Source organism: Cucurbita maxima, unplaced genomic scaffold (assembly GCF_002738345.1).
Source record: "Cucurbita maxima cultivar Rimu unplaced genomic scaffold, Cmax_1.0 Cma_Scf00025, whole genome shotgun sequence".
Taxonomy (NCBI): Eukaryota; Viridiplantae; Streptophyta; class Magnoliopsida; order Cucurbitales; family Cucurbitaceae; genus Cucurbita; species Cucurbita maxima.
Window position 1 is genome coordinate 2714097 of NW_019272041.1, and position 118894 is coordinate 2832990.

Below are 118894 nucleotides of genomic sequence, written 5' to 3' on the forward strand. Positions count from 1 at the left end.
TTTTTTTTTTTTTTTTTTTTTTTTTTTTTTTTTTCCCCTTTTGATAAGAAACGAGAAGTATCATTAAAAAAAAAAAAGGACGGACTATACAACTTAAAAGGAAGTAAATGAAGGAATCCATATCTAGGAAATTATTGAAGAATTGAATACGAACATCAAACTTCCAATGAAATTATTTTCTCATATTATTATGCACATCTTCGTGAAATGTGATAGAATCAAAATGCATGATAGACAGTATATCAAAGAGAAACTTACATGCCACTGGATGATCAAAAGCTTCGTGTTCTGAAAAGGATATATTACGTATAAGCTCTTTGTTAAACAACTGGAACCACAAAGGTAGAATTGCAGACTCAATACCTGTGGAGGACGCAAAATATCAGTTAATAAAGTTTAAAACCAATACCATACTTACAAACTCCATGAGCATATTAGCCTCTTTTTTCATTTTCTCAATGAAAAGATTTGTTTCTTGTAAGAAAAACCAATATCATAACTACAGAGTTTTGTTAAGCCAGTCATAATTCAAAGATGGTGTAAAGCATAAAGGGACCGAAAAAAGAAACCACATAGAATGTCAACGTTAATCATGAAGGTTGTTCCCTGACCAATGAAAATGGGGGAACTGGAAATCTAAAAAAGGATAGTAAATTAGTGCATTTACATAATCTCTTTGACTTTTCCTCTTTTTTTATTAGAAGAAAATCAGTTCTGATCTAGTTTCAGATATAGAAGCTGCTCTAATTGTTATTCATAACGGAGGAAAAAACAACCGACTACATGTAATCTCTTTGAATCAAGATCTGCTTTTAACAATCTGTTTTAATTTTAAAAACGAGTTAATATTAATTAAAGAAGTAAAAAAACCAAAAAAGGTCAATATTTTACTAAGAAATTTTGCAAGTTACTGAACTAAATAATAATTGATGTCAGTAATTCTATAATGATTCAAACTAGTCCCAATGAACATACAAATAATGAGATCCAAGAATCTAGAGATGAACAGTACTTACAGTCAACCACATCATTAATTTGAGGTGGGTCAGAACATAATTCAAGATCTTTTTCACTGGCTTGTGTAATAACTTGTTTCAGTCGCTCTTTTGATGCCTAAATGAATAATTCGGAAAGTAGAGAATGAGAGAGAGATAGTTGAAAGAAAAAACGAAATAAGTCCTGATATAATGGAGATAAAATAAAAGACAGGAAAATGTTACTGGAGTCTCACTTTTTTCTATATCACTGAAATATTTTGATGGTTTAATCATACCAGTGAAAATTGTAGGAAAAAGATAAGGGTATTCATATGGCTCGATGGCTCGAACAAACCAAACTACCCAACCCAAACTATAAGGGTTGGGTTGGGTTGAATTCTTGAAAAACCAAAAAATTGGTTCGATTAGCAAATTGGATTTTTTTTTTTTTTTGTCAAGTTAGGGTTCACAACACAACTCTATTCTTAAGATTGTTATGAATATGAAAAATGTTTGACATTTGTAACAGATGTTAGTAATGTGTTGTGGCTTGTGAATGTTTGATATTTGAGTTTTATGAGATTTCAGTTATTAATACATGTGGATAAATATGATTTTTTTTTAAATAATAAAAAAAATGAACATCCTACGACCCAACTCGAAAGTAGAGTGTTTGGTTGGGTTGGGTTGTGAATTCTATTTGAGTCATTCGAATCACCGACCCGAAATTTCAGGTTGGTCCACAAAAAATCTCCAACCCAGCTCAGGGGTATAAATTTGCCACTTAAGAAACTTCCATTTTAAGAATTTCCGATGATGCTTGAAAGTTTCATCTTTATGACTCTTCACTCTATTTGCCACATTTGCAACTATAGCATGTGCAGAAGTTTGGTACACAGAAGGGCATGCTTTCAAGTTGTACCTTAGAAAATCACCCGATGTTTCCATAATTTTTTTTCTAACCAGATCCCAATTCTCAAATACAATGGCTGTTTACTTCTAAATAAAGCAGAAACAAATTTAGAAATTATCACAATGTTCTAAATAAAACAAAATCCACAACAGTTCACACCCTTTTAAAGATTCTCTTTATTGGTGTTAATGTTGACACCCTTTCCAAGATTATAGTCTTTAATCATTAAGTTACAATTGAAGTTCTCTTGTAATCCACCATGCAAAATAAAGTTGCAATAAGGCTCTCAAGTTAGCCAATATAGTAAAAAAAAAGTGCAATTACAAAATGACAAACTTTGTACGCCATGAAGGAGAAAGAAACATGATCAACTCTGACAGACTGTTCTGATCTTTTTTCTTTCTACATTGAAAATTATCTACTTCCTGTGTATCCAAATTACGTAGAGAAATGTGCAAATACTATAAAATCAGAACGGATTATTAGTCCCTTAGTTATATGTTGACAAAACCCAGGAGAGTCAACTCTATCACGTAACTAGGGGGAGAGACATTTAGACTGTAGACATCCATCAATCTGAATAAAAGAGAAGATGCCACCAAACCAGCCAGTAAAATTGATGATTAGTATCTTCCAATTTTCTTTTGCAAAGGAAGTACTAGCTTGGTTAGAGATGGTAAGTTGGGTATCTTTTCTGTAATTTTTCATATGTGTGTAGTTCAAAGAAAGCATCCAAAGAAGATGATAGGTCTCCTATTAGAAGCGTGTACAAGTAGAAGTGTCTGAGGAAGGATAGTCAGGTAGAACGTAATTAGTTAGTCAAAGGGGTCCACTATTTTGTAACAAGTACATGGGTATGACGGTAAGGGAAAGGAGCAAGTGTACTTATAGGAAATACAATAGCTGAGCAAGGTACGTTTTTGCTTATTTGTAGTTTGGGTGCATTTGGGCGCAATTGGGAGAGACGGTAAGCTTTTGAATTCTTTGTTCCAGTGAACTGGGAAGGCTTTCAAGCCTTTCAACCTTTCCATGAATGCAAATCCAGGTCACCCCTCCGAAGGAAAAGAATTCCACCAACCTTCCAAAGTGTCCAAAAACAGGGGGTGCTCCAGCAACAAGTTTTCAAACCTCAAGGGAACGGTGCCCCATCTTTGCAAACCCGAAGTTAAAAGTATAAGGAAGTGACCTGAAAAAATTCTCACTTGCCTGTACACAGACCTCTTTAAAAGTTCTCATTCAGCCTTCAGAGAGAAGAAATCTATCAATTTTAGAACTTGGCGGTCTATCACCTGAACTATACCAAGTGAAGGAGCCATTTTTTAAGGGAAGATCGAAAAGATTCAGTTCATCAATTAAAGAATTGAACAACGTCATATCTTGGGTGATTATAGTAGCAAAAGATCTTTCTGAAAGACATCTGGCCATATCAAAATCTCCCCCTATACACCAACAATCGAAACACAAGCCAGCTCTGTCATACAGCTTTTGCCAAAAATCTCTCGTTCCTTTGCTTGAAGGGGATTTCTTTTTTCCTGTTTCTTGCCTGTACTTCTTCATTTCATCATTATTTCTTTGGTGATTCTTCCGAGTTGTGGCTCCTCACATGAGTTTAAGGTCTTCTCTTCCTTTTTACTACCAAAAATTCTATAATCAACTTCTTCTAAGTGCACCAAATACGAACACATTAAAAAATATCCTCAACCTAATTCCTTCCAATTATTTAAAACCCTCCCAAAAAATTAATTGACGGGTTGGCAAAACCCCAGACATTAACCAAATAATTCAACAACTAATAGGCAGAAGCCAATTCATTAATAAAATTATCTAGTTTATCTCGACATATCACAACTAACAGGGAATTTTCCATTTCAGTACCATATCATGTTGTAGTGATTAAACTTGGCTAGTTGGTTTTCACGTAAGCTTCCAGTTAAGCTAATAGTTAACCCTTGTTCAGTCACCGTCAATTTAACTGAATTCTTTTGTATTGGTTATCCAAACTACAAATATGCAATGTATAGTTGTCCAACTAACTTCATCATGAACCAAACATCTCGTTTAAAATGTTTACCTCTAAATTAGGTTGACGAATGTCCGAACCGTAGAACAACCGTGAGCCGAATTTCTTAATCCTGTAAGGTTGATCACTGGCGGTGCGTACGGGCACTGAAACAAGAAAAAAGAAGCCCAATCAAACATGAAAATTCTCGCGTCCAATTCGAATGTTCTCACAACTCCGTGCAATGTGTATGTACTAAATTGAATCTGTATGAGGAAGACAGCAATGGATTACCGTCAATATTGTCGAACGAGCAAAATGGTGTGAGCATCTGGACGAATGAGAGACCGTTCTTCAGACAGGCTTCTTCAACAAGAGGGGTATTCAGCACCATGATAACCGGAGTGATCTCCTCCAGCAGCATCCTGCCCAGAGGTGTATTTTCCGGATCCATGTTTCCCTTTCTTTCAGCTGCCGGCAGTGACTAACGCCGGCTTCAATAACGGAAGCAAATCGCCTTGCTGAATCAACGCAACTCCCCGAATTAGATACTTGCTGCTAATTGCTAATAGACCATTAGATTTCACCGGCGGCAATGGAGAATTGAGCGAGCAGCCGTGGTAGACAAGAATTCCGGGCTGTTCTGGGGATGGACTACTGAGGCAGCAAGCTACAGACGATCCTTGTCAATTTCGCGGTCTAGTGGCCCGTTTGTTGTTGAGACTACAGACTCTTCACCCGCTGTACTGCAAGGCCCTTTTTCTTTTTTCTTTTTCCTTTTTTTTTTATTTTTTTTTTTTTTTGAATCCGAAGTATTTTAACTATGCTGAGGTGAGATAATGTATGTTAAAAAAGAAAACATGTTTCGTCCAAATAATTAAATGTTTTTTTTTTTCTTTGCATGTCAAATTTAAAGAAAAAAAAATAGTTGTTATACATTCTATATCAATTAAATAAGTTTTGTTGTTAAAAATAAATAAATAAAATTCAAATTAAACAAAAATAGAAAAATATTTAATATTTAAATTATGTCATATTATATACACATATATATATATAGTGTGTGTGATTATCCCTTCCTCACGATATGTTTCCACAGCCTTGTAAGTAAAAGTTCGTCCACCTCTCTAATCAATATAGGATCTCACAATCCACCCTCCTTGGACGTCCAGCGTCCTCGCTCGCACACCACCCCGTGCTCAACTTTGATACCATTTGTAATCTCTAATCGATGTAGAATCTCACAATTCACCACTTTGAGGCCCAGCATCCTCATTGGTACACCTCCCCATACCCCATTCTGGTACCATTTGTAATCTTCAACCGATGTGGAATCTCACAATTCACCCCCTTGAGGATCCAACATTCTCGCTAGCACACCCCCCATGCTCGACTCTGATATCATCTGTAACAACTTAAGCTCCTCGTTTGCAGATATTATCATCTTTGGGGTTTCTTTTTAAGAGCTTCCCCTATCATATGCGAGGTTTTCACACTCTTATAAAAAAAAAATTTGTTCCCCTCTCTGACGACGAACGTGGGATCTCCCATATTAAAAATACAAAATCATGATAGACTATAAAGAAAAAAAATGTTAAAGCTAGTAACTATAAAATAACCATAGTTCTTAGCCCTTTACTTATCTTGGCCGTCCTTTATGTGGTGATCCAAAAAAATATGCTGTTTTGGCATGTTATTGGGAAGACTTAGCATAAGATTCATTGTAAATATGCATTTATCTCCAAAGCTGGAAGGCATACCCTTCTGAAATGACTGTCTCTGCAATTGTTGGCTTCTCAGTAACATTATTACTTCTGGTAACTTCTTTAAGGTTGAACAGTATTCATTTGTTTGACAGGCTAGCTGCCTAAGTTTGGTTATATATATAATATATGGAAAATACAGCAGAGGATCTTGGCCAGTTCATTAAATAACCTTGTAACTTCTGCTGAACGGAACCTAGAAGATCTCCCTCTGCCATTACATTCAACTATAATTTCATGATTCTTTGATGAAGTTATTGTCGTAAGTTGTCATAAAAAATAAATTCATGCTATGCATGTTTTCACATTTATTTTGTTCATTTGGTTCATCTTCCCTTTCGATTCATGTATGACGTTAATACTTCTACGCTTGCTTATCTAAAGGGTTGTCTAGATGGTTGAAATACATAGAGTTTGATTGAATTTGAGTGTCATCTTGTATTTGCTGAGGGAGATTTGGGAGGAGGAGATATTATAGCGATATACACTTTGTAAGCACTTTAATTATTGAGATTTGTTGCTACCCGTGGATGTAAAAGAATTCTTTTTCTCCGAACCCGTAAATCTTTATATCTCTTTTTTTAATTTATGTTTGTGGGTATTTGAGTGCGGTCGATTTTACTTCCACTTCCGTTACAACAATGTGTATAAAACTTTAGTTTCGGCATTCGGACATTCGTCTGTGGCAAGCAACCAGATTAACTGAGATTATTCCTCAGAGTCCTACTGCAACTTCAACTACACACACGTTTTAGGTGGTGCATCATGCTAGCTAGCTTCTAACCCTCTACCTGCAGTTCCCTGCCTCAGTTACCTGCAACCTCCACAGCCACCCCCTCAGCATCTTAGGCCACCCATTATGGCTCCACAGCTACCAGCCCAGTTCAAATGCAAATGGTACACGAATTTTGGCGATTTGGGTGCACGAACTCTAATTGAATATGAACTGAAAGTCACCATTTTTTGTCTTTATTTTACGTGATCCAAGAAGCCCATGATCCAAGAGATCCTTTCTTTACTCTTGTACGCTATTGCAAGAGAGAGATTCCCACTATTCCCTTTTTCTCTCTCCTCCTCCATTAATATTGGAAAAAAAAAAAAAAGTTTGAAACTTTATGAAAGAATATCTAAATATCTCAAGGGATTGGATGACCCAATTCCTGATAGCACAATAAAAATAAAACCATGTGGGCTTTCTCTTGATATCATAAACCAAACCCTAAACTTAGGTTCTCGAGGCTTTTGCTTCCCCATTAACCCTCGTATCCACCAATACCCTTTTGCCACGTAAGTCAAACACCGACACCGACACCTCGTATTAGCCTTCGGATCAGTGGCATAATCTTTTTTCTTTCCTCATGTGCTCATTAGCTTGTTCATCTTCTTCAAAACCCCACCAAAAAAATTTCTTCTTTTAGAGAGAATTTTGCAAATCTTGTGATTTAATGCCAATTCCCATCTGGGTTTTCTCTTAGAATTCCATTTGATAATGGAGAGAGGTTGGAAGCCAATGGTGGAAATGTCACCAAATTGTCCTAGATGTGGCTCTTCTAATACTAAGTTTTGTTATTACAACAATTATAGCCTCACCCAACCTCGCTACTTCTGCAAGGGTTGTCGTCGGTACTGGACTAAAGGCGGTTCGCTTCGTAACATTCCTATTGGTGGTGGCTGTCGGAAGAATCGACGACCGGCTAAACCTTTAGCCCTAACCCCATCCTCCTCAACCTCTAAATTTCACCATAGCAACGATAGAAGCTGCCTCAGTCACCTCCACCGTCTCCCTGACCCCAACGGGTCGCTGACAATCGACTTGGCGGTTGTCTACGCCAATTTCGTGAACCAGAAGCCAGACATGCCAGGGACTTTTCCGATGACCGATACTTCTGCATCGAACGGAGCCGGGAACTTCTTGGGTTCCGGTGAGAATGGTGGAAATTTTTGTGAGTTTTCCTCGCAAGAATGTGGGTTAGGGGCCAGTGATTATCAAGTGGCGGATTGCTTTGGGTTAGAGGAGAAGAATGATGATCAAGTGAATAATATTGAAGTGGCGGCGGCGGCGGCTCGAGAGCTTCAATTGCCGCCGCTGCCGGGGGAGGACATGGTCGTGGGCGGTTGGTCAAGCTCTATGATAATGGTGAATCATCTTTGTTTGCAACCAACAAGAGTGGAAATGTTTGCAATGGAAACTCAAGATCCAAATTTGGTTAGTGGTAATTGGAGCCCTATTGATTTGCCAAGTAATTATGATACATTTTCAATGGCTTAACAAATATACATCTATTTAATAATTTGTGGTATTTTTAAAAGATGTATTTTTGTGTATGATCTTCATATATATTTGTGTGTTCGTGTTTTATTGTACATTGTTCATGTATACATATAAAAAGAAAAATACTTTAATTTGAAGTTGTTTGGTCGCATATTCTATCTTCGCTATGTATAATAAATAATTATTGCAATCATTGAGTGATGCACTAAAAGGGTCGTTTCTCATCATGTCTAACTCTTAATTTGGTGTATATTAAGACTATTCTCACAACTCAACACAAACCTGCTAAATCCTAGAAATAGTTGGATGGTAGCGGACTTACAATTGTACGACACTCACTTCCCAGCAATAAGTGAGATAAGCCAATTCGTTCTTGCGTCGCTTATGGCCAACCGACATATGTTCGAGCTTCTGGCCCCGGTTCAAAAAGAAAGTTTTAGAAAATGGGGCAGATAGATTTCGAAAGATAATTTTGATTTGAAAATTTGAAATTGGTGTTATATGTGATGCAAGAAAAAATGCAACAACAACAACTTAGAGATTATAACTATCGGGTAAGGGGAAGTTGACAACCTGTTAAATCCTAGAAATAGTTGGTTTCCACGTCTCTTTTAGCATGTTTTGCTTCCACTCCATGTTTTCTAAGAAAATTCCTAAAAGTTCACCTAATATAGAATTGTTACAAATGAAATATGCTTAATTAATGATTTCTTCTAGGGAACGTGTAATGTATTAAAAAAAAAAACACCCGAGAGAGAAAACTGAATAGCCGTAGTTTTTCATCGGAGAGTTGCCGACGAGTCCTTCTTGGAGTGAAGTAAGAACTCGTGTTGAGATTTCCTCCTCTTTCGTCAAGATCAGAAAAAAACCCGCGAAGTAAGAATTCGAACTATACCTTCCAGATCTGAGATCTTTGTTTAGGAGTAGAGTGTTTAAGTCTACTACCTTCATCCAGGGAAGATCCGGCGCTGATTTTGGCGAGGAAATCGGACGAAACATCGGGATCTGAGAACCTTTCCAAGAACGTAAGGATGTTACCGGACCTCTTTCCAACGCTCATAACTCACCGTATGACTAAGCAAAAATCAAGAAAAAAATATTGACACGTAGGTTGATAGATATCTAAAACTTTGTTGAAGAAACCATTTCTGTTTGGATTAAGAATCGAAAGATGGAAAATGGAGAGAACATCGGAAAACTAATCGGAAAACTTTGATTCTCTGCTAGGAGGAGAGAAAAGCCACCGGCGTGCCACGTGTCAAACAACCAGAGGACCGCGAGTGCCAACACCTCCGAACACGCGTCGAGCGCCGCCTGGGAAAACGCAGCTCCAGCCTCCTTGCGACACGCGTCCCTGGCAACGCAACCCGACCCGCGCCCGTCGGCCTACCCGATACCCACGCGGCGAGCCAACCCGAACCAACGATCCGCGGTCCACCCGAGCCACTGCGTCCGAACCGAACCCGCAACCCGTGACTGCAGAAAACTCTGGGCGCGTGGCACTCGCGCGTGGAACCTACGAGTGGTTACTACCCGGCGCGTGGCTTGCTCGTGGAAGCGCGTGTAAGGTTATTTTTGGCTCCTTCGACTTCTGTTTTCCCTATTTTCCTCTTGATTCCAATCCTAAACCCATTTTGTATGAAAATAGGACCTAATTGAGGAAAATCACGGCCTTTCGATACGCCAAGTGTGTGGAAACGTTGCGTAAGGGCACACATCGTCCAGGTAAGTCACCACACGGAATTCTAGGAAGTAATACTTGTAGGAGTCGCTTGGAATGCATGCATGCTAGTTTAATTATCTTAAGGCGTAGTTTCCCGTGACAGTATGTAGGTAATTGATTATTAAAGTAGGATGTATTATGTGAATGACTATGAGAATTACATGAGTATTGTTGTTAAGTTTTAAGTTTCTGCTATTTATGCATATGGATATTCTATGCTGAAAGGAGGATAGGAATTTGTGAAATCTGCGCTCCGGGAGTTGATGGACGTTATCGGCTCGTTGAGCTTGTATGTTTACTTTGCATGAATATTGTTTGATGACGTTGGATGATAGTTATGTACGTACTCAGCTAATTTTCATGGCCACTTTTATGATTAAGTCCAAAGATTCATGGTTAGAGCGTCAAGTCACCAAGGAATAGACTTAACTTTTCCCTATTAGTTTAACAGACCATCACGACACATGAAATATCTTTAGAATACTCTTAGGCTACTTGTGTGTGGATGGTGATATAGCTTCTGGGGGACCAGCGGGTTCTTGATCAGGACTCGACTGCTCGATAACCGTTTAGTATGGGAAACGGGATACCCACATCGTAATTGACCGTTTAGCTGGATGGAATAGGGGAGGTAGCCCTCCCAAATACAGGGGGATTATCATGGGACTAGGGGGTTGCAGCTCACTTCCTAGGCGAGACCCCAGGTAATCTCATACCCATACTGAGGTAGCCACTCGCAAGGCACTAGTCCAACACAGGTTAGCATAAAAAGAAACTCTAGGGGTATAAATAAAAGGTCTAAGAAGTCCGAAGGGACAAGTTCCAAGGGGGAAAGCCCTAATGAGCTAAGATCAGAATCAGTTGTTCTAAAACCAAGGGAAGTCCGTGATCGTTTGCTAAGTTTAGGGTGCGACAAGAGCCTACAAGTAGGTGGCTTACTGAGTATAAATTTTATACTCATTCTTGTTATACTTTTTTTTTTCAGGTACGTGAGGCGTCGAGTCTAAAGAGGGCACGTTGATCGATGTGGGTTGTCACAGAGGAAGCGTGTCCCAGGGCGTCAGTCTAGTTTACTGAATAGTACACTTTGTCTCTAATATTTCTTTTCTTGTTTTTTTTACTTAGGCACATGTCTTTTAGTAAAGAACGTGAGACAAGAATATTTATGTTCTCACTAAGAAACCGAGATTAAAACCTAAAACCAACTACTTACAATCATACGCCATAACTTATCTTCAATCGTCCAAATCCTTAATACTTTTTTGAATGATTTTCAAATGTTGGCTACTTTTCAGTTTGACCAATTTGGAACAAGGAGCTATGCCCTTTGAAAGTTTGTGTTCATATGCTGTTTTTGTGGACCAAAATAGTCAAACATATAATTAAATATAAAGTAGCAGCTCAGAATTGAGTTTATGCTCTCTCTATCTGTCCATTTCAATGAATTTCTTTTGGGTTTTAGACCAATCTTCCAATGGTTTTTAAAGTTCACAAGACGTTGATGAACAGACTTTTCAATTCTAAACGAGGCCAAGAGAATGGAACTTTCCTTGTCCGGTTCCCTTCTCCAAGAACCTGCTCATTTAGTTGGTGTTGATCATTAACACCATTCTCCGTCTTGTTCGACCCTCCAATTCCACCGATTAAATGAACATCACAAACACTAATCGTGAGATCTTACATAGATTGGAGAGAGGAACGAAGCATTCTTTTACAAGTGTGTGAAAATCTATCTCCTAACAAACTCGTTTTAAAAACTTTAGAGGAAGTCCGAAAGGAAAAGCCCAGAGAGAATAATATGTGATAGCGGTGGGCTTGAGCTATTACAAATGGTATCAAAGCCAAACACCTTGAGCTGACGTTGGGCCTCCAAAGGGGTGGATAGTTTGAGAGGGGAATAAAGCATTCCTTATACATGTGTAGAAACCTCTCTCTAACGGTGACGTTTTAAAGAGGGCAATATTGCATAGATTATTACACATTCATCCGGTGGGCTAATCGAAGCTTCTAAACCATGGGATAAAAGTCTCCCTTGCAGCCACAAGTTCAGTGGGGGAGTTTGAAATGATATCACCCAAAGTAGACGTTTTGGACGCCATTCCTCCAAGTTCAATCTTCTACACAAGTATTAATTATGAGCATATCTTGAACATTCAGCAAGCACCTAGAAGGATCGTCAAGACCTTAGTAACCATCCCAATCTCCCGAATTCAGCCTAAGCCCTCTTCTCACAAGCTCCCAACCCCATAAATCTTATGAATATGTATGTCCAAGATTGATGACATCCAAATGAAACATCCAACACGTAACACAGTTACTTCCATTGATATCACGAGCTATCAACTCTAATGTTGTAAGATTCGTCACGATAAAAATATCATAAAGAACAGTATGTATATCCAAATTAACATGAGACCTTTTGTAAATTTCTCTAAACTTCTCGAACCCTTTTAAATTTTGTTCTAAACATCCCTAGCTTACAATTGGGAGTGAATTATATACACAAAAAAATGGGAAGAAAAACTGAAGAAATTGGCCTTAAATTGAAGTCCGTTTTAATTTGCAGGATAAGAAGAAGCCAATTTGGAAGGAATACAAGCCGAATTCCTCCAAACTCGAGCATGCATCTTCAAAATTTCTTTGGCCTTCTCCTTCGTCTTGCTCCCACTTTCAACTTGCAGAACCAGGCAAAGCTTCGCCACGATCCCCAACTGCGCCATTTCCGTCAACACCGCCGGACTCCCTGAATATTTCGCCACCGAAAACAGAATCCTAACCGCCCTCTCACTCCCCACTTGCGACACTCTCAAGATCTTCTTCGAAACCACTGCCATCCCTCCGCCGTGACCCAGAAGCGCCGCTCGCCCTTCTGCACACCCACATAGCAAATCCATCGCCGTCAACGCCATCTCGGACACCCTCCTCTCCGGTCCCGAGAGTAATATCTCGACCAAAGCCACAACCCCACCTGCTTCAACCGCCTTCACTTTGTTCCTCCCCCATGTGCAGGCCGTAATCAAAATCCCCAATGCCGCTTTCAAACTCTGCTGCGATGTCTGATCCTTCAAGATCCCAACAATTTCCACAAACAGTTCTGATTTTAGGAATGTCAGCTCCATTGGGTCCGCCACTTCCAGTAATGATTTCAAAAGCAACGCCGCGTACGCTCGTGACTCGTACGTCCCCTGTTCCATGACCTTCGTCAACGAATCAAAAAGCTCGGCGTTTACGGTCAAGCTCTTCAACTTGGAATCAGAGAGGCGGAGATTATGGAGAGTGGAAAGCGCTTCATGGCAGGAAATCAAGGCGGTTTCGTTGTCGTTGTCGGAGATGGAATTGATGATAACAGAGGCTAGAAACTCAGGGGCGCCGGCGGATTCGATGCATCGGCGGTTGGATTCGGATTCGGCAGCGAGGGAACGGAGGCGGCGAATGCAGGAGAGAAGGGAGGAGGGAGTAGAGGAAGAGGAGGAGATGAGTTTGTGGATTTGTGGCTTGTTGATGGGGGGCTTGGGAGTGGGGAAGCGTTCGATGCCATGGTGGGAGTGGAGAGTGCACCAGGCTTGGATTAAGCGGCGGAGGGTGTGGTTGGGGGTGAGGGAATCGGAGTCGGCGGGGATGGGGAGCTTGGTGATGGGGCAGGAGGCGTTTTTGGTGGAGAAGAGCCAGGTTTCGATGGAGGGGCGGTCGTAGGTGATGCCGGAGGGGACGGTGACGGGGTCTTTCATGATTTGGAGGGAGATTGGGCAGAGGAAGTAGTTGGGGACTTCGATTTCTTCCATTTTTGGAGGTTGAAATTGCAGGATTTGATGAAGAAGAACAGAGGAATTCGTCGATTTGGACTTGGATTTGGGGGCTGTGGGGAGATGATATATATATATATATATAGAAGGGGCGCGTTGAAGGGAGATGGAAGTCAAAAAACGCGAGTTTAATTTGATGAAGAAGAGAGGATTGGGAGTTGGAATTTTCAACAAAAACTGGGATGGATTGACCATGTGTTAATAATGTTGGATGGCCTTCAACACGCCCGCCATACGCTTAAGATGCTTCCTCTCGGATGCTACACTTGCCACTGTTCAACCATCAATTTTATAATTTTATAATATTTTCATCACGTCTATTTAATCTTATATAGCTAAATATCGTGTTCTCCTTGAGAACAGTATAGTACTCTATTTCATTGCAAAAATTGGACATAATCAACTAGATCCCAGACAACATTCTTTCGAATCTCAAATATGATGCTACCCATAATGGCAGTAATTCACATATGCCTTTCTCCCCTCAATCAGTACTAGTTGAACAGATGAATTGATGTTTTTTTTACACTGATGGGGCTCAAACACGCATCTTTCGCCATGAGAGAGTATTAAACATTATATTAAAGTATGAAATATATATTAAAATATGAGAATCTCTGTTCCTATCTCCACACGATATAGAGAATTGAAATAATAGGGTATCGTCCTCGTCCCATTTGTGGACATCTTTCAGAAGTTTAGTTTAATAGCTCAATTAAGAAAAAAGAAAATCATATGAACTCATATATCATCCTCCATGGACACCTTTTCTTTGGTTTCTAAGTTTATGGAAAAAAAAAAAAAAAATCATATTTTGTTTGGATCTGCCAAAAAAAAAAAAACATTTAAAAATTGGAAATATAGGACAAAATTGTAATGCATGATGATGAATCCATCCACATGCCATATCAGATAATAAAACAGTTGACTTTTATGTTGACATTCTTTTTTAATTTTATGTTTGGGTGCTTAGCAATTAGGGCGTTATAATTATCATTTTTAATGTTATATTTCACAATTTTATTTTATGAATTGTTCATACAGTATGGGTGTTGAAATATATATATATATATATATATATGTTTTAATAATTTAGGAAGGATCTAGATTGAATTTAAATAAATATTTATTCTAGTACAATATATTTATTACAAATTAAGTAAAAATGTAATTAGATATATATATTTAAATGTTTTGAAGAATTAGTAGTGGAATTTGAAAAGAATAAAATAAAATTCAACGAAAAAAATATGATATTTTGTTTTTCACTAAAATAATGAAGCATTAAAATTTTAATTGTTTTAAAAAACTTAGGTTTTGGGATGAAGAGGGAATTAAAAATGTGTTGGGTGAAATTATTTGTTAATTTAATATAGGTATTGCGCACATTATGCATAAACGCATATTATTTTAACTTTTTTAAGACCAAGTCCATTTATTTAATATGGTATGAACCAAGATGTTGAATTTAATTATGCTTAATTTTTCCTAATCATACCTAATTAATATTTTATAATATTTGTAAGATAACTGTCTTTTAAAGTTGCCTAATTTGAAATTTAATTACAAACCCATTTAAACTTAATTTAATTCAATTTTTAAGAAGAATAATGAAGTTTTGTTGTTATAAATTTAGAGTAATTGTATTTTAATTTGAACCTTTTTTATTTATTTTAGATTACATTTATATAATGGTCCATTGTATTTGTGAGTAGACTTGAAAAATGTAATAAAGGAAGCATTTGTGCTTTACTTTAACTAATGACTATGTTTCTTTGCAATTCTATGTAGTTTAGGTTGCGTGTAGAATCATTCAAACTCACCATGATCAATCTTGTTTGTGGAGTGATACGAACCTTAAACAAGTGTTCTTGCCTTGAAATATTTGATTAACAAGAATTATTCATGCTAGACATGATTGACCTTACTTGTAGAGTGATTCGAATCTCGAACGAGTATTCTTGTCTTGAAATATTCAATCAACAACGTAATCCGAATCTTACTCCTCTTGTAGTGATTTCCATGTCAACTTGTTTTAGATATATCTTCGTGACAATATCGATAAAAGAATGGATTTGGTCCAACTATGATGGTCCCTGCAACTAGTTGGCCCAATTGCCAATTTCGCAATCTCTTTAACTATCATGACTTGTAGAGTATTTTTTGTCTTTTTTTTTTAGTTTACTCTAAAATTTATTAAGAACTCATTTCAAATCTTCAAAATCAACCCTAACGTAGAATTAAATTCAAATTCACAAAAAAATATTATCTCAACTAATATATTATTTTCTTTTGGAAATTAGAAGTTTCATAATTTTTGGGTCGATTATGAAATTATCTATAGATGTATTGAAGAATTTTAAAAACATTGTCATAAAAGTTCGCTAACTTATAATTTCAAAATTATCTATAACAAAATGAACTCTAATTCCGTGTATCATACTCATAATAGAATTTGAAATTTGGACTCGGTATTAGATGACTTCAATATTCATTTATGACATGATCACGTTATCTACTTATCTCAAATTGGTACTAAGAGTGAAAACTAATCACACAAATGAACACCGAATTTTTTAGCACATTTGGCACTTTCATATTTCTTAAAATATTCGAGACACACTTAATGTTTAAAATATCACATATATCTTTTAAATCTATAATCTATAAAATATCATACTTAATTTTTCATTTGGGCCTCCAACTTTAGGCTAATTGGCAAACACTATTTCTAATAATGGAATATATTGCATATAATTTCAATCATATTACTCCAAAGAATACAAAATACTTCTTTATAATACTTTTTTTTAATAATAATAAAAAAAGAAATTAATACAAGAAGAATGTTTCAAAATACATATTATTATTTAAATAAAATTGATGAAAATTAAGAATTTATTAAATAATCTAATTTTGATAATCAGAGTATAAAAAATTTATTTTTCTTAATTGATTTTAATGATATTTTGGAAATAATTGATAGTTTATTCTTAAACTTTTCAAAAGCTTTTGAAAAGTAGTTGTCTTTTTTAATTTAAAAAGAAAAAAAAAAGGGTAAATTTTTAGATAAAACAATTTGAATCCTTTATTTTTATTTTTTATTTTTAATTTCGAGTTTGGCTTTATCTAATTTTGAGTGTAACACAATTATTTGTAATTGACATATTTTATCGCTTAAACTTTATAATTTATTTATTAATATTATTGGCAATAATATATATATATAAAAACTTGAATGACTGAGACAATTAAAGTTTGTAATCTCCAACACTTAGTATGTGAGGTTGAATAAAACTCAGAATGTTACATTAATTCATCCGAAAAAATCGAAGAAGACAGGGAAGAACAAATGGAATAAAAAAGATAAGAACATGAATAAATGACAGCCCCTTATTCAATCCATTTACATATATTTGAAATCAATGTTCATATAAAAATATTTATATAATGGGTATAATAATAACACATACTAATTAGAACAATCCATCTAAACAATATACAGTCCCCAAGATTTATAATTCTATGCTAAGTGTGGAAAAAAAGAAAATCTATAGTATTCAGTTTTTTTTTTTTTTTTTTTTTTATGTGTTTTTTGGTGTCTTCTTTACTACTGTACCTTGCACCAATCTCCACCAATGGTTCTGTGTTTCTGAAATTTTGGTTTTCAGGCCACGAAGTCCGGTAGTAACTGAGCTGCAAACCTCTTGCCATTTTGGATGTTGATGGTTTCAAATGCAGTGGAGGAGTGAGGTGTTGAGGCGTTAATGGCGGAAAAATCAGTGGGTTTTCCCATTTCAGTTCTTCTTCCTAAATGGATGCTTTGATTGGGGAGAAAGGCTTGGTGGGTGCCTGCGTTTACGGAGAGATTTTCGCCATGGGGAAGGCCTAGACTCAATGAGACGCCATTGTTGCCGGAGAATCTTGGAGTGAACTGATCGGCGTCGAATCGGCTGATTTCTCCGATTGGGTATTGCCCGAATCCGGCCATGTTGAAATGGGTTTGGCCTAGAAATGAATAACCTTCTCTGTTTTGTCTTTCCTCGTCGAATTTCATTGGAAGATGATGGAGATTTTGATTTTGTTGTTCTTCTTCTCGGAGTTTGATGTCCATGTTTATGAACTGGACGTTGTTGTTGTTGTTGTTGTTGTTTGAGGAATAGAGGATTTCGGTGCCTCTCTGTTTCTTGGGGCTTCGTTGAGTGATTCCGTCGAGCTCCGATGAGGTTCCGATGAGGGTAAACCCAGATGGGTTTCGAACATTTCCATCGGAGGACGTTGAGATTGAGACTGAAGGATGAACGTTTTGGTTTGGAGAGTTTTCTTGTTTTGAATTTGGGCTTTTTGAATCTGAATCGTCGTTGCTTTTTTCCGCAGCCGTCGACGGTGCCAATCCGCCACCGCCGTTCTGTTCTTGTTCCTTGACTTCCTCCAAATACATCTCTTCCACCATTGGCTTCCACAGTCGAACTCTCGCATTTATGAACCAATTCGAAACCTGCATTTCATTGAATCCAAGATGATTAAACCACAAGATTCAATTGAGTTTTGGTTTTTGAGTTCATTTGAATTGAATTTCAAACTGACCTGGCCTCTGGTGAGCCCTGTTTGCTTAGCGAGCATGTGTTTGTCTGAATCTTTAGGGTAACTGAAACGAATTTGAATGATTTTCATGAAAATTTGAAATGGGTTTGTGTGAATTCAAGAGAGAAATGGAAACTTACGGGTGGAGAAAGTGTTCGAACAGCCAAGCGCGAAGAATCGAAACGGATCGCTCCGGTAAGCCTCGTTGGGGTCTCCAAGCATTGTGTTGGATCATACCCAATTGTTGCAGAGCTCGTTGTTGCCGGAGATGGTTATCGACGAATTTCAACCGGGAACCTTCCATTTTTCTTCCGTTGTATTCTTCTTCTCCTAAACTCTTGTTCGCCGCTTTGATTTGGCCGGTGATTGCGTCTTTTAAGCACCGGAATTGCTTCGAAATTGTCTGAAGTGCCAGCGCGGTGTAGGTTCTTGCCGACCCAGCTCCGGCCGCCTTTTCAAATGTGGATATCACTATCTTCATTTGGTGGTGGTAGTGTCTGTACCGCTGCTCTACCTGAAATTGAGAAGAAGAACAAAACCCAGAACGGAAATTTAGAACAGAGGAGAAGAAAATTAAGAACAGAACAGAAAAACAATTAAGAACAGAGTAGAAAACAGAGGGATTTCAGGTTGTGTACCTCATCGAGCATACTGATAAGCTTTTCTTTCTTCATTTGAATTTCTTGTCTCTCGGCGGTCGTTAAATCGGCGGCGCGTTTCCCGTCGCCTTCTTCTTCGAAAGAACCATCGGCAGTTGTGGCGGCGGCAGATGCATCTCCATTCATCTTGTTTTGATTTCCGGCGGCCTTTTTAGGAGACGATTCGTTCTTAATCCCGTTTTGGGTTACATTAACAACCTCATCCAGAAGTTCTACAGCAGCCTTGAGATACTTAGAACTAATTAAAACGCCCTGAATTCCAGCCGCGCCATTGGTGATACCGGAAGCAGAGGAAGACGATCCACCGGAGATCCGAACGTTCTCCTCGCCGGAAACCGCCTGATGGGTTTGCGATTGAATCTCTCTCGACCCAAAACCCTGTTGTGAAGACAGACTCAAAGACAAACCTTGTTGAGCGCGTGAAGTCTCACGCGCCGTCGTGGATGGGTTAATTGGTTTCCAAATATCATACTGAACACGAGGAACAAAGCCATGTAAGGCGGAGATATCATGGTGGGTATTGAAGGAATACAAATTATGGTCTTGAGATGTCGGAGAAGCGGTTGTCGTCGACGGTAGTGGGATGCCGACAAACTGTTGAGCATGAGAAGGCGGGTGAGGCAGAGTCTGTGCAGAGTAGGCATTAGCAGGCGTAGCAGAATTGAAGAAAACAAGATTAGGGTGTGAAGGAGGCGGCGATGAAGGCGGCGGTGGGGTGTCGGAGAATTGAACATAGCCGGGATTCATTAAGACAAGGGTTTGAAGGCCAGCATCAGCAGCAGATTGAAACTCAGAATTGGCATGAAGGTACGTCGCCATCGCCGACCGGGAAGCGTTCGGAGAAAAATATGTTATCCTTTTTGTTGGGAATTCGCTTCACTGAAAAAGAGAGTACGTTAATCAGTTAAGCTTCACATCCACACATCCAAACATCCAATCCCCCATTCATATTTTACTCAAATCTTGCAGCTTTTTCCACTGTCATTTATCAAAAACAAGTGACAGCTTCAACTCTCTCTCTCTCTTTCACTTTCTCTCTCCTTTTCTCTATGCCGACAGAGATATATATATATATATATATAATATAAAATTTTAAAAGGGTAGGAGAGAGTGAATCTTAAATACTGTTTGGTAGATGGGAAAACGAGGGGGGAAAAAAAAAACAGAGAGAAACAGAGAGAAAAACAGAGGCAATCGGAGAAAGAGGCATGAAAGAGATGGGTTTGAAAAGAAACCTTGAAAACCCATTAAAAAGAAGAGCTTTTTACAAAACCCTTTTGGTTGTTCAAAACGCCATAGATAAGAAATCATTTGGTTTGAAGAACACAGAAAGAAAGCAGGAAACAGAGGGTTCTTCCCAAATATATATATACAAGTAAGAGAGAGAAGAGAGAAGAGAGAGAATTTATGATAGTATTAGTTAATACCTGAAAGTATAATGGGAAATCTGAGAAAGCACGTGTGATTGGGGGATGAATCTGCAAAATATCAAAGAAAAAGGCGTAATTTTTCGAAAACCCAGAACACAAAAAACCTCTGTTTTTACAGAGAATAGAAAGATATGTTCAAATATAGAGAGAAAATGGGAGTGTCAGACAGAGATACTAACAGCTCGAAAACGAGGAAACGTCTCCTTCCACCGAGCTTTCTTTTTATTTTATTTTATTTTATTTTAAAAAAAAAAATTAGAGAGAGAAAAAGAAGCAGAAGAAGAAGAAGATGATGATGATGATGAAGAGGAAGAAGAAGAAGAAGAAGTTTAGGGCCTTTTGTGAAAAAAGGAAAAATTGGAGGGCCCTTTTGCTTTCATTTCATTTTTAATATCTTCTTTGTCTTTTTTCGTAATTTCGATTTATTTATTTATTTATTTTTAAAAAATTTGTGGTTTTGGGAAATGGTTGAGATTGGAGATAAAAAGCAAATTAAATTCGTATAGAAACAAATGGAGCAACCACCGCAACACCCACTTTTAATGCTTTGTGGACCAACCATGGTTCTTATGGGTTGGGTTAGCCTATACTTTTTTCTCTAACCATCTAATTCGTTTAGGCTTTCGGGTTTAAAGAAAAAAAAAAAAATCGATTCAATCCAACACATACAATGGAATCACCATCGTTTCTTCCCTCTCCCACTCGACACTCATCCGCTTGTCGTACTAGTCATAATGTCATGTTTCTTTTTTAACTATTTCATGTTCATTGAGCCAAATAGTTGTCATCCACCACTAGAATCGTCGTTGTTGGAGCTAAACTAGTTTTTTATCGAAGGATCCAACCCAACCTAATCGGGTTGGGTTGGGTTAGGTTAGGTTATGTTATAACCCTATTGTTTAAGTTCAAACATATATATAGACTCATAGGTAGTCCCAATTTCCGTCATCTATAAAGGTAATAATAATGGGCTATTTATATGCACATTTTTTTGAAAGTGGTAGGTGTTCTTTGACCTTAAGCAAGTAGAATTTCTTCCCCCGAGATATAATTACTTTATCCATTTCTAAGCTCATCCAATCACCTTTAATGGTAAACCCTACTAACTCATAATTATAAACATTAAAAACCTTATCAAATACCCCTAATTAATGAAATACAACAACAAGATTTGATTAACCATGTAATTAAGTGTGTTAATGATAATGATTCAACTTAATCTTAAACTCTATTGTTCATGTCCCCCTTAATGGTAATATATTATCGTTGAATATTTGAAGTATATAAAAGAAAGCATTACATCAATCTCTCCCCCTCTTCAATGTGTATAAATGAACCCTAGGGTTTGTTCCGATGCTTGTTTGGTAATATTTTCGGTTCTTGTTTTTCTTTGTTGAAAACGAAACGATGGGTATAGCTTCATTTTTAGTCTAAAACATAAAATGCCATATATTTGGTAATTACTCGTAATTCTGTTTTGAGAATTTTAGTCAACTTTATAATAAAATTTTGAATATATTTTAGGTGTTTATACTAAGTATTGCATCGCTCCCATCATTGCAACCATGTTTGACATTCTTAGAGTATTTGGGTTTGCACCCTGATACCTCGGTGGTGGAACTCTTATCACTGTGAATGATCATGAGTTTATAATCAAGGAATATTCTCTTCATTGGTATGAGACCTTTTGGGAAGCCCAAAGCAAAGTCATGAGAGTTTATGTTCAAAGTGGACAATATCGTATCATTGTGGAGAGTCGTGTTCATTTAACAACCACCACAATCAAATTTGCATTAACTGAGTTCTGGTATAGCATATCTTCTAGGAGTCCTCCACTATTTTTCTAATATTCAATTATTTTGTTTAATGGTTGAACCATGAACCATGTTGAATGTCATGAATTGTGTGTCTAGATTCAACACAATCATATGTATGAATTCATATATGAATGTGAAGAAGATGTTGCTATTTGCATATCATAGCCTAATTATGATGAAAAATAGATGGAATTTTAAATGAAATACACATATATAAAAACAATAATATATCTAGAATTATAATTTAGAATAGGGGACCTGAATCCAAATTAGTAATAATTTAATGAAAGTTTGGCATACAGATTCTTATCCATTCAGCTAACAGATAGTGCATCCCTTAAATCATCAACATTAGTTTAGGTCAAGATTTGATTATACCTTAATTATTGTCTCCAAATTGTCCCCCTATTTACCTACTAATTTCTTTAAATTTATTTCCAAAAAGAAAAATATAAATTATAATTCATAATATTCCCTAAAACTTGTCTATATCCCATTGTTCCTACTTTATATCATATTCTTACACCCTACAAAAATAGATGGAAACACATATGATTCTTTAAGAATTTATTCTAATTTTTTTTATTACTTTATTTTCGATAAATAATAATATCCCTCAATTTTTCTTTTTTTTTTTTTGGTTAATTTAGTATGTATAATATCGAGTGGCATCGCTATCGTCCACGTCGATCTCGAACATTAAGTCTTTAGCAATAGCGACAAAAGGAAGAGAGGAAAGAAAAATGGAAAGGGATAATAGTGATAGTTTTTTCTTCACTTAGCATTTAGGAAAAGCTTGAAATTCATAGAAACAAGTTAAAGACTTGAGAGGGTAAGGGTTGAGTTGCTTTCAAGAATTGGACCCCATCAACCAAAGTGAGCCTTATCTACTTTTCTCCTCTACTAACTCGTTCTTTTCCCCCTCGAATGCTCGCTCCAATACGCAACTCTTTTAAACCCTAATTCGTTAAATTATAAACTTTGTGAGATCTTGCGTCAATTAGAGAGAGGAGCGAAATATTCTTTATAAGGGTGTCAAAAACTCTTCCTAATAGACGCATTTTAAAATCATGAGACTGACGGTAATACGTAACGGGACAATGCAGACAATATTTGCTAGCGATGAGCTTGGATTATTATAGTTGATATCAAAGCCAGACACCGAGCGGGCTAGCAAGGATGTTGGGCCCCAAGGAGGGTGAATTGTGAGATCCAACATCCTTTATAAGAGTTTGAAAAACTCTCGTTAATAGACGCATTTTACAATCTTGAGCTGACAGCGATAAGTAACAGGCTAAAATAGCAATATCTGTTGGAAGTGGACTTGGGCTATTACAAAGTTGGTCAAGTTTGTATAAAAAAGGACCGTAAATTTTAAAAACCTTAAGAAAATGTTGAATACGTCCCTGACCTATACTATTCGATACAAACTTGAATAATTTAGGATTTTCTCAACATAATTAAAATTTTAAAAACTTATTAGATACGGTTCTTCTTTAAAATATCATTCATGTGATGAACTTTTGGATGCTAATTTTTGTTTGAAATAGTTGAAGTGACATAACAGCGTGCTAACATGTGTTGAAGAATTAGTCTAAAAAGATTATACCTACCTAGTAGTAGTGTAATAGTTAGTTTAGGGTTTAGAGCCTAACCACGATTGAATATGGAATCGAATATAACATGTTAAAACATTTAAAAACAAATATCTGAATACTCCCACGACTGTTTAACCCTAGTTTAGTCAATAATTAAGTTTTTGAGTTAAATATTGATTTTGAAGACACGATACCGTGAGTTATTTTGTTCATTGAACTTGTCGAATTATAAAACAATTCAATCATTAAAATTTGCATATGTTGCTTTCTTTATAACTTTATTATTAGAGAATGACAGTTAGTTTAAGGGTTACCTAGCTGCATTTTATAATAACATTGTCTCTTCTTTCCCACAAATTCTTTTTTTATTATTTATTTTTTTAAAAAAAACCCTTTAAATCATATTCTACATTCTTAGTTTTTTTTTAATGGAAATTACGTATATTTTAAGAATGACGTGGAAGTGGGTGTATTAGATTAGTGATGTGGACATGAGTGTCAAAATGAATCATATGATTAATTAGCTAAACTATAATTAATGTCTAATAAACCAAAAAAAATTAATGTTTAGTGTAGAACCAATGAAGTTAGGTATATAAAGTAAGTGTACCATACTAAAAATATTAGGCTATTTTCATTAATTTAATACTCCATATGATTTATAATCTTGTATTATTAAATATTAATGGTTATTTAAAATGTTCTTCACGATCGTTACTTTTTAACCTCAAGTTTTTACGAACAAAAATGTTATTTAATCTCGAATTTCATTTTTATTTTAATTGTTTAGTTAACTCATTAATGCGTTAAAAAATTAAAATAAAAATGAAATTCGAGATTAAATTAAGAACATAATAACCCAAGAACTAAAAGAATCACGAGCCCGCCACGTCACGCAAACGCCAGAAGAAAAAAATTAGGCAGAGAGGAGGGGGTAGGGGTGGGACCCACGTGGGTTGATCCTACGTGCCAGGTCGAATTGCGTTAAAGGTCCGTCGGGGGCGGGGGGAGGGGGTTTGGACTTTTGCAAGAAATGGACCCCACAGGAACCCAATCACTGTACACGCGTCAACCATACGGGTGGGTTTTAAATGTGCCCCGAAATTTTTTTTGCTTTTTACGAAGATTCGTCAAGGGGTGGGGCCCAGAAGGAGTCCAATCAGAAACGGGGCTCATTTTGTTTTTGTATTTTTTTTTTTAATTAATTTGTACTTTGATTGAGGCGTGTAATTCCACGAATAGAAGGGGCCCACGTGTTTTATCTTAAGTGGAAAAGTCAAGAAAGCAACCAATAAGAGAAGAGAGATGGGTGTGTGGGCAACTGAAACTGGCTTTTGTTTAATGCGGGATAATGTCCCTCTTGTCATTGTCGGGTCCCATTATTTGACACGTGTCGCACTCTTGTACCACGTGACCAACTGCCCCGCTCTACCTCCTTTACTTCCTTTTGACCCTTTTCACCCCACTTTTCCCTCTCCAAATTAATTATTACAGAAATTGTGAAATATACTCTAAACTAATATTAATTATATTTTATAATTAATTATGTAATTTCTTATGTCAATGATTCGTGATGTCTATTAGAACGAGGTTGTCAATTTTGCGTTATTAAATATGAGAGAAAAATTAAAAAAAATTGTGAGGTCTCATATCGATTGTAGATAGAAATGAATGCTAACATATATTGTCTTTTTTTTTACTTCTCTTCAAAATTGTTAAAACGCGCTATAGAGAGATTCTCATACCCTTAATAAAAAATGTTTCGTTCTCTTCTCCAACTGATATTAGATCTCACTATCTACTATCTTTCGAGACCTAACATCCTCGATGACACACCGTCTAGTGTTCTCCAACTTTCTTTCTAGTTAAGTGAGACACGAAAATATTCAAATCCACATCCAATAGTCATTAAAAACAATCTTTCTCATGGAATAATTCTTTTTTTTTTTTTACAACCAATCATGATATAACTTACTGCTTGCTTATTGTTGAAAATCTCACGTCTTAAAGATAATGAGATGGATGAATTACTACTCTCATTATCAATTAACTCTGAAATGGAACCTCATATTCGTCTGATACACCTGCTCTTTTATATTTTAAATCTCTTGACTATATTTATAATGCATCAGCTTTCAAAACTCTAGCTCGATGGCTACAACATCAGTAAATCATTTTTAACTTTTGCACATCTACATCGACTTCTTCGTATGGGACGGGCTGATGGAAATCGAACCCACAGAAACTTGTGGGATCCCTAAATAAGGCTCACGGCAAAGTCTACAAGTTTGTTTGTATATTCACTCGATTGGACTGTAAATAATTGCTTGGGTGGTGGATCTACGTGCATGGCAGTATGCGTACTATGACTTGATGCTGACGTCAGCTAAGGGCAGTTATGTTATAAAATTTCAAACTTTTTCTTAGAATTTAATTCCCGCAGTAAGTGTCGGGGAAAATAATATTATTATTATTTTTATTTGGTCAAATTTGTAATAATTATAATTAAAAATAAATAAAAATGGACAAATAATATCTATATTTAATTAAATATTTGTTTTATTTAATGACGCATTCATAAACATGTGTGGTGTTCAAGGATTCAGATTTGTTCGTTTAATATTTGTATTGTAATTAATGTAAATATATGTGGGCTCATTATTTCTAGATTCTCTATCACTTGTGTAGCAAATTCATGTGTTTCTACCTATGGAATTTGTTTTATTAAAGAAATTTAATGATTCCAACCATATATTTTAAATATCGAAATTGTGATCGGTAGCTATAATAGTCCAACGCTACCGTCCATAGACATTGTTCGTTTTGAAGCGTTTCGTGTCACCATCAGCCTCACTATTTTAAAACGCGTCTACTAAGGAGAAGTTTCTACATCGTTATAAAAAATATTTCATTCCTATTTCCAACTAATGTGGGATCTCATAGTAGCTAAAAGAATATAGTTCGAGAATTTTTTATAGAATAATTATAAGTTAGGTCAAATAAATACACGATTAGGTTAATTTAATTTCTATCAAATTTGTATCCAATCATATGTTAAATAACATTGACTAATATAAATAATTATAGGGTGTTATTAATTCCAACCATTCGCGTACTACTCGTAATAATTATTTTATTAGGTCAACACTTTTGGATTTTATAGAAGGGTCCGGAATTTTGATTTTTTTTTTTTTAATTTATAAAATCAAGAAAAATAAATTATCTATCTTATTTACATTAATAATTTAATTTAAGTTGAGCACGTTAGAATATTTTCAGGAATATTTATATATTTCTAGAAAAACCTTTCGAATTATTCAATTATTTTCGTCATTTCCCTCCTTATTTATTTTTCTAATAATTTTTATTTTAATTTTAGGCTAAACCTGGAAAATATAATATATTTTTTTCATAAGAAAAAAAAAACATAATATTTAAGCGTCAAAAGTGGCATTTTTTGTCTCTCTAATTAATTAAAATTAGTTAGATTTTGCGCAGAGTCAAGAAGGTTGATAGGATTATCTAATTAAGGTAACACGTGTCGGAATATGATTGATTTATTAATTAATATCAAATGCTTGAGTAAGTCGTTGAAATTTGAACCGTTCAATTCTATTTCTCTTTCATTTTAAATTCCAGCTGTCTTGCAAAAAATAAAAAATAAAAAATTAATAATTTTATAGTAATTTTATTTCTAAAAAAATTTAAAATTTTAAAAAAATATTTCATAAATGTTTCATACCCAAGTAATTTAAGAATTTATGATCGTCGAAGCACTGGAGGCTATGTAGTCTTCTTTGGTGGCAATCTTATCTCTTGGAGTTCGAGGAAACAATCAACAGTTTCTCGTTCTAGTATGGAGGCCGAATATAAGGCGGTTGCTGATGCCACTGCTGAATTAATTTGGATCCAAGTTCTCTTGCGTCAGCTCGGGATCTCGCAAGCGCGAGCACCTAGCCTGTGGTGTGACAACATTGGTGCCACCTACCTATCCGCCAATCCAATTTTTCATCGACGGATGAAGCATGTTGAGGTTGATTACCACTTCGTTCGTGAACGAGTATCGACTCGTCAGCTTGATGTTCGACTTATTTCTTCGAAGGATCAGCTCACCGATATCATGACAAAGCCATTACCAACTCCTTCTTTTAGCAATTTTAGGCGCAATCTGAACTTAGTAGTACATCGTCCAGATTGAGGGGGTGTTAAACGTAGAGTAAATCATATTTGTGTATAGTAAAATAATCTAGTGATTTACTGGATTGTTACCAAATTTATGATTTACTGGATTGTTACCAAATCTATGATTTCATAGTTTGTTAACAAATCTATGATTTAGAATGTGATCTTCTTTATACACATCTATAAATACATGAGGTCGTGACCCTAGGTCAGGTCATTGAGCCATTCAACCTACCAGACACAAAATTGAAAGTTTAAGAGAGGTACGTGAGACAAAAAAAAAAAAAAAAAAAGTTTGGAAAGTTTTTGAAGTAATTGGAGGAGAAAAAGCAGAGGATGAAGGAGTTTGGTAAAAGAAAAAGGGTATTAATTGAGGGAAGGAGGTGTCCCAAGTTCCACAAATTTGGAATAAAGGGAAAAGGTAGGAATATGAAGAATGGTAGATGGGCATAGTAGAAGATACCAACCCATACAAAACCCATAATTTGGGGATGACCTTATAAAGTCAATAAATGAAAATGAAATGTTTAATTATATGTTTCAAATAAATATGGTGGGGTAACTCCAAACGCCAAATCATTACCAAACTAGATTATAAATGTTTCAATTAGGGTTGCCTAAATGATTACCAACAAAAAGGAAAGGCATCTCCATCCACAAACTTACAAAATTTCAATACAAAAAAGGTGGGTTTGTATTGGGTTTTGGGTTTCGGGTTTCATTTCTATGTACAGGATCAAAATCGAGATGGATTACTGTTATAAAGTGTAGCAGTCCAAACTCAAACTCACTTCTAATAGATATTTAAATGTCACGCATTCAAATGGGAGGGTTATTATTATTATGATTTAAAATATGGGAAGGGCAAAAATATGAAAAAATAAAATAAAATAAAAAGTGTATAGACTTGGATTTGATATTGGGCCACATTTAACAGAGTGGAGCTAGATTGGGTAAGGCTCAACTACTTTTTAGGATGGCTTCTACTTCCGCGGCCCAATGGATAATTGCATCTTCATATCTTTATCCACTATTTTTATTTTTATTAAATAACCAATTTAATTCCTTTAGGATTTCATCTTTATAATTTCATAAAATTATCATATATAATATATGGTATGGACTAAAATTAGAGTTTTGAAATATCATACCATCTCGACTCAAAATATTCTTATATTAATCAATAAGAACAAACTTAGTTTGTGACACATGAAAATTTTAAAATATAGTTTAAATGAGGATTTTAATAAATCATATTATATATATATATATATGATAATATACTTAGGGTTTAGGGTTTAATGTGACACATGGAAGGCACATTTGGAAATATGGAATTAAAGCATTTGATAAAAGTAAAAGTTATAAGAGTAGAGTGTAGTTATCACTTTATTTCCTTTTTTTTTTTTTTTTTTTTTTTTTTTTTTTGGAATTTTTNCCATTCATATCTCCATGGTGTACTTATCACTTATTTATAATGCATTTTCTATTTATTACATTAATTTTCTTTTAAAAGAATGGTGACCAAATCTCATTCACTCAATTCTTTATATAAATATGTATTCTTTTTTAATTTAGTATTCCTTTTTCCCCCTTTAATATAATATTCATATAAAAAAATTATATTTCAAACAAAAATGCAAACTAGTGGCTATCCTATTAATCAATGGGAGATCATGCAAAGTGGAGAAAAAAAAAAAACATGTTTAAAAAGAAAAAAAAAAAAAACATGTCTTCCACTAAAAGAACCCACTATGAAACATAATTAATTTTGTGGGTAACACAAATTTAGAAACTAAAAATAAAAGGAGTTATGACCAAATTTGTTTTTTTTTAGGTGTTTCGTACTAAAGGACTACCAACCATTTGTAGATTTTTTCTATTTATATAAAGTCTTTAATTCGTGTAATAAGCCAACTAAATCATACCATATAATCATTTGATAACTCTACGTTTTTGTGAAATTTCATTTAATTAATTGATTCTTAATACATGTTTTTCGACGATAAAAGATTGTCATGAATTTTCATATTTGTAATTCGTATTTGTTTTAGGCGAGGACGGTTGTACTTTGATAAAGATGATTTTTTGATCAAGTTTAAAATTCTATATTTCCTCTCTGCCTCATGGTTTTAAAACGTGTTTATTAGGGAAAGATCACTCTTATAAAAAAAATGTTTTGTGGGATCTCATAATTCACTTACTTGGAGTCCCAGCGTCCTCATTAACATACCACTTAATGTCTGGCTATGATACCATTAGCAGATATTGCCCGCTTTAGCTTGTTACATATTATCGTGAGTCTTACAATTTTAAAATGCATCTACTAGAAAGAAGTTTTTACACTCTTATAAAGAGTGTTTTGTTTTCCTTTCCAACTGACGGGAGATCTCACATCAAATAGGTAGAACGAGCTCATTGAGGGATTGAATGATTTCCACGGAGTGTTTGCATAATCAGAGGAGTTCAAAGCACAGTGGATAAGCTTAGAATTAGAGCATTGTATCAAAAAATGAAAACACTAACATAGCTAGAGAGATGATCACTTAGAAGCACTATCTACTTTGTTCGGCTACCTAGCTAGCTGTGTTTCACCCACTTCTCTCCAGCCACTTGCATGCCAACCTACAAAATTGGGTATCAATCCCATCTAAAGTTAATATCCATCTTGGGGTTCAATGTACAAAGTTGTACTCATTCTCATACTTCCAACCAACTTCTATATATCATAATTTGTTTCCAATTTTGATTTGGGTTTTTGTAAAGGAAAAGTAAAATGGGGGAAAGTCACTGTATGAACATTGAGTCAGATCCTACTCATTAGTGCTTCATGACAAGGCTTATTATTCCATGAATCAAAATGTTGGATCAGATTGGTTAATATATATGGTTAATAATAATCAACCATGTAAATCCATAGTTTAGTGCTAATTAATCATAAACATAACTGAGTTTTTAAATCATTTCTATATTTAATATGCTCCAAATTTGAAGCCTATCTATATCTCTCTCTTTCTCAATGCTGATAGTGCATGCTTTCAACAGGAATTAGTGGTGACAATTTCTGGTGACTTTAAGTGTAGAGATGATGATCTTCCAATATTAGTTTAAGTATTTGACTTCCATAATCCATAATTTTTTTTTTTAAAGTTTCATTTTTAGGGTTTGAATGGGTTGCCTTTTGGAGTTTTGTATATTGATTTTTTTTATTGTTAATGTACTTTGGACAAGCAATATGTCAAACTCATGCTTTTTTCAAGATATGTAACGAGAATTTCATAGTTAAGCGTGTTTATCTTGAAGCAATGACTTTACTAAAACGACTCATGTTAGTTTGTTGAGAAATAGGTAACATGCTTATGTTGTAAGGGAATGTCGAGATCATCAGGTGTCGAAGCCAAATTCTAAATCCTGAACATGGGACATTGCTTCAACTTTTGTTTGGTTTATCTTTAAACTATTAGGAAGAGTCGTCTTCTAATAATATTTGTAACGATCCTAAGCCAAGAATTTGGGATCGAAAGTTTGGCGATTAGCGCCAAGACATTTAGCTACATCAAACCAACACCCAACTTCCTTTTTAATTTAGAATCTAACAGGTTCTTTTTCAATCTCATTTAACCCTTATACTAAAGTGGAGTATTGTTTTGTTTCTTAGGATTATGCCTCACGCCTTAGATTCTTTTTCATCTCTTGTTTTCCACAATACATTTCAACTTCCACTTTCCAATTGTAAACCATCGTGCCAATTGCTACAAAAGAATCCCACCAAAGAACAAAGATTATCTTATCATATTCTCTTTTGATTCAAAAAGCGAAAAATATCTCGAAGAAAATCCTAAGGACAACTTCTTGATCCTATTACATAGTCTCGTTCGTTAAGATCATGTAGATAAATCATATCGGAGTGAAAATATGACGATAAAAAGTACTATTGTTTATTGACCCATTTTAAGCACATAGTTAATGCAAGTTCATTTTGGGAAATCTGGCTGAAATGGTGGATTACAGCTCTCTCTCTTTCTCAGGTGGGTTTAAAAGAGTGATGAATTTGTAGAGCTGTATCACAATGAACACTAGAATTTGTGGTCTATACATTGTGTGCGTTAGGCTCAACTTGTATAGCCACACACACTTTCCTGGCAATTCAACTAATGCTCTAGCATGCACCTTTCCTACCACCTATCACTTCTTCCTACCCTTAATTATAATTTGAAGCACATCTAGAAGCACATGGAGATGTGTTTCGTGGACTATGTTTATAAGCGGGTGGACTTGTAAATCAATCTTTAACTCCAAGTTTTAGGTTATCCGAGGATACATGTTACTAGATACTCAATAAGTAACGTTATAACTTAATCAGGATTCTTTAAGTTCTAGAATCTTCTATTCTATGATTTTCATGTTCTTACCTTATTTGAGTCATAATTGTTTCATCAAGTTTAAATTCATAGTTCTACATCATCTGACCCTATTGAGGTTCATATTGTTCTTTGGTTCTTATAAAAAATTCATTGTCATTCCTGAACTAGTTTTTTGAAACTCATTATGCAGGCACGACCTCGTCATGATTCCAACTCATAACCTCATCATATCGTTATAGACACTACAATAAGACATACTCTCTAGTAGGGATTAGTTGGTGTCTCCCTAGTAGGCCCCATAACATTGTCCTCATCAAGGAAACAACGTTCGTCATGCCCGCCAATCATCATCTATCTATGTAGTCTATTCACACACTATGAGGTGCATGCATCTTATGGCTCAATTCTATCCATACCAACTCACAGAAAAAGTGTGGATCTCTCGTATCTCTACTTGTACAATAGCCCCATCATTCTATCATACAAGTGAAAGTGTGTTAATTATTCAATCACATACTCAATAATTAAAACTTCTACCCTCTAATCATTGAACAAAAAAAAAAAAAAAAAAGTCTATTCTCGAGAAAGATTTGAAATTAGGTCATGAACTAAAAAGGGCACCAAAGAACCCTAATCTTGTGTATTTAGATGCATAAAATATGAAAAGTATTGAGTGATGAGAATATACATTAAGCTCCAAACGCATATCCATGGAGTAGTGCTCTTCATAAAAAATGAATATAGCAATTGAAAAAGTGACAAACACATACATAATATTTTAGTATGAGGAATCGAATAGGGTTTAACTTTAAAACAAAGAGAAAAAGAGAGAGCTTTTAGTGGCCAACAGTTGATGAGGCTAAATGGACAGAATTCAACTCCCTACTTTATTAGCTTTTACTTTGAAAATGGGGCTGCCTGTTTTTCAATCATAAAATAAGTATTGCTCAGATCCATAGCAAAAAAAACATTCGATCGAGTCAGCAAAAATGTCTTTTTTTTTCATTTTGTTTTCAAACACAAAATCTTTGTCTATATGACCTACCAAAGACACCAACACATGATGTCCAATCTCAATATTCTTATCAACTTGACCCTTTTTTTTTCAACTTTTTCACTTATAAATACTCCAACAATCTTCCCTCCATTCCACATCTTTCATTTCTCTCTCTCTTTCTCTATAAGTTGTAAGGTTTTGGCTATGGAGATTCTGAAGAACAAAGCCATGGAGGTAGCCATGAAAGTAAAAAAGCTTGGACAAGATGATCCAAGAAGAATCATTCACTCCATTAAAGTTGGAGTGGCTTTGACTTTGGTGTCCTTGTTCTACTATTGGAGGCCTCTCTACGATGGATTTGGAGCCTCTGGGATTTGGGCTGTCATCACTGTTGTAGTGATCTTTGAATTCACTGTGGGTTAGTATAATTAGTATTATTTGTGTTTTTTTGGGACATGTTTTTTTCATTGTTGACTGATTTTAATATTATTTTGACTTTTTTCAGGTGCAACTCTTAGTAAAGGTTTTAATAGAGGTTTAGGAACATTGTTAGCTGGTGGTTTAGGAGTGGGAGTTGACTATTTGGCTAATCTCTCTGGTCAAAAAGGAGAGCCCTTTGTTTTGGGCGTCTTTGTTTTTCTTATAGGTAATTTTTTCTTAATTAAAAACATTAATGATTTTAATTATTGGATTAGGATTTCATTAGGGTTTAACCAAAATTTGATTGGTTTTTTTGGTTGCAGCTGCTTCAGCTACATTTTCAAGATTCTTCCCAGGAATCAAAGCAAGATATGATTATGGAGTGTTGATATTCATATTAACTTTTAGTATGGTTTCGGTTTCGGCGTATCGATTTGACGAGTTCTTGATGATGGCGTATCAGAGATTATCTACCATTGTTGCTGGTGGAGCAATTTGTATCATAATTTGCATTGTTGTATGTCCTGTTTGGGCTGGTGAAACGCTTCACAACTTGGTCACTTCAAATTTGGACAAGTTAGGGGATTACCTTGAAGGTTAGAGTTCTTTTTCACTAAAAATTAATTGTAATGACGTAATGTTCTAAGAGAGTTCTAAGGAAAGAATGTTGAATTTTTTCAGGATTTGGTGGGGAATATTTTTACTGTTGTGATGATGAAGAACAAGTTACTTCCATTGAAAAAGACAAATCATTCCTTCGAGGATACAAAGCTGTACTTAATTCTAAAAGCATGGAAGATTCCATGGTGGGTTCTTCTACACAATTCCATTGCTAATTGATATTGTTTTCTTTGAACTTTTTTTTATGGACTTCTCCTCAAGGTTTTTAAAACGAGTCGGCTAGAGAGAAATTTCTACACCCTTATAAAAAAAATGTTTCGTTCTCCTCCCCAATTGATGTGGGATCTCACAATTCGAGTGTATTGGGGGGTCCCACATTGATCGGAGAAAGGAACGAGGTGGATTGTGAGATCCCGCGTTAGTTAAGAGGAGAACAAAACATTTTTTTATAAGATTATAAAAATCTCTTCCCAACATATATGTTTTAAAAGTGTTAAGGAAAAATCTAAAGAGGACGATAATGAAATTGACTCTACATTTTAAATTTTCGTTCCCACTAGCTTGTAGGCCTGCATGAAAGGCACTAATTTTAGGAATTGGTGGTTCACTTTTTGTCAGTAAGAGCTTATGGGTTGAGTACAGCTGATCATTGAAGAAAGACCCTTATTTTTGTGTGCCTTATTGTCTGACAGGCAAACTTTGCAAGATGGGAACCAAAACATGGCAACTTTAGCTTTCGTCACCCATGGAAACATTACTTGAAAATTGGATCCTATGCTCGACAGTGTGCCTACCACATCCAAGTTCTCAATACCCACCTCAATTTCCAACCACCAAACCTATCTCAATTTCGAACAATCATCCAAGTCCAATGCAACACCCTTAGCTCAGAATCAGGAAAAGCCCTCAAAGCCTTAGCCACAGCAATGAAGACAATGAGTGATCCATCCCCCACATCCCAAGTGCATCTAAACGCCGCCAAATCAGCCATCAACGATCTGAAAAACTGCCTTAAATCCGCCACAACACAAACCCCAGATGAGTGTTCAAACCTTCTTGCAATAATTCCGGACGCCACGGTGGCTTCCATTTTGATCGAGATCGTTAAATCAGTGGAGGATTTGTGTGAAGCAGTGGGTGAGCTGTCCGTAAAGGCCCATTTCAAGAGCGTTGAAGGCAGTGTGGCGGTGGAGAAGCCTCAATTGCTTCACAGAGGAGCTATAAAGCCGTTTGTGGAAGCTGAAGATGAAGGTGAAAATGGGCACGTTGTTATTACCGTGAGAGAAATTGACAACGAGGATTCACCACAAAAGAAGGGTTCTTCAGACACCAATGGATTGGTAAATAAAAAGTAGCTTTTTTTGGGTTATTAATTGAATGTTGTTGGTAGAGGGGGAAAGTAGAAAGGAACCTTTTGGAGGTAAAGTGGGGTTATGTATTAGATTGTGCCTTACACTGTCACCAAGGATGGGGGTTTCTTATATTTATGTAACAATCTTAATTATGCAATGTAATCAACTAACCACCGTTTGCTTATATGTTGCATTCCTCTTAATTAATGTTTCAAAGTCTTATCATCTATTTTCAAATGTGATAGTTCATTACAAGTTGGGTCGATTACTTATCTGAATTAAATTAGATCGGGGTTAGGCTGTGATTTCTTATTTGAATTATCATTTGAAATTAAGTATATCATTAAGTAGGATAAATAGGGTAACTTTAAGTATAAGTTCTGCTGACTTTATTTTTGTAACGTTCCATACTCAAGATTAAATTGAATAGTTGCAATGAAGGCTATCTTCATATTCATCAAATGTGATTTGGAATCTCCTCTGAAATCCTAGTTAGCTTTTGCCAACATCGGCTTCAAGCTAACAATTTGTATTTGCATATTTGTATTTACCGAGTTCTAGGTAAGCTCTCTGAGTTGACGCTTGATGACTGTGATATTATGAATCCGACGGCCTTGACTACCAACCCCGTATGGGATGACTTAGATGGCAGATAGAATGGAACATGTTAGTTATGCCTTTAGGGGATGCTATTGTGCCTCTCTACTTTGACGACGACTCCTCCTTCTCCTGCATCTTCAGTTTTTTCGAAATCATTTTTCAATTGGAGTTGTCGACAAGTACTTGAGAAAAGAGAGATTGCAGTAAATATTTAAGAAAAGAATGAGGGGTAGATCAAGAAGGTAGAGTGGTTACCTAAAGATGGTTCTTGAGAAATGGCAGGACGAGTTCTCGATCTTTATTTATGATGTTTATATTCTAAATAAAAATCATAAGTTACGTTCACGTGAAAGAGGAGAACATAAATGAGCCAAAACTTCTTGCATATAAAAGACATCCTAAGAACAAGATGGTTAAGAACGTTTTAAAGAATCCATAGTTATTATTTATACCAACAAAGTACACTTTTATTTGATAACTTAGTTATAAATACTCCAAGTGAATACAAAGCGATGCTAAAAGGGTGTACGGTGATATATAAAGATAGTTTCACTCTTAGAAGCACTTTAAAACATGTAGATAAAGTAGCTATGTTACAAGAGATGCAAGAAAATAATGGAACCATTAAGTGTCGAATTTAGATTCAAATTCTTATTCGAATTACAAACCAAGAATGTTATACTATAGTCCATGCTACATATCATTTGGTATATACGAGAAATCTGTAAATATTAATTTAGTCTCAAACCATATATTAAATATTTGGAAAAAAAAAAAAAAAAGTGTGGACACAAGGATCCAGGGTGGATTCACTTGGCTCCACAATACAGACAAAAGGCTAACCTTAAGATTTGGACCCCACTTTTGTCTGTGTTCAGCGTGTCATGTAAAAGCCTGATACGCACCACCGCGGCCCTTATTCTCTTTTGCTTCTTCAATACTCTCTTATATTTCCTGTGATATGGTCATATTATCCTAAACGATAAACCTTAGACTCTAACCCTTAAAATTTAAAATTTTAAAATTTTAAATCATCAATTTTAGGTTAGGTAAGTTACAAATCCAATAAATAAATAAAATAAAAACAACCAATTTAAGACTAAAATAATAATTAATATATATTTGGAGTTGACTATTGAGATGGTCTACTCCCATAATGATATTATTCAAAATACTTTTAATTGTTTGTGTCAGATTTGTCAAAATAACAATAATAAATATATTATAATTTTATAAGGAAATAGAAGGCCCATGTGGCCACGTTGGGAAGAATGGAAGAAGTCCTTACAAAATGATGTAATTAATAATAATAATAAAAAAAAGAGATAAATAAATAAAGAAATTGGGTAAAAACGTAAGAAAAAACCGGCAACCGGCGGAGTGACGGGGACATGGGTTAAATTCAACCGGGAGTTCCCGTGATTTTCTCCCAAGTCGTAGTCACGTCTTCAGTCCCGGCATTATTATTTATTTTCTTTTTGTATTTTTTCATTCAATCCCTTTTCTTTTATTATTATTATTTATTTCATGTGTTTAATAAAGAAAGTGATTATTACATAAATTAAACGATTAATCAAGCCACAATGTTAAGGGGAAAATGCATTAAATTGAAGTAATCCACTCACATTCCAATATTCAACTTCAAATAATTTAGGTAGAAAAGAAAAACAATTTCTTTTAACAAAATATATATATAATAAATAACTTTAAAATATATGAGTGTAAAACAATAAATTTGGAAGTAATCATAATAATTATTGTAATTATTATTATTATTGAATAGCTAAAAGAATTGAAATTAAAAATAGAAAAACAAAAAACAAAAACTACTATTTAGGATCATATAATTCGAGTTTCATGCTATTTTAAACAGACACGTTTTATTTAAGTTTCCGTCGAGAAGTTCCGGTTAGCTCCGTTATATTCCTTCGGCTTTGATGGCGCCGGGTTACCGCCAAAAGTGAAAAAGACAATAATACCCTTTTCTTCCTACACAACGGAAGAAAGAAGAAGAAGGCGCGTGGCGTTCCGAACTTCCAGAAACCATTAACCAAAGCATAAATTCTCTCACAAGCTACGCACTCGCCAACATTTTCTCTCTGTTTTTTGTTCTCTTTCAGTTTCCGATCTTGTCCTGTAAGTTTTGTCGTTACGGATCCACCTTTCTCGCTCTCAACTTCCGCCATTGCTTGATTCCTTCCCCGTTATTCCGTTTTGAAGACAGAGTAATTTAGCTTTTCGATTTTCGAACTCTTGATTCATTGTTCTTTTTGCTTTTCACTTAGTTCTTCGAGTTGGGTGTGTTTTAATGATCCAAATCCCATGGTTCTCTTCTCTCTGCTGCCGGATTTCATGTGGGTATTGTGAGAAACGCGCCATTAATGGGGTTGTGAAGGTTCTTCTCTGCAAGCATTTCTGCAGATCTGCCATGGAAGATTTTAAAACAGAGCTCGTTCTGGCACTCCTTCTTGCTCTGTTTTCTGTGGGTTTTGGCGCTACCGACCCCGATGATCTTGCTGTTATCAATGAGTTCAGGAAAGGGTTGCAAAATCCAGAGCTCTTGAAATGGCCACGCAATGATAACGATCCATGCGGCAATAAATGGCCCTCTGTTTTCTGCAAAGATACGAGGGTTTCGCAAATTCAGGTCCAAGGGATGGGGCTGAAAGGCCCTTTGCCGCAGAGTTTCAATCGCCTCTCTATGCTCTCCAACATCGGTCTTCAGAAGAATCAATTTTCCGGTCCCTTGCCGTCGTTCAATGGCCTGAAGAATCTACGGTACGCGTATCTTGATTACAACAATTTCACTTCCATTCCGGCTGATTTTTTTACAGGCCTGGATAGTTTAGAAGTTCTTGCTCTTGATGGGAATTATTTCAACGGTAGTTCTGGGTGGATGATTCCATCGACGTTGAGCAATTCAGCTCAGTTGACGAATCTTACTTGTATGAGTTGTAATTTGGTTGGTCCCTTACCGGACTTTCTTGGGTCTATGTCTTCTTTATCTGTGTTGGCGCTCTCTAACAATAGACTCTCCGGTAGGATTCCGGCGAGTTTTAAGGGTATGTTATTATCGAGGTTTTGGCTTAATAATCAAGTTGGAGGTGGAATGTCTGGTTCTATTAATGTGGTGACCACGATGACTTCGTTGAGTACTTTGTGGCTCCATGGGAATCAATTCTCCGGGACTATTCCTGAAAATATTGGGGATTTGATTCTTCTGCAGGATCTGAATCTGAATGGTAATGAATTTGTTGGGATGATTCCAAAGAGCTTGGCTGATATGAGTTTAAGCCATTTGGATTTGAACAATAACAATTTCATGGGTCCAGTCCCGAAGTTTAAAGCATCAAAAGTGACTTTTTCTTCGAACCAATTCTGTCGAGCGGAGCAAGGGGTTGCTTGTGCCCCTCAAGTCATGACCCTGATCGAGTTTCTCGGCGCAATGGGATACCCTTCAAGGCTTGTCACTGCTTGGACTGGGAATGATCCATGTGCAGGGCCATGGCTGGGAGTGAACTGCAGATCTGGGAATGTGTATATCATTAATTTACCTAAGTTGGGTCTTAATGGGACCTTGAGTTCTTCACTAGCTAACTTAATGTCGCTTGCCGAGATTCGACTTCAGAATAACAATTTGAGCGGTCCGATTCCCTCGAAATTGACTACTTTGAAGTCTCTTACTTTGTTGGATGTGAGTGACAATAACATATCCCCTCCTTTGCCTCAATTCAGAAGCTCTGTGAAACTTGTTACAAGTGGGAACCCTTTGTTAAATGTTAAGCAAGCCCCGTCTTCCTTGTCCTCCCCGTCTTCCCCACCATCTGGAATTGGAGACGTATCAGCTCCCAACAGCCACTCTCCTGGAGACCTATCACCTTCCGACAGCCACTCTTCTCCAACGGCAGAACCGGTTTCTGATTCGGGAAATGGGATGGGACAAACATCTAAACGTCCCAAGGCATCAATTATAGTTTCTACTGTAGTTCCTATTGTGAGTCTGGTAGCTGTTGCTTTTGTGGCTATTCCTCTGTGTATATACTTGATTAAGAAGAGGAGAAGCAAAGATCAGGCTCAAAATTCTCTGGTCGCTCATCCAGGAGATCCATCTGATCCCAGCAATTTGGTTAAGATTGTTGTTGCAAATAACAACAATAATAGTACTTCTACCGCATCGGGAAGCGGTAAAAATGGACTTGGAGATTCTCATGGCATTGAATCTGGAAATCTTGTCATATCTGTACAAGTTCTACGAAACGTGACGAATAATTTCTCTTCAGAGAATGAGCTCGGTCGTGGTGGGTTCGGAGTAGTTTATAGGGGAGAATTGGATGATGGAACAAAAATAGCAGTGAAAAGAATGGAGGCAAGTGTAATTAGCAGTAAAGGATTGGATGAGTTCCAATCTGAAATTGCAGTTCTTTCAAAGGTACGACACCGCCATTTGGTGTCACTGTTGGGATATTCAATTGCAGGAAATGAGAGACTTCTTGTTTATGAATATATGTCTGAAGGGGCTCTCAGCAAGCATCTTTTTCGTTGGAAAAGATTACAGCTTGAGCCTCTTTCTTGGAACAGGAGGTTAACCATTGCCTTGGATGTTGCAAGAGGAATGGAGTATCTTCATAGTTTAGCCCGTCAGAGCTTCATCCACCGCGATCTCAAATCTTCGAACATCTTGCTTGGCGACGATTTTAGAGCAAAAGTTTCTGATTTCGGATTGGTTAAATTAGCGCCCGAGGGTGAAAGATCTGTAGTAACCAGACTTGCAGGGACATTTGGTTACTTGGCGCCAGAATATGCTGGTAAGCTTTTTCATGTGTTTGTAAAAAATAGACGGTAGGTTAAAGAATTTGCTAGTTTCCTCTAACTTCTAGTTTCATGGTTTCGTGGATACAGTGACGGGTAAAATTACTACGAAAGCCGATGTGTTTAGTTTTGGGGTTGTTCTAATGGAGCTATTGACTGGACTAACGGCTCTCGACGAAGATAGACCGGAAGAAAGCCAGTATCTTGCTGCGTGGTTCTGGCATATAAAATCGGACAAGCAGAAGCTGATGGATGCTGTGGATCCTACCTTGGAATGTAAAGAAGATATATTTGAAAGCATATGTGTGATTGCTGAATTAGCTGGACATTGCACGACAAGGGATCCATTACAACGACCCGATATGAGTCATGCTGTGAGCGTACTTGCTCCGCTCGTCGAGAAATGGAAGCCATTTGATGAGGACAGCACGGAGGAATATTCAGGAGTGGATTACAGGCTACCCCTAAATCAAATGGTGAAGGGATGGCAAGAATCAGAAGGGAAGGATTTGAGTTATTCTGAGCTGCAAGACAGCAAGGGCAGCATACCATCGAGGCCAACTGGGTTTGCGGAGTCCTTCACTTCGGGCGATGGTCGTTGAAGAACACGAGGTACACCTTGATGCTTCTCTTTGCCTCTTGCTTTTCTGTAGTAGGTGGATAGCTTCTGTTTGGATAGGTAGCTGAATATGTTCCAGTTCTTTTGTGGTTCCACTGCGATCAATTGTTGGCTATGATTTTTGGGTATGCCGATGTATATATATATATATATATAGATAGATAAGATAACATCAATGGTCCTTGAAACTGGACAGTTCTTCGCAAGTGTTCTCGAGTTGCACTTCTTGCATCTCGAGTTTCGGAAACGAATTTCCAGATGTGGTTGTTTGTTTGTTGTTGGATTGAGAATGTTACAAGAAGGGAGGAATAGAGGCAGAGCCGAGATAACAGAGGAAAAAAACGATGGACGGCAGCCAGTGTCAACTGAGAAATCAATCCGAGTTACGTTTTCGTTGTGGCCCTTCAACTTCTAGCTTTTTTTTTTTGGTCATTCAACGTTCACTAAATTCTACATTTAGTCATCTTCATACAAATTTTGTCACATATCATTGAAATTATGATGTACTATCATAGTCCCACATCTAATACAAAATATCGCATTTCCAAATTTTGTTGCTAACTGAAATAATAAGCAAATATTGACGGCAAAGTTAGGTGGAAGAGGGGAAATTAGTAGAGTACAAGATAATTTTAGAATAAGTAAATGATGAAGCACTTACCTAAATGGCCGTGCACCCAACACCGAACTTATTATCATTCTAACATCAATCTGAAGGGCAAAGATACACATGTTTCTGTGATCAAACGTATGAAGGAGCTAGCAACTGCTCAAATCGATGCAAATGAATGACATTTTCTTCCCTTCAAGATGACAAGCCACTTGAGCCAGCATAAAAATAACCACCTCAGAAATTGGATGGTTCTTTTGACATTATCATTGCCTCCTCTGAATATTCTGAATACCACTCCTCTAATGTACTTGTTGCAACGCAGTGCAGCAATTTGCAAATGAGCGTGTGGCACCTGAAATGAAATATAATGCACGGGCTAGTGAATCAACAACAGCAGTACAATATAGCAAGCAGGCTGCGTCCTCTTCTAATTCTGAGCATACTAATTCATGGAAAATACTGATATTGTATGATATGTGAATCAGAGTCCATGAGGTGCTCAGAGGTATTATAACACTATTATTGTTAGTAACAAAGTGATTAGTAGAAGTTAAGAAAAACATGGTTCAGTTGGAAGAAGGCGAGTAAAAGGCAAAGGACCAGAACAAAGTAATCAGAGCAGAGGGTGAAAGAAGAGAAAATTCCCTTGCAATGTTTGATATCTATTTAAGAACCGCTAAACACAGACTAAATGTCGTAGTATGAGCCATGAAAAAGTGAGCTTAGCAACCTTGAATAGCGGCAATTGTTGATTAAAAGGAACTGGTGTGACTACCGTAATCAACTGTTACCAGATAAAATAATTTCATAATCAACTAGAGGCTTTTAAAAGGATCGAGCAATTGTGTGGTTTATCCAGCTGTACCTGTAGAGCTAGGTGTGACTACAGTTCTGTGAAGCAACCAATGTGGAAAGCCTGAACAGAATCCAACTTCTGGTCTTTCAATGAGGTTACGGGCACAGCTGATGAGATTTTAGATGTACAAAACTGCTTGTAGGGGCGAATTGCAGGAGGTAGCAGTAAATCTGATTGTTTGTTTACTGATAGTAGCCGTCCGCATTTACTGCAAAAGACCAGATTAACACACCATTAAAATGACAAATCCATATATTACCAATTACGGAAGCACTGAAATCCTTACACGCACCTACAAGCTTTTGAAAATAAATTTTGATAGCTGCAGATCCAAAGCTACAAAAAAAAAAAAGAAAACCACATATAAATTTTCGAGGATTTTAAATGGAGCGGAGAAAGAATAAGCATGTCCAAAAATTTAATGGACGATGTTACCAATAGAGGATGTAGAGCTGCTTTAGCTTGAATTCCAATAAAGTACTGCAGCACCGTTGCAGCATGCTCCTGCATTGAGAAAAAGGAATTATCGTCATTAAGAGAGTGCAAACTCCAGAAACATGAATTTGTAAACATAATGAACACAGCGATAGGTACCGTCACATGTCTAAATAAATGATGATTTGAAAAACCCCTGGCATGTACATGGCTGCCTCTCTGTTGCAACACAAAAAATTTATAAATAAACTGCAATAGTAACCAACTTAAGTCCTTGAGATACAAGGAAAATCAATGGGAAAAAGTGCAATGAATCAAACCAGGTGGAGCTTAGATAATTTAGGAATACAACTAAGAAAGTCTAATTGCATTTGCTATGAAAATCATGTCTACCTTACTCTCAGTTCAGCTAAAGTACAATGCTACAAATAGAACATAAAAAGCATTACAACAAATCACTATTGGTCCACGCCAGCTACTTCATAAATCAACTGGTTGCAAATCGTTAGACATGCAACTGGCAGGTAAAGTACCTCATCAGGAGAAAAGAAACTCCCAGAGCATTGACAGACAATAGCACAGCTCATTGAAAGAATTTTCTTGTAGCCAGTACAACAAAATAATGAGTAAGAAAACTTTGCCAATGAGAATTTAGCACAAAATAGAGTACCTCATCAGGAGAAAAGAAAGCTACAGCATCTGGTTCAACCGAACCAACTGGATGCAGCGACACTACGGCTCTAAAGACAGAAGGGATTATCAACTCAATCACAGCAGCTTTATCAGTAGAAGTAGCATCAAGTGATCTGGGGCTCATCCTAGGACTATGATAGTTATGTTCTTTCAATGTTCCTATGGAATTCTCATTTGCTTGTGAGGGAAGTACGGAAGCTTGTTTCAACCAGTCCAATCGCTCATATGTGAAAATCTTAAGGTCTGGCACTTCCTTTTCCATACATGTTAGAATATCTGAAAGTGAACTAGAATCATTAAGCTCCTCTTGTTTAACATCTGTCACTCCATGAGAAAAACAAGGCTTCTTTTGAGCAGGCTCCATATTCGACCCATTTTCTTCATCAAGATGAGGGAAAAACCGTCTTTTCTGGTCAGTGAAGGCCTTTAGAGCTAACCTATAAATGTAGTAACGCATCAGTTAAGCATTTACCTGAACTAATGAAAGTCAGATTAAAATTTACCAGATTTTGTCTATTATATTGAACTTTAGTGGCAACTGAAACTCTCCTACAGTAAAATAGAAGCAAAAACATTTTAAAGCCAATCATTTGTGAACTTCATCTCTCTGAATCAGAGAACTTGTTAAACAATTAAAACCCGGTGAAGGTGAAAAAAACAATGAGACTGTGTGATCACTTCAATAGATTCAGGGGCCCTTACAATCTGGTTTCAACACAAAAATGATCAAAAGAAATAAAAATAATTTATATTGTTCAATATCAACCGTAGCCTAACAGTAGCTGTGAATGTCATTTCCATAATGCATCTATTCATCTTACAAATCAGGTTCTTATTGTTGACCATTCAATAAACTTACGTACATGCATATAAGATACTTGATCAAATTCTTCGTATTTTCAAAAATATTGCCCCGGAAAAGTCAAGTTGCTACAAGCAACTCAATATCCAGTCTGATAGAGGCTTGAATTTCCTTAAATATCAACCACAACTTACTAAAACTATCAAGCCGAGTCTGGAAGCCCAGTTTCCTACTATCTCTATAAAAGGAATTTGGGAACTTAATTTAGCGAGTTGAGTCTAAATTAACACGCTACCGCCTTAAGAAATAAGAAGAAATATCGAGTGAACTTGCAAATTTAAGTAGTTTTTCCCAATCCAAGCCCTTGAGCAGCTATTTTTCCTAGATGGATATGTGCGAAATGTCTCAACCAACCTGGTTCTGTCAACTGCGGATGCACCAGCCTGGCCAGCTAATTGACGTTTCCAAGCATAAGCAACCACTGCGCCATCAGGACACACTAAAGGCATATGTAGACCCCAGGAATTACTTCTCGAAAGAAGAGATTCACTGAGAACACCAGACTCTTCAAGCTGCTTTCCTGACAAAATTTGAAGTAAAATAATTAAAATCTTGCGAACGTTTAACCCTTCTTTCAATTGTATGATCTCGTCCGGCAGAAATTAAACCCCCTCTTCAATAAGGGCATTTTGAATCTAAAATCGACTAGTCCGGGAAGTAAGCGAATGCCTGATCCCGCTACCGAAATGATTTTAATTAACCCTAAGTAAGCGCATTCAAATCATAGACGTAACCCTAGAAAAATAAGTGATGCAAAATACCAACAGCACGAAGGTCGAGAAGGTGTTGGCGCATGGAAGCGTCTTCTTTTTGGAACAAGTGGAGAGGCTTGGTGCTCTGGTGAGGCTGTGCAGTGACGCAGAGGGCTTCAAGAAGGCGATCAGCGCCGAGCCTGATGTCTGCGATGAGGCGGGCGGCATGGCCGAGTCTGTCCATGGCGAGTGCGACCTGCTTCGGCGGCGCCTCCTCCGCGGATCCGGAAGAGTGACGCAGAACAGTGGTAGGGCTCACCGTCGCAGTCAGGCCCTGCGCTGGCAGCTGCGTCTGTCGCATTTACCCTCTGCCGATGTTTACTACTTCGATTTCTTTCCCTAAAGCCCTTCGAGGTGTGAGCAAGACGACTGCTAATTGCAGAATTTCCACTGTCCCTTTTATTTTTATTTCTTTATAAAATTTATATGGACAAATTATTCTAACATTTTTAAATGTTAGAATTAGTTGTTTTATAAAATTCTCATAAATATTATTTAAATTTTATAATATCAATCAGTCGTCTCACACTTACAAGTAGGTTACATTTTCCTGTTAAAAATTATTTATATATATATACATATATACAAGGTTTGGTCATAAATGCAACATTTATTTAATTTATTTAAATAACAATAGCCAAATAGCGAGGAAATAGAAACAAGCTTGCACCGTAGGGAGATTTAGAACGTGAGTCAGTCGTTATGATTCGGATAAGATTCAATCCCCCAATTCCTAACTCGATTGACCGATCATTTTTTACCTTAATTATATTAATTGATTGGTTCAATAATTACTCGTATCTATCGTTAGACTTACAATTTTAAATGCACTATTTTAAAAGGCGGTCTTTTAGGGAGAGGTTTCTTCGTTTCCCTCTCCAACAAACATGAGATCTCACAATCCTGCCTTTTGAAGCTCCAATTCTCACTGACACACCACTTGATGACCAGCTCTAACATGCCATTGGCATCAACATAGGTTGGGCTTCACACCTATATTGGTTTACAAAAGCAACTAATACGAGGAAACTGAAAACTTGGAGAGTTGATATTTAGGCTGGAAAAGGAAGATAAACCAACCAGAGGACTTAGTTCATGAAATCATCACTTGAGATTGGACAGCTCTGGATTCATAAAAGTAAAAGGTAGCTTCAATGCACGTGCTGAAGTTTCTTTTTCTTCTTCACAAAGCTACTGAGAGATGATTTGAACTCATTGTGGATACTAAAAAAAACAACTATGTCAATAGATGTAGATAGAAAGAATAATTCCAAATTTAAAAGTGAAACCTACGTTCTGATTCCATTCTATGAATCAAAATTCCTTCAAACTCATTCTTCCAAACGTAGCCTTAAAGTTAAAAGGAGAAAAGCGTCACAATCACGCTCCTGGAAATCACTTACCATCTCATATTTGCACACTTCAATCCTTTTATAGCTGGACAAATGTGTGAAGGTTCTGATTCCAATATCTTCCCCTCAGATTTCCCAATATGAACATGAATCCATAACTGGTCAAGATTCCAAAAGGATCAAACAACGTGCATTAGAAATTTTAGCATTCTTATTCGAACAATGAAAATATAAGAATACAACCACTGGTTCGTATGGCATATAATAATGATCTTACGATCCATGAATATATTAACTTCTTCCAACAGCAGAATTTGAACACTTCAGCTAACCAATTGGGTTTCCCTCTGCTTAAAAGAAATGGCATCTTCCCCATTTCCTTGTATGAAGTTACCAAAATCTTCCATCACTTGTGCATAAGAAGGCTTCCGGGAATTAGCATCCTGTTCAAACGATTATAAAGATTTAAGGTAAATTGTTGCAATGAAAAGAATGAAGCAAGGAGAAGTTTACTCACATGGTTTAGTATCTGTTCAAATGACATCCATAATCACTTGCCAAACTCTTTCCTTTCAGTTCCACCCAGAAGATTTATCTTTTTGTCTTTTCCAGTGAACTTCAGAAGAAACCTGTTTGTTTGTTAACGAGCTTTAGGATCAATCAAACCATCATGGAAGCTTGAAGGGGAAAACATAATCTGTACACATCGACCGAGTTTTCAAAGTAGATGATAACAGTTACCAAATAAGCTTGCTATAGATTTTTTTAAGGATAAACAATATAGATAAACATAAGATTGTACTAAGAAAGCACAAAACTGTGGAAACACTTTTGAAGAAGGAGATTCCTTAACATCACAAGATTAAACGAAGCTAGAATTCATTTTTCTAGTTCATCATATAGTAGAAGACGAGATATAGAGGCTAAATCGTTGTATTTCTATCTGGAAGCATCTAAGATTGCATGCCTCTGTGCTATAATTCCTGCAGAAGTTACTCCTTGGCTGCAGTTTTGAGATCTTCCCCTTCATTTGCACCACCATGTATGATGGAGAATCATTTTTAATCGAAGGACGATCAGTTAAATAAGAAAATAATTTTAAGGATCTTCCATGAGCTTCAAGTTATGCAGGAAATAATAAATATGGTATAAGAAATGCCTCAATTTCTAACTCCAAGAAAATCCACGTGATAATAGAACGCAAAAATCACACAAATTTGTCTAAAGTTTCCATCAGTATGATAAATACCAGCCATTGAATAATCATCAAGTGCAAAACAAGACAATAAGCAGGTAATACAGTTGTTTAATGGAAAGAATCCCTAGCCATGGCAAGAATCCCACAAATACTCCCTCCACAGGATAAATTCGAGAGAGATGAGCAAAAATCCCCTTCTCATTTCACAGGATTCTCGAAATTCATACTCGAATATGAAAACACCTGATGTGTTCTTCGAAAAGGAAGCACAAAAAAAAATTTCGGATATTCCCACGAGGACATCAGAGATCGAACCTATAATTATATGTTCTAATTCGCACAGAATAAAGCGAGAAGCAGAACAAAAAGCAGAGAGACGTTGGTACTTTTCTCTTTGCCAATGAATAAAGCTCAAAATATGACGGAATAGACGAAACTACCTGAGGCATTTCAAAGATTTCTTGCCTGTTCAGCCACGAAGCAGCAAAAATCTGCTAAGGAATTAATTGGATAGAGAAAAATCCATAATCAACAGAAGAAAACAAAAGAAAAAAAAAATCAAACAAACAGAGAAAGAGAGAAAGAGAGAAAGATGACGAAGCAAAATTACTTTTCCAGAAAAGTTAAAGCGAGAAATCCCAACGTTTCTTCTGTATCTTTCTGGAGGAAACTCCATGGATGATGACGAAGCTCGGAAGAGGCAAGAACAAAGCGGAATCCCCTTCCAACGAGGCGTTGACGAGAGTTCTATTATTCGAGGGCCAATTTGGTCTAAGCGCCCCCCAATGCGATCACTACGCTGTCGTTTTGGTTTACTTGATTCCCAAGTCTCTTTCCTTATATAAAAGCCTATTAAAATATCCTCTCTTATTTTGCTTGGCACCATGGCCCCAAATATATTTTTTTTATTCCTAAAATACCCTCACCGCCTGTAGTTGTTAGAATAAAAACCTAAGGCCTACTCTTGTAAAAGCCTCCACAGCTTCCTTCAAGATTTCTCTCTAAAACCCTTTGGATGATTGTTTGTTCTTCTTGAAGAAGAATCGGTTAATTTGTAGCGGCGATGGTGCAGACCGCCGGGTGCGTTTCGTTCCCGGTCGTTTTTCACGATGGCGAACGAGATGCCGACATTGGTTCCGTCGCTGTGTCTTCTTCGACGGAGTTCAAGAATTTTCAGTCGATTTTGAGTAAGATGATCGGAATCTCTTCGCACCAGTTCACGGTTTACTTAGCGGAGTATAAGATCTCTCTGGATTCCACGGCAAAGATTCGGCGGAGAATCCCTATCACCGGGAAAGTCAACTTCGGCGCAATCGCCCACGAGAAGAACTGTTTCTTTCTCGTGGTTCTGAAACGGTCTCGACGCGAGAGAAGGCGAAAGATCCAGGGAAACGAAGACGAATACGATTTCTCATCGGCCACAAAGACAATGACGAAGACGAATCATTCGAAGAAGAAAAATCCACCGGACAATGTGATGCTGTTGAGACGAAACACTGGCATCGAAAACGAATTACTCCCCGGTTTCATCTCGCCGGTGACGAACCAATTCGAATACGACCAGCGATTTTGGAAGCTGCAATTAGAGATGGAGAAATACTTAATCAACATAGGGCAACGCAATCTGGCGCTGGGCGGAGGCGGAGACGGAGACGGAGACGGCGTCCAGAACGGCACTACGAGACTGAAAACGGCAGTCTGCTGGGACTGTCTGAATGCCAAAGAAACAGGCGTGGCGGCCGGATTTCACTGCTGCGCCCACGACGCCGTGACGACGGGATTCCGGTCACACGCCGGTCCAATTGCCCGACCCGTGAAAGAATCCGACCCGAAATAGCTTATTTTCGGTTCATGTTGTGCGCTCAACTGCGTGTGAATAGCAGAGTAGGTAGATAGAAGGATTGGAATTTTTCCAGTGGAGTCGAGTACACCGAAAGGAAAGTGTACCTAGTCTTCCGTTTGCTATAATTGGATCATATGGCGCTTCAATCGAAAAGATCAAGGCCGTTGATCACAGAGAAGTAGGTGGGTCCATCATCCACCTATTATATATTTTTTTAATTGTATGACTATTTTGACCAAAAGGCTTTTTTTTTTTTTTTTTTTCCTTTTTGTGAAACTAAGGAAAAAAAAAAAAACGTTTGTGTGCAGTTTGTCCGACCTTAAGAGCCTATCTTTTCAATATTTTATATAATTAAATTTTTGCTCTTCTATATCCATTTTAATTAATGTTCTTTTTTTGCTCGACGTTTCTGAATTCTTGTTATTCGTCAATAGAAAAAGACAATTCAACCCTTTTGTCCAGAGTCTGCAGTTGTCATGTTGGGGGGCTGTATTGGGATTTCCCTTTTATAGCTTTTTAACAGAATATAATATTTTAAAATTATAACGGAAAAATCTGGTTTAGAGTGCCACTTTTTCGGCAACCGCCCGTAAAAGGAAATCGGATGAAATACCTTCCAATTATTATTTATTTATTAGAATATGACGAAATTAATTTTGTAATACCTGTAGGATCTTTTTTTTTAGAAAATAAATAAATGGATTACGAGTGGTGGGTTTGTTCTTAAAATATATATATATATATTATTCAGTCCTAAAGTTTATTATGAATTTATTAAATTATAACATATTTTATTGGGAAATGGTTCCCAAACAGAGGTTGAAGAAGACGATGTCCGAACCTTCCGCCGTCTTTTCTAAGAAAAGCGTTAACGAACTGCCTCATAATCCAAGCCTTCTCCACCATCTTCCCCCTTCCATTATTGTTCTTTCTCTCTCTCCCTAAGCCACAGAGAGAGAGAGAGAGAGAGAGAGAGCAGGAAAAAAGAATGGCCTCTTCATCGGACAATCAACAATCCAAATCCAAATCCACCGACTCCCAACCTCTTCCGCCGCCCTCCGCCGCACACAACCCACCTCCGATCTACCCTCCTCCCACCATGGGGTACCCTCCAGCCCCACATCCGGGGTACCCTCCAGCGCCAGGGGCTTACCCACCATACAATGGCTACGCCTACGCCCAAGCCCCTCCCACAGCCTATTACCACAACAGCCCCCAAAATTACGGGGTGGAGCCGTTTCACGCCGCCTTAATCCGCGGCATTGTCACCGCCTTAATAATTCTGGTGGTTCTAATGATGCTCTCCAGCATAATCACCTGGATCATCCTCCGACCAGAAATCCCAACGTTCAGAGTTGATACCTTGGGCGTCACCAATTTTAACATCTCCAAATCGAATTACTCCGGAAACTGGAACGCGACCTTGGTGGTGCAGAATCCCAACAAGAAACTGAACCTGACTTTCAAGCGGATCCAGGGGTTCGTGGGCTATAAGGACAACACGCTGGCGATGTCGTTTGCGGACCCATTTTTTCTTGGTGTGGAGAGGACTAACCTAATGCGGGTAAGATGGACGTCGAGTAGCCCTGATGATCCGGGGCATTGGGAGGAGACGGAGGAGAAATTGGGGAAGGAGAAGGCGACGAGGAAAGTGAGTTTCAATTTGAGATTCTTCGTATGGACCACTTTCCAATCTGGGTCTTGGTGGACCAGGCACGTTATTTTGAGAGTCTTTTGTGACGATTTGAAGATCGACTTCGGCACCCCCAACTCCGTTAATGGCTCCTTCTCCGCCTATGGCCACCACATGCATTGCACGGTTCTCATGTAGAATCATCGTCTCTGTTCATGGGTAATCGTTTTTTTTTTTTTTAATATATTTTCACCCATTAAAATTTGAGAAATAAAAAATAATACTAAATAGATCTGAGGATTTCATGTTTATTTTGTTTTGTATTTTTCAGGTAAGTAGGGATTGCGTGTGGCGTTGAAGGACAAAATGGTAAATTAGATGAAGAGTTGTTTCATATATATTTTAGGGATATAGTTTTGTTTTGTTTTCAAGTGTTTAATCTCTTTTGTTCTCTCTTTAAGTAAGAATTTGGTTTTCTTTTTGTAAGGAGATAAATGAAAATTGTAAATTAAACCTTTTTTTTGTAAAATTAAATAATTAAAATTTAAAAAAAAAAAAAAAAAAACAAAAAGAACTCGATCGCTTCCTCATTTCTTTGTAATTTAACGAAGAATTTCATGAAAAAATTTAACTAATAAGTGGGCTTGTTAAGCGCACAAAGCCCAATACACAATGGATTGTGGACCAGAGTCCAAAAGAATGATGTGTTTGGGCTTTGATTAGATCAGGCCCAATCCTCCCCAGGCTTTCATGACATTTGAAATTGGAATATAACAAACATAATAATTATTATTATTATTTTGGTTGTTTATAATTTGGGTGTTTTAATGATAGTAATAAGGAATCCAAAAAATGAAATTAGAATTATTAAATAATAAGAGTATGATATCTAAATTATGAATTGATATGATTGGGTGTGGATTCCATGAGGCATGTTATGAATTATGCTTATAAAGGACCATCAATCAACACACAACCACCATCCCTTCTCGTCTCATTATCCTTTTTCAAGCCATCACATATCACATGAACTATGCTTTATAAAACTATATTATATATCTTTTTCCAAAGCTAATATACTAAATTAAAATAAAGAACCTCCTGGCTCAACAACCAATTTAGATCTTGACTAGTCATGTCAATAGAATCTTAAGTGTCGATTGTTGGAATAGGAGTCCTGTGGAGACATCTTTTTATGTTTCAATTACACCATTCTATAAAGGATTTTGGTGTTAAAATACATTAGTTTTAACTCTCAATTTGTGTAGTAAAAATTAGGATTAGAAGATGAATGCTATGGAAATAAAAAGGACAAAATTAAAAGGAAAGAAAACGTATGAATTAAGGAACATTTTATTTTATTTTATTTTATCTGTTTATTTTGTCAATCATTTATGAAAGGAACAATTATTAGGAACCATGTTTGATGCCAACAAAAATCCAATAAATATATATATAAACAGAACGTATAAAATGGTATTTAGCTTCCCGAGCCAAAGCAATCAAAATATTGGAAGAAATTTAATTTTTAAATTGTGGTCTTTAAAAATATGTATTTAAACTGAAAATAAATGAAATAACTCACCATTTGAGGAATGAAATTGAATATTCTTAAATTTTGAATATTTTAATAAAATTTTATTTATTTAGATATGATGCGTCTAGGAATAATTAAAAAGATGAAATAAAGCTAAGCTTTTTTGTTTTTTTTTTTATTTTAATTATCACATAATAATATACCCTTTTTGACAACCACATTTTCCAATTTTTTTTTATTATTGTTAGGTAAAATGGGCAGTATAAATAAATAAATAAACATATAAGAGAATAAATGAATAATTATGGTTTTTCATTTTAATAATAAATGAAAGAAGAAAAAAATAAAAAGAAATGAAAATGATAGGAAGTAAGCAAACAGAACGCCGACACAATGGCCTGTCGGTGCATTGCATTTTGCACAGCGAAGCGAGGGGATTGTTGACGTGTGAGGCTAGTGGGCCCCTTCGTACTCCACGTCGCTTTTGACTTTTTCAACATCAATCAATATCCCACGTCGACGGGGATCCATTTCCACGCCCATCCCTTAAAAAAATACTCATTTCTTAATTTTTACTAATTATTAAAAATGCTCCTTTGTTGACCGAGCATAACGGGCAGCACTGCGTTTAAATCCATAATTAAATTCTGAGAAGCTAATTAATTGTAATTACTATGTAAATTTATCACCCATGTGATGATTTTAAAATAATCGAATAATTCGCGTTTTTTCGGATCGGGTTATGGATCCGAGACCATATTAATTCAATCTTTTTCTCTTTTTGTTAAATTAAATTCTATTTTTAATTCTTGAACTTCCCCGTTGCCATAAATATCTCCATCCATTTTCAACAGTTTTTTTTTTTTTTTCTCAATAAAAGAAATTGACAATGACACCAATTTTGTTCTTTTTACCTAATGAAAGATGCGTAAGACTACGGTAAACTTTATTTTTAAAATCAAAATAAAATAATATAATTATTAATAATATTCAAATTTATTCAAAATTAACCTGCCATCTAATTTTTTTTAAAGGTGATTTGAGAGTAAATACCTTATTATTTTATTTTTCTTGTTGAGAGGCCAAAATTGTAATTTTCGAAGATATTTTCAACCATTTTCTTCAATTTGAAAAAGGATGCTAATGGTGGGACCGGATTGAAAATGAACGGTGCAGATTAAATATAAAAATACCATCCATTCTCCTTCACACCCACACTATATTCCTCCTCTTAACCAGTGGTCAGTTCACACAAACGCCATTTCCCCTTTCTTCATCTTCATCTTCCTCGCCGCTCAGAACTGCCATGGCGTACGACTGCGAGAAGCACTGCAAGAATAAGCGCAAAAAACTCGTGAAACTAATCGGCGCTATCATCGGCATCTTCATCGTCCTCGTCCTCTTCACCATCCTCATAATCTGGGCCGTCCTCCGCCCCACAAAGCCCACTTTCGTCCTCCAAGACGTCACTGTCTACGCCTTCAACGCCACCGTCCCCAGCTTCCTCACCTCCAATTTCCTTCTCACAGTCACCTCCCGCAACCCCAACCGCCGCATCGGAATCTACTACGACGACCTCCGCGTCTACGCCGTCTACCGCAACCAACAGATCACTCTCCGGACCATCATCCCCGGTTTCTACCAAGGCCATAAAGACGTCAACGTATGGTCCCCTTTCGTCTCCGGCACCGCCGTACCGGTAGCTCCGTACATCAGTTCGGCTCTGAATCAAGACCGAAGCGCCGGAGCGCTGCTGCTGCTAGTTAAACTCGAAGGACGGGTCCGATGGAAGGTGGGGAACTTCATTACCGGCCGGTATCATCTCCACGCGAACTGCCCAGCGGCGATTAACTTCGGCGGGTATCCGAGTCCGAGCGATGGGTCGATTGTTCAGTATAACGTCAAGTACCAGGTTGTTCAGCGATGCGACGTCAGTGTTTGAGGGTAAGTAAGCTCAAATATAAACGCCGTTACTTAACGGTTGTATTATTATTATTATTTTTTTTTAATTTTATGAGTAAACGTGTTTTTACGATTATATTGGTAGGTTTTATACAAAGTGCACAAGCCGTGTTGGAAAGAAAAAAACAATATAATTTTCTGCAAAAGGATTGGCGGAAATTAAATGTGTTTAAATTTTAATAAATGGGATTAGTGGGAATGTATGGTAATTATTGTCTCCTTCGGTGGCATTTTCGTCAATGCAACACTTTATCTTATTTTATTTTATTTTATTTTTATAATTTCTCGTCCTTGGTGGTATTTTTAGCAACATAACGAGTTAATAATAATAACAAATACAATTATAATTAAAAAAAAAATTAAGGTTATAGTTGAAATTAAAATTTTAATTGAACTAAAAATAGACGAGTTCCGTAAGGGACATGCTATTCACTTTTTTCCATTTTCCATTTAAACATAAAAATAAATGTGCCTTTAATTAGGTATAGGAATTTAATAATAATAATAATAATAATAATAATAATAATAATAATAATAATGAGTATGAAAAGTGGCACTTAAGGTGTGGGGTTGGTGTTCCACATGGGTAATGGATGTGGTGCTCAATTTCTGTTTTTCCTCTTACTTATTTCAATCTTTTCATAGCCTATGCTTTATTGTTCTTTCCCAATGTTATTAATTCCAAAGTTGGCCAAACTTTTCAAATATCAATGTACTAAAGTTTCGTGCTTTCTCCATTTCCCAATTTTGTCCCCAAATTAATTTATTCTAATCTAATCCGGTTTAAAGTTTGTGTGATTTGTCTCATTTAATCATTTTGCCTCTACTCTATTCCTACAGACTTCTCGCATTAACTATTAATGGCCTTTAGTGTCCATTAATGTTGTGGTTGCTCTTGTATTTATGATTATATATTAATAAGATAAGGTGGAGACTGAAACAAAACATTTCTTATAAACAACGTGGAAACCTCTTACTAACAGACGCATTTTAAAGCTGTGAGGTTGACGCCAATACGTACAAGCTTAGACTATTATAGTTTGTTAATGGATTAAATATTTAGTGGAAAATGGTTTTTTTTTTTTATATATTTTTTTTATTATTTGAGATAAGAAATGAACTTTCAAATGGTTTGGGCTTTCTCAAGGCCTAGGCCCAAAACGAGATTGAAAATACTAGCCTTGTCCAGTTTGATCCGGGCCGGGTTGTGGCCCATGTTCAATCCATTCACTCCCAATAGAAATTTACGTTCGTTGGTTCACCGTATTTTCTTAATTGAATAAATAAACATACGATTAACTAAATATATTTATTTTAAAATTCATAAATATATATATACAAACATCTCCCATATTTATTATTATTATTATTACGTATTTTTCTCGAACAAAATAAGAAATTTAAATGGATATAAATTTACCATTTTCAACTATTTTATTAAAAAAAAATTAAAATAACTCTTTATATATATATATATATATATAAATAAATAAATAAATTTGCAATAGGCTTCTTCTAAATTAAGATTTATTCTCAATTTTAATATGAGTTCTAAGAATAAATATACAAAAACTAGAATATTTATTCATATGAACATAAAAAAAGAAGGAAGATATCAATATAAAAACAAAAAACAATAGAGGAAAAGAAAAATAATGGAAATACATGTAGAGTTGACTCAGTCAAAAAAATCTGCTAAGGGTTGACTAAGTCAAAAACCGCAGGTGACCAATCAGAAATCGAAATCGCAGCGAGTGGCCTGAAAGAAAGTAAAAGAGGTGGCACTTGATTCCAATGGAACCTTCAATTCACAGTGGACCTTTGGCTTCAACTTCCCAATCCTAACGGCGCCCAATTTCAACCTCAACCGTGGACGGAACTTGACGTCGATGTTGAACACGCCGGCGAGCTTCTCGGCGTTGAACTCTGTAAGCTCCTGGGCGCCGAGGAGGACCAGCTGCTGGCCGTTGAATTGGGGGGTTACGACGGTGGTGGTCTTGTGGCCTTGGTAGAAGGGCGGCAGCCACTGGGTATTAAGCCTCTGGTCCTTGTAAAAGGGGGAGGCTTCGATGGCGTCGTAGTACACTCCAATCCGCTTGTTGGGGTTTCTAATGGTGAGGTTTAAAGCGAGGTTGTAACGGAGCTGGTTGCCGGTGAAGTTGAATTGGGTGAGTTCGGCGCTGGTGACGTCGAACCTCAGCTTATTGGGACGGAATACGAGCCATAATATCAACACCGCTATGCCGACCACCACCACTATGCCAATGATGAGCTTGATTATGGTGCTGAGGAGGCAGCAGGCGCAGCCTCGGCCGTGGCCGGGACGGTGGTAGGTCTTTGTGGGGGGAGGGACGGAGGGGCCGTAGAAGGCGCCGTTCAAGTGGGGTTGTTTGTCAGCCATGTGGCGGAGAGAGAGAAGGGGGATTATTTGGTGAGGCGCCGTTCAAGTGGGGTTGTTTGTCAGCCATGTGGCGGAGAGAGAGAAGGGGGATTATTTGGTGGAGAGAGAATTGGAAGTGAAATGAGGTGGGAATTTGGAGGCGATGATTTTGATATAAATAGAGAAGGAAGTCGGCGTTTCTACGCGTAGTGGAAGCTTCGTAGGAAATAACATCAATTGTATCCCATAAAACACGTTTAAAAGTTAAATATAAATTGTCAATGCCATAAAAAAAACGTACCAAAAACTATACCAATATCTTATTTCCTGAAGGACTAATCAATGTAATAACAATATGATAACCAACCAATCAAATCAAATAGGTTTCTAAGAAAATAAACATACATACCATTAACCAGAAACTTCCTACGAAGCTTCCACTACGCGTAGAAACGCCGACTTCCTTCTCTATTTATATCAAAATTCATCGCCTCCAAATTCCCACCTCATTTCACTTCCAATTCTCTCTTCACCAAATAATCCCCCTTCTCTCTCTCCGCCACATGGCTGACAAACAACCCCACTTGAACGGCGCCTTCTACGGCCCCTCCGTCCCTCCCCCCACAAAGACCTACCACCGTCCCGGCCACGGCCGAGGCTGCGCCTGCTGCCTCCTCAGCACCATAATCAAGCTCATCATTGGCATAGTGGTGGTGGTCGGCATAGCGGTGTTGATATTATGGCTCGTATTCCGTCCCAATAAGCTGAGGTTCGACGTCACCAGCGCCGAACTCACCCAATTCAACTTCACCGGCAACCAGCTCCGTTACAACCTCGCTTTAAACCTCACCATTAGAAACCCCAACAAGCGGATTGGAGTGTACTACGACGCCATCGAAGCCTCCCCCTTTTACAAGGACCAGAGGCTTAATACCCAGTGGCTGCCGCCCTTCTACCAAGGCCACAAGACCACCACCGTCGTAACCCCCCAATTCAACGGCCAGCAGCTGGTCCTCCTCGGCGCCCAGGAGCTTACAGAGTTCAACGCCGAGAAGCTCGCCGGCGTGTTCAACATCGACGTCAAGTTCCGTCCACGGTTGAGGTTGAAATTGGGCGCCGTTAGGATTGGGAAGTTGAAGCCAAAGGTCCACTGTGAATTGAAGGTTCCATTGGAATCAAGTGCCACCTCTTTTACTTTCTTTCAGGCCACTCGCTGCGATTTCGATTTCTGATTGGTCACCTGCGGTTTTTGACTTAGTCAACCCTTAGCAGATTTTTTTGACTGAGTCAACTATATGCATATTTTGATTTGTTCTTTTGATTATTATTTTTTTCATTGTTTTTTGTTTCTATGTTCATATACTCTTTCCGGTTTTTAGCTGTTTTTATTATTATTATTATTTTGGTACGAATAAATATTCTAGTTTTGTATGTATTTTTGATCGATTCATAATGTCCTAACTTTCTACCACCTTAGATCAATCCGAATTCGTTATAAAATGCATATTAATGTCATTTGATTATTTGAGGGACGTTAAAATTGGTTAGCTCCCAGGTTTTTAGATAACTAGTTGCTACAAGTCAAAATCACAAAATAATAGTGTAATTCTCGTGGACGCTAATAGGTAATTGTCACATGACCATATCACATATGAATGGGTAGAATGATGAAGAAAACAAAAGGTAAGAACATGGGTTTGGCTATTAAGAGCAACCAAAAAACTAAACTCATTCGATGTTAGGGTAATGGCATAATATCAGAATTACACCAACAGCTTCAGCCTTCATATTAAATAGCTGACAAAGAAAGCATGAAGGGGCGACAACCTGAACAGACAGTGTTGTTAGAAGAATGTTTTAGAGCCCTAAAAATGGAGGGAATAGAATCAATTATGATGTATTCTATTATAAAGTTTGAAACTTTAAGCCAACCGTGTACGCTTCCACTTTTGTAGACTGTTTCTTTTTTGTGTTTGAATAATCGAATGTATTCTCTTTTCAATTGTCAACTATATCCAAATTCCTTATACCTCGTGAACCAGCCTTTCCAAAGGCAGCTTCAAAGTTTCAATCAATGCAGTTAACCCCGTATTCTTTCTTGTCTTACATTAGTGGAGAGAACAAAACATTTTTTTTATAAGGGTGTGGAAACTCTCCTTAGCAGACCTATTTTAAAAACTTCGAGTAAAAACCGAAAAAGGAAAGTCCAAAGAGAATAATATCTACTGAATTTTAGTAGTTATAAATGGTATCAGAGTCAGACATTGAACGATGTGCCAACGAGGAGGTTGAGTCTCAGAGGGGGTGGACACGAGACGGTGTGCCAGCAAGGTCACTGGGTCCCAAAAGAGAGTGGATTGGGTGGTCCCACATCGATTGGAGAAGAGAACGAGTGCAAGTGAGGACACTAGGTCTCAAAAGAGGTGAATGTAAGATTCCACATCCGTTAAAAAAGAGAACGAAACATTATTTATAAGACAAAGTCTGAAAAGAAAAGTCAAAAGAGAATAATATCTATTAGTGGGTTTGAGTCGTTACACCTAACGTTGGCAAATGGTTTGAATTATGTTGAGGAAGGAGATCCATTCTGATGTCTTTGACCCATTATTCCTCCCAATTCAATTCAAACTATACAAATTTTCAAGTTGGCTATGAAATGGGCATTTGAAAATGAAACCCCAACAAGCGGTACCGTGTCTACTACGACATCAACCAAATGGGTGTGGTTTATAAGAACCAACGGCTTGAGACACAGTGGCTGCCAGCGTTCGCCCAAGGAACAAAGAGCACGGTGGTCCTCAACTCCAGGAAGGTCGAGGGTCAGCAGTTGGTGCTCTTGGCGGCCATGAATTTGCTGAGTTTAACGCTGAGAAAAGCTCCGGCATTTACCCTATTGATGTCAAGTTCTTTTTCCGGTTGAGGATGAAGTCCGGTAAGGTGGTCTTGAAATTGAATCCCACGGTGTACTGTGGATTGAAGGTTCCTTTGATTAACGGTAAATCTCGGCGGCCTGGTGTAATGAGGATTCATGCTGCCACGGCTTGCGATTTCAAATTCTGATTCCTTGGTGTTTTTGTTCTTATTTGTTATTGCTATTATTATTTTTTATTTGTAATTTAATCTTTTTTATCGAATAAATGTGGAGTGACGAACATGAATTATATATACGTGTTTACTAAAACCGAAGAAATGGCCTAATGATTAATGAAACAAAAATCTTCCTTTCATTGCCATGGCTCTTGGCCTCATCGTTGCTCTAATTTGACTTAATTCCCTTGCCTTTAGCTAAAAATGAGGGTTTGCCAGATTTGAAGTCCAAATCTATCATGATCTAAGATGGGTATACTACTTGATGTTGAGGATTGTTGGGAAAGGAGTCACATGTCGGCTAATTAAAAGGTTGATTATTAGTTTATGAGTAAGGAACACTATCTCCATCGGTATATACTCGAAGTGGATAATATCATACAATTATAAAGAGTAGTGGTTCCCAACATAGTATCATAGTCATACCCTTAACTTAGTTATGTCAATAGAATTCTTAAATGCAGAACAAAAAAATTGTGAGTCTCGAAGGTGTAGTCAAAACTGACTCATGTGTCGAAAAAAAGGATCTACTTTGTTTGAGGGCTTTAAAGAAGAAGTCGAGCCTCGAGTAAGGGGAGACTATTCCAAGGCTCCATATGAGGCTTAGGGGAGGCTCTATATAGTGTACTTTGTTCAAAGTGGAGGATTGTTAGGACAGGAGTCTCACATCCCTTAATTAAAGGGTTGATCGACCATGAGTTTATAGGTAAAAAACACAATCTTCAGTGGTATGACTTTTTGGGGAAACAAAAAATAAAGTCACGAGAATTTATGTTCAAAGTTTGATCATAAGCTCTTGGAAAATCACGAATCTTAAGGCTGATATGATATTGTCCACTTTGATCATAATCTCTCGTGTTTGCTTTTGGTTTCCCAAAAGGTTTCATACCTATAGAGAACACAGGAACCATGGGACCAAACACAGGAACCAGATAAACCAACACATTGTGAATTAGCCATGGGACCAAACACAGGAACCAGACACAGGAACCAGATAAACCAACACATTGAATTCCCTAAACTTGAAGACTTTCCTCTACCCTCTCCTTCAATCTATTCCTTTACCCATTGAATTTGAGTAAACAGTTAATTATTGATTAAACATCTGATCGTATATGGACTAAATTCTTAAATTACTGGGTCAGCAACCATAAGAAAAAACAAAATCTTTGTCCTCTTTCCATTGTCGAAGGCCAATGGAAATTAATTCCCACGAACTCCAAACAATGTTTTCCCCGCTAAACGCCAATTTGGCAACTTCCCACTTTCTCTGTCTTATAAAAATCCCATCTTTTCTCTCATTTCAACCAATCCTCTCTCCTCTTCTCTGTAATTCAATTTCCTCTCTCTACAAAAATGTCCGGCAAGCAACAAACCCCCTCTAACGCCGTCACCTACCACCGCCCAGGCCACCACCACAACCACTGTGGCTCCGGCTGCGGCAGCTTCACCACCTTTCTCAAGGTCCTCGTCACCATCATCATCGTTATTGGTCTCGCCGTATTGATCTTATGGCTCATATTCCGTCCCAACAAAGTCAAATTCCACGTCACCGACGCTAAACTCACCCAATTCAACCTCACCGATAATCAGCTTCATTTCAACTTGGCTCTCAACATCACCGTCAGAAACCCCAACAGCCGAATCGGAGTGTACTACGACACCATCGAAGCTGCCGCTGTTTACAAAGACCAACGGCTGCAGACCAAGTGGCTGCCGCCGTTCTACCAAGGCCACAAGACCACCGCCGTCCTCAGCCCGGAATTCTCTGGCCAGCAGCTCCTCCTCCTTTCCGGCCAGGGGCTGGCACAGTTCAGCTCCGAGAAACTCGCTGGCGTTTACGATATCGACGTCGAGCTTAATCTCCGTATCAGGTTGAAGTTGGGCGCCGTAAGGATCGGGAAATTTAAGCCGAAGGTGAATTGTGAGGTAAAAGTTACGTTGAGTTCCGATGGAAGCTCAGCTCCGTCGTTGTTTCAGTCCACTGGCTGTGATATTGATTATTGGTAATTTGGTTGTTGGTCTTTTGTTGGATTCATAAATTCATTGTATTTTTGTTGGTATTATTTTAATGTTTGATTGTATTTAATTTTGTCAATTGGTTATATTATATTGTGTGAAAATAAATTAGTATGGTCACCTTCTTCCGTCGGATTAATCACGACAATAACATAAAGGAGAGTGATAAAAAATGTTATTATCTCAATTTTAAAATTCAATATTCAAACGGTACTTATAACAAATAATATTAAATATTTTCTAAAAAATCTTATGGTGCATGATTATAAAATTTTCTCCCAAGGAACCCGTTTGGAAAGAAAAAAACATTTTTTATAAATGTGTTGAAAACTTTCCATAATATACGTTTTTTACATTTGTGAGGCTGACGACGATATGTAACGCGTCAAATCGAACAATATTTGTTAGCGGTGAGTTTGGTTCTAGTTACAAATGGTATTAGAGCCCGACTCCAAGTAGTGTACTAGTGAGAATGGTGGCCTCCAAGGGAGTGGATTGTAAGATCCCATCATAGTTGGAGAGAAGAACGAATCATTACTTATAAAAGTGTAGAAACTTTTCCCTAGTAGACACGTTTTAAAACTGTGAGGCTGATAACGATAAGTAATGAGCCTAAGCGGACAATATCTATTAGCGGTAGGCTTGGGTCAAATTACGAATAGTATCAGAGTCAAATAATGGGCTGTGTAGCGAGGATGCTAGGCCCCAAGGGGTGGGTGGATTGTGAGATTCCATATCAATTGAGAGGAGAACGAAGCATTTAGACGTGTGAAAATTAACAAGCTAAAGTAAACAATATCTATTAGCGGTGAACTTAACTTGTTATATAAATCATATGTCAACCGTGTAATATGACCTACAAAAATCCATAGTTTTACAACATGAAATCGTTTCATTATCTAACAAACTGCTAATTATCTATTACTTCGCAACCAAATAAGAATCTTTGTTCCAACTCTCTCCCAGGGATAAGAAAGAAATATAAATGTCCCCATTCCTGATGTTATGGTAGTCTTATTGAATAATTTATTTGTCATGCATAATACAAAAAAAAAAAAAAAATGAAACGTTTATGATACGACGTGTCATAGCTGGCTTGTGCATATAAACTACGGGTTGTCATCTCTATAAATTTCGTAATACAAAGAGCGTAGTATCATAACATGGGAATGTCATCGAAAATATTCAAATTAACATCTATAATTAAACATTGACTCACAACATAGTTAATTATTCAAAATGCCACTTGATATTAGAATACAAAAATTCCTAGTTTTATAACATACAAAATGATTTAATTAAATCAACAGCTAATGTCTAATAATATATGATTTGGTCAACAAAAACAAAAATCTTTGTACAAAACCCTCCAAGGTGACCATGAACTCCAAAACATTAATCTCTCAACCATGTCAAGAACAAAGAAATGCATGATCATTTTCTTGATTATCATCTTAGTTTTAGTTCTTCTTTCGTTGTTAATCGTCTGGCTCATCACCATGGCTAACAAGATCAAATTCCATGTGATCGGCGCCGACCTGACCCAATTCAACTTCACGGACGACAACCAACTCCTGTTCGACCTGACCGTGAACATGAAAGTCAAAAACCCTAATCGTGCCTTCGGAGTTTTTTTCGACCGCATCGAAGTGACCTTGTTGTATCAAGACATAAAGTTTAGTAACGCGTCGATGTCACCTTTCTACCAAGGCCAAGATGGGTCGAAGCTGCTGAAATTGAAGTTTGATGGTCAGCAATTGATGAACCTCAACGCTGAGCAGCTGGCTGTGTTTGGTCTCGAGAAGCTTGTTGAGATCTTCACCCTTAAATTGGAGCTTCGTCTTCAGATAAGGGTGAATATCGATCTCATTAAGATCAAACTCAAGCCCAAGGTGCATTGTGGGCTTAATCTTCCCTTGATTTCTCGTGGAAGAACGTTTCTACGCTTCCAGATTATCGGCTGCCATGTCGCTTATTGATTTACTGTCTCAAGTTTTAGAAAAAGTAGAGTTTTGAACGTACGAAGTAAAAACTGTCGTTTTTAACCACTTAAATTTGTACCAATAATTACCAAGAGTATGATGATTTTTTTTTTTTTAATATATATTAAGAGTTATTAAAAACTCGTGATATTGTAGTAGTTTTTTTGAATAACTCCTCAAATTGGACATAGATAATCTTTTGTGAATATTTCATAATTATTATGAAGATAATTAAAAAAATGACTAAAGATGGTTTCTAATGTAGTAATTGAGTTATAATAACGACCTAGTGACATTAATAATTCAATTATTATTATTTTTTACTTATATGTTGTATAATAATCGATGAAATATATTAAAATAAAAAAACAAATAAGTCTAGAGTGACCATGAATTTATTATTAATTGAAATAATATCTTAAAAGTTTTTGTAGATTTCATGTCTGAAATATTAACATTAAAATATTTAATCAAATTTTTTATATTTTTACTTATAGTCCTAATTATAAAATTTAGACGTTACTTTTTTTAATCTAGGAGTTTATCTCATAGTCCCACATTTGATTAAATGCTATAATGGCGTTTAAATAATTTATTGCAATAATGCCAAATAAGATATGTTCAAACGGTTTTTTATTTTTATATAATTCAAATGAAAATTTGTAGGATGTCTTGTGCGCATTAAAATAATATTAATATCTTCATATCTAACCTATCTAACATAAAATAATAAATTTAAAAGTATTAGTTCATTCGTTGTGAAAATTTTATTTTTACTAAAATTAATTAGTTTAGGAAGAATTTTTTTTTGTTAAAATTACTAATTAAATTACCGTATTTGAATTAAGAATAAAAATTACAGTATTTATTTAAACTTAAAATACAATTTAATAAAATTTAAAATTTATAATCTAAATTGATGCAAATAATAGTCATCATCTTGGTCTTCAGATAACATCGATTATAAATGAACGACTAATTAAACCGTTTGTTGTATACAGGGAGAAATTAAAAACAAAAAATAAAACTTAAAAGAATTAAATTATTTAATACATGGAATAATAAAAAAAGACTTCAAAAAATTAAACTTTTAATATATTGTATGATGACATAGATTAGAGATAAAAAAAAAGACTTCAAAAAATGTTTTTTTTTTATTTAAAGAATTTGACTAATAACCATCTTTTAAATAAATAGTTATATAAAATAGATTCAAACCAGCCATTTTGCTGTTATGGATAAGATATATCAAATAAAATTTTAGACTAATGTATAATTAATTACCATAACAATATATATTAATATTTACCATAAGGTAAATCAATATCTCTAATAAATTATATGAATGTAGATAACATTAACATGAAGAACCTTAAATTCTAAAATAATAAAACAATAAACTATTTTAAATAGAAAATAAATTATGAATAAACCATAATTCTTTTTCTTTTTTCCTTGACTTCAAATATGGAGCAGGCTTGGGTCGAAGTATAATTAGGGGCCCACAATATAGTCGTTTTGATTGTTAACCGCCACGCTGGCATATGAAAAAGGTTCCCTTAGAAAATGTTCACCTACACCTCCCCGCACCAGATCACAATTAATACCAGAAAAGATCAAGAGGAAAAAAACGTACAAAATGACAAAAGAAGACGACACGAGACGTTGAACTTATGGGTCTCGTCATGTGGGCCCCCTCCTATTTAATACGAAACGTAACTGACGTGGCAAAAACGGTCATGCAAATACAAGCCTAGTGGGCTGACACGTCGACCGAGAGTTGACACGTAGTAATACTACGTGTCAAACAATAATGACAAGAAATAGTGATACCGTCCAATGCACGTTGCAGATTCTGGTCAGTGGGTAATCTCAATAGCCAAAAACGAGGCCGTTCGATCGCCGTCGGGAGAATCTTTTTGGACCGGGAAGTCAGCGGCGTCATGAGTGGGCGACGGCGTGAAGAAGGGAGGAGAACCGCAGGGCGTATAAAACGGCGTCGTATCGAAATCCGGTTTAGGATCACACTCGCAAGATTCTACTCCTTCTCTCTCTTCTTCCTCTTCAACAATAGTGAAAAGCGCTCTGGACGGTCCGCACAGTACCCGCCACTTCTCCAATTCTTGGTCGACCGCCGCCGTCTCCGCCGTCGCGGAATCATCGTGGACTTTGGACGCGATTTCTGTGGGTTCGATCCTGGTTTTGGTCCTCCAGCAGAAAAGGTAGATGCAATTTTGTTTGGGTTGGGTGGGGGTGGGGTGGTGGCGCGTGCGAGAGAAAAAGAAGAGGATTTGGGCGAGGAGGAGTAGGAAAGTGATGGCGAAGAGGGAGATGAGTGCGGTGGCGATCTTGTACAGGCCGCCGTCCATGTTTTTAAGGGAATTACGGGTTAAGAAGAGAAAAGATGAGGAAGAGAGATTTTGAGGGGAAAATGGAAATGGTGATTTAATTTTTGTTTTACTCTGTGAATTAATGGTGACGTGGAGTTGGGAGAGTGTGGGGTGGTTCAAATTTTGAAGTAGTTGAGCGGGTTATCAATGATGGTGCCTCCCAACGGGCTTCTTTTACGGAAACAAGTCTATTTTACTTTATAGAAGGACGGGTAAGACTTTGGAAAAAAGGTACACGAGGACATTTGTGAGAAGGAAGCACACTGGATCTCTAAGGGATGGATGGTGAGATCTCACACGTGTTTGAAGAAGAAAACGAAATATTCGTTATAAGGGTGTCGAAACCTTTCTCTCTAGCTTGTTCAGCCTCTAAAGGGTGGAGTGTGAGATCCCACCGGATTCGAGAGGGAAACAAAACATTCGCATGAAAACCTCTTCCTATCGCGGGATTTAAAACTGCGAGGCTGACGATAATACATAACGAGCTAAAACGAACAATATCTACTAGCGGTGGTGGCATGAGCAGTTACGGTATATTTATCCTTTTCAAAGGCTTATAAAACCCATTTAATCTTGTTAATAAATTTACTTAGGGGCCATTGTCTTCTTCTTAAATAATCTCTGAGTTTGTGTTCTTCACTGGATTGATTGCAGTATTCGAAACCACCACTTTGTCTCCCTGCGTTTGCATGGTTTTTGGCGTGTGAGGAGAGAATGAAGTTAGGTGAATTGTGGGTAGCTTTTTGTGTGAATGTAGGTGTAACAGAGTCAATCTACAAAAGCTAAAGCGTGGATTTCCAATAACAGCTCTTCCACAAATGGCCTCCATGCCCCAATCTCTCAGCTTTCTTCATATTTTTTTATGACTGACGTGTGATTTTTTCTTGGAAGAGAGTTTAGCCAAACTCACGTGTACACTCTTAACAAGTAGTAGAATAGAAGCATTCTATCTTAAGTATTGATCCCACCAAGATTGCTTATAAATTAAAACACATTGCTTATAAATTAAAGTGTTTTAAGTGAAGCAATTTATCAAATTGCAATAAGTTGGTAACCCGAAAATGTTAGTTGATCCGAGTGCGTAAGATGTAACTGTTGGATGATGAAAGTCCCACATCGGTTAATTTAGGGAATGGTCATGGGTTTATAATCTAAGAATACACTCTTCATTGGTATGAGGCCTTATGGGAAGCCCAAAGCAAAGCCATGAGAGCTTATGCTCAAAGTGGATAATATCATACCATTGTGGAGAGTCGTGTTTGTCTAACAGTACGAAGGCAGTCAAAAATGACTAAGATTCCAAAAGGAGTCGAGCCTCGATTAAGGGGAATGGTCATGGGTTTATAAGTAATGAGGCACATGTCACATTCGCATCTTTTCAGCATGTTTTGTTCTCATTCACATGTATCACCTAACACACGGAAAAACCTAACACACGGAAAATTTTTAAGAGGTCTACTTGACATAAAATTGTTTCAAGTAAAACACGTTTAACTAAAGAAGATCGTTTCCATTCAAACGTGGTCTTAATTGAATGCCACAACATATATAATTAATTTCTTTTTACAAACCCTAATTATTAGAGACAGTTATGAGTTAGGTCAAAAACTCAACAAGCAAAGCTCCCGAACATTAAAGGCTAGTTGGGCCACATCTGTTTTGAAAACTTGGTAGACATGAAAAACATGAATGGACACGTTCTATTATTAAAGTGAAAATGGCCCAAACCAAGGTCACCCTACATAGCCCCACCCTAATCCATGGCTGCTCCAAATATTTCAACCAACATGAATTCAATTCGGATTATAATTCTAAATTATATGCATATGAACTCCACTTGCACTCCAAAGTATGTCCAAAATTTTGTCTCAAACAAGTGTATGGTTGAAGATAACGACCTAACAGACATCAAAAGCTGTCACAATGTTCTAAAAAATCCATTCAAAGACAGCATTTCTGTCTGATTTATTCACATGAGGTTGGTTGGGTTCTCTCTCTTTTTTGACCAAGCATCTACCATGGTGGAAACAGCAACTCCACATGAAAGAATCTCCTTCTCAATCGATGTTTCTTTCCTTGGATCCTGAGGGGAATGAAGAGAGTGACAATTCAAATTGTAAAAAGAAGAAGAAAAAAAGAAAGAAACTTGAGGGAATTGTTCATTGATTTTGGATCCCTTACTTTGATGAAGGAATAATATTATGACACTCTTTCTTCACCCACACACATTCGTTAAAAGGGAATGGAGAGAGTGACGGTGTGGAAAACAACCATGGTGTTACTTCCCCTTTACCTCTTTTTTTCTTAAAGTCTGCAAAAGGGATCAATTTGTGTTCAAACTTTGTCTCCATGTTTAAATCTTTTGTCTTTTGTAGATGCCCAACACAAATTTTACTTCCCTCAATTCTTCCTTTGGTGGGTCTCCCAATTTTGCAGCTTTTTCATTATCTACGTCTTTCTAAATCTTTGTATCCTTTTCTTTCTTCTTTTGTTTTCTTTAAGAAATGCTTAGGACAATGCAACTTGGATAACCAAACCTATATGCACATTGTTTCTCCCATATACCTCTACAAAAAGTTGGTGAGAGATTGCACTACCTTTAACTTATTAGGGAGAAGTTTCTACACTCTTATAAAAAATGCACCGATGTGGGATCTCTCAATCCACCCCCTTTGGGGACTAGCGTCCTCACGGCACATTGCTATCAGTCTCACAGTTTTTGTGAGATCCCATATTGATTGGGGAACAGAACAAAACATTTTTTATAAGGGTATAGAAACTTCTCTCTAGTTGACACGTTTTAAAAATCTTGAGGGGAACGTTAGCGGTGGGGTTGCACTGTTTCAGTTTTAAAATGCGTCTACTAGGCAGAGGTTTCCATATCTTTATAAAGAAATGTTTCGTTTTCCACTCCAACTAATTAGGGATTTATTGAGGTAAAGATTCATGCAATAGTGCAATGAAGAAGGAAAAGAAAGTTACCATGTGAAAACATTGGTCCCAACTTCTTATCTCTACATTATTGCGGGATAAAGATTCACAATATTTTACCTTTAAACACGACCTAAAATACCTTGTGGATCACAATTGAAGTGTTACATTTGAGGCCAAATTAGATGCTTGCCATAACTGAACCAAACATCAAATGAAACAAGATGAACAAAATGAATCAATTTGAGTGCATAACTTTTAAACATGATCAAAACAATTGGTTGAAGAGAACTTTGGGAGATGCTTTAAGGTACTTTTATGATCTTTTCATTAAGATGAGTGTCTTTCTTGATATATACGACTTAAAAATTAGCGGACAAGAATGGAGTTGTAAGTATTAGAACAGATAGGCTTGTGCACATAGGCGATATGCCTAAAGGTTAGGCCAAATTCCAAATAAATCAATGAAAAGGGGGAAAAGGTAAAAGGAAAAAGGAAAAACATGACAAAATTTAAAGAGAAGATGAAGGCCATGTCTTTAGAAAGTGATTAGAGTTCCAAAAAGTTGGCTATGTATATATAAATGCATTGGGATTTAATGGTGGGTTTTAAAAGGTTTCCAAACTGAAAGAAACATAATGGTTTATCTTTAATCTCAAACAATTTAGCTTGTTGCTTAAGTTTTCTTTACTTCCATAATGTGAAGGATCAAACACAAACCCTTCTTCTGTTACTTTCCTACCCAAAAGGCACACGCCTCAGTAAGATATACATAGTTTTTTTAAGTTCCCATTAAGAAATTAGTTGTGTTTAGTTAAAAGTTCAAAGCTTTTTGAGTTTGTGATGATATTGAATTTTATCATTTTCCCTTACTTTCTTCATGATCTAATAGTTTTTATATCGGATCTTTAAATATAAAGAGTAAAAAGTTGAGGACACGTGAGATAAACGTATCGAAAATCATATATATCTATAGAATACCTTGTTCACTAAATCAAATATACTTTCGGATGAAATCTAGATAGCTAGTTTCTGAATCTCACAATCCACTCCTTTGGGGGTCTACCGTCCTCGCTCACACCTTTATAAGAAATGTTTCGTTTCCTTTTCCAATTTATGTGGGATCTCACAATCTAACCCCCTTGGAGGCCCGTCGTCCAACATTCCCCTCTCCAAACGATATGGGATCTCACAATCCACCTATTGGAGGGCCAGCGTCTTCGCTGGCATATCACCCAATGTCTGACTCTGAAACATTTGTAATAATCCAACCCCACTGTTAGTAGATATTATCTGCTTTACTCCATTACGTATCGCCATCAGCCTCACGATTTTAAAGCACGTTTGTTAGGAAAGATCTTCACACCCATATAAAGAACGTTTCGTTCCTCTCTTCAATCGATGTGAGATCTCACTGTGAACAAAATCCAATATGACAAGTTCTTTTTTCTTGCTTATATCTTAAGAATCGATGGTAGCCTAGCCTCTTCTATTTTTGAATGAAAATAATTTTTGTTAGATCTGTGACCTAAATTCTTGTTTTCAGGTAATGTTGTATTGATTTTGAGAGCGAGAACCAATGAAGTCTTCTAAACCTCTCCATACCAAAATGTGTTGCCATGTCTAACCACTTGTTTAATACATCTCAACCACAAACCCCACATGACTCATTGATGCTCACATTTGTGTGGGTGTTATATGGGTCATCGAGATATAGCATTGGGCAATGCTGCTTTTGAGAAAAGCTGAAGCGTCCAAAATGTTGAATGAAAAGGTGGTGTGCGCATTTTGATCAAAGTTAATTGTCCCTATGAGCCAACAATTAACACTTCCCACACACCCACTCAAAAGAAGAGAAGCTCTCAGTGTTTGCTTTGCTTTATCCAAAAGAGGAATCCCACTTTCTGCTATTAATTAGGTTTTATTTCATTTCCCTCTTTTACTTAAATTCTTTCTTAATTATTCGTTCTTTAATTGTTTTGCTTCTTTTGAGGCAAGAACGAATAAAACCCATTAATCACCCAACCAGATAAACTCAAAACTGTAATACTTAAACTCAAAATTCGAAGATGTTTGATTCTAAAATTTTAGGGTTATAACCCATTTGCAATTATAGGTCAAAGGAAAAATCATAAACTTGATATTCCCTTTCAGTTTAGTTCATAAATATGATGGCAAAAAGAATCTATAATCTTTGTTTTGTAGATATGTTTGAGCTTGTACCTTATTATGCTGATGGTGTTAGAGCAGAAAGAGAGAGACCCACCAATGTGTTCTACATACTGTATTTATTCGACTAACCCTAATCTTTTTCAAAAGTCACAAACGACAAATTCCCTTCTTTAGGCTCTTCTTTTTCTCTTTCTAAAAGTTGAAAGAGATGATAATCTTTTTGTGATTCTAAAGTCATTGCAACATTTTTAAAGCTTTAAAGAAGGGAGATGCTTATCTATGTGGTCTTTCTTTACGCATAAATTTTAAAAAAAAAATCATAATTTTCATTTTAATTATGATTAAATTTTGTAACCCATCTTTCCAAAGATGAGATTAAAAATAAAAAGTGAATATTTTTTTGAAGAACACCATGAAAAGTAGTGCTATCTTTTGATATTAATTGTTAGGGAAGATTTTGGTTTTCCATTGTAAGAGTCGTAAAAGTTGGTTCCCCTTTGGACAACCCTTACGTTATGGATCATACCTTAATCTTCTTCACTTTGTGCATTCCCAACGTTCCCCTTTTTATGTTTAATATTATTTCCAACTTTTTCATTATTCAAATTCTGTATTAGCTTTCCATTCAAACCCATTAACCCTAATTAACCCATTTAATTAATATTCTATTACAAATCATATCTACATATATTTTATGTCCACTTGAATTGGATATTCATAATTATATGGAGTCGATGTAATATTATGAAAACAAGGCCAAATTTTAGCATATAGGGTATCTTATAATACTTACCTTTTTCATACCACAAGCATATTTACAACAATTTTATAAACGAGACTTGAAAAGTCTTATCTTTTTCTTTAACACCCACGTCTACTTTTTGTCCATCAAATGTATTTAGAATCAAATTAAGTTCCTTAAAGTACATGTAATAGCTGTATTGATGCATCCATTACTCCAATTTCTTTCAACCAATAATTATAATTGGAAAGCTTCCGGATTTCACGTTCATTATTATTCCATCTCAATGTTGTAGTCTCTTTTCATTTCCTTTCTTGCTTTAGTTGTCATGGATGACATGAAATGCATTTGAAGCTCTGCAAAATTGAGCCAATTACTTGTCTCATATCCTTATAAACAAGGTTTTGTTCCTAAGAATTAGTTATTATAAACCATCATGGGATGGGTGGTTTTAAGAGGAGGAAAATTTAAGAATGAAAGTGAGGTTGGAGTTCAAAAAGGGCACAAGAATAAAACACTTTCTAATGCTGAAAAGAAATTCAGACAGAGGCTTGCAGGTGATGCTTGAAATGCTTTTGATTCTTTTGGAAGAAGCGCCATTGATTGAGCACATGAAGCTGTCTTTATTTAAGTGGATATGAAGGAGGTCAGATATATATATATATATATATATATTTTTTGGTTGTTGTTCTTCGACCATACAAACCTAGAATTAAAATGTTCCAACCGAATGTAACCCTATTAAAGGTGTCACTACATCCATATTTTGATGAAAATGGAAGAATCAACGCATATTATTGTCCTATCTTGACTTTCATGACCATTCTAGAATTCCCCGTCATTCGTGTACAAGCACTTTACGTGAAGTGCAATTACACACATTTCTTACACATAACATCATCGAGACATTATTTAAAATCGTTTAAGAAATACTTATTAAGTCACCCTATGTTGGAGTTAGTAATGCAATTACTCACACAATACGATTGGAACATATTATTTAAAAACATAACATGACAGGTTGGATACATACTCCTGAGTCTGACTTGGTCGAACACAAATTTTCATTTTAAATTGTTGGTAGATTAGAGCATTGAAATTGAAATAATTGCAACACTTTTTTATTATTATTATTATTATTATAGATTCTTGTAATCTGTGTGAAATTGTTTTCCACACGGATTTCTTAAATATAAATAAGAGAATATGAATAGAGAGAAAATAAATATTCCATCATCAAATTGTGTTTCCTAAAGAAACCATATCTTACCCATTGAAGTAGAAAGAATCCAACACCAAATTGGTTTCCAACACCCTTTATACATAAATGAAGATTAGAACAAACATATCACCCATGCTTTACCACTTGGATTTTATTCCATTTCATTATCGATATCAATTACAAATTCAGATAAAGATCAAAACTAGATAACTATTTATTTTTTAATCGTGGGTTTGTTTTTCTACCATTTTCGTATCGTAATTGAAAGAAAGGTTAAAAACTTAAGAATATATATATATATATATATATAATTAACAAAAACGAAATAACCTACCCCAAACCTTTTTACTCTTGGTTTTTTTTTTTTTTTTATACATATTTGTACTCATAGTTCCTGAATTTGAAAAATAATCCGTCTATCAACAGAATCGAGAAGGCCAACATCATCAATCGATTGATCTGCAGGTGTATGATGATCATCAATTGAAATATTCAAATCCAAAGCCAAACAAGGGCCACCTTCTTCTTGTTCTTGTTCTCCTTCTTGATCCATCTGTTTTTGTTCTTCATTTTGTTCTTTATTTGATCCATTTTTAATGGGAGGAGAGCAAGCTCTAGACCTGGCACTGAAGCTCTCACAACTAAGAATCACAATGGCGTCGGCTAAACAAACTTGCTGCCCATTGGAGTTGGTGATTCTTCCTCCTTCCATGGCCCTTTTAAAACCCACTTTGGAACAGTAATCCGCTTGCTCAACATCTTCAACCAAAAACACTCTATGAGGGTTTATGGTAACTGCTTCTGCAAACCTCTCTATGTAGCTGCAACTTTGTTCATCTCTTGATCTTTTGTTTCTGCAATCCTCCGTTGAATCTGCCCTTGTGGAGGAGAAGCTGCTCAACGTTATGGACACAAAATTTGATCCAAATATTACTCTTCCTAATTCTGCTGCCACCTTCTCTTTCGCTCCTACGTCATTCCCTGCAAACCCACGATAACTTATATTCAAATTGGACAATATCATACCATTATGGAACCTCGTGATTCCTAACATGGTATCAAATTCATACGTTTAAAAACTAATATCATATCATTGTGGAACGTCGTGATTCTTAACATGGTATCAGATTTATACGTTTAAAAACTAATATCATATTATTGTGGAACGTCGTGATTCCTAACATGTATCAGATTCATACGTTAAAAGTTTCTAAATTACCTTGAAATAGCAACCAAGTTTCTTCCATCTTTCCTTTTCTCCTCCCCATCCCTGACCTGCATTGAAGAACAGCTCTAGCAATATCACCCACCACATTCTTCTGCCATGGTACCTTCTTCTCCAAAGCACTACAAAGCCCCTTGAAATTCTCAGAGTTCAACTCCTTGAACCTACTCACATATTCACCCTCCATCACGACGTCGCTTCCCGACGAAGCCGGTGATGGCGTCGAACCTTGATTATTATTCAGTTTCTTTCCCTCTCCATTGCCCTCAAAAAGGGAATGTTGTAAGAAATTGAACTGATTATTATTATGATTATTATAATGATGATGATCGTACGAAGACCCAGAAGCCGAAGAAGAAGAATTTGGAAAAATACAAGAGAATGATAAACTTTTGTCTGAAGAAATAATGTTGTTGTTATTGGAATGGTTGTGGATTGAATTGCAAATTGAGTTCCACTTTGTGTAAAGGTCCGTGACTGCGACACAGCTCTGTTACAAAATAAGAAACAACAAAGAGATAATGTCATATAAAAAAAAAAACACATACTTTTAAGAACATGAAATATTGAAAAATCATTTTCCACGTATGATTTCCATTTATTACACGAATAATTCCATGTAATTACAAGAGGGTTTTTGTTAGAATTTCTCATATTATTGGAAATGAAACTTTGGTAGGTTAAAAAGTAGGGTTTCTTTTTAAAAACAAAACTAAAGAGGAGAAAGTGGAATTCCAGTCATGAACATATTTAGAGTAATTCATGTGGGCCTCTTTTTTTCTCTTTGAAATTTGGTGTAATTATGAGTTTAAAGAAGCAAAGTGCATAAAGACATAACATAAAAGAAAGACCTGTTCATTTTCTCCCATTGCTTTCTGTTCATTTTTGTATTGTTGAAGCCATGCAGGAAGAGGAGCTGAAGAGGTTGTCGACTCACTGTTATTGGAACCTTGTAAGCTTCTAGCTTCTGTCTCCATCTTACCTGAACACTCAGCACAACAACTTAGCTGAGACTGTCTTTGAATGTCACTGCAACACACACACACACAAAAAAAAAAAACAATCAAAACTTGTTTGGGGTTTGGCCCATATCCAAAGATTACTTTTTTTTTTTTAATGGGAATTTGGAATAAGTGCCAAAAAAGATAAACTTTATTGTTTTTCACCTTTCTTTTTATTCTAATATTCCTTTTTCATTTTTGTTCCTTTTTTCCTTGAATTCAAAGTAAAGGAGTTTATGAGAGCTTTGGAAGAAGAGAAATAAAAAAAAACAAAAAACAAAAAAAAAACACTTTACCAACTCAACCATTGATTCTAACCTGTCAGCCACGAGACTCAAACTTAAGCTGGCGGGTGGAATTGTAAGAGGATGAATGGCCAATAGAGTTTGAAGAGATGGATATCCAGATTTGCATCTCATGTATGTTTGGAATGTTGCAATCCCCATTATCCAAACAACTCCTTTCTCATCATTATCTCCCACATAATTCCTATACGCCAATTTCCCAAGCTCCATAATCATATGCTCCACACCACAATAATTGTAAGCCCTTGTTTCATTGCTTGAGTAATCTATACTCCATTTCATATCTCCTATATACAAAATAACCCCTTTCCCTAAACAGCTCCTTATCAAACTATTGAGCTCCATAACCTTTTGATCCACATCTTCTCTTGACCTATTCCTAAAAGATGAAATTGAAAGGTTTATGAATTTTACCTCCTTTAAACACTCCGGCACTTCCCTTTTCTCTATCCTTCCAATCGCTGCCTCAACCACACTTTCAAGGTTTGCTACACACTCCCCTACCACCACCACACTCCTCTTCTTCTTCTCCGCTAATTCGTTGATAACCGCCGCGATGTCGTCCTCGCTCACTCGACCGGAGGCGGGTGAGCCTGTCGACGATTTCCCGATGATTGTGCCGAGAAGATTGTTGTTGTTGTTATTGGTATTGTTATTGTCTTTGGAGGATTTGGTAGTACAAGTTTGAGATGAATTACACATCTCAATTGACACCACTTGTTCTACTTTACTCTTGACTTGTGTGCTTGAGAAACCAGCTTCCCTCATCACACGGCTAACACTAGGATCGTCTAAAATGGAAATAATAAGCTGTTCCAGCTCGATTTTGACGGCGAGAAGTGGTTGTTGTTGGTTTTCAATGGAGCCACGGCGTTGGTGGGCTTGAGCTCGTTTGAAAGCTGCAACAAGGGCGTTGGAAATTGAAGGGTGTTGTTGAGATTGAGGGCCTAACATGGGGCTGGAATTTGAAGCTGGAAGACGGTTTAAGGCGACATTAAAACAAAGTTCTAAAGCTTTGCACTGAAGAGGATGAGAATGGGATTGAAGACATGCCGTCCTGAGGAGGCCAGTGGGGGCTGTGAGCATGGTGCTAGCCACATGGAGAGGCGTCACTTGGGCATGCCCACGCCGTTTGGCTAAAATCACTGCTTGCTTTACAACGCTCAAAGCCTCAGAAGTTAGAGCTTGTTGCACTGTGCAACCACTTGTTCTCATACTTGGAAGGAAGGAAGGAAGGAAGGAAGGAAGGAAGAACACAAGGAACAAGAAGAAAGGAAGGAAGAACACAAAGAACAAGAAGAAAGGAAGGATTTTTATGTGTTGGGTGTCAAAAATGGAAGATGGACATGGTGGGATTTGGAGAGAAAATATAAGGGGGGAAATAGAGGGTATGCTTTTCTTGAAGGTGAGGTAAAATTTTGAGGTCCAAAGGGGATTTTGTAGTGGAAAGTGGAATGCATGTGCTGACAATTAGCAGCAAGGAATGCAGCAGTATCAAAGGCAACTCAGCTTTGCTTTGCTTTGTTTTTTCTCTCTCTCTCTCTCTCTCTCTCTCTCTACAAATACAAAAAGGATAAATGGTGCTTTTCTCTCTCTCTCTCTCCCTCTCTCTCTTTTATGCAAGTTTTGTTAAGGTATTATATATATATATATTCATAGTAATGGCACTAACATCAAAATCAATACAACAAATCTTATATTTTATGTATACCAAAGCATTGGGATATTCTGTTTTGGTAAGGGGAAGTGGGATTCACGCATTGAGTAGCAATTTTTGGAGAGACAGCATAACCAAAAACAAGTTGAGTTGTGGAGCTACAAATAGTAAAAGTAATAGATGTTCATGTTCATGTTTCTGTGTTTGATGGAATGGTTTAAGGTAGGGAGGGTATGGAGAAAAGAGAGAAAATGAATGGGGAAGTGTGTCCGATATTCATTTGGGAATCAAAGATGTGTGTTGGAGTGAGGGCTTTGAATTGAACATTTGATGCATTCCCCCAAAATTCCCTTCCTTCATTCTCTATTCTTTTCTTAAAAGTTGTTCACTTTACTCCCTTCTCAAAACCCTTTCTCTTTTCTATTATTAAATCATCCAAATATCAATCTTCTTCCTCCTTGCTCTCTTTCATTTATCACATTTCTATATATAAACTCATTCGACCTATGAATGAATCAAAACCAATAGATTCAACCTATGTGAATGAATCAAAACCAATAGAGTGGCTTTGAAAGTTTATTAGTTTATCACTTCTAGTACCATGATAGTTACAATATGAAATCAAAATCATATTACAATGATAGTTACAATATGAAATCAAAATCATATTATAGGGAAATGTTGGGTGTCAATTCCAAATTTGAAAGTTTATTAACTTATCACTCTTAGTTGGATTTTGTTGTTGAGTCTTGCATAAGATAAATTAGGTAATATATTACACCAAATACCTCCTAACACACATATCAAAAGATTTCAAAATTGAAATTATAGCTCCTTTCATTATACATGAAGCCATTGAAAAAAGATAAAGTGGCATTGGCTACAAACACATGGATCCATTAAAAAGAACACATAAACATCGAAATCCTTGAGAAGCCATTCATTTTATTATTTATTTTTTCTTTTCTTTTTGAATTTACCAACCCCATCTACATCTAGATCAAGAGAGAAAAAAAGGGAAAAGGGAAAAAGAAAAGAGAAAAGAAAAAAGAAAAAAGAAAAAGAAAAAAGAAAGAATTTTTATAGTAATTTCTCCAACACAACAAACGAGAGAGATCTGTTTTGTCATTCTTCAATCATCTTCATCTTTCTTTTTTTCTTTTTTTCTTCCTCGTTGTTCTTACAGAAAGAGCTATTTGAAAGAAAGAAAAAAGAAAATGGCGAAACAACGATGGAATAAAGATTAAAGATGGTAGCGATCTAAAGAGAGTTCACAGTCACCTATGCATGAAGATCGATTTGCTTTCTTTACGACCAACGTTTGCTAATTCTTATTTTGTTAATAAATCCTTAATTTGACTGAAAATATGATGAACAATAGATGAAATGGGAGAAAGGAATAAAGGATTGGAAGTTATTGCATACAAACTTGAATCCATTTTGTTTGTAGGGACCTTAAAATAAATAAAAAATAATAATAAAACCCTCCAAGAATTTGTGGGTTTAACTGTACATATAGTTAAGAATGCTTTTGGTCTCGGTCAAAAAGTTAAGTTGTAGTATCCATCTTTGTTGTCCTTAAAAGACATACAAAGAGAGCACCCAATAATTTGAACAACACAAAGCATTTTATGGCCTAAAATGCTCCAAAAGGAGTGTTTGAATATGGAAAGAAACAATGAAGAAGAAGAAGAAGAAGAAGAAGAAGAAGAAGAAGAAGAGAATAAATGCATTGCTTCATAACCACCCTATCTCTCTTCTCTTTTTGTCTCCATTTTCAACTTTCAAAGAGTAACTATAACAAAAGCCCACTCCTCCCCAAGCCGATACCCCGCTCAAGCCCACTATCAGTAGATATTGTCCTCTTTCGGTTTTTTGTTTCAAAGTTTTTAGAAGAAATTTCCACATTTTTATAGTAATGTTTCGTTCCGTTCCGCTCTTCAACTGTCTAGTAGAGGGAAATTAAGTAAAGGTAATTAGAAGTGCATAAAACTCGATAGGGTGTTTTGTTCAAAATTCTGGTTGTTGGGTTTTGTTTTAGGTCTGTTTTAGTAAAAGCAAAGCAAAGGAGTGTGAGGAAAAAAGGTGATATTAAAAGCAAAATATGGCATTATCTACTCAAAAGGGGTGCTCATTTATATGCTTTTGGAGCTTCAAAATAAGCATCTTTGGTCCCTCTACGTGGCCATGTGAGTTAAAGAAGAGCAGTCACCAAAACCATATTGAAATTTATAGAAAGAGAGTGTAAATAGCTACAAAGTTCAAAGAGGAAGAGACTGAGGCTTAAAGCTTACGATATGAGGAAAAAAAAAGTTGGTACAATTTTGAAATGACAGGCTTAAGTTTATGTAAAGGGTGATACGTACCATCCCACAAACAACACTGCCTTTTTCTTAAAGCTCTAATATTCTTGGTTCCAGTCCCTACCATCTTACTTAATTTCCCACAAAACTCTCTTCCTTTTCTATCTAAATTATATCAAATCCCCACTTAAAGGGTAAGTCTCCAACATTATTATGATTGTTCTCTTTAATCATTCGTATCTTATCAATCTCTCACTCTCAATCATTTCTCTTCCACCCCTCGAACCATCTCCCAGTTACTTAATCGCTTCGTTTCTTTTACAGTAATCATATACAGTTCGATCCGCTTAGAATTTGAGTGGGATGATTGTTGTAATGATAATAGTCCTTTTTTAGTTTGAGATTCATTCTATGATTGAAAGGCTTAATCTAGAATGTGTTCTAGATATTAAAAAATATGATCATGTTAGTTGCGTCAATCTGTGTAACAGCTCAACCCCACCACTTGTACATATTGTCCGTTTTGGCACGTTACGTATTACCATCAATCTCACGATTTTAAAACGCGTTTGTTAGGAAGAGGTTCCCACACCTACACCCTTATAAGAAATACTTCGTTTCCCTCTCCAACCCATGTGAGATCTCACAATATATCTATTTTTCTCATGGAAATAGCCAATAGTATAATGAGCTAATGGTGGTCATTTCCCCTCCATTTCTTACCGCAAACCACACATGCCTTCCTAACTCTTAAGTGAAAGCTATTCTATACCAATGGTTCTCCGGTATTTAAATCATTTTAACTCTATTTAGAATTAAATTCAAGAGTGATAGCATCAAAATCAAATGCTTCCATTATCTAAGTCTATCAGCAACCACTGAATAATATGCGTCACGGTTGGCTATTTCAAGCACTAGCCTTCTAAACTGAACAAAAGTTGATTAAAATAGAGAATCTTTTATGAGCGGAGCCGTACCATGTGTCGGTCAGGAAAAAAAAATAGGAAGGGTACATTTTGTTTCGACCAGTAATTGTAGAAAGTAAAGGTGAGATGTGAAAGTTGCAGGAGAGCCTCCAACGGAGCACCAGCTGAGGCGGCATGTCATCGTTCATTAAAGGTCTCTGTGGAAAGAAAGAGCATTATGTAAATTGATGCCAATGGAATCATTAAGATATCCGAAATTGTTGCAGGGATTTTCAGACCAACAAAAATCGTACGGACGAGAAGCCCAAACTGAAATCGAGAAATCTTCACGAAAAATAGAAGCCCATCAGGCCCAATTCTTAGCCCAATATTAATCTAATAAAGTTTAGCTTTTGTGGGCCATATACATATGGGTCCATTCATCACGCCATCTTATAAACTTATGTTACAGTTTCCTTCCAACGTAATTAACCATATTTAATTAATCGGCGATACGTAACAGGCTAAAGTAGATAGTATCTACTAGCATGAGCTTGGATTGTTATAAATGATATCAAAGTCAGACACAAAGTAGTGTGCACGTGGGACGATGGAGCTCCAACTGGATAGATGACAAAATCTCTCATTCGTTCGAGAGAAGAATCAAACATTCATTATAAGGGGTGCGGACAATATTTGCAAGCGGTGGGTTTGAACTATTACAAATGATCAAAGCTAGTCACCGGACGATTTACGTATATTTGGTTAACAATCCAAACATCCTCAGTGTTCCAAAGAACCCAATTAAAGCATAAAAGAAAAGAGAGAGCATCAAGCGTGTTCGATGTTAAAGACCCATTTTAAAATCTTGAAGAGAAAGAGAGCAAGATTACAGACACGAGAAAAAGCATGTGGGTGTGACTGAATTTTGGGTGTTGGCGCACTCAATTTCATAATCACACGTCGTCTTCCCCCAACTAATTTCATTATCAACCACCCCACTCTCACCCTTTCTATTTAATACACCTTTCTAATACTTTTTTCATTTAAATCTCTTACTCTATTAACAGGATATTGTTTTATGACACAATCGACTAATTATTACAACAAACGGGGGGAAAAAATATGATTTTGAATTCATCTGAACGCCGCCGCTGTCAAATTTAATCCAACGTGGTAGCTCCGGTGAATATGCCAGCCGCCGACCACCAAAAGCTAGAAACAATACAACAACATACTATACCGAATCCACGCCGCTTCTAACTGCAAGTCTGTTGCCGAAATCCTAATCTTTCATTCACCAAATCGTATTCTACATAGAAATTTTGCTGCTGAAAAGCCCCCAAAATCACAGACGGCCCACTGCCGCCGCCCGCCGCCTCCTTATGCGTTACAACCGTCAAACACGCAACGCCGGAGCTACTAACCAAAGCAAAGTAGTTATTCAACGCCAGTGTCCATTTCGCTCCGCCTTTAAACTGGAATATCAACTCCGGAAACTCCACCGACTTCTCCTTGGAAATGTCAAAACATGGCCGTAATCCGGTAGCAGATTCCACGTCGGTGGCTCTCGTCCGATTCGCCAACTGCTTCTCGAACGCTTCCGCCACGGCTTCGAACACTGGTTTGTCCATAAACGTGAAGGTAGAGCCGGAATCAATGATAGATCCACCGCTGCCGTCGGATCCCGGCACTAGATACTTGTACGGCACCTTCACGTCCTGGTTACCGACGAGGATTTTCCGTATTGATAAGTAATAGTATTCCTTATAAGCATGGTTAGATACAGAGGGATTCTGGCGGAACGGCGTGTAGGTGAGATCGCCGGTCTTTTCCCCTCCGGAATCCAGAATCAGCTCGCCGGAATGCGGCGAGTCGTCGAATTTCCGAGACGCGAGACAGTAGGCAAATTTCTTCAGACCCATTTGCGACGGAAGCGATTCGGATCCTCGGCCGAATCCAGCGATTCCAGAGGGCTGATGAATCGAAAGAAACGAACACCCCACAACGAAATTGGGGATTTTTTGATCTGGAAAATCCAGAGTCTCCGATAGCAAAAGCCCGGCCGTGGAACCAGAGCCATACTGAACAACATAAGCAGGACATGTTTGGGTACAGTTCTCTGTTTTCTGGTTACAATTCCGGCACTGAGACTTCACGTCAGGGCCGAAAACCCAATCACATTTTGGATTTTGGCAGCCGACAAGCTTGGAGGAAGAGGACAATTTGGGGACAAATCTGGGGATTCGGAGAGGATCTATTTTGGGAAACGAACATTGGGAACAGAGATATTTGGAAGTACAAGGAAACCAAACGAGGCTGCTACCTGTATCAAATATCAAATGGAGAGTCTGGGGTGGGGTACCGAAGCTGAGTGGAGCAGAGTAAGCTCCATAGCTATGGGGGGAGAGAGAGGATTTGGAAACGGAGTTGGATTTTGGGGTTTTGATTTGATGGGCTCTGTTCTGGGAAGCAGAGGCGAGGAAATTGAGATTTTGGAGTGGATCTGAGGAAGAATGGTGGGGGAAGGCGGAGAGAGGGAGAGTGATGGAGTTGGCATTGACGTCGACAATGGCGGAAACGGAGAAGAGGAGGAGAATGTATGAGAAACAGAGAGGGGGAGGAGCCGCCATGGAAGAAGCTTGGTTTGGGTTATTCCTTGGAAGTATAAATGGGGGGAGGAAGAACTAAGAAGGGAAGGGGACAAGAGGGTGAGCTGGAAGCAGCGCACAAGTTTCAGCGTCAAGTAGAGACAGTACTATGGAATCATCATCAGCCATGTGGTCACTTGACACGGTATGCATTTCATCCTACTTAAGGGTTTAATTAAATTGATGGATTATTTATCTGTGCTGCATCTGTTATACATGACACGACATGCATTTCATCGTACTTAACCGTCTAATTAAATTGATGGATTTTTAATCTTTATTGGTCGGTACATTTCATTTCATTGTGAACTCCCATCTAAATCCGGGGTATATGAGATGTTACAAATGGTATCAAAGTAGGAGGAATATTGAGTTTTTCAAGTGCCAAATTCCGATTATATCTAAATTCTGGGTATGAGATGTTATAAATGGTATCAGAGTAGAGCATCACTTTCTCGATAAAACGTGAGTTGAGGACGAACAAATGCAAAACTTAGTCAACATGCGATATCGAAATAAATGTGAGTGATACATGAATGAATATCAGTCGTCCCAACGTATTCAAGCTTAACAATTTATTCGGTTTTCCACCAACTTTGTGCCCATTCTTTGTCATTGTCTCTCTATATCTTCGTTCCAAAGGAAGGCATCCTTCACTATGAAGGTTCTTCTTTACTCTTATAAAAAAAAAAAGTGGTGTGGTAGAGGAAAAAGAATAACCACTTTGATATTGGAGAACATAAAGTGTCACACTTTTTAACTAATAGCAACCTTTTGCATTTATGATCAAATAAACATCATTTTTCCATATTTAATTTACATTTCTCGACATCACTTTATAAAGCAACGGGATCTTTTTTTGTTTCTTCTTTCATCGACGAATAAGTTCGATGCTTCGAAATTAAGATAATCTCAACCTTTCTTAGAAAATTAACCTCCAAACAAATTTGGGTAGCTTCAAAATTAATTCCTTCGATGTTTATTATTCTACTACTTCAACCGTGATGAATGGAGTCATTGAACACAACATCCATTCAAACAACGGTCTACTACCGTTCTTGTTCAAAACCAGAGTTAGGTGATGGACACTATCATCAACGTCGACGTACTAAATTTGTAATTAACTAGTAATGGGTCGATCCAATAATGAAATTTGACCTATAATCCAAAGCTCGTTACAGGGTTGGCCCAATAGTTCTTACACACAGGCCCAACTTTGTCTTCACCTTCAAATTTTATATAAGTATTTAATAATTTATTATACATGAATTTTCAATCTATTTATCCAATTTTGTATATCATCATTGAAAATTTTAGGATTAAATTTATAATTTAATTAATTAATTTATTAATATTAGAATTTAAACCTACCATTTTTGTAAAAGAAAATAAAGACAAGCCAATAGCTGACCGTTTAAAAAATCCTCTAAGATTCAGCTAACCAAATACCAAATCCAATTAAAAACACGTGTAATATTAGCCACAAAATCTAAGCCAAACAAGAGAAAAAAACAGTTAACATTAAAATAAATAACTAACTTCAAACTGACACCTCTTCATTCCAAAAACCATATACCAAAACTGATTATCTCAAATGTGGAACAAATGTCACTACAACAAGGTTGACTTTTCCATTCACACTATTTGTAACAGCTCAAGTCCATCGCTAGCAAATATTGTCTTCGCGAGATTCCACATCGGTTGAAGAGAGGTACAATCCAATTAAAAACACGTGTAATATTAGCAAATCCAATTAAAATCCTCTAAGATTCAGCTAACCAACTACCAAATCCAATTAAAAACACCTGTAATATTAGCAATGTGGAACAAATGTCACTACAACAAGGTTGACTTTTCCAACACTAAAAAAGCATTATTAAACAAAAAAAAATTGACTCTGTATTACATTATGCGATAGCGACATTAACGGATTTTTGTCACATTTTTACACCAAATTTAATGCTTCTATGAATTTACTGGGTTGATTTTATAGACTCAAGTTTGCATGAACACAAAATTTCCAAGAAATAAAGTTTAAATGGTCCCATTCATTAGATATGTTACTTATTTGTTCTCTTTGTCAAAACATCACTTTACAACAAAACTAAAATTTTATATTCATATTCTTATGCTTTACCCTGTCTCATAAACCAAAATTTAGAATTGCTTCACGGAATCACTTTTTTAAAGCGCTATAAAGTTAGCGATAAAGTTTATGTGAATTTTTTTGAAGATGTAAATAATGGCCCGTTACGTATCGTTTCAATCTCATGGTTTTAAAACATGTTTTTTATGAACACCGTTCACACTATTTGTAACAGCTCAAGCCCATCGCTAACAAATATTGTCTTCGTGAGATTCCACATCGGTTGAAGAGAGGTATAATCCATGAAAATAATTATGAATATTTATGTGTGTATTATTCTCCACACGAAACTACGTTGTTATTAAAATAAAAGATATGAATCTTTTGACAATAACATATTATCATAATATATTGTATTAATTTTTATATATATCCTCTCTTTTAGTCAAACAAAATTACATTTTTCTTAAATGGGAGAGATTGATGGCGATATGGGATGCATGAATTGGATTGGTCGTTTATTAAAATCACAAAAAGTGCAAAACACAACTTCTTTTTTAATATTATTATTGTCGTTGTTTTGGGTATTTTTTTATTGGACAACATTTGAAAGCAACTTTGTAATGAATTTGTAACCACTCAAATCCACCGCAAGGAGATATCTGTTATACATCATTCTGAGCCTCAACCACTCTTTTGGAGACCAACGTATGCGTCGGTATACTGTTTGGTGTCTGGTTCTGATACCACCTATTATAGTCCAATTTTGATTTAGTTACTTATCACCATTAGTTTCACTATTTTCAAACACATTTATTAAGGAGAGACTTCCAGACCCTTATACAAAATGTTTTGTTCTTCATCTCCAATTGGAATCTAACAGCAATTTCATGTCAATTGTCTTATTTTTTTTAAAAAAAAATTGATTTCCATGCCAAATTTTGATTTTTCTTCGATTCGATTGATGGGATTGAGATTGATATTTCAATCTTTCTTCTTCGAACGTATTGATTTGACCTCATAAGCAGGACCGCCACCCCATAGCATATTGCCACCAGAAGCAGATCTCATATTTCTTCTAGAGAATCTCCTAATTGTTCCAGAGCAACTAGAAAGAGATTCTTTAATCAGAAAGAATTCAGTTCAGGTGTGGGATACCTATCCAGAAGTTTTCGCAACTCAATCATATATGATGGAATCATCAAAGATTTGACATTTTCGAACTCTATCTGTAACTCATTATAGGCTCGAGAAACAAAGAGAAGACCATTAGGTTAATTTGGATTAAATTCAACAAAAAAATATATATATATATCAAGTTGAGCCAGTCCATTTACACCCTTAAACTAATGCAAACGCAATTAATAATTATGAGCAAAATTGATTGAATAATAGAGTATTAACGTTGAAAAAGTTGTTATTAATGGGTATTATCATAATAATAATAATAATCATAAAATGGTAAGTTTTCTCGTGCTAATTATCCTTAAAATGCGTAAATAAGAATATGTTGACCTACGTGGAACACAACTTATCATAATCAAATTAAAATCGAACCCAGTCCACGTGTCGAATTCGTATTGACGCAGATTCAAAGGTCCACGCTTAGTAGATTACGTATACACATTCGTAATCAAAATCCCATATGAAAAACAAATGTAAAATTTAAAATAAAAAAAGAGGAGTTTTTCTCCAAATATTCCAGTTTCCATATAATATAAAAAACTTGTAACTTTTTTAAATTTCAGAAAAGAACAAAAGCCATTTCTTTTTACTTTTTAATTTTTTTAATTAAATTTAAAAGAGTTTTGGTGTTGATATAAACAAACTCTCAGTTGGGTTTGTTTCTCAAGCTTCCTCCTTGTCTCATTTTAGAGAGAGAAAGAAAGAACGAAGAATGGAAGAGACAAAATCCAAATTCAAGAGGATTTGTGTTTTCTGTGGAAGCAGTTCTGGGAACAAGCCTACCTACCAGTCTGCTGCTGTGGAGCTTGCCAAAGAACTGGTTCTTTCCTTTTCCTTTTTCCTCCCAAGTTTTTAAATTTTTATAAAAAAAAATGATCCATCTCTTTCAGAGTCATCATCTTTGATAGTACCACGACGAGTTGAGCTATAACCTGTCTCATGCATGATCTAAACGTGTTTGCTTGATATGATGACACTTCTAATGATCCCTGGTTTTTTAGCTACACTTGGCTATCTGCTTCACATTCTTCTATGCCTCATTTTCTCCATTATCGTTTAAAAATCAAAACTTTTTTTTTCTATTGTTTTCTTGCGCCACGTGTTTGAATTTTGAATGCTTTTGTGTTTTTTTTCTTGTAAGGTGGAGAGAAGAATTGATCTTGTTTATGGAGGAGGCAGCGTGGGATTGATGGGTCTTGTTTCTCGAGCTGTTCATGATGGCGGCCGTCATGTTCTAGGGTTTATCTCTCTCTCTCTCTCTCTCTACATTTCTTCATAATCTCATCTTCCAATTACAAGACATCATTCATAATTAAGTTCTTTTGGGCTTTTGTTCAAAAAGTTATGATTTTGTTGGAACCCGACAGCTCTATTTCATTATTATTTGTAAAAACACTGATGAATTTTTATGTTTTGCAAGTCAATGAGAACATTCATGGAATGTTGATCTTTGTATGTTTTTGTTTGTTCTACAGAATAATTCCACGAACCCTAATGCCGGTTGAGGTACATACACTAAACTTCTAACATTTGTACCATCTTTTTTCTCCTTTGCATGAACTAATGGCTACTAAGTTTATGAATTTTGAATATGTTTAGATCACTGGTGGGACTGTTGGAGAAGTCAAACCGGTGTCGGATATGCACCAAAGAAAGGCCGAGATGGCTCGCCGAGCCGATGCTTTCATCGCTTTACCAGGTACTTGTTGACCTCATACGTCGTTTGGGTTCAGGTTCGGGTTCAAATTCGGTGAATTTAACAACTTTGAAATTGAATCATAGGAGGATATGGGACCCTTGAAGAGCTTCTTGAAGTTATTACATGGGCACAACTTGGGATCCATCGCAAGCCAGTGAGTACATAAAAAAAAAAAAAGTTTAAAAAATCTTCATTTTATGTGAACATACTTTGGAATTTTGGCTAAACTTTTGGACGAAGAAAGTCCTTACTTCAGCTAATTTAGGAAATCTTCATGAGTTTATAATAAAAAAAATATTCTCTCCATTAGTGTGAGGCGTTTTGGTAAAGCCTAAATAAAAGTCATGAGAGCTTATGCTCAACGTAGACATTATCATACTATTGTGGAGAGTCGTATTTGTCTAACATAAACATTTGGACTCATCCATAAATGGCATGTCGTGTTTAAGGACTCATCCATAAATGGCATGTCGTGTTTAAGGCATAATGATATAAAATCATAATAGCCATTTCACATGATAAGCATGTTCTAGTTAGGCCCTCCATTTTATAATTCCATGATTATTAATAACCTTATGATTCCCCATGTATTTTGGAGAACACACCAGAAAAGATCCCATTTTTCAACACCCTTTTGCTTCATAAACAAGTTATGAAGAATCCCATTCCCCATTTCTAAAAGATTAAAATTATGATTGTAATCCTAATCAATAGAGTTCTTGAGTCTGTTTAGTCAAATGTTCGATACGGGTAACGGTTAGGTCAACCCTAAATCCGAAATCGAGACAATAACAATGTTTGGAATAGAATCAAAACATGTGAATGCGAGTGAAGTTGGTAATCGTACCGCAATTATTATTATTAATAAAATAGTTTGATGGAAACCAGGAGAGGAGGAGATGTTAAATTTAAAAGGCACATTAAATTGCTGGTCAAACAAAGTTGGATGATTAGAGTATAAAACAGAAGCAATTAATTATGAAAAAAATGATATAAAATTTGCACAGGTGGGACTGTTGAATGTGGATGGATACTACAATTCGTTGCTGAGTTTCATCGATAAAACAGTTGATGAAGGCTTTGTTTCGCCAACTGCACGTCGAATTATTGTGTCTGCTCCAACTGCTAAGCTTTTAGTCCAACAACTTGAGGTATATTTTTTTTTTTTTTTTATGGTAATAATTATAATATCACGGTCTAACTTTACATTGAAACAAAAATATTTCTAATAAAAGTGTGAAAATAAGTTTTAAAATCGCGAGAATAACAGCTATATTGTAACAAAACAGAAAATATCGAGCTATATTGTAACAAAACAGAAAATATCGACTAATTGTGGTCTTAGACAGGAGAATTTATAAAAGTGGATTTTGAGTTTTTTTTTTTTTTTTTTAATTTTTAATTGTTTTTGGTAAATACGACAGGAATACAAACCGGAGTACGACGAGATAATTTCACAGTTGGTGTGGGAAGATGCTGACAGGAGGAGTTACGTGGCCGAACCAGAGATTGCCACATAATACATGTGGTTTTGGTCAAAGTGGTTGATGGAAAGAAATGGGGGTGTTTTGTCTTTACTTGGGTATACAATATTTTATAATAAAGATATAATATTATATAAACTTCAACACAGGAACACAGGAACACAGGAACACAGGAACACAGGAACACAGGAACACAGGAAACTATCCTTTTTTTTTCCTTTTCTTTTTATTATTTTCTTGTGGGCATTTATGTATAAATGTTGGAAGTGAAAAGAAAAAGAAATTGGGAATATAAAGGCTTTGTTTATAATTATTATGTATTATTAATTGAAATAAAAAATGTATAGTACAATTTGACTTTGAAGTTATGAATGGTAGGCGTGGACATGTTGGGCACATGTTTAATGATTAATGTCCCAAAAAAAAGTGTATAATTTTGTATTAATTCCATGAAAGATTGTGTGTTAAGCAATCAAATTAAATATCAAAGTTTAAGTTCGGTTTATCGAATCACGAGGATACAAATTCTAGCAGATTTAATCCGAGAACTCGAAGTTCGATTCATTTTCGATCGATCGTGAAATTTAGAGTTCATCGACAGAAAAAGACACGAGCAGTAGAGGGCGTGAAACCATTGATGCCATTGCAAATCAAGGATAATAATTCTACAAAACAAACCATAGAGACTGTCTGCATAATTCATCTAAAGAAGATAAAATTCGACTCTATATATCTGATGACGAGATGATGAGATGACTCGAGCCTCGTTAACCAATTTGTTCCACAAGCGGATTAACTAAACTGGCAATGGCATTGCACCAGATTCAAACTTCTTACACGCAATTAAGCAATAGCAGAAAAGTACTCTTTGCTACCCTTGGGGTCTGGCTTCATCGATTTCTCCCCGGGTTTCCATCCCGCTGGGCAAACTTCGTCGGGGTTCTCTTGCACGTATTGCAATGCCTGCAACATCAAAGACAAGGAAATTATGAACAACAACTCTTGATAAACAATCTTCTTATTGTTAGATGAATGATTGAAATTACTTGGAGAGTTCTCTTCGTCTCGTCTACGCTCCGACCAATACCAAGATTGTTTATTGTGGAGTGTTGGATAACTCCTTCCTTGTCAATTATGAACAGACCCCTTAGTGCAATTCCCTGTTCATTAAATTGTTGTGGATAAAGGTTAGGTAAGCAATTACAACCATGTGACTTCTACACCTATTGTAGAGGTGTATACTCAAACAATGCCTACAAAATTAAAATAATGGCTAAAGGTCCACCGCTTATAGATATAGTCCACTTTAGCTCGTTACGTATTGCAGTCAGCCTCACGGTTTTAAAGCACATCTGTTAGGGAGAGGCTTTCACATCCTTATAAGGAATGTTTCGTTCTCCTCTCCAACCAACGATCTCACATTTTTCTCACTACAATGTCAACAAAAACTGAATTCCAGGTTTTTATTCACAACAGCTCATTAGCTGCTTGGTTTCTTAGAACAATGATTTTATGGTAGAGGCCTAATTTGGAACAAACTTTGTAATTCACAAAACAAAACAGTAGGGGATGATATTGACATACCTGATCGGGGATCAGCACACCATAAGATTTTGAAATTGATTTAGTGACATCAGAAACCAGAGGATACTGAAGATCACCAAGCCCACCGGACTTTCTATCAGTTTGGACCCAAGCAAGATGTGAGAACTGCAAAAAGGTTCTATTTAGTATCATCACAATCACAATCACAACCAAAATTGTGGCAGCTCAAGCCCACTGCTAGCAGATATTATTCTCTTTGAGTTTTCTCTTTCGGGCTTCCTCTCAAGGTTTTTAAAACGCATCTAATAGGGCGAGGTTTCCACACCTTTATAAAAAATGTTTTGTTCCCTCTCCAACCGATGTGGGGTCTCACAATCCACCCCCTTTCGAGGCCTAGCATCTTCGCTGGCACTCGTTCTCTCTCCAATCGATGTGAAATCTCAAAGAACAAACTACAACATTTTGAGGAATAGAAACAGAATTTCATCAACACAAAACTTCTTTGCAAAAGTATAACTTTGTTGAACAAGAGAAGCAAGTATCTACTTACAACACTGTCAACTGAAACACCCAAAACTTCTGTGTTTAGCTCCTTAAATTCTTCATACCGATCACTGAAAGCAGTAATCTCTACAAAATAGGAGGTAAAATAAACACAAGTTCAAAGCAGCTCAAGACAATATTTGCTGAGCTTCAATTTGGGATAGTTTAGTGCAACAAACCTGTGGGGCAAACAAACGTAAAATCCAATGGGTAGAAAAAGAGAATCACATATTTCTTCCCAATGTACTCTGAAAGTTTAACCTGAAACCGTAACACTTCAGATCAAATGTGAAGACGATGCAATCCTGAATGGTAAACCTTTGAAACTTGCACATAATCTTTAACCAAACCTTTTATAGGCTTACTGTAATTCTACTCCAAAAATCATTGCACTAATACAGCCAGATGACGACACAGAGGAATAAGCAGTATCCAAAACCTAAGCCATGGAGAATTACCTTGATAAATTCCTGATCAAAAACTGCCTCAGCCTCAAAATCTGGTGCTACATTTCCAACCAATGGCAACTCACTCTGTAAAAACAAATAATGGAACACAACGTCAGAAGTGGAACCCTCAAAAGAAATAATTCGCATGTTCATATTTTGAGTTACAAGATGCTGATTTCTGCCTTGCACGAACAAACATCATAAGTTGCATATACAATATACATGAAAATTATAATAGATACAAACTCTTTAAACTCACCCCTGCATGACTGAATCAATAATCTGAATACGTGAAGAAAAATTCAAAGAACATAACGAAGACAGGAGAAGTTTTCAGAAAAGGGTATTTGAAAAGGCGACATTTAAGGAATGATAAGTTCGATTTCCAAAATTTTGGCATAATGCAGTCGGAGTACAAAAGAAATGGCTAATTGTTGCCGCCAATATCCAAATATATACGAATAAAATGCCCCATTGATCATTACATAATTAACCAAAATTAGGGGAAACAAAACATCCTATTAAATGCATTCGGACTTCAGAAAGAAAAACCAAACAAGAAGCACAAGGAAAACAAAACGAAAATTACGAATTTCAAACTTCACCAAAAAACTGAAGAACCGCAAAACAAGGGCATAGTGAGAGATGCAACACTTACAGAAGCTCGGACAGCAAAGCTCCGTCTGGACCTAGCTCCACGGGAGGAGGAAATTGAACGAAGGGCGGAAGGCTGGAAGGACTTACGAAGGCCGACGAAAGATTTGGGGAGTGCTAGGTTTCGAGAGGAGGGGGCGGAAGCAGTGGGAGCATTGGACTTGGCTGGAAAAGCGGAGGGGTTGGAGGAGAAGAGGGCGGTGGCGGTAGCAGCGGAGCAAGCCATAGCGGAGGAGGAAGCTGGAAGCTGCAGCAGAAAGTCAGTCTAAGGCGCAAAAATGGAGACGAGAGGATAAGTAAAGGGAACGTTGGATAGCTCCCTGGTTCACCTCCACACACTTGGGGGCAATCCTGGAAATATCCAGTTTGGTACAGATAGGAAGATCGAGAAGAAGAAGGGTAATATGGTAGTTTCGCATCAGATTTTGGGCTTAGAAAGCTTGGCCCATATAAATAAGTTGTTGAATCTCAGGCCTACGGCCCATTTCTATAATGCCATCCATCCACCTCCCTTCACCACTATTTTGAATTTTCCATTTTTATACATTTTTTTAGTACAATTTTTAAAGATTTCAAAAGTGTTGAGAGTAAATATATATATATATATATAATAAATTAAATTGAATCTCTAATTTCTTCGTTACGAGAATAAACTTTAACTAATTAAATTATTTAGTGAATATATATATTAATTTTTTTATGGTGAAAAGTTCAAATATTTATTGTAAAAATATTTTTGATTGCATCTTTTTTTGTCGTATCTGCACTTCAAATATTAACATATTAAGGGACAGAGAATAAAGTCGAACAAAAAAAAAAGATTCATTTTTAGTCCAATTTCTTTTTTCTTCTTTTAATTTTTACTTTTGAACTCCTCACCTTTTTTATTATTATTATTATTATTCTTAACATGGTTAAAACTAGTCACTTTTACCAATGTTATTCTTATTAATCTCTTTCTTCCTCCATATTTTGTCTTACTAATCACACTTTATAATATTCTTATTTTGTTGGTGAATTTTTCATTTCATACCCACTTTTTGACTTTTACCTACCAACCTTACTATATTCCTTACCACATAAGAAGATAAGAAAATTTGATCCATTAATATTAAAAGAAACGTACTAATTACAAAAAGTATCTTTTGATGAAAACATTCACGAACAAGGAATGCCTATACATTTAAAAAAAAAATTCATCTGACATATTATTTGAGTCTAATGTGCACGTGGGTTCATTTATGATATACGATCACAAACAAAATTGATGTTGATTAACAAACTGAACAAAGAAGGTGAGGTAAAGATTATGAAAACGACAAGTGGGGGGAAAATTGGGATTGGACTCATCGGCTATGTTGATGGAAGGAGCATATGTGGCGTTCCTAAACCCACAAACTTGTTCTAAACTTGTTGCGAATTTGGAAAATAGAGGATTAGTTTAAGAATTTCGTTTTCACCTTTTTCACATTTTAAAGAAAAAGTATGGGTTGAAAAGAACAATCAACGATTCTGACCATTTAATTTTAATTGTGTTCTTCCCCTAATGCAAATACGCGCCACCCTTCTTCCTTCTCTCTCCTCTCCACTAAGCCTCTGTTTCTGCCGCCATGGATGATATCTCCGCTCAAAAACCATACCCACCACCGCCGAATCTCCGCCGAAGAAACTCCATCGCGGTGCCCGTCGTTGTGCCATCAAAACTAAACCTTTTCGCCTTCTCCGCCACCAAGTCCTCCGGCGGCTCAGCTGCATCGCCGCCATTGGCTTTCGAGCTCTTCCCGGTTAAATCCTCCTCCCACTCCCTTACCTACACTTCTCTCAGAGACATTTTGCCATCTCCGACTTCCATGAGCTCTCCCACCGCCGCCTCTGCAGCGAATTCGGGCTTTGAGATCTCGATCCGCAACCGCCTCGTGAAGCAAGCGGCTTGGGCGTATCTTCAACCCATGTCTTCCTCTCCGGGATCATCAGGACCCCACCTCCTCCGCCGTATCTGGCTCAGATTTTCAGCTTGTCTAGGCTTCCTCAACCTGCACATAATTTCCAGTGTGACAAAGGCTTTGGATCGGATATTTCGCGTTGTGGGGTTCAGTTTTGTCTATTAATGGTGGTCAAGGGGAATACAAATCAGCTCCTCCCTTTGACTGAAATAAATCGTCATCTGTTTCTATTCTGTTCTATGTATTAATGAATATATGCACATACACCCCTATGAGTACAGTCTAAGAAGAAGAAGAAAAGGAAAAATTGGGATGTAAATGTTTGATGAAAAGTTCCAAAATGAATCTAATCTTTTATCTTCCTTTGGTCGGGAGAGGGTTTGCAGTGTTGTCTTCTTCTTTTTTATGTACAGTTTTTTGTTCGGTAACTTCTAGTAGGTTTTTTTGGATCCTCGGAATCGAGCTTGGTTGTGGTTTTGATCTTCATAAAAATAGTTTGTTTGATCATGAAGGGGAAATTGCACATCAAAGTCCTCCGATGTGGCTGTGGAACGCCGATTACTGGAACCGGGCAGAGGAGGGGCACTTGGAAACCACTTCATGGCATTGCTCTTGCTCGAGTCCTTGGTCTTCCTTGGAGGCTTGTGGAAGAACGAGGGCAGGTCATTTGGACGCGGCGGAGGTGGTGGTGGCGCTGGCGGCGCACTTGGACGTTGGTGACGTTCGTTCCTCTGCAAAATGTCAAATTTTATCGCTAATTAAATGGATTTCGATGCTCCGGCTGGGTTCTATTCCTAATAAGGTTTTTGTAAATGTCTTAAAAGCACAGGAAAATAAGTTCTTTCTTGCTCTCATTAACTGCTAAAACTAAAAGGGCTTCGAGGAAGAGGATCAGAAGGTTACCCTGTCTTCTGGGGCCGCAGCTGCAGGCCTAGCTATGTAGTTAATAACTTGGACGATTGCAGATTGGCTCAACTCAGTACAGTTTTTCCAGTAGAACAGGGCCAATTCCCAGCCCTTCACTCTCCAATCCCCCATCTTCTGTTCAATATCTGTTTCGTGTTTATCTACCAAGGGCCGCAGCAAAGTGTCGAACACATATTTTGTTCCCTGCATTGTTTTAGCCCAACATTAACAAACAGATCAGCTGTATCCAAATTTGAAATAAATGTCCTGTGCTCTTACATCTTGGTCTGAAGCTACTTGTTTGAAAATTTTGAAATAGGACTTCAGATTCCTATAATTTTGGTAGATTTAGACAGTTTCTACTTCAATGAAGTTTCAAAATCAACATTTTAGTTCCAAATAGTTCCTAATTTGCGTTAACAGTTAGATGGCAAGAAACTTAACGGCAATCAATTTGATTCTGAAGCTTCAAATTGACACCAAACCTTGATAATTCACATAGTGTTTTAAGTAGTTTCTGATTCGTGTTGATGGTTATATGAGCTAAGTTAGGCGTCGCGTAATGATTAGAACTTTAATATCGTGTACATAATGTTTCTTACATATAGAGAATTAGCTTCAATGATTACATCTCTCAGTTTCCTTACCTTGGTCTTTGGATACCACAAATAGATAAAGAGGGCCAGCTTCAATTCCCCGTACATGGGCAACCTGACAAAGTTTTGGACCATAAATTTTAAGCACAGGCGAAATGATGAGAAATGCAACAAGTTATTAACATTCTTCAGGGAAAGAAATAAAGAAAGCTACACATACCATGCGACTAAAGTGTCAGCAATCCTCTCAACAACTGTTAAAATGGCCACAATGATCCTGCAAATATTGAATAAATAGGCTTTCAATTCAAAAGTAACGTAATAAAAAACAAAGTGGAGTGAAAGCTACTCAAACTCAATGTTCAAAGCAGACAAAGGCAAAGCCATAAAGAGCGTCAACAAAACCCTTTCCACTGTTGTGCCCAAACACAAAAATCTAAGTCGATCGCTCTTCATCAAGGTTGCGCATGTAAATTAGCTATAATCAGAAGGACTAGAATGGAATTCGAGAAATAAATGCTTATTGATTACGAGAGACGATAAAATAATCAGGTCAACAGCTATAGATCAGGGCACAAATCATCAACCGCACCACTAAATCGAATAGCAAAACCGGATTCGTTCTTACCAAAATTGACACCAGAATTGAAGCTCTCGGATTTCAATCCGACTCTGCACAACCGTTTTGTAGCATTGAAACGCAGGATAAGCATAGCCAAACAGCATCCTACATCGATCAATATTCATCAATCACTAAATCCACCGCCAGAAAGAAAAATAAAAACCAGAGAAACTCTCTTGGAATCGAAGAAACAAAGAACTCACAGAAGGCATCGAACCATAAACTCCCCCAACATTGTGATTCACTACACAATACAACACAACACAATCAACTCCCGCCAAATTCACCTAAAACAGAGCTCAACAACAAAGGAAATAGACTCAGCATCCAACATCCAAAAGCCCAAAGTCTTAACCAATAATCAAAAAACATATAAATAAGGAAACGGCAGAGATAATATTACCGTGATCGGAGAAGAAATTGAAGTCCGTCAGTTGACTTGGTACAAAACGAGAAACGCCAGAAATCTCTGGAAGAGAAAGAAGGAGAGCGGAGTTTGAAGGTTTGGGGGAAAGGATTTTGGAATGGCGTGAAGGAAATGGGGATTGGGAGGAAGGTAAGATATATAGTTATGGAGTTTGTAGAGAGAGAAAGTGAGAGGAGAGAGAAGATTTCTTGCGGAGGACGTCTTCGTCTTTCTCTTGCACGCGATTCAGTCAGAGGGGAGAAGCGATGATTTTCCTGAGATTCTTCTTCTTCTAATTCAAAACCAGTTTGGTTGTCTTCTTCAGGCAGTTATGAGGAGGGTAGTTTGGTAATTTCCCACACTCCTTATTCTTATTTCTCCCTTTCCTTTCCTTTTTCGGTATTTTGAGTTGCTTTGTTCTTATATAATTATCTTTAAATGGAAACTATAATTAATTTTTTTTATTACAACTTACAAATAATAATGAAAATATTCATTAATTGCTTAATTCATCAACTGGGGATTTGTAACCTTCACGCACAAATTAAACTAAAAAAAAAAAAAAAGTCAATTCAGATAAAATATTAATCCATTTGAATAAAAAAATAATATAAGGTAGAAAAAGATTAATGTGAATAAATATTAGCATTATTTTTAACAATTATAAGGTGTGTTATTTGAATTAGTCATATAGTTAATTTATTTAAAACTTGCATATGTGATAACGTAAAGTCGAATGAAATAAAAAAATATATATTTTAAAACTCAAAAACATGTCGTTAATTAAGGAGGCTCAAAGCACCTAGGGAGTAACGCTCTCTAATTTATTTTCAAAAATTGTTGTAGTTGGTTCACCATCTTCCCACTTTCCCTCCCATCATTATTATTATTATTATTTATTTATTTATTTATTTATTTATTATTAATCCACCCTTCAATTAAATTTCTGGATTTTGACCTGGCCTTCCCAATATTCTTAATTTAATTTTCCATCTCTATCACATCTTTAATTCGTTTTAAATTACCTCTTCAAATCTCGAGCTATTATTTAAATATAAAACATAATTAATATTCGATCATCAACATTTTCCTACCACATATCATATCTTTCTATTACTTCTTAGTCATCTTATCCTCAGAATTACTCTAGTTCTAGTTCAGTTGTTGTCTACATTCATTCCTATCTCTTTAGTTACGAATTTTATAAAACTATAATATTATTATTATTATTTTAATAAGGAAGTTTAATAATTAATTTAAAATTTAACTAATTTTATTATCTTATTGTTTTCTTTTTTTAACTTATTTAAATGACGTAAGGGTGAAAAAATTTAATGTCGAGTATTATCATGTTAGATAGATTTTTGAACGACGAAATGGGTTCCAAAAGAAAAGTAAATGAGAATATAAGAAGACTTTTATAATAATATATACAAAGACTTAAATTACAAAAATAATATATATTCTTTACTAATGTTTTATAATAATAATAAGTCAGGTTTAATAATCATTTAATTTTTTAAAAATTTAGTCAAAATATGGTTAGAAAACAAACAAAATCTATCTGTCAATCTTATCTTCATTTTCTTTATTTTTTAATTATTGTAATAATTTTTCAATAAAGGAATTTAAAGAAATAAGATTGGTTTTTTTTTTTTAATGGAATTGGTGAAGAAAAAGTGTTTTTTTTTTTTTTAAATAGTTAACAAAATAATATATTAAAATGACTAAAATACTTTAGTAGCCACTATCCAACACTAACCCCACACGTTGTCGATGATCGTGAAGGATAACCACGGTGAACTCACTGCTAGCAACTACCGTGCATTCACCATTGAAGATTATTTCCAACTACAACTTCCAGAGATCCAACGATCATCTCATGCAATTACTATTTGCGTCGGCTTGAGTCTTCTAATAAAAGTTATTGGTAGTGATGAATACGAATTATGAAGTTAGTTTAAAAGATTTTTAGATAATTATATGGTTAGAGTAATTACAAAATTAAAATAGAAAATGAAAGAGATCTGCTAGACAGTGTCACGGTCATGCTCGTCCAGGGCGTGTTGCCCATGGCCGCATGCCTATGGCAAGCCAAACCCTTGTCATGTCTTTTCATTCTAGTGTTTTTACTTCTATAGTTCTAGGGTGTATGACGCCTCAAAAATATCATGTCTAGGCCTGCCAGACATGAAATGTCTCAAAATGTACTATAGGGGGATATGACTAGTTGTCAACTTCTCCCTACCCAAGGTTATATATGCTAAGCCGTTGTTATCTCTCTCTTGCTTGCTTATATAACGTCTCTTTCTAAAATCTCTCTTTCTAAAATCTCTCTCTACCCTCGTTTTCCAAAACCTTCTTTTAAAACCGAGGCTAGAGGCTCGATCATACGTCGCTTGGCCGTAGGCGACGCAAGTACAAATTGGCTTAGCTCACTTGTCGTTGGAAAGTGAGTCCCACACAATCGCTAGTCCGCTGCCTTTAAAAGTGCGATTGTGTCAGACAGCACCCCAAAAAAGTGCAAAGTTTGGTTTACCAGCAAGCTAAGAGACGTGGCGGCATCTATTATTTGCATTCGATTTGGCCTTCCAAAGACTATATTATTTCCTTCCTTCCTTCTCTAATTCCAACTCCTTTATGCCTTATAAGTAGTTATTAGTTGGAAGTTTGTTTACCAGATTTTGCATCAATCATTGGTCAACAATTACCCGAACTTGAGGTCAAATCAATTGTTATGTTCTTAGTTGAGATTTGGAAGATTCAAACATTCCACACTCTTCTAAGTTTCTTATGACATGGTCATATTATTCAGATTCAGTACCATGATTTTAATTCATTCAATATATAACATTAAAAATGGAAAAGAGAGTAGATAACGTTAATAGATAAAATTAAAGTGGTGGGTTTTAGGATTTTGTGTAACGTTGGGAGGCAACCTCGTGACCTCGTGACTTCATGGACCATTTAACTTTGTGTCAATTCTTTTTAATATCCACAAATATTTATTTTATCAAACATATACATCCAATTTTTCATTATACAATAAAGTTTTTATGTATGTAATCTGCCAACTTGACACCCGACATGGCCATATACCATATGAATTCAAAACATCTCCGGGTTCATGTACCTAAAAAAAAAATAATAAAAAAAAAAAAAATAAACAAATATAATTTCTAAAACTGAACTTATCATATGATTACTAGTTGGCTAATGTGTGACAAAATCATATCATAAATGTTAAAGATAGCCGAGGAGGAGTCAGTCATAATGAGATTCAACTTTGAAGGTCTCGAGTATTGAAATTCAATTAATTGGTTTGAAAATACAAATAAATTAATTATTAAGGGATGATGGAAATTTGAAAACGGGAATTAATTATGATATTCCTTTATAAATTAATTAAATTATCAATTTTGTAAGCGAAGACTTTGTGCTATTAATTGAGATTGCAGGATCTTTAAACACTTTCCTAATTATTATTATATTTTTAATTGTAATTAAATAAATAAATAAAATTTAAAAATGAGGATTTTGGGTCAAGAGGGCCATCATAATTAATCGAACACGCCAATAATTAATTAAGATGGAAGGGTAAGCAAATTGAAATAATAATGTCTTTTTCATAATTAAAATTTGGATTATTAAAAAAGGTCAGACAAGGTCATCATACACGTGGGACCAGTCGTAGCTCACGTGCAGGATTTATAGATCTCTAAACACTTCACTCCCCATTTCCCCTCCGCCATTCCTCTGCTTTCTCCTCCTCCTCCTCCACCTCCACCCATAATGGCCGCCGTCAAAAAAAAGCTTCTCGTCAACTTCACCTCCGTCGACATTGGCTGTGGAAGTTGCCGGAAGCCCAAATCCATTCTCTCACAGATTTTCCGCCCCAAGCCCAAGTCGCCAAACTCCAATTCCGACCGCCGTCTCTTCCGCTCGCCCTCGAGTTTTTCCGACAAGAAGCTTAGCGACGTCGACATGGCGTATGGCTCTGAGGTTGTCCGTAACGAGTCGTGGAAAATCGGTGGCGTGAGCGTGGCGGTGGAGAAGGATTCCAACGATCCGTATGTGGATTTCCGGCAATCGATGTTGCAAATGATTTTGGAAAACGAAATTTACACTCAAGAAGGGCTTCGAGAGCTTCTTAGCTGTTTTCTTCATCTCAATTCGCCTTGTAACCATGGGATTATAATTCGAGCTTTTGCCGAGATCTGGGACGGCGTATCCTGTGGCAGATCGACGGCGGCTAGAAAACAGAGACGCGCCTTGTAACCGTCGCCTCATCATGGCTTCGCATTTCTCGATCAGTGTTAGCCGTTTTTTTTTCTTTTTTGTTGTTTAATTCTGAAGATAGGATGGTTTTTGGGATCTTGATGGATTGGGAAGATGCAGATGTAATTATTGTTAATTGTTTCTTTCGCTAATTGCCAAATACATGGAAGTTTTTTTTTTTAAAATAATATTTTATTCTTTTTCTTTTGCGTAAAGAAATATTCAACTAAAGATATATATATATAATTTAACTTCGAGGATATGAATGGGAGGCGTGATGTCAAAGTTGAGTGAAGAAAGGAATGAATGCTTATTTATTACTCTTTTTTTGTTCTAAGATATTAAGTTATATATGTTTCTTGTTCGAGATTAATATAAAGTATATATAGTTGGTATGAGAGCTTATGAATTGAAGTTAGATGAAATAAGAACAAATTTTATGAACTTAAATCCACATTTTTGTAATTTTTTTGTTGACACAGAGCACAAGGCAAACACAGTTTAAAGAAGATGATGATAAGTTTGTATGAACAGTGAAGAACAGAGCTGCACAGATTGAGATGCAGAAGAAACATATATATATATATATATATATATATAGATATATATATATATATGAGTAGGAAAGAAAGAGAGAAAGAGGTGGCAGTGTGCAGTGAGACATGAATGATGGAGCAGAGAGTTGAAGAAGATCCAGTGATTTCATTGGAAAATGTTGAAATTGAAGCCTCTTCCACCACATCCAAATTTGGCACAGATATCACTGCCTCACTGCTTGCTTGTTTTGCCTCTTCTCACCTCACGTTTAAGCTCCCCTTTTAAGCCATGACTTCTCTCCATCACTGTCTTTGTCTGTTGGGTATTTGACTTAGATTCCACGTCGATTAGACAGGGAAACGAGTGCTAATGAAAATGCTAGACTCGAAAAATAGGTGTATTATGAGATCCCACGTCGATGGAGAGAGGAACGAACCATTGTTTGTAACCGTGTGGAAACTTCTTCGCATTTTAAAAACCTTAAGGAGAAGTCCGAAAGTCTAAAGAAGCGGTGAACTTGAGCTGTTATAAATGATATTAGAGCCAAACACTAGGTGTTGTATCTAAGAAGACACTTAGCCCTGAAGTGGGGTGGACACTAAGTGGTGTGTCAGCAATAATGCTGTGTCGTAAAAGGGGTGGACACCGAGTGATGTGCCAGCAATAACGTTGTGCTGCAGAGGGAGTGGACACTGAGCGGTGTGCCAGTAAGGACATTGGGTCTCGAATGAAGTGAATTGTGGAATCCACGTTCGTTAGAGAGGGGAACTAAGTTTTCTCTGTAAAAGTTTCTTTAATAGTCACTCCCTCTCCCCTCTCTCCACGTGCGACTTCCTTACTACTCTCACTTAACTCTATCCATCTCTAATAAATGTTCTCCAAAACCAAGATATAAATAGATTAGGACTTAAATCATTTATACGTATTTTAATATTTTGCTGGCTTCTATAATTAATTATGCACGTGACTTGAATCAAGTTATATATTTATATGAAAGTACACATACTTGAACTTATACAATCAAATTGTTAAAATACAATAACCAAAATAATTAATTTCGTGTTAAAGTATGTAGTTTAAAAATTAAAATATCAAAATGATTATTTTAAAAATTATTTGTGACCCTAAAAATAAAAAATAAAAAATAAAAAAAGCCCATAATTTAGAAATATAAATCCAATGGCCATTTAATAAAACAATTATTTTATTATAGCCATTGTTTTCACTTTGGGCCCATGTGTTTAAGATGGGCTTGAGTTGGAGAATCATTCGTGTTGGCCCAATTACGATCAAGGCTCATCTTCCTTCATTAACGTAGAATTGTTAGATCAGGTTGCGTTTATAAATAATAAATAACCCAAATTCTCCCATATTACAGTATTACCCTTGTCTCGTGTTCTCTTTAAAACACAATACCTTTTGATCATAGTCTCTGTAGGTTGAGGATTATTGGGAGTGAGTCTCACATTGGTTAATTTAGTGGAAGATCATGGGTTTATAAGTGAGGAATACTATGGAACCTTTTGGAAAAGCCTAAAACAAAGTCAGAGACAGAGAGAGAGTTTAGGCTGAAAGTGGACAATATCATACTATTATGGATAATCGTGATTCCTAACATGGTATTAGAGCCTTTGATCGAGAGCTCCATAAGTCTCAGATGTGAAGCTGTCAGGTGTGTAAACCTCTCTAATCGATAGAAGGGTAGAGGACACAACATGGAGGGAAAGACAAGAGAAGCCCGAGGAGGATGAGATGGTTCGGTCTCATCGACCAAAGAGAAGCATTAAATGCACAACAAAGAACACAAAACTGGTTGGAAAATGTAAGAGCACACAGACACACACAACACAGCCTTCTCCAATGTTTGGTCACAATCCTTTCACTTCATTACAAAAAAAAAAAGAAACCAAACCATATAATAACAATAATAATAATAATACCAAAAGGAGTAATGACAACTATTTAGCATCAAAATCCACATTAATAACCTTATTTTAATGAACACTGTCTCATGAAATTTTAAAATAATTAAATAAAATCTGTAAAAGAGGAAAACATGGACATAAGTTTCTGGACTCATATTTTAAATATAATATAACTCTCTAAGTAAGCATTAATTACAATTACCAACATCTATCTACACTAATTAATCTCCCTAATAAATATTTCCCTGTTTAAAACAATGCCACAAAGCTATTAAATGGAGGGTTAATTAATAAAATGTTGCACATGGGGAAGTGCAGGAACCTAGAAATGAAGAACAGAGCTTATGATTATTTAAAATTAACATATTCATTATAAATAATTAATACTTCGCATAAATTATAGTGCCAAATATCAAATTTATGGCACAGAGATTAGAAGCTTCGCCGCTCAACCCTACACTCTCCCATGTTACAACCTCCATTTTATTTTTATTTTTCACCATTAAAATGAATTTAATCAAATTTATAAAAATAATAATTTAAAATATATTAATACATAAAAAGATAGGGACTTTCTTATCATACATTAAGAATAATTCCCGCATTTTTTGTTTTTTCTTTTGACATGTAGCTCATTTGCTCACCTCCCAATATATATATATATATATTATAAATTAATTAATATTTTCATTTTCATTTTCATTTCAAATTTATTATTTATAGCCATTTACAAAAAATCTGAAATCTGAATGCATGGCGCAAATTAAAACTATGGATTTTTGTTCTATCCTATTATTATATAAAGTATATAAATGGGACCTTTTTATTTATGGTCCTATAAGAACTTTATTATCATAATTATATTTAAAAAAAAAAAATTTATGTTATCCTTTTCAATATCCTATTTAAATCTTTTTAATATATAAATTCTTGAATAATAATTTAATTTTATCTGATAAAAAATCCATTTTTAGAAAAATATATTATAAAATAAATGGGAGATTGTGCCGAAGAGTCTGCTAAAACTGCAAAATAGACAACGACCTACCAAATTCAAAAATCAACGGCTACGATTATATTTATAGGTCCATGACTTCAAAACTCCTCTCCTTGGATTCTCCACGTGTAAGGTATTAATTACTCCGAATTTATTATACGATGAGACGTGTTGTAGAGGATCAACTACTTCATCTAAAATAAATGGAATTTAATAATGAACAAGAGTTGGTCGTTTTTATAGATTTGATGATATCAGTATGCATTAATACTCAAAATTCCGTTAAAAGCAAAATATCAATTTTATGAAAAATAAAATTAAAATAATTTACAAACATTCAAGAAATAATACAATACAATTACTTACCTAATTTATTCTAAAAAAAAATTAAAATTATATATTCGTAACATTTTTCAAATTTGAAAGTTGAGCTCATATTTATAATAATACTTTTTTTTTCTTCATATTTGATTATAAATATATAACTTATTTATATAAAAATTAAAATTATGGATAAGACATGGATTGCCTCTTCTATAGTTGAATATTTTTATTTAAAAAAAATCAAGAAAAAAGATGATGGTGATGTTCATCTAATGAAGTTATCTCCTCGATCTTCACCATGGATGAGGATATACAAGGTAACAAATTTGAAGAAGAAGATGAAGAACACAAGGACGAACAACACGAACCCACCAATGGAGAAATTACAAATTTGTCGGAAATATTAGAGGAGGAGGAGGAAGAAGACGGCGGCGCCGCCATTGCAAGACTGACTAATAAATCCACAAAAGCTGCAAGAATAAATCCATGGTTGTTTCTTCCATTAACTCTCAAGTACCAACTCAAAAGCTCCTCTAAGCTCTCCCAATCCTTCATCCCATGGGCCTCCACCATCTCCTCCATCGATTTCCTAAAATCCAAAAATGGGTCATCGGAATCCATGGATATTACCGTCGTCCCCTCCTTCAACTCCGGCGACACGTCGCCGTTTTCGTTCTCTTTCAGAATCGAGCTCGATTTTCCGGCGGGTTCGAAGAGGAGTCTCTCTGACCTGAGCCCTCGGATCATTCTCTCTATAGGGTCGCCGCCGGAGCAATCCGACGCTGTTGAGAGGCTGCCGGAGGAATCGGAGGAGAGTGTAAAGAAGGAGTCGGAGGAATCTGTTGCGGCGGTGACGACGGCGGCGGAAGTGTTGGTTCGGAAAGAAAGGGTTCTTGGCTGGCGACATGACGGCCAGGGCCAGGTCGACTTGTCGTCTGCGGAGGATTTGAAGAGAGAGGGGAGCTTCATAATCTTCTTCTTCTTGTTCATTAACATGTCTGTGAAAGTGATTTTGGGTGTTGGGTATGGTTTCAAATTTGTTTTGGAGGTTCAAAATTTGAGCTTTCTGTGTGGGACATTAATGGCGGGTCAGAGAGAGAGAGAGAGAGAGAGAGAGAGATTTTGAGGAGGCAGATGGAAAGTGAAGGAGGAAGGTGGGATATAAATGAGGCCTATTTAAGGTTCTTTATTGAGTAAATATAATAAAACAGAAATTTTACTTTTTTTTGTTTTTTTTTTTACAAGAAAAAATAAATTAAAATAATATTAAATTTTGTATTTAACGCCTTTAAATTTTAAAAGGCTACAAAATTTATTTATCATTTGTGAATTAACGTTTTAAATTTAAAAAGTCATTCAAAACAAAAATATTAATAAAATATATAAAGAGCATTAATAAAACTGCAACTCATCGATATTGAATCAATAGAATGCACTTCTTAACATTTGTTCCACTTTTAGAACACCCTGCGTTATATCACTAGATCGTGTGGGGAGAAGTTTTTGGGCCTGAGTAACTAGGGACTTTAGTTAGCATAGAGCCGGAAGAATAGGAAAGAAAAAAAGTTTCTATATTAAAACACATCATTGGATAAGGGAAGTTTTTGTCATTTGGTTTTGAGAGCCTCCCCGTCCCTTACTCGTCTTTTAACAGCTGTCATCCTAGATTTTTTTTCGAATGTCGGAGAAGTCTCACCTTTCTACCTTCGTTCTTAGGCAGTTTGTCTTGGGTCTTTATACATCAGACTATCTTTATCCTTGCCATGGTTCAAGGGTGTCTATACAAAGCTCTTCTCTTCACTCAAAGAGATAGAACTATCTTGCCGGTAGAAGGAATAGGTCTCCGAGACAAGTTCTCTTTAGAAAATTTGAATTTCCTTGAAGATTTTGCCCTTTATCTATCTTGATTCACATGTGAACTATAGTTTCATTTAATGAGGTAAAAATATATATATATATTTTTAAAAGGACAGTCTTGTTCACCAAATCAATTATTTGATTGATGCATATGACAACTCCCATCAACTTCTCAAACATTTTCTATGATCTACAAAGATCATAGTATTGATGCAACTTTTGGTCAATCCTAGGCTCATTGTCCACACTACTTGACCACAGTTCTAAATGCAAAGCATGAAAGTGTTCCTGTTTCCCAATATGTCCAAACATTCATAATACCTAATGCAAATCAAAAGGGAAGGTTCTATTGCCACTTCCTACCTATACCAGAAAACCATTATTCATTTTTGGGGGACCGTGGCCATGGCTCTGCTAACCTTCATGGTGGTCCAGATTACACCATATCCAAACAAAAGATAGGGTATATATTTCCTTATCATCCTAACAAACCATTCAAAAAATTGTATAAAAGATCCTAATAACAAGATTGATTGAGCATTTGAAACCATAAGGGTAGAAAACAAATTACAGCTTGGTGGGGGTGCCCTTATCTGCATCAGTTTGCAGTATTCTACAGTCCAATGGCTCTTTCCTTTGAACTCTCTTTTGATTGACATGAGAACTTAACTGGTAGCTTAATAGCTTCTAGTCAAATATGCCACTGCTTTTGGGAGTTTATGTATTGCAGATTTCTCATCATCTGATGCATACAATAAAAGAAGAGAGATAACTAAAAAGGCTATATCCAATGCATGTCGAAGAAAGTACCATCGTGCCATCCCGACATTAGCGTCAAGTCAAAATAACTTCTATCATCAACCTATCTCCTACTTTTATTGTAAATTTAAAGAGTTGAACAAAACAATAACATTTCATTCAAGTCAGCTTCTCTACAGTTCATTGGCAAAGATAATAGGCTAACAACAGAATAGCTATGATACCTTAGTTAAAAATATGCTTACAAATGATAGAATTGAGAAAAAGAATTTTCATGTATCAAAAGTATAATCATAAATGTGAAGTTAGAAATCATACCAGATTCAAAGCGACTCTTCTCATCACCATAGGCCGAGCACTTCAAGAAACGTCATCCCTGTTATGTGATCTTAAATTTGTTACTTTCAAGTCTAACTCCTGAAGAGAATAAAGCATCGACTCCAATGAAGCTAGGAACATGAAGTAAAATTGAATACTTGATGAAAGCATTCCACAATGACTTGAAGAACAAAATTATATTGTCAACTGAAAATGCTATTCGACATTTTCTTTTTTTGAGACACCTTTCCTGACTTTCATGCTTTGATTAGACCTGGTACCTTCGGCAATTGATTATCATCATCACTCTCCCGTGTGTGTGTGCGCGTGCGTGACAGAGATAGAGAGAGTATTGCAGCAAACAACCAACGCGCAAATTAGATAATACTATTATGTAAATTTGTATTCAATACACTTCCATCAGTAAAAGACCATCATCCCTTTAACACAGACCGACAAGAAAAGACTACTGATCAACAATGAAGCAATGCAAATCATCAAGATTTTGGTTCTATCCTGGAATGTGCTCAACTTCCACAGGATTACACAGCATTGCAAACTATATTGGAATATTGCACACCATATGATCATGTGTACATAATCTCGAGGCTAGAAGTAGGTGCCTTCCGGAGGTTGGACCAGCTTTCGGTTATGTGGGGCTGCCATTTCCTTTTTCAGCTGTGTGAGTATGTCCTCCATGGAGTACTCTCGCTGCCAATTTGCAAGAAGTCCAAATTTCTTTGGCTCAACCTGTTGGAAACAAATCACAACGTAACAAAACATAATAAGCTCCTTGGAGAAGGGCAAGATCAGTTTATAAAATCATCTAGATAGGCAGACGATAAGATGTTGGTGAACTTACTGCTATCAGAGCTACAATTCTGAAAGCACTAGTTTAATATACAATTAAACATATATACTACTATTATCTTTTGTTCTTTCTTTCAAACATCAAATTTTAGTTAAAAAAATAAGTAGTAAGAAATTCAAATTGTCGAAGGAAATCAGAGATACCACTCCAGTTTCGTGGTTCACACATGTCATGTTGACTCTTGAATGAAAACGAACACTTGGTGACTTCTCAGGGTAATCTTTGTCGCAGAACAGCTTCAACTGATAAATTCTACCTTCATGTACCGTCTGCAAGAAAAAAGACTCATGATGAATGTTTACTGCATTGTATGTGGGCATAAAATAGGATCTGTATAATAAGGTAGGCTGCTAATTTCTGCAGAAGACTCGCAACAGCACTTGTTATTTCAACCATTCACAAAACCTCCCCCTTCAAGTTTTTCATACACAACTTTTCAAAATGAGAGCTCTTATTCCAAACTTCAAGTAGAAAAACAATGCTAATTACATTTGGGAAAGAGCAGGAATGGGGGTTTCATTATGAGTTATAGATAAAGATTTTTTCTTTTTTGGAAAGTTCTTTTATTGGGTAAGAATGAATTATAAAAGTTAACATTTTCTTCACGAGCAAGCCATTAAATTACAAGTCCTGAAAAGAAGAGCAGAAGCCATTACATTGTGTGGACCAATAATGGTGCCAGTCCATGAACGCATATAAATGTCATCTCCATCATCCATTCCATAGCTCACAGTGCCATCGCCAATGCCTTTTTCTCCACGTTCAAGTTCCTCAAGCAACCTGAAGTTCCTAGGAACTGTGATGGAAAGCAAACACTTAAAAGATGCTTAAGTGCCATTGGCGAGACATCAACGTCATTCAAATCTACAATCTGCAATGTACAAATCATTTAATTGACTTGCACTCTCAAAGAGCAACAAGAAAAAGAGTGGAACCTACCGACTGCTTTAAAATCACTCCACATAATTTAAATTTATTCAGCGAGAAGTACAATCATATTGATATCTGTACTAAAATATTCAAGAATGTCCCTTCAGACATTTCTCCTACTTTCAACAGGGTGCTCTCAAAACCATCTCCTGTATCAAAAGCTTCAAATGCTATCACTTCGATGAATCAAATAAATATTTGACCTAACATGAAGAAAAGATAAGACAAGAAATTTGAGAGTTCCCCCCTTATTCTACCAATTCCAAGCTACTTGGGGTACTTGATCATTATCAGCTCTGCCCATCCTGCTTTATTTCCATTTATTTTTATAACCCCTTGCTATTAACTAATCTCTCTAACCATTCTTATAAACTCCAACTATTCCGCATGTCCCCTAACTTACCTTGGAGGACAATATGCAAATATTCCCATTTGACTACCCTCATCCTACCAAGTGCTTGGCATTTGTGAATACGCCAAAACTTAACAGCCCGATAAAATAAGCCCCAAAAAAAGGAAGCAAATGCTCTTTAAGTAGCTTACTGCGTGGTATCAAAAGATGAGGGCCATTTCCAATTTCCACCAAATAATTCTATACAGAGCATATCAATCATAAAATTTGACGACCAACACCCCCTGAATTGTGCCCATCTTGGGATACATTATCCCCAGCATATCAAACTTAACTTCTCCAAAAGCGGTCCCAATTTGTCAAGCTTAGTTACCATTGACCTACCTTCTTGAGAATCTCCTTGGCATAGATGTAAACTCACATAATCAAGTCCCATATTGCACAAATTTTCAAACTACGACCATACTTCATAAGCATCAGGTTACATATTTAGTTTCTAAACAGATTCAACTCCCTTCAAACACCCGGTCCAATTTGTGTTTAACCACCTCATGTTGTACCATTTCACATTTCCGTGCATACTAATGCAGAGAAAGTCTACATCTTCCCAGATGATTCCACTTCCACTTCGGTACTTATTGAATCTTGGGTCCCTGTCTGGCACAAGTCCCACCTTTGCATCAATAAGTCTATATAGTCGACCAAATTTCATCCTTAGACATCGTGATTTGACCAAGATACACATCTTTCTTTGAATTTGTCAATCTTATCAATCAGATATCAGAATTTTCAGAGACAATGGTATCCATCATTTGACCAATAATTTACACAAACTCATTTAAGAGATATCAATCGTCTCCAAAATCTCCATTTGCACCTCATGGTTCTTTCATCTATAGCCAGAACTGTCCCTTTGATACCATTTGATTGAAACCATGTTGATATTTGTGTTAAATAAAATAAACACGGCAAAGCAAGAGAAATTTGAGAACCCAACCCTTACTCTCTCCATTCTCAAACCTCCTGGACTAAATATTTGCCAACCTCATTCTCTTCCTACTCCCTTTGTTAAGTACTACTTGCAACAGAAAAAATTACCTAATCAATCTAACAAACTCTATAGCACAAACCCACTAACTAACATGAACTCTTAGAACTAACATAAGTATCCTTTGATCGAAAGAATATATATATTGCCTTTTTTTTTACAGCTTTCTTTGAGAGAAATGAAAGAAAAACAAGGGCATAACAAACCCAACAAAAAAGTGGATTCCATGAACTCCACATATTAATGCACATCTAGCATTACACAAGGAATAAAATATTGGTCAAGTATGTCTACCAAATTAGGATAAACAAGACATCTCGGAAGCATAGCTTGACACAGACTGAACAGAACCATTTTTGTTCATTTTAAATTCCTAATTTTTCAAATGTATAGAACCACTTGTCTATCAAATGTTCATTCTTCAGCAGTATTATCACAGTGCAAGATGCACCCTAAGACAAAAACTTGAGATTATCGTGAGGTAGAAGGCACACTGATGGCACCAAAAGCACATCCCCAGTAAAGTGAGCTATGCATAAAATTAATTGGTTAATTAATTGATATCTATAGCAATAATTTGTAAAAGAAAATAAGACAGAGAATACTAGAGCATTAAATATCAACCTTTTTTAATAACCATGGTAATTACGACTAATACTGGGAAACAAAATGGTGCGCTAAGGCTCAATGGTTAAAACATTACATAGACCAAGAATTTTACAATATCTAACGTTATAGGATAGAAAGATGTCCTGTAGACTTGTTGCAGTATAGTTGACTAGGCCAGATAAAGAGAAAAATTTCAATCAGTTGCTGACAGTTCGAGAGGAAGTGAGGCTGTAAATAGAAAGAAAATCAAAGGAAGAAGGAAAGGAGATATCATCCTATTAAGAGACAGTTAACCCACTAGAAATAAATAATGAAAATAAAGAAAGAAGTAAATAAGAAGGAAGAAGAAGCACTTTAGTAGAAAGGAGAAGGAAAAATTATAAAGATAAAAACGTGGGAAAATAAAAGGAAAGAGATGTCTTATTAGGAAATTGTGGGGTGTGGGGGACCCTATAGCTTTAGGACTACAGATGAGCTCAGTATGACACGGAGAACAATAGAAAAAGGCTGAATTCAAAATATACGGAAAGCAAGTGACTTGCTTGCTATCAAAGAGGGACAATGAGGGCTGAGTGTGAAGTCTCTTGAGTAAAGCATTCACACTGGTTGCCACAAATTCACATTGACGAGTAGCAAATGTCAACCAAAATGTGCAACTTATTGTGTGCACCCAATGATCACTCGAGCCATGAAGCTCTAGGCATCTTGCCTCTTACTGAAGCCAAATGCCTAGGAGACAGTTGAGGAAACCATTGAAAACATCATTCTCCAAAATATTTAATGAACAAGGACAAAAGGAAGCTGGCAGGATAATCTTCCAACCACATAACAGCCTAAAAAGTGATCAGAAGGGAAAAAAAAAATTACCATCTAATTGTGTTAAGTAAATTTCAGTCGACATCTGTAAACTATTTTAATTTTAAGAAAAAAAGTACACAATTCTCATTAAACACTTATATAGCAGAACAGAAGCTTTTTATTTTTTATTTTATTTTATTTTTATTATTATTTTTTTATCATTGGCAAATCCTATATTGTTCAACATCGGAGGAAAAAGAGCTAGAGTTAAATTTTCACGTCTAATGCTTAGACAATAACCAAACAATGTTATGATTGTCAAAAAAAAAAACACCCTCGAGGCTTTTTCTCCTGAAGAAGTGAGGCACAAACCTCGAAGTAATGAGGGAATGAAATCAGCCTCAAACTAAAAACGAAAGCATTGATAAAAACAATAAAAGTTCATTATCAAGCATCACTGAACATAATAATAATTATCATTATAAAAATTTAAAAAAAAAAATTCAAGAATAAAAAAGAAAGAAGAAAAAATCTTGCATCGTCAGTTCGTCTTTCTTAAATATATATTCTAAAAGATTATTCTTAACATCACCATTGTTATCACAGAAAGTTCTACTGATTCTTAGTATCGTTGTTTTCAGAGTTCATTTGAACATCGCTCAAAGCAAATCTCCAGCCCAAGGCTCAAAAATGTTGAAGTTGGGTATGCATGTAACAAAAAAGTCAAATATCTGGAACACTGAAAAGTAGAATGTGTTCTTCCTTGTTTGGATTTTTTAGATGATTAATAAAACCAATTCACCTTGAATTCTGACTAAATTTTGAATGCAGAACCTAGCCAGAATATAAGAAGATATAGCACAAAGACCCTACAGGCTTGAAACACAAATCGCATCATTAGATTACCCCTAAGAATACATATGCGTATAACAAAGAAAACTCTGATTCGTCAGTCTGGAACATGTACAGAGTTGCTATTCATAAAAAAAAAAAACAAGTGAATCTAGTAGCCAGCAGTCAAACCCTCCCCCAAACAAAAAGATGAAGCAGATATCTATCCAAAATAAGCCACGGAGTTCATGCAAAGAAAAGTGAGCCGAGTTCAATCATGAAGCTCCATAAAATTATTTTCACATCAAAATTAATCTGACCTACAAAATCAAGTATAGCATTTAGATTTTAGAGCAAAACAAATCTCAAAGAACACACAAAGCAAATCAAGAGTATCAGAAGAAACTAAATCAACGGCGTAAATGTAACGCACAGATACAAAGAGGTCAAACAAAAAACAAAAAACAAAATTATTGAACAATTAACACAAGCCCATCGACGATTATCGAAACTACCGATGAAATACTCAAATCAGCATAAAATTTGAAGGATGTGAAAGAGAAAACAAGAGATCAAATCAAAATTTGATGAACAGACTGACCAACAACACTCGAGCCTCCTGAACCAAGCGTCATAGATGAATCAAGAATGGTTAAATACGATCAGCTAGCAAGGATCTGATCGAAGAGTGAACGAAGATGGAACACTTGACGAAGAAGAAGAAGAATCTAAGAAAATGAAGGGCAGAACGAGAGGAATAAAGTGGAATCAATAGGGTAGTAAAAGGGGCAAAAGAAAAAAAAAATTATTATTTTGGAATAACTGACGATGAACTATTTTCTAATGGGCCTTGTTTCGTACGAACCTTCAGTCATTTGGGCCTCCATATTTTAAAAAACTAAGCCCATAATATTTTAATTTTTTAAAACATTATTTTTTACTTTCATATAGTCCCGATTATTCATATATCCCTCTTTTACTTGGTTGTCGCATACCCACCACCTTTTGCTTTGGTTCATCCTGAACCACATTTTATTATGAGCGGTGTTATTCATAATAATTCATGAAAATAAGATCAGTCTAAATTCAAACTAAACTCGAGCCAAACTTTGATTTAACGAGACCCAATTCACAAATAATAATTTAGGGGGTGAATTATGAAGGGAGTAAAAAGTAAAAAAGAGATGAAATAGTGTCACTTAAATATAGCATATAAATAGAAGGCATCCAATTAATTGATGCATTATTTTTGCACAAGTTTATTGATAGAGAAATAAAAATAAAAAAAATAAATGCAAAATGAATGCGGCTTCACCAACAAAAATAATACATGAAATATAAAAATGAATTAATTTGAAGGTCGAGTATTTTAATTCGTATTTAATCTCCATCTGACGCCATCGTATTGTCCTCAACTGCCTTCCCTCAATTACTCTTGCATTTATACCTTCCTAATTTTACACTCTTTTTGTTACCTAAATACATTTCCATCTTCATTTTCCCCCCTTTTTCAATCATCCAACTACTTTCCCAATAATTATATTTTTATAAATAAATTTGCTCCCACTCCTTACTGACACTCCAAAACAAAAAGGAGTTAGTCTCAATTAAGGGAAGATATTGGATGAAAGTCTAACATCGACTAATTTACAAAATAATCATGAGTTTATAGTCGAAGAATAGTATCTCCATTGCAATTAAGCATTTTAGGGAAAGGCCAAAGCAAAGTCATACAATTGTGAAGATCGGTAATTCCTAACACCTCTAAGCCAATCGAGCGCCCAAAACCAAAGGTTGGGGAAGACCAATCCAATTGGAACGGTTGACTCGATCCAATTGAACCTACTTTATAATTTTTGCACGATGTAGGCTTTTTTTAGCCAAAAGTTTGATTTAATTTGATGGAAACATTACTCATATTTTCACTTAATATACGACTTATTTAAAAAGTTTGTGAGAATTTGGAGCATATTCATAATTTGAACTATTGAGTTGGAGTTACCGTGCTCTATAGATGAATATCTTGGCTTTTCATATATTATAATTTAATGAACTCATTTATTTAAGTAATTGTTACTGTTGTTGTCAGGTAAACAACGTTTGATTGTATCTTGAATGATTTGATGTACTATTTTAAATTGATTTAAATTAAATACATGCACGTTTTAAAGAAGTTCAAATCTCTAAAACCACGAGAGAGAGTGATAGTAATGGACGAAGTCAGTTAATTTCTTATCAAAAAGCAATAAAAAATAAAAAATAAAAATAAAATTCATGAGATGGGACCATAACATTTAGTTGTAATTTTCCTACTAATAAAAGTATTTAATCTGTTGTAAATTTGAAGGTACAACAATTAAATTATTATAAATAAAATGTGAAGACTAAATTAAATTGCTGTATGGAAAATAATAATAATAATAAGAATATTATTATTATTAATTGAATATTAATATTTATGGGCAACCAAGCTTTAGAAGATTTGACCGAAGTATACTTGATTATTTTTAATATGTTTAACACCAAGAAAGCTTTTGACTTTCTCAATTTAATTGATTTAATTGTTTCTTTTTTAAGTAAATTACACATATTTTTTCAGCATTAAACACACACGAGGACAAAAAGTCAATGAAAATTCCCCATTGATTGGCATGCTAGTAAATATATTTTTTTAATTAAAATATTAATTTAATCCATAAAATTCAACTCTATAAACCATTATCTATTTTATTATATACTTTGGGAAAATTTTAAAAGTTTCAATAATATTTTAAAATTTTAAAAAAATCTAAAAAATACTTTTTCACTTTTAAAAAAATCGAAATATACCCTTCTTTTGAGTTTTCAAAAATTTTATTAATACTTTTCATTTTTTTTAAAAGATTCATAAAATATGGTTAATATAACATTTTAAATAACATTAAAATATTTATAGATAAATTATGAGGTGTTATAGGCGGTTTATGATAGTAATATATATATTTTTTTTTTCTTATAAAGGTAAAACCATTAACGTTACTTTTTAAAACTTTATGAATCTTTTAAAAATATTATATTAATTTTAAAAATATTTTTTAAATGGCTTAAAAAAAATTAGAGGGTTAATAAATAAAAGTATTCTTGAAACAATTTCTAATTTTTTTTTTAAAGTTAAATTATTGAAATTTTAAAAAATTTATGGGTATTTTTTTTAAATAAATGGTCCTTTAAAGAATATTTGTATTAATTTAATCTTTTAAACAATTAAGTGGACAAGAATTTAAGTTTGGATGAAATCTATTAAAGTGAAAATGAAGAAAGACATAAAATATTTATCAATTATTCTTATTAGCCTTGAAGTATAAAAATGAATCCAATAATTTAGGATATATGTAATTTATACTTGGAAATAATTTTAAATGAAGAACTAGCATGAACAAGTGCAAGTACAATTTAAACTCTGGTTCATATCGTCTGCAGAAGATAGAACCAGAAGGGAAAAAGAAATAAAGGGACTCTTTGGCTCAGCTCAAAATCTGAACAAATTAGTATTAATTCTTCCTCTCGGTTCCATGTTATATAAGAACATGGCCTTCCATTTTCTCCCAACAACAACCTACACCTCTTTCTTTTCAATTTCACATCTAAAAATAAAAAATAAAAACACTTAACATGCATATGGAAGTTTAACATAGTTTAGTTGTCTCTAGATCTTCCGGGCGACGGCCGTGGATGGCGGAGGTGCGGTGGCGCCGCCATCATGGAGAAAATCCAGCAAAACAGAGCTTTTGCATTTCGGGCATTTGGGGTCATTCTCCGACAGCATTACGTACATAAGACAGCGAGGGCACCCCACCAGCACCATTGAGGTGGCTTCCGGACTGCTAGAGTATCTGAGTGCGGTACCATCGTCTTGGTTTAGCTCCAACGATACGCAAGAGCTTGGTGGCGATGTGGGTGACACTGTCGCCGATCGGCTTGGTGACGACATCAGTGAATGTGGCCGTGGTGGTGACAGGTTCAGCTTCAATTCAAGCTTTGGAACACTTCCATTGCTTCTTCTGCTCATTGTCTCTCCCTTTTCTACGATTATGAATCAAAATTCATCAAAATTCAAAACAACAAATTAAAAAAAAAAAAAAAAAAAAAAAAA

At 36.1% G+C, this 118894-nt stretch overlaps 24 protein-coding genes and 1 long non-coding RNA gene across 34 annotated transcripts in view; 12 read left to right on the forward strand and 13 right to left on the reverse strand.

Moving 5' to 3' along the window:
- The window catches only part of LOC111498575 (trafficking protein particle complex subunit 8-like), a 20404-nt gene extending 15772 nt beyond the window's left edge, over positions 1 to 4632 (reverse strand). Inside the window, exons 1-4 of the mRNA XM_023149866.1 lie at positions 4184 to 4632; positions 3962 to 4056; positions 1017 to 1113; positions 259 to 363 (exon numbers count right to left, since the gene is read on the reverse strand). Of these exons, the coding sequence (XP_023005634.1) occupies positions 259 to 363; positions 1017 to 1113; positions 3962 to 4056; positions 4184 to 4343 (457 nt within the window). The 5' untranslated portion in view covers positions 4344 to 4632. The remainder of the gene's footprint in view (positions 1 to 258; positions 364 to 1016; positions 1114 to 3961; positions 4057 to 4183) is intronic.
- Positions 4633 to 7141: 2509 nt separating this feature from the next.
- LOC111498828 (dof zinc finger protein DOF3.5-like) lies at positions 7142 to 7921 on the forward strand. Its single transcript, XM_023150200.1, has one exon. It carries the CDS (start codon positions 7142 to 7144, stop codon positions 7919 to 7921), a length of 780 nt encoding a protein of 259 aa, XP_023005968.1.
- A 4075-nt stretch (positions 7922 to 11996) lies between these two features.
- On the reverse strand, positions 11997 to 13497 carry LOC111498577 (E3 ubiquitin-protein ligase PUB22-like). The gene has a single exon (XM_023149867.1). It carries the CDS (start codon positions 13427 to 13429, stop codon positions 12203 to 12205), a length of 1227 nt encoding a protein of 408 aa, XP_023005635.1. The 5' UTR covers positions 13430 to 13497; the 3' UTR covers positions 11997 to 12202.
- Positions 13498 to 16823: 3326 nt separating this feature from the next.
- Positions 16824 to 20480, reverse strand: LOC111498584 (BEL1-like homeodomain protein 1). Its single transcript, XM_023149877.1, has 6 exons — positions 20303 to 20480; positions 20121 to 20171; positions 18673 to 19572; positions 18175 to 18548; positions 18038 to 18098; positions 16824 to 17948 (listed from the first exon to the last, which is right to left on the reverse strand). Exons 3-6 carry the CDS (start codon positions 19510 to 19512, stop codon positions 17118 to 17120), a joined length of 2106 nt encoding a protein of 701 aa, XP_023005645.1. The 5' UTR covers positions 19513 to 19572; positions 20121 to 20171; positions 20303 to 20480; the 3' UTR covers positions 16824 to 17117.
- Positions 20481 to 33241: 12761 nt separating this feature from the next.
- Positions 33242 to 35658, forward strand: LOC111498638 (aluminum-activated malate transporter 8-like). Its single transcript, XM_023149960.1, has 5 exons — positions 33242 to 33499; positions 33587 to 33727; positions 33825 to 34097; positions 34183 to 34307; positions 34815 to 35658. The coding sequence occupies exons 1-5, from the start codon at positions 33286 to 33288 to the stop codon at positions 35475 to 35477; spliced, it is 1416 nt and encodes a 471-aa protein (XP_023005728.1). The 5' UTR covers positions 33242 to 33285; the 3' UTR covers positions 35478 to 35658.
- A 2418-nt stretch (positions 35659 to 38076) lies between these two features.
- On the forward strand, positions 38077 to 41906 carry LOC111498619 (receptor-like kinase TMK3). Its single transcript, XM_023149925.1, has 2 exons — positions 38077 to 40879; positions 40974 to 41906. The coding sequence occupies exons 1-2, from the start codon at positions 38383 to 38385 to the stop codon at positions 41483 to 41485; spliced, it is 3009 nt and encodes a 1002-aa protein (XP_023005693.1). The 5' UTR covers positions 38077 to 38382; the 3' UTR covers positions 41486 to 41906.
- A 61-nt stretch (positions 41907 to 41967) lies between these two features.
- LOC111498620 (mediator of RNA polymerase II transcription subunit 27) lies at positions 41968 to 46110 on the reverse strand. 2 transcript variants are annotated; one of them, XR_002720819.1, is made up of 8 exons: positions 45723 to 46110; positions 45316 to 45481; positions 44077 to 44536; positions 43566 to 43625; positions 43407 to 43475; positions 43264 to 43307; positions 42907 to 43179; positions 41968 to 42467 (listed from the first exon to the last, which is right to left on the reverse strand). XR_002720819.1 is itself a non-coding variant. In XM_023149926.1 (8 exons), the coding sequence occupies exons 1-7, from the start codon at positions 46012 to 46014 to the stop codon at positions 42999 to 43001; spliced, it is 1272 nt and encodes a 423-aa protein (XP_023005694.1). In that variant the 5' UTR covers positions 46015 to 46110; the 3' UTR covers positions 41968 to 42467; positions 42981 to 42998. The 2 variants fall into 2 exon arrangements, 1 of the variants encoding a protein (XP_023005694.1); XM_023149926.1 differs by having other exon boundaries at positions 42981 to 43179.
- Positions 46111 to 46368: 258 nt separating this feature from the next.
- On the reverse strand, positions 46369 to 49169 carry LOC111498720. Of its 7 annotated transcripts, none has more exons than XR_002720855.1 (6): positions 48874 to 49064; positions 48704 to 48754; positions 47583 to 47694; positions 47117 to 47508; positions 46794 to 46937; positions 46369 to 46706 (listed from the first exon to the last, which is right to left on the reverse strand). XR_002720855.1 is itself a non-coding variant. In XM_023150070.1 (3 exons), the coding sequence occupies exons 1-3, from the start codon at positions 49147 to 49149 to the stop codon at positions 47961 to 47963; spliced, it is 456 nt and encodes a 151-aa protein (XP_023005838.1). In that variant the 5' UTR covers positions 49150 to 49169; the 3' UTR covers positions 47803 to 47960. The 7 variants fall into 7 exon arrangements, 2 of the variants coding, with proteins under 2 accessions (XP_023005838.1, XP_023005837.1); XR_002720857.1 differs by lacking the exon at positions 46369 to 46706 and having other exon boundaries at positions 46843 to 46937; positions 47117 to 47223; positions 47343 to 47508; positions 48874 to 49055; XR_002720854.1 differs by lacking the exons at positions 46369 to 46706; positions 46794 to 46937 and having other exon boundaries at positions 47163 to 47223; positions 48874 to 49062.
- A 1707-nt stretch (positions 49170 to 50876) lies between these two features.
- Positions 50877 to 52167, forward strand: LOC111498631. The gene is made up of 2 exons (XM_023149950.1): positions 50877 to 51958; positions 52071 to 52167. Exon 1 carries the CDS (start codon positions 51095 to 51097, stop codon positions 51935 to 51937), a length of 843 nt encoding a protein of 280 aa, XP_023005718.1. The 5' UTR covers positions 50877 to 51094; the 3' UTR covers positions 51938 to 51958; positions 52071 to 52167.
- Positions 52168 to 54483: 2316 nt separating this feature from the next.
- LOC111498712 (NDR1/HIN1-like protein 1) lies at positions 54484 to 55478 on the forward strand. The gene is made up of 2 exons (XM_023150053.1): positions 54484 to 55220; positions 55324 to 55478. The coding sequence occupies exon 1, from the start codon at positions 54583 to 54585 to the stop codon at positions 55216 to 55218; it is 636 nt and encodes a 211-aa protein (XP_023005821.1). The 5' UTR covers positions 54484 to 54582; the 3' UTR covers positions 55219 to 55220; positions 55324 to 55478.
- A 1350-nt stretch (positions 55479 to 56828) lies between these two features.
- Positions 56829 to 57667, reverse strand: LOC111498796 (NDR1/HIN1-like protein 10). The gene has a single exon (XM_023150170.1). The coding sequence runs from the start codon at positions 57637 to 57639 to the stop codon at positions 56971 to 56973; it is 669 nt and encodes a 222-aa protein (XP_023005938.1). The 5' UTR covers positions 57640 to 57667; the 3' UTR covers positions 56829 to 56970.
- A 454-nt stretch (positions 57668 to 58121) lies between these two features.
- On the forward strand, positions 58122 to 59053 carry LOC111498795 (NDR1/HIN1-like protein 10). The gene has a single exon (XM_023150169.1). It carries the CDS (start codon positions 58182 to 58184, stop codon positions 58848 to 58850), a length of 669 nt encoding a protein of 222 aa, XP_023005937.1. The 5' UTR covers positions 58122 to 58181; the 3' UTR covers positions 58851 to 59053.
- A 2907-nt stretch (positions 59054 to 61960) lies between these two features.
- Positions 61961 to 62852, forward strand: LOC111498665 (NDR1/HIN1-like protein 10). Its single transcript, XM_023149994.1, has one exon. The coding sequence runs from the start codon at positions 62062 to 62064 to the stop codon at positions 62713 to 62715; it is 654 nt and encodes a 217-aa protein (XP_023005762.1). The 5' UTR covers positions 61961 to 62061; the 3' UTR covers positions 62716 to 62852.
- A 1279-nt stretch (positions 62853 to 64131) lies between these two features.
- Positions 64132 to 64710, forward strand: LOC111498716 (NDR1/HIN1-like protein 3). Its single transcript, XM_023150062.1, has one exon. It carries the CDS (start codon positions 64134 to 64136, stop codon positions 64701 to 64703), a length of 570 nt encoding a protein of 189 aa, XP_023005830.1. The 5' UTR covers positions 64132 to 64133; the 3' UTR covers positions 64704 to 64710.
- Positions 64711 to 66565: 1855 nt separating this feature from the next.
- LOC111498829 lies at positions 66566 to 67075 on the reverse strand. Its single transcript, XM_023150201.1, has one exon. The coding sequence runs from the start codon at positions 67073 to 67075 to the stop codon at positions 66566 to 66568; it is 510 nt and encodes a 169-aa protein (XP_023005969.1).
- A 7373-nt stretch (positions 67076 to 74448) lies between these two features.
- On the reverse strand, positions 74449 to 78277 carry LOC111498571 (protein SMAX1-LIKE 3-like). Of its 2 annotated transcripts, none has more exons than XM_023149862.1 (5): positions 77969 to 78277; positions 76708 to 77930; positions 76240 to 76417; positions 75383 to 75878; positions 74449 to 75144 (listed from the first exon to the last, which is right to left on the reverse strand). In XM_023149862.1, exons 2-5 carry the CDS (start codon positions 77907 to 77909, stop codon positions 74549 to 74551), a joined length of 2472 nt encoding a protein of 823 aa, XP_023005630.1. In that variant the 5' UTR covers positions 77910 to 77930; positions 77969 to 78277; the 3' UTR covers positions 74449 to 74548. The 2 variants fall into 2 exon arrangements, with proteins under 2 accessions (XP_023005630.1, XP_023005631.1); XM_023149863.1 differs by having other exon boundaries at positions 76708 to 77914; positions 77965 to 78277.
- A 4108-nt stretch (positions 78278 to 82385) lies between these two features.
- Positions 82386 to 84277, reverse strand: LOC111498572 (probable aspartyl protease At4g16563). The gene has a single exon (XM_023149864.1). The coding sequence runs from the start codon at positions 84190 to 84192 to the stop codon at positions 82819 to 82821; it is 1374 nt and encodes a 457-aa protein (XP_023005632.1). The 5' UTR covers positions 84193 to 84277; the 3' UTR covers positions 82386 to 82818.
- A 3864-nt stretch (positions 84278 to 88141) lies between these two features.
- Positions 88142 to 90802, forward strand: LOC111498592 (cytokinin riboside 5'-monophosphate phosphoribohydrolase LOG7-like). The gene is made up of 7 exons (XM_023149886.1): positions 88142 to 88301; positions 88623 to 88720; positions 88957 to 88987; positions 89081 to 89180; positions 89264 to 89334; positions 90188 to 90331; positions 90605 to 90802. Exons 1-7 carry the CDS (start codon positions 88194 to 88196, stop codon positions 90698 to 90700), a joined length of 648 nt encoding a protein of 215 aa, XP_023005654.1. The 5' UTR covers positions 88142 to 88193; the 3' UTR covers positions 90701 to 90802.
- Positions 90803 to 91281: 479 nt separating this feature from the next.
- Positions 91282 to 94206, reverse strand: LOC111498589 (2-Cys peroxiredoxin BAS1, chloroplastic). Its single transcript, XM_023149883.1, has 7 exons — positions 93860 to 94206; positions 93211 to 93285; positions 92932 to 93013; positions 92760 to 92839; positions 92249 to 92374; positions 91711 to 91824; positions 91282 to 91627 (listed from the first exon to the last, which is right to left on the reverse strand). Exons 1-7 carry the CDS (start codon positions 94079 to 94081, stop codon positions 91508 to 91510), a joined length of 819 nt encoding a protein of 272 aa, XP_023005651.1. The 5' UTR covers positions 94082 to 94206; the 3' UTR covers positions 91282 to 91507.
- Positions 94207 to 95406: 1200 nt separating this feature from the next.
- On the forward strand, positions 95407 to 96183 carry LOC111498593. The gene has a single exon (XM_023149887.1). The coding sequence runs from the start codon at positions 95466 to 95468 to the stop codon at positions 95961 to 95963; it is 498 nt and encodes a 165-aa protein (XP_023005655.1). The 5' UTR covers positions 95407 to 95465; the 3' UTR covers positions 95964 to 96183.
- Positions 95998 to 98619, reverse strand: LOC111498590 (putative HVA22-like protein g). 2 transcript variants are annotated; one of them, XM_023149885.1, is made up of 7 exons: positions 98326 to 98619; positions 98126 to 98166; positions 97929 to 98027; positions 97521 to 97577; positions 97352 to 97415; positions 96702 to 96908; positions 95998 to 96529 (listed from the first exon to the last, which is right to left on the reverse strand). In XM_023149885.1, exons 2-7 carry the CDS (start codon positions 98155 to 98157, stop codon positions 96230 to 96232), a joined length of 759 nt encoding a protein of 252 aa, XP_023005653.1. In that variant the 5' UTR covers positions 98158 to 98166; positions 98326 to 98619; the 3' UTR covers positions 95998 to 96229. The 2 variants fall into 2 exon arrangements, with proteins under 2 accessions (XP_023005653.1, XP_023005652.1); XM_023149884.1 differs by having other exon boundaries at positions 98126 to 98209; positions 98326 to 98618.
- Positions 96450 to 96982, forward strand: LOC111498596. Its single transcript, XR_002720811.1, has 2 exons — positions 96450 to 96538; positions 96628 to 96982. It is a non-coding gene; the product is annotated as an uncharacterized LOC111498596 (long non-coding RNA).
- Positions 98620 to 101968: 3349 nt separating the features above from the next.
- Positions 101969 to 103174, forward strand: LOC111498594 (transcription repressor OFP6-like). Its single transcript, XM_023149888.1, has 2 exons — positions 101969 to 102643; positions 103089 to 103174. Exon 1 carries the CDS (start codon positions 102121 to 102123, stop codon positions 102604 to 102606), a length of 486 nt encoding a protein of 161 aa, XP_023005656.1. The 5' UTR covers positions 101969 to 102120; the 3' UTR covers positions 102607 to 102643; positions 103089 to 103174.
- A 6501-nt stretch (positions 103175 to 109675) lies between these two features.
- Positions 109676 to 115545, reverse strand: LOC111498262 (ubiquitin-conjugating enzyme E2 variant 1D). Its single transcript, XM_023149364.1, has 4 exons — positions 115364 to 115545; positions 110851 to 110990; positions 110338 to 110463; positions 109676 to 110073 (listed from the first exon to the last, which is right to left on the reverse strand). Exons 1-4 carry the CDS (start codon positions 115395 to 115397, stop codon positions 109933 to 109935), a joined length of 441 nt encoding a protein of 146 aa, XP_023005132.1. The 5' UTR covers positions 115398 to 115545; the 3' UTR covers positions 109676 to 109932.
- Positions 115546 to 118294: 2749 nt separating this feature from the next.
- The window catches only part of LOC111498264, a 762-nt gene continuing 162 nt past the window's right edge, over positions 118295 to 118894 (reverse strand). Inside the window, exon 2 of the mRNA XM_023149366.1 lies at positions 118295 to 118824. Within this exon, the coding sequence (XP_023005134.1) occupies positions 118448 to 118810 (363 nt within the window). The 5' untranslated portion in view covers positions 118811 to 118824 and the 3' untranslated portion in view covers positions 118295 to 118447. The remainder of the gene's footprint in view (positions 118825 to 118894) is intronic.

What these genes read in the sequence shown, in the direction of transcription:
- LOC111498619 (XM_023149925.1), top strand. Translation starts at nt 38,383, where the DNA reads ATGATCCAAATCCCATGGTTCTCTTCTCTCTGCTGCCGGATTTCATGT. An exon ending in CTTGGCGCCAGAATATGCTG is followed by an intron (nt 40,880 to 40,973) that starts GTAAGCTTTTTC and finishes TCGTGGATACAG; the next exon opens with TGACGGGTAAAATTACTACG.
- LOC111498638 (XM_023149960.1), top strand. Translation starts at nt 33,286, where the DNA reads ATGGAGATTCTGAAGAACAAAGCCATGGAGGTAGCCATGAAAGTAAAA. An exon ending in CGTCTTTGTTTTTCTTATAG is followed by an intron (nt 33,728 to 33,824) that starts GTAATTTTTTCT and finishes TTTTGGTTGCAG; the next exon opens with CTGCTTCAGCTACATTTTCA. An exon ending in AAAGCATGGAAGATTCCATG is followed by an intron (nt 34,308 to 34,814) that starts GTGGGTTCTTCT and finishes ATTGTCTGACAG; the next exon opens with GCAAACTTTGCAAGATGGGA.
- LOC111498584 (XM_023149877.1), bottom strand. Translation starts at nt 19,512, where the DNA reads ATGGCGACGTACCTTCATGCCAATTCTGAGTTTCAATCTGCTGCTGAT. An exon ending in TTCGAACACTTTCTCCACCC is followed by an intron (nt 18,099 to 18,174) that starts GTAAGTTTCCAT and finishes AATTCGTTTCAG; the next exon opens with TTACCCTAAAGATTCAGACA. An exon ending in CAGGGCTCACCAGAGGCCAG is followed by an intron (nt 17,949 to 18,037) that starts GTCAGTTTGAAA and finishes AATGAAATGCAG; the next exon opens with GTTTCGAATTGGTTCATAAA.
- LOC111498262 (XM_023149364.1), bottom strand. Translation starts at nt 115,397, where the DNA reads ATGACGCTTGGTTCAGGAGGCTCGAGTGTTGTTG. An exon ending in CCATTATTGGTCCACACAAT is followed by an intron (nt 110,464 to 110,850) that starts GTAATGGCTTCT and finishes TTTTTCTTGCAG; the next exon opens with ACGGTACATGAAGGTAGAAT. An exon ending in TGAACCACGAAACTGGAGTG is followed by an intron (nt 110,074 to 110,337) that starts GTATCTCTGATT and finishes TGTTTCCAACAG; the next exon opens with GTTGAGCCAAAGAAATTTGG.
- LOC111498594 (XM_023149888.1), top strand. Translation starts at nt 102,121, where the DNA reads ATGGCCGCCGTCAAAAAAAAGCTTCTCGTCAACTTCACCTCCGTCGAC.
- LOC111498795 (XM_023150169.1), top strand. Translation starts at nt 58,182, where the DNA reads ATGGCTGACAAACAACCCCACTTGAACGGCGCCTTCTACGGCCCCTCC.
- LOC111498589 (XM_023149883.1), bottom strand. Translation starts at nt 94,081, where the DNA reads ATGGCTTGCTCCGCTGCTACCGCCACCGCCCTCTTCTCCTCCAACCCC. An exon ending in TTGATCAGGAATTTATCAAG is followed by an intron (nt 93,014 to 93,210) that starts GTAATTCTCCAT and finishes TTACGGTTTCAG; the next exon opens with GTTAAACTTTCAGAGTACAT. An exon ending in GTGTGCTGATCCCCGATCAG is followed by an intron (nt 91,825 to 92,248) that starts GTATGTCAATAT and finishes TTTAATGAACAG; the next exon opens with GGAATTGCACTAAGGGGTCT.
- LOC111498571 (XM_023149862.1), bottom strand. Translation starts at nt 77,909, where the DNA reads ATGAGAACAAGTGGTTGCACAGTGCAACAAGCTCTAACTTCTGAGGCT. An exon ending in TTGAGTCTCGTGGCTGACAG is followed by an intron (nt 76,418 to 76,707) that starts GTTAGAATCAAT and finishes TGTGTGTTGCAG; the next exon opens with TGACATTCAAAGACAGTCTC. An exon ending in AACTTGGTTGCTATTTCAAG is followed by an intron (nt 75,145 to 75,382) that starts GTAATTTAGAAA and finishes GTGGGTTTGCAG; the next exon opens with GGAATGACGTAGGAGCGAAA.
- LOC111498590 (XM_023149885.1), bottom strand. Translation starts at nt 98,157, where the DNA reads ATGTTGGGGGAGTTTATGGTTCGATGCCTTCT. An exon ending in TTTATGGTTCGATGCCTTCT is followed by an intron (nt 98,028 to 98,125) that starts GTGAGTTCTTTG and finishes TGATCGATGTAG; the next exon opens with GATGCTGTTTGGCTATGCTT. An exon ending in TGTGGTATCCAAAGACCAAG is followed by an intron (nt 96,909 to 97,351) that starts GTAAGGAAACTG and finishes AAAACAATGCAG; the next exon opens with GGAACAAAATATGTGTTCGA.
- LOC111498572 (XM_023149864.1), bottom strand. Translation starts at nt 84,192, where the DNA reads ATGGCGGCTCCTCCCCCTCTCTGTTTCTCATACATTCTCCTCCTCTTC.
- LOC111498828 (XM_023150200.1), top strand. Translation starts at nt 7,142, where the DNA reads ATGGAGAGAGGTTGGAAGCCAATGGTGGAAATGTCACCAAATTGTCCT.
- LOC111498720 (XM_023150069.1), bottom strand. Translation starts at nt 49,149, where the DNA reads ATGGTGCCAAGCAAAATAAGAGAGGATATTTTAATAGGCTTTTATATA. An exon ending in GCTTTAACTTTTCTGGAAAA is followed by an intron (nt 48,758 to 48,873) that starts GTAATTTTGCTT and finishes TTAATTCCTTAG; the next exon opens with CAGATTTTTGCTGCTTCGTG. An exon ending in AAATCTTTGAAATGCCTCAG is followed by an intron (nt 48,090 to 48,703) that starts GTAGTTTCGTCT and finishes GTGCAAATGAAG; the next exon opens with GGGAAGATCTCAAAACTGCA.
- LOC111498620 (XM_023149926.1), bottom strand. Translation starts at nt 46,014, where the DNA reads ATGCGACAGACGCAGCTGCCAGCGCAGGGCCTGACTGCGACGGTGAGC. An exon ending in CTTTCTTTTCTCCTGATGAG is followed by an intron (nt 43,626 to 44,076) that starts GTACTCTATTTT and finishes GTGTTGCAACAG; the next exon opens with AGAGGCAGCCATGTACATGC. An exon ending in ATTTATTTAGACATGTGACG is followed by an intron (nt 43,476 to 43,565) that starts GTACCTATCGCT and finishes TTCTCAATGCAG; the next exon opens with GAGCATGCTGCAACGGTGCT.
- LOC111498593 (XM_023149887.1), top strand. Translation starts at nt 95,466, where the DNA reads ATGGATGATATCTCCGCTCAAAAACCATACCCACCACCGCCGAATCTC.
- LOC111498829 (XM_023150201.1), bottom strand. Translation starts at nt 67,075, where the DNA reads ATGGACGGCGGCCTGTACAAGATCGCCACCGCACTCATCTCCCTCTTC.
- LOC111498796 (XM_023150170.1), bottom strand. Translation starts at nt 57,639, where the DNA reads ATGGCTGACAAACAACCCCACTTGAACGGCGCCTTCTACGGCCCCTCC.
- LOC111498665 (XM_023149994.1), top strand. Translation starts at nt 62,062, where the DNA reads ATGTCCGGCAAGCAACAAACCCCCTCTAACGCCGTCACCTACCACCGC.
- LOC111498716 (XM_023150062.1), top strand. Translation starts at nt 64,134, where the DNA reads ATGTCAAGAACAAAGAAATGCATGATCATTTTCTTGATTATCATCTTA.
- LOC111498712 (XM_023150053.1), top strand. Translation starts at nt 54,583, where the DNA reads ATGGCGTACGACTGCGAGAAGCACTGCAAGAATAAGCGCAAAAAACTC.
- LOC111498631 (XM_023149950.1), top strand. Translation starts at nt 51,095, where the DNA reads ATGGCCTCTTCATCGGACAATCAACAATCCAAATCCAAATCCACCGAC.
- LOC111498577 (XM_023149867.1), bottom strand. Translation starts at nt 13,429, where the DNA reads ATGGAAGAAATCGAAGTCCCCAACTACTTCCTCTGCCCAATCTCCCTC.
- LOC111498592 (XM_023149886.1), top strand. Translation starts at nt 88,194, where the DNA reads ATGGAAGAGACAAAATCCAAATTCAAGAGGATTTGTGTTTTCTGTGGA. An exon ending in TGCTTTCATCGCTTTACCAG is followed by an intron (nt 89,181 to 89,263) that starts GTACTTGTTGAC and finishes ATTGAATCATAG; the next exon opens with GAGGATATGGGACCCTTGAA. An exon ending in TTTTAGTCCAACAACTTGAG is followed by an intron (nt 90,332 to 90,604) that starts GTATATTTTTTT and finishes TAAATACGACAG; the next exon opens with GAATACAAACCGGAGTACGA.